Source organism: Gymnogyps californianus, chromosome 1 (genome assembly GCF_018139145.2).
Source record: "Gymnogyps californianus isolate 813 chromosome 1, ASM1813914v2, whole genome shotgun sequence".
Classification (NCBI taxonomy): Eukaryota; Metazoa; Chordata; class Aves; order Accipitriformes; family Cathartidae; genus Gymnogyps; species Gymnogyps californianus.
Genome location: NC_059471.1, coordinates 88,346,347 through 88,464,519, shown reverse-complemented (window position 1 = coordinate 88,464,519; position 118,173 = coordinate 88,346,347). Strand labels below are relative to the sequence as shown.

The 118,173-nt window shown below is 41.1% G+C and overlaps 2 protein-coding genes across 4 annotated transcripts; both read right to left on the bottom strand.

Moving 5' to 3' along the window:
- Positions 1-12,306: 12,306 nt before the first annotated feature.
- Positions 12,307-76,049, bottom strand: PDK3 (pyruvate dehydrogenase kinase 3). 3 transcript variants are annotated; one of them, XM_050905569.1, is made up of 11 exons: positions 75,853-76,049; positions 53,705-53,846; positions 43,208-43,279; positions 34,680-34,864; positions 32,571-32,660; positions 28,830-28,913; positions 26,604-26,674; positions 25,271-25,372; positions 24,548-24,658; positions 18,880-18,993; positions 12,307-17,761 (listed from the first exon to the last, which is right to left on the bottom strand). In XM_050905569.1, the coding sequence occupies exons 1-11, from the start codon at positions 75,956-75,958 to the stop codon at positions 17,618-17,620; spliced, it is 1,221 nt and encodes a 406-aa protein (XP_050761526.1). In that variant the 5' UTR covers positions 75,959-76,049; the 3' UTR covers positions 12,307-17,617. The 3 variants fall into 3 exon arrangements, with proteins under 3 accessions (XP_050761526.1, XP_050761517.1, XP_050761535.1); XM_050905560.1 differs by having other exon boundaries at positions 26,604-26,680; positions 28,836-28,913; XM_050905578.1 differs by lacking the exon at positions 43,208-43,279 and having other exon boundaries at positions 26,604-26,680; positions 28,836-28,913.
- Positions 76,050-107,029: 30,980 nt separating this feature from the next.
- LOC127029350 (organic solute transporter subunit alpha-like) lies at positions 107,030-116,969 on the bottom strand. The gene is made up of 8 exons (XM_050914928.1): positions 116,891-116,969; positions 115,275-115,426; positions 115,085-115,158; positions 114,013-114,171; positions 110,262-110,373; positions 109,216-109,362; positions 107,702-107,807; positions 107,030-107,217 (listed from the first exon to the last, which is right to left on the bottom strand). Exons 1-8 carry the CDS (start codon positions 116,967-116,969, stop codon positions 107,030-107,032), a joined length of 1,017 nt encoding a protein of 338 aa, XP_050770885.1.
- Between the last annotated feature and the right edge of the window lie 1,204 nt (positions 116,970-118,173).

Below are 118,173 nucleotides of genomic sequence, written 5' to 3'. Positions count from 1 at the left end.
GCTTTATCAAATTGCTCTCCGTGTTCCTAGTGCCTGAACAGCTACCTGATAACTTCTGTTTCACTCCCTGGCTTTGCACTTTGGAGGCAAGAAAGTAAATGAAACGACAGCCCTACCTGGAATGTGGTGTTGTAGGAAATAGATAGTTTGAAGACGTTAGTGATTTTTACTGGTGAATTCTAAAAAACACACGTGGTATCCCAAGGCCTCGGGACGTGGCCTCCTAGGAAACCCTGGTGCTCCCAGCTACATATAACCAAACGACGAGCACATCAGTGCTACTGTCCTCACATGCTACTCAGCCAGTTAAACAAATTTCTCATCAAACTCTAAACAAGATGTGTTCACAGACACCCTGCCCCCGCAGAGGTCCCGAGGCCATTCCTCTACTCTAACATGGAGAAAAAGTTGGAAAAAACAATGGAAACCTTTTAAACAGGATTAGGCACGGGGATTTTCTTTCTCCGTCCGTGACACCCGTACAGCCCCAAGCAGAACCACAGAAAGGCTAGCACGAGTCAAGCGTTCCCCTCCCCTCGATGCACTAGCTGATCTCCTTCCAGCTTGGCAAAGCCAGGCCTGCCTGACATCCGGCTCCACCATTCGGTCCCTCAGCTGGCACCTGGCGAGGTGGCTGCAGACTTGCAGGATTTCTGAGCGTGGGGGTCCCCCAGCCCCAAAGGCTGCCCTGCCCCACAGCTCAGAAAGCCGCAGGAAACACGCAGCCTGCGTCTCTGTGGTAGGGCTGCAAAGCAACGATGCGATTTTGCTCCCAGGCTTGCCTGGTGAAGCCTGCCTCAGTGCACGGGCACGTTCGAGGCTCTCCAGCCCAGCACCAGCTTTGGTGCCAGGCCAGCAAGGTAAAGGGTGCCACCGCCTGCCTGTCCCACCCGCAGCCTGCCGCGCACAGACCCCGGGCAGCCTGGGCAGGGGGTCACAGCAGCGAAATTGCTGCTGTGCCACTGCTGCCTGGAGTTGCAAACCCATCATGACATGCAGGCTGCTGTGGGCACCACCAGTCAGCACTTTGCTGGCTCCCTGCACAGGCAGCACAGGAAAAGCTGGGAGAGGGAGAGCTCTGAGCGGCCCATGGAAAAGAACTGAAGGAACAAGATGCCCGAGTGCCTGAGCACACAGGGTGGTACTGCCTGCTGGCAGCAGTCCCCCCCAGGCTACCGTCCTTACCTCCCCAAGTGACCTAGTAGGTAAACTCCTTTCACTCCCTCCCTTCCTGATACTTTTCCAGGCAGGTAAATTACAGACCCTTGTACCAGGCACCAAATTAGCCCTGCACTCTGTTCATTCCCTACAGCTTTCATCCCTCCCCCACTACAGATTTTTCTGTACTTTACTTACAGTAACCAATTTTTCTTTGGGAACATTTTGCCAGACACTTCTCGGACTACCACAAGAGCGAGTACGTAATATCCCATGGCTTGCTTTGTCCTCTGGAGCCAAGCTAGTTCCTTCTTCACAGAGCTGCAAAAAGAGATGAGCAGGGAATAGGGTGCAAAGGGAGAGCCAGAGCTAGTTCAGCTGCCACCAGCTGTGCGCCCAATGGGACGATGCAATGAAGACCTTTCTCAGCCTTAGGCAACCTGTTACTGTAATTTCATACCTGGGATGCACTTGTTAGTTTTTCTGATCCTTTGCAAGTCTTAAGTCTTCCCATCACAAACCATTCCTCCACCACGGGAACTGTCTGCTCTCTACTGGTGCTGTTTATACGACGAGCCATGTCCAAATGCAATGGAGGTGGGCAGGTTTTTGTTGTTCTTGGCTTTTTTGTTTTAATTTCATAGCGCTTACTGTTCAGCAGCCCTTGTTCAGTGGTTTGAGTGGAAGACAGCACCATGACTTGTAAATAGCAACTGGAGAAAAACTCACCAATGACCTCTTCTTAACAGAAGCTGTTTCTCAGAGTCACAGGTGGCTACCCAGCGACAAAGCCATATACTGTACCAGGCGTCCGTTTGCATTTAGGCTATCAATAAGCTGAAGCCTTTGCCCTGCTGGTACAGACAGTAATATCCACGTGCTGTCTCCAGCAAACCAGAACCTCATTGTCTCTGGACATGTGGGGGGCAATTTTGCACTTCTGAGTCATGGCTGGGTTTTATTTTTCATGAGTGTTGCTTTAATTCAGTCCTATTTATCAGCCAAGCTCCACATGAAAAATAAACACTGTACAACAGATACTGCTGTCTCTCACCTTCATTTTATAGCACTTTTGGACACATAAACACAACCCCCAGCGTAAGCCCCACTGATAGCACAGTGCTTGTTATCCCCATCCTTTGTACCCCTCACAAATGCCACCAGAGCAGCTTTGCCAACCTGCCCAAAATCCTGCTGCTTGAGTTACTACTGCTGCTCTCTGCTCTGAGGGGATCACCTCGCTCCTTGCCTTCACCCACATTTTTCTGGCTGCAAGGTAAAGGTGGGGAAATGCTGCCTCAGCTGGCAAGGCACAGCATGAGACACCAGCAAGTTCGAGACCTCCCTTACCCTCTGCCCCAGTGCAGTGGAATCAGGAGCCACTACTTTAATTCTAAGTGGAAGAAAGAGGCAGTGCTTTTGCAGCCATCCTGGTTCTGCTGCTGAAAACTGTCCCCAGCAGCAGCAGCAGCAGCTGTGATGCTCTTGTGTGTGCCAAGACGGTGTGCAGCTCTGCCAGATTTATGCAAAACTGCAGCAGCAAACATGAGCCACAGGGACAAATCCTGACACTGGCCTTCGGACTTGACTCTTCCTCCAGCTAAGTCAGTCTGATGCCTGAATGTTCCTGCTTCGCTCTTTCCCTTTCATCCTTTCTGTAAGAAAGGAGTTACTACTGCAGCAGCTGTGGAAAAGATTGTTTATTTATTGAACAGTCCTGCCTCAGGCAGGGAGAAGCTGAACCAGCAGACCGGGGCTTAGGACTTCCCAGCTAAGAGATTTTTAATCACGGAATAAGCAAATTTCAAAGTCGTTCAGCATGGCAGAGAAACTATTTAAAGGCACAGAGTCCACACCAAAATGGTCCTGGTAATACAAGCTTTATTACTTAAGATGGATTTGGGGCTGTTTTGAGCAGTGTCTTGCATCACTTGGGAGATACATGAGACCTCCTCGTACACTCCCAGGAGCAGGAAAGTCAGCCCGGCTGCAGTGCCGCTTCTCTTCTGCCACTGAGCTGCCTCCACAGCCCCATGGAGAGGGACCACGTCTGACTGACGCCCGCCCACAATCTCACTGCCTTTTAGGTGCCAGTTCTGCGCACCCACACACCTGCGCTGCTGACAGTGCTCTGGGAAGGGACAACAGGGACCCTTGTTCACATGGGCCTGATCTAAACCCAGGGACAAACATGAGCCATCACCGAGTCGGGCCTTCCCAGGCGAGGTGACACAAAGCAAGAGCTGCAGCACCCTGTGGTAGCTTCTCCCGCTACTGCAAACAAGCACTGTGTTAGACAGATTTGGAACAAACTTTAAATCCAGCAGTATGAACTGCAAAGCATTTTCAGTTTTGTAACTGGTATTTCACTGCACTGTGGAAGTCCTGAAAACACTAGCAAAGAGCACGACCGGAGGTGGTCGGAAAGTCCCCACTGTAAATTCATACGAGCTCATATAAAACAGGTAGGAGAATGTTTGAAATGTGACTGAAGCAGCAGAGATTATTTTCTGCAGTACAAGGCAGAACTTTTGTGCCAGCGCGTGTGAAACATCTACAGTATTTCCTTAGTTTTAAATTCTTCCATCATTTAGGCATGACATATAACATTGTGTAAGCTCACTCATAGGGATGATTTAACTCAAAAGGCTCAAGAACGATAAACATTTAAAAAAACAGATTATAATTTTGTGTGCATATTAAAAATTATTTCCAAATACTGTAGGGACTTAATCCTCAAGAGAAAGAAAATATTTAGAATAGCACAAAGCAGTACTGACAGCTGGAAGTTGGACAAAGTTAACAACAGGCATTTCAAATAAAGCTACGGGAAAACTGCAGAGGAATCCTGACTTCCTAAGGGGACCGGCTCAGAGCTAGGACCACTTATCAAGGATATGGCTGTAATGAATCCCTAGCATTGCCCATTCTCCTCTCTCCTGAATGCTGCTGCTGCTCTCCTTGTCCACATAGCTTTCCCTTTGTGGTGGGTTGACCCTGGCTGGATGCCAGGTGCCCACCAAAGCCACTCTATCACTCCCCCTCCTCAAGTAAGCAGGGGAGAGAAAACATAACAAAAGGCTCGTGGGTCGAGATAAGGGCAGTTTAATAAAGCAAAAGCAAAGGTCATGCGTGAAAGCAAAGGAAAACAAAAGATTTTATTCTCTACTTCCCATCAGCAGGCGATGTCTGGCCACTTCCCAGGAAGCAGGGCTTCAGTAGGCGTAGTGGTTGCTCCAGAAGACAAACATTGTTATAACGAATGCCCTCCCTTCCTCCTCCTTCTCCTAGCTTTTATTGCTGAGCGGGCATCATATGGTATGGAATATCCCTTTGGTCAGTTTGGGTCAGCTGTCCTGGCTGTGTCCCCTCCCCTGATCTTGCCCACCCCCAGCCTGCTGGTGAGGGGGAAACACTGGAGAGACAGCCTTGATGCTGTGCGAGCGCTGCCCAGCAGTAGCCAAAACACTGGTGTGTTATCAACACCGTTCTAGCTACCAGTACAGAGCACAGCACTGTGAGGGCGGCTATGGGCAAAATTAACTCCATCTCAGCCAGACCCAATACACCCTTTTACGTCTGTAAGTCATCCCGCTGGAAATTACACTGTTCACTTGCACCTTCTCTCCCCCTGAAAAGGCAGAGGTGGTTTTGGCCTGGAGGCAGGACAGGCTTCACACCTTGCTCAGCTAGTGGCCACAGACATACGCTGCAAGAGTAACTCCGAGACGACTGTAAAACAGCTGGAGTCCAACATCGGTGGCAGATCCTTTACCTCCTTCCCCAAAGCCAAACAAGGTGAAGCTGTTTAAATTCCCCTTGGCACATAATGTTTGGGGCTTTGCTTCCTCAACCGCAATCCTTGCTTTTCCACTCCAAAGTCTCAGGAGGATGACTTCCGCCAACGGAAGCTGTCTGGTGGGTCCCCAGTGCTGCGTCCCTGTGAGCGCACGCCGTGTTCGGCCCAGCCTGAGGTCAGAGGAGGTTCTTGTTTCAGTGCACAGCAAACCCCCTCAGGAACAAGAAGGTCCCCTGAATCAACATCAGGCCTATCAACTCAGCTCAGCAGGAAGGAAGGGTTTGACACTGCATCAAATTTCCTTGTAAAAAAAGGGTAATAATAAACCATCATGGGAAAGAGAGTCCTATATGACAGCACATAATTAAACAGCAGCTTCATTTGCGCCCGGTGCAGAAGACCTCTGACCTCCTCCTAAAACAGAGCTGAAAATGGACCAGAAAATGGACCTAGAGCTTTGCCTCTTGCGTGGAGACCCTTTCAGGCAGCAGGCTATCTTAAGAACTCCTCTTCTGATCTTATTTTGAAGGGAGATTTTTTTTCCTCTCAAAATACAATGCGTGTTCCCCAAGCATGCGCACACGGGTATTTTCTGCCCTTCTCTTTCCAAAGGGAAGGCCCTTTCCTGGCGTGCACAAGGAAGGGCAGCATTAGCATTTCTAATCCAAATGGAAATCAAGGCCACTGCCTCACAGCTCCGCCTGAGGGAGAGGAGACAGATGCAGAACGAAATAAAAATAGCTGAAAGCCTTTGGAAATGCATCTTCGCCGTGCGAACTGGGGAACGTGGGACCGAGACTCCAGCAACAACTGAGGCTCTTCTATGACAAGTCACTCTGCCTGATGTCCCAGCTGCGTGCAGCAGGCTCCCATGTTAAAACCAGTTCCTCAAGTAAGAGGCTTGAATTCCTGAGAAACAGTGACCTGCAAGTTCATAAGCTAGGTAAGGCAGTTTTGCCTTTCGCACAAACGCAAGAGCCTGCTCCATATACTGGAGTATGGCAAAATATAATTTGAAGACAAACGGGGAAAACAAATTTAAGGAGGAAATTATGCCTTTGAAAGTAACACCTCCTTTAACCCTTCTCAAAAGGCAGTTTCACCCTAAGAAAAGACAACTGTCCCCCAAAAGGATTAAAAGGTTACAGGACTTGATCCCAAATTTCTCTGGTAATATTTCATATATAGCACAGACCATGAAGTAAGTGACCTCCGTGGAGTCATCAGGATTTTGACTACTTACAACATTTTCCTCTCATCATTTTGGTAGCTCAGCTTTCCATTTACATTTAGGTTTTGGATAAAAGTCTCATCTCCACAGGCAGGGAGGATTCCTTTTTGTGACCCAGCAAAGTATGTTAAATAATCACAGCACAGCAGTAAATACCTGGAAGAGCCCAGACACGCATCTGAGAGGGGGACACCCCAACCCCCTACCCTGCCTGATTCTCTGCCATTAACTGTGACTTCAACAAGTCCATGGGAAAGAACCAGGATTCTCCCTTTTTAAAGCAGCCTGAAATTCCCTGATCAACAGAAGACGCGCTTGCTGGGGCGGCAAAGCTCACGCTCAGAAACACGTCTGCGAGGGCACGCGAACCAAGCTGTTTCAGGCTACGTACCCGTGCCCAGAGGCCGAGCCGCTCCTCCTTCGCAGCAGCGAGCCCCCCGGCTCGAAGCAGCTCGTGGGGGTCGGCAGCTGCTGCCTCTGTCTCTGGCTGGCAAGCTTGGTCGTACGGGATCAAGCAGTGCAGTAAACCCTAAACCCCTGTGATTGACTTCTCCTATTTGCAGAAAGGGTGCAAACAAAACCGCTGGCACAGGGAAGCTGGGGATCCAGGAATCTGAAGATTTTGGGCCTTTTTTTTGTTTTTAAGTGACCATGGCAAACAGAGGCGAAAATACGGTTGCAAAGTACAGATTTCACAGTTACAAAACCTGGCAATAAATTAATATTTTAAATGTTTAGCTGGACTAATCAAGAAGAAAATTACCCATTCTCTCAAAACAATTATTCCCGTACCTAAGCATATGAAGGCAGGAACACTCAAAGGGAAAATCCTACCTGGCGGCACTGACCAGTCTGCATGCATACGTCAAGTCCCACACGTACTTCAAATTCTAGAAACAGGTTTGTTACAATAAATTACGGCCTCTTCAGCACATTGTGGTACTTTCTAACCCTATTCTATCATTCTCTAATCATATTTCCCTACAAACAAACGCTGGTTTTCTGTAAAATAAAGTAACTGTGAACCGCAAAGCCAACATCCACTTAGGAAAAGTAGATTAATTATAACCTGCTCTTTACAAGTGACTAGCTTTGAATACCAACAGGGTTGTGTTATTTTAATGTACTACATGCCATATTAGTCTCTAGCTTTTTCATTTCAAAACTAATGCATAAAACCAGTAGGAACCCAGTTACTTTGCTACTTGGCCATACTTAAGATATTTTGTATCATCAGTTTAAAAGTTAACTAGTTTCATTTTTAAGTGTCCTGAGCTTGCACTGCTACAATACATGATTAAAAGCCAAATGCCAAAACAAAATATGAAATTATCCCTTTGAGAAAATGTCTGTTGGTTCCCCCCCCCCCCCCTTTGGTTATCTAAAAGGCCTCTCCCAAATGAGTGCATTTATTCCAGAAAAGAACAAAAAGGACATTTAAAATATTCATATTGTTCACATGCAAATAGAAAACTGTTTAAGGCATATCCTGTATAAGAACTAAGAAGATTCCCCGCAAACTAGCTGGTTCCAAATTAAACATTAATCCAAACAGCATAGCAAATTTTAGGTGGTTTAATTTTTTTCTCCCCCCCCCCCCCCCAGTACCTTTTCTTCAAACCACCCCACAGCATGCACTTATATCATACACACACAGAGAACATGGAGAACCGTCAGAAAACACCAGCAAGCTCACAGTCTGTATCTTTTTAAAGAAATGCAAGAAAAAATAATGCCATGAGGTCAAGCACCTCTATTCTGACACCTTGCGACTTCCAGTTTCTGGAAATTTCAGTCCATTTGTCATTAAGAACACAGAGATAAACTACACAGAAGCTAATTAAAACGCAGTTAGCCATTATGCAAAGAGTGGTGGTACTACCGTGCCATCCGCAGAACTTACTTCACCCATTAACTGAATGAAATTATATCTACAGGGAAGTGCCCAAGATTATCTTTCTGCTTGTTTTACCCAACTGTTCAACTGTTTATCGAGAAACAAAAAAATTAGAGATTAATTATATATTTGAGCACTGACAGTTGTGTATCAAGCACCTTGATAAAATACTTTCATATGCCATTAAAAATCTAGAAAGTTCAGTTCTCTTGCTGTAAAACACGACGTTTAGCAAGCCGGCATTCTCCATCATTAAGTGCACAGAGTAACAGCAAGACAAAATGCTTTTAAATATACCAGAACAAAGCATAACTCCAACCTCTTCATCCATCACAACCGGCCAGCTATTTGCAAAATATTTTGTAAAGGTGGTAAACTTGTACCTTGTAACGTACAGGACCTGGCCATTTTACTTAGTGCATAACGTAGCAGCCAGTTTTCGAGCATACTGCACCGTACTGACAACGGACACCCATTTACTGACAGTGGACACCCCTATCTGAAAATAAAGAAAGAAAGAAAATTGTTTCCCTGGTGGTAAAACTTCACCTTTAGTCGACCAGCATCGAGAGACACAGAAACTACCACACAGCCATGACTCACGTGCACGCACAAAAACCCAGGTTCCTTTACCTGGATGCAAACCTAACCACACCTGAAGTGTTGGTCCTCCACAGCCCCAAGGATTATATTAAGTATTCTTACATCTACGAAGAGATTTATTAACATAAGAATGAAGAGCAAAGCAAAACAGGCAAGGGAGGCGCTCACCGGAAGCGTAGGGGAAGCCACGCACACCACCGACCACCTCAAGTCTGCTAGGACTGCTCCTACATTTTAACAACTGACATCTCACAACAGTGCAAGCTGGCATCAGTTTCCATAACCACAAGAAAATTTTAATGAAGCTGTCCTTTGCAAGCTTTCTAATACCAAAACACAGTAAACATGTGACCTTGAAAACTGGCAGAACTGAAGCTTTCTTCTGAAAAAAGTCTTTTAAATCAGCATATTTACAGGCGCCTGCTCATTTATTAATTTCAAGAAAAGAATCCACAGTGGCGGATCAAGAAGGAAAACCATCTTACAACTTTCAAATCACGTCTCCTAGTTGCACACCAGCGGAAGCAAAGCGACATGCCTGTTGCCTTTGGACTGGGAGACACAAAGGGGGATAGTTTGGGCGCAAGACATAAAAAATTATCCAGGTCACTAGATGGAGAAGGGTTTTCAGATCGCTGCAACAAGTTTTCTGAACGGCTGATGCTCTTAGACAAAATACAGCAGGCATTATTTACTACACTCACTTGATTTTATTCTTACTACTAGAGGAGACGGTACAAAAGCTGGAAGTAAAAACAGTAAAAACGTGATGAATATAAACTAATCTGACAAAAAAAAAGTTTCATTTTTCCTACGAAGCATGCCTGACATATCTTGTATGCCTGACAATTTAAAAACTGTCTACTGCAAGACTTCTCTTTCCACTGAAAGTAACAAATTTAAGTACTGAATGAGTCTACAACAGTCTAAAAAAGGCATGAATTGTATAATGAGAAACTGATCCCTTATTACAAATTGTTCTCTCACATAAGCCTGTGTCCTAGAGCCATAAATCTTCATTACACTGCTGCTGCAACTAGTTGCTTCATATTCTACAGACAGCTACTGTCAAATATTATGCGGTACATGCTGACAGATTTTGCAATTTTGAGCTACTTAATTAACCACTCAGCTCCTGTGAATATCCTATCATGGCAAATGGCAAGCAGCAAGAAAGTACAACACACAGATTTCTTCTCATCTGAAGCTTTAAAATAAATTCCTCATCTGAAAGAAAATTATCTCAGTTCTAGCAAAATTCTGACCATCTGGAGCCTCATTTATTACTTCGTAAGAAAGTTAATGAGTCAAGCAAGCTGGGTCTCCAGGCATTTTCCTGCTCTGGAATCGCTTGGTAAGAAACTTTGTTTTCTCATTTTCTTGAATAAGTTACGAACGCATATAAAACTTTATGGAAAGCTGGAGAAATTTCAAAGTAGAAGCCTTGGGTGTTATTTTATAACAGGTATTTCAGACGTCAAGAACAATCCAGGAAACTTTAGCTTTAGGGAGATTTATGTAGCAGAAAAAAACCAAACCCAAAAGGTGCTCATATGCTTCAAAGAAACCAATGTGTGGTGACAAACCACGCTGACGTACCCAGAACAAGCGGATACCAGAGTTTCAGAAATCCTCAATAACTCACTTCTGGTTCTAAACCGCTGTAGGAGCTTCTGCTGCTTCCATGTCAGGAAATCAGGAACTCCAAGCAGCAAGGACGAATTGGAGGCAATCCTTAATAATATTGAACAGTAAAGGAAGCGTAACCCTCCACAGAAATATTAGAAGTGGCTAAAACCGTAGGCTTCATCTCTATTCACTTGAGAGGAAGCATCAGCCCTGCCAGAACAGGTAGCTCAATCCCTACCTTCAGCACCTCACTGAATTTGGTCCCTCTAAATCCCGTACTTCTGCAAACCAGCCGTCTGAAGTGCTGTGAAGCTGTGCTGCTGCTACCACAGTAACAGTGATGATTCAAGGGGTTAAATACTCCCTTCTGCTACTTGCATTGATATATTAAACCAATGAATTATTAAATCAATACATTATTAAGTCTTGATCAACAGTAAGGGCTATAAAACCAAAGGAAAAAGCCCATACACTTACATAACAAAATTGTTAGCGAAACCACAATAGTCTAGCTGAATTGTAGCAAAGTTTAAAACATACGTAGCGTACAGATGGCACCAAAACTCTGTAATTCAGCTCTTAATGTTTTGCCAATGCCAACACCTTTTCTGCTTATAAACCTGTGTGTTCCCTCAAAACCAAGAATTTGGAGATGATGAAACAAAGCTCATTTTTAAAAATACTACTTCATATTTTCAAATGGCCAAGTTCTCAGTCACCGAGTAAGTTTAATTTATAATTGTTTCAACTTAATGCTCTTAAACTATAACCGTTTCTGGATTCCTCTAAGAAAGTGAGAAAAGGAGAATTTGGGGTTCTTGCCAGAGACTTTCAATTTTAGGCAGCTATTCAGAAACAGCAGTTTCTACATAAGAGGCCTGAACTTTTCTTACCTCAATGTTCTGAGAAAGGAGCAATGAATACTAGTTAGAAAGAGAGAGTAAACCAAGAGTCACTAGGTTAACCCAATTTTCTCAGACTACAAAAGAGAAAATTAAGTTTTATCCCAAAATACTTTAGGGTACACATTCCAACCTACACTTCTTCGCTTCCCCCCCCACCCCCACCCCCAAGCTACGAACCGATAGAAACCAGGGAGCTTATCTGCATAGAGAAAGGAGTAACGTAGAAAAAATATTTGCAGAAGTGTGATGGACCCAGAGTAACTTCTGTAGTGACTACTTTTCCAAGAAGCCAGTCTCCCACAAATGCTTTTGCAGTTCCATTATTTTGTAGAAAGAGACATCTTCAGATTTACAATGAGCAAAAAAATTCTTACATTTCAATTTTTCCACTCAAACCAAGTACAATTTTATTTTCCATACAACTGCTGTCTTTGTAAATATTTTGATATCAGGTCCTTGGCATAACAGCAAAATCAAGAACTGTGAAGTTCAGCTATGTTAGCACGTGATTTTATCTTTTTAAAAAACAAATCAAGTTTCGTGCCACAAGAATCACTGAAAGGTAACTTCAGAATGAAAACTAGAGCTTCTTGTGAAAATAAGCATTTCACAAAGACTCACATCTGACAGGAATAAAACATATTTATGAAAGACTGTAAAAAGTTTTAAAGTCTGAAAATCTACCTGGATCTACAAACCAGATCAGGTTAAATGTACCTGAAAATGCAGAGTAATACAATATGGAAGCAATTGCATTTATATATATTGTTCTAGAACCAACTTAACAAAAAATAAATTATGCTTGAGATATTAACAATAAATCTCGGGGGGGGGGGGGGGGGGGGGGGGGGAGGAGATGGACATGGCAACACTCAAACGTATGTTTCCACAGCAGATTTCAAACTGCTTTGTGACAAAACAGGCAAGAAAAACACTTTTATCTAAAAATACTCTGAGCTCCCAACTGCAGCTCTCTGAGGGTGTCCCTCTGTAGGCACGTGTGAAGTTGACCTTGGGCTGCCAAATCACAAACTAACCTCCACAGTGTGTGAAACCGAATCAGTCCCTTAAAAATGTCACCCTGTAGTTTTTACATATTTTTATTTGTCAGCAATGGAAAGAAAAAAGGAAAATAAGAGTATACACAAATTATATACATGGGTATTGGACTAGAAACAATTCCAACACAAGTTACAGAAGCCTCAAAATCAATTTTAAAACATCACCAAGTAATCTCATGAAAAATTAGCTTCCCACTCCTCCATTACAGGTTCAGTTGATTCACATGATGCCACCTCAGAGGCAAGGCAGCACGAGACCTCCTTCCCTCTTGGACGCCAGGCGCAAGCAACACAGGCCAGCTCACCAGGAAGAGTTCTGTCCCATAACCGATGCCGGGAACAAACTGACTTCATTTCCACCCACGTCAGAACCTCACATCATAAAACCCAATGCAAGTTTAGCACACTGTTAACAGTTCATCAGAGGTGGCAAGCGCGGAACAGCTAGCAGGCCCCTGGCATCGGGACAGTCCTTGCTGAACAGCTGAGAGCACTGATAGTGCACCGCCTGGAAACATGCCCTGCCACTGCCTGACAGGATCTACAGGGGGTATGAATTTCAAAGGACTGTCGATCTGGCACCTCTCGACAGTATTCAATTCAAAGGAAAAATTTTAATAAAGCAATTAATACTAGTTTGACAATGTCAGAATTATTGCAAACACATCAATCCTACTGATATGACACAAAAAAAAAAATCTCTAGCTTTAAGAAGCAAACAAGTTCTCTATGCCAATTTCTGAGATCTTTTAAGGCAACATAATACTGCAATTAAAGCACGTGAACTTTAAATTTTCTTATTTATTTTTAATTAGAAAGCCACTTCAGTTACACAAATCTTCATTGTTTCAAATTAATGTCAACAGCTCAAGTCCTGATCCTGAGAACAGATTCATTTAAGTGGGATTACTCTCATACACGGTTTACTTGTGCAAGTATTTGCAAGATTCAGCTCTGAAGTCGCTACACAATTTATAACTATGTTCCTCATTCGTGAATAAACTCACATTTGAACTCAGTAATACATCGTTCTGTCATGTGCCATCATGTTCTCTTAAAAGTTCTGCAAAAACACGTTTATATATATTAATTCACAGGCAGGTGAGTATGTCAGGAAGAAGAGATGAAGAGCTATTAGAAACCACAGCATCTATATGGCAACTGAGGAAACATGCAAGGAAACTGAACACCGCACAATCGGACATGGTTATCCTCAAGAGATAAATACTAACAATAAACATTTAGGCTGTTTTCTACAAAATTATTTCTATCAATCAAGACCACTTTGCACTTTGCAGCACCTAACACAAGGATCTAGAAGTGCTTATTAAAGGGGAGGGGAAATGTCTTCCCCCCAGCATGACCTGGTCAATGGGGTCAAGATTTCACCCTAAATACTAAGTTTGGGTGGAGGTGAACAGGAGATTGCACTACACTGAAAGATCACTCTTGCTCACTTTATGGAGAAAGTGAACAGCTGTTTCAAAGCAAATTCTACATGCCACCGAGGACAAAGAAAAGCATGTTATCCAGTTGGAGCAGCAAGTGTAGCTTACATAGCCAAAAAGTAGCTTGAGTTTTCCAAGAACACTACAATTAATATCCATATTCTTTAAGCACGTGTCAAGGGACCTGCTTTAAACACTGCCCAAGAGGTAGCACAAACTGCAGCAGGACAAAGACTTTCTCAGTACTATCCTAGGTCATCAGTCAAGTGCAGAGGCCAAGACTGTGCATTTGAGTTGTAAAAGAAGCATTTCAGTATCTTCTGAATATTTCTCATCAAGTGCTGACTCCGAAAGACCCCTTGTTAGCCTCAGAACAAAGCCTAGAAAAGCAGGGAGCACAAATATGTATATCATTTGGAGAGACTTCAGCATCTATTAATATTAAACTACGCAGGGGATTAATAGATTACGTTCAAGACACATACACCAGAAAAACGCATACTGGACAAAAAAGTTAAACTGTTTGTTACACTATGACATATAGAAGTTGTTTGTAAATTCTCAGGAAGAATTGAGGAGCAAACATCTCTTGCTCAGTTTGTTTCTGTTAATCACTAAATACAACAGATACGAAGCATTTTCACTGAAAACATTTTTTTCTATTTATGTGTCCTGTAACTCAAGACAAGCAGGTTGCAATAACATTAGCAGGCCATCCATCTGAAATCCATAAAAAAGAAATATACTTTTATATCATCAGAAAGTTTGGAATTAACAGCCCCAAGATATTAAAACAAACAGTTATATAACAGGCTCCAATCAAAGGCAGAAGTAACTGAAAAAAGATCAGTATCTGTAGTTAAACTAGCCATATTAAAAACCCATCCACCCTCATTTTTCAGGCATACCCATTGAAAACCTCTCTTCTAATCGAAGGTCTGCTGCTGCTGTTTCTTAAGACAGTTTTCAGACCAATACCCCTACGTAGAAACATGGCACAAGGACAGTGAGTGAAGAACAATTTATGGCGTACCTGGGATCTCCACTAAAGCACAGGCTGCCTAGACAAGGTTGGAGAGGAGAAAAGTTGCTTCTCGCTCATATTCACCGTAACGCCCACGAACAGGCCTTGGGAAATGGAAAGAAAATGCATTCCTTGTGCTCTACCTTCCTGCTTTGAGCTGCTCGTACATGCTCAGGGTTCCTCCAAATAGGTGCCATTTCAGGGGACTTCAGGTTTCAAGTACTAGAGCACTTCAGTCCTGAAAGCCAGGCAGTTGTTTTTGTGAATAAAGAAGTGAAATGACTAATGTACCATAACATCCTCCATGGTATCTTCAGCTTTCATTCACTGGCTTCCATGGTTTACATCCACTTCATGAAAACAAGTTCAGTATGCCTGCATCCCTTCTTTTCTTTCTGCTCCCTCTCCATGTATAATGGGACAGCCAAAAAGAAGCACCAGGTCAGGATTTACTACTTCAAAATACGATTTCTAACAAAAGCTGAAACTCAGCTTCTTACACAAACTCTCTTATTCCTTGGAATGTTTTACGTAATGTTCTGGGAAAAACTGACCACACGCAACTGGGAAAATATTAGTTTCATCACAAACTTCTATTTTTAAGCAAGCCCTCCTCTGCGATTACTAGAAAACCTACACAACTTGAAATGAATTTTAAAAACAGTAAGAAGTTACAGGTGAGGGCAGAAGTGAAGTGACTAAATTTTAGTAGATGTGAATTCCAACTGGTGTTTCAGTCAACCTATTACTCTGCTATTCAAGCGGTACAGCTATGCTGCTGGGGTGAGATCAATTTGCCTTCTCCGCAGCAGTGCCTGCAGTCATGGGAAGTTATTGCTCTGGAGGCCACACGCATTACGCCCTCACCATGCCACGTAAAGATCCCCTAGCCAGGGTCAAACGAGTTCGGGAACTGAAGAGGACGGCCTCATCAGCACGCTCCCTCTTCCTACCCGCTGGCAGAGGGGGCTCAGAAGGGCACCGCTTACCAGCTAACAAGTCGGACAGCCTTCAGCAGCTGTCCCGGTACCTCCACCTCTGAACAGCACGGCAGCGCTGCGCAGAGACATGTATGAGAGCGCGTTAAAACAACCTGGCGCTCCAACGTGACTTATCTGTACAGTGTAGTGAAGCCCACAGAACCTCAAGCCCTGCAAACGCATGAACTACTCGCATACAAATTCTTGAACTGACTGCGACAGGTAAGAGTAAAGGTTTGCAAGGTAAGGACTCCGACTCTTCAGAAATGGGGCTATGTGAAGTTTATTGCTCAAAGCACTTTGTAATCCTTCGATGAAATGTGCTGTGTAAGTGCAAAGTACTATCGTTAAGTCAAACTAAGATTTTTTTAAAAATATCTAGGAATTTCTCATTATTTCCCTGTTTGCCTAATAGATCAGTTCTTTATAAAAATAAATATTGGGAGGGCAAAAGGGACGGTTCCCCCACAATTTTAGTAAACAAGTTTCATTTTTCCATGCTAAAATCTGCAATTTCTTTCAAAAAAATATCAAAACACCTAAGAGAAACTGAGGGTGCATCAGAGTTACTTACAACTCATCTAATTTATTCCCACGGCTAGGATATCACCAGAACTTCTAAATTTCACAATTTTTTCTGAAAGACCATAATATCAGAAACAGTATTCGGCAAAGACTTGGTGAAGAACAGTTTCCTAATAGTCAGCAATAACCCTTACAATAAATTTAAGGGGAAAATACTTGGGTTTTTTCTCTTTGATTTTTTTTTTTCCCTTAAATCAGGTACCGGCTATGTTTTGTCCCTCCCATTTCTACAATATTTCCAGTTTCATGTATTTAGACCAATGACACTTTCCAAAAGCTGGTGTACAACATCTTTATATACACTACAAATTCAGATTACCAGACTATAGTCAGACATTGAATATATAAATAACTTTGCAAACTATTTACAGATTTGAAACTAATCAGGTTCCAAGCAACCAATGCTCTTAAGGCAAATTCATTTGTATGACTGGCTGTCTGGCCTTTCAGCATTTCTCTCTGCTCCCCAACCTCCCCAACGTGATAGGCAATAAACATGAAATTGAATTACCACCCTGCCCCTGTATTGACAGAATTTCTTGTATGGAGAGATGATCTAACTACTTATGATCTTTCCTCAAAACAAGGAAAAATGTATAGAAATGCATTTCTGTGTTTGGGTGTCAAGAAAATCATTAAGGTGCATACCAAGAAGTGGAAGTCCCAATGTCTTATAACAACATAATTTTTGTATGCACTTGACAAATGGATTTCGGAATTTGGGGAAAGCATCAGTTTAAAGCTGCACAACCCTTTTTAGAACTATGCATTTATAAGCTCATTAGATATAAGATCTGAAGAGCTCAAAGGGATTTTCTGTAACAGGTGACACTGTGCAATATAAAACGCAGCAAAGAGTGGATTTTCAAAGCGTATGTTTAACTACATTAGAATTTTTCTCTTATACCATATTGCTGTGCAAGACACTATTCACCATTTAAAGGGATTCTGCACATCTTGCCAATCCTTATATTGGAATAAAAATTGGCCATTTCAAATAGTATCTTTTTGTTACAACATTGTATTCTTAAGTGCAATCACAGTGCAATCCCTTTTGTCAATGCATGACTGAAGCAACCAAGCATATTCTGGTGAAGTAGACAGGATTCACATACCAAACGTGCTTAGTGCCTTCCTTTAAGTCCCAATCATCACTTTGTTCTTAGTATTTTTCAATGCCCTGATTAGGTCTTGGTTTGGAAGTAATTAGCTATTGTGGTTTGAAGGATTTTGGAACAAAGCAGAGACTTTATACTGAATGCAGAGGTCATCTCCAACAGAGACAAAAGGTGGCAAATTATCGATTAGCTTTATATTTAGAAGCATCCCTTGGTTCACTGCTAGGATTGCTCCAGTCATCTGCTTCAGGTGTGGTCTTGTAGTGTCGCCATGCTGACTTATTAAAAACGGGAAGTCTTTCAAATGATTCACTTGAAAGGGCCTATGGAAAAACAAAAGCAATGGTAAGATATCATTAGAGATACCAAGAGCAAGACGATACTCTGAGGAGTTCTACAGTTACAACTTCTGTATCAAACAAGTGTCTCAATTATCCAAGTGTTACGTGTCACAACACTATTTTGAAAATAGTTTCGCTGTGACTAATCACTGTAGTCATAGTCAAAGTACTAGTCACAGTAAAAGTTAAAAGAAAATAGTAACACTTTCAAATATTTCCCTTCTTTCCAGGGAGCGGTGTCTACAAAGACAGCAAGGAAGGAAGTTTTGGTCAAAAACATTTTAGGGAGATTTGTCATTGACACGGGGCAGCCAGATACTTTACTTAAACATTTCACTTCTCCAGCAAGCTCGGACTCTGTCAGCACACTGATCTGTGAGGACTGATCAGCCCATTAGCATGCCTTTTTCCTCTGAGAAAGACCATACCTTTTTCCTCCACACATACATGCACCGGATTAAACCCATCAGAAACTAAAGTTAGCACAGGACTCCACAACTCACTTGCCACATACAGCAAGGCACAGCGGCAATGCTAAGTCAACGACCTACGCATGAGCTATACACTATATTCTTTTAAATTCCCTGATGAAATTCAAGCAGTTAGTTTCAACATTAAGCCCCTGCGTAGCCTGGGATCTCCCAAAATATGACAACAGGATCAATACAGTCTATTGCACAAAGGTCAAGAACTGCACAGAAAAAAAATCTGTACTAGTCAGGAGTTAGTCAATAGTCTTCTCAGTTTTACTGCGGTCAAAACTTTTAGAATCAAAAAGTATTAACCAAAATTGTCTCTCATCACACAGTTCTTTGAAAATTCAGCACTTATGATGGATTAACAAAATACAAAGATACAACACGGGACTGAAAAAAAAACCAAACAAAACCAAAGCAAACTAACTAGTATTAGTGCCGGGTTAATATTTATAACCTTGTTTTTTAGGATTCTGTGTAACTGATTTAGATAAAATATAACGAAGACAGCAATTACAAATTTGAAAACAAGTTGAAGAGTGAAAAGAGAGAAAGTTCACTTATTCAGCCTGCTATAAAGAAACTGCACTGCATTACTAGCTTACAAAAGGGTCAAATTCATACCTTCAAATAAATTACAGCATCTGAACCAACGCCTTCCATTGAGTAGAGTTTAAGGTCACCTTGAAAGTACCTAGCGTACAGACGAGAAATTGGCAAGCCATAGCCAAACCCAGCCTACAAAAACAAGAAAACAAAAGAAAAAACATAATGGAAAGTTAAAAAAAAATGCAACAGATCACTGCATTCATTTATAAAACAGAAGATACCCAAATATTAGATTTGCATCAAATTACTTTTAAAGCTTTCCTTTATTACTCAGCCTACACTATAAGCTGGTATTCAGCCTTTTGAGCAAGCTCCTTTTTTCCTAGGCATGATTTTTTAGTTTAAGTACGGAAAAGGGAAAAATATCAGAGTCCTTTGTTAGGACTACCTTGTCCATTTTGCATTTTCTCAAAGAGGCAGGTAGGTGTAACATACAGTACATGCTGCCTCCAATCATCAAAGCAAACCGATACTCTCTACTGCTTCCTCACTATGATTACCAATGCTGTAACATTCCATTCTTTCTTTCGTAAAAATCAGATTTTTGACAGCATGTTTTTTCTCCCCCAAGCCTGGGATTATTATTCTCAAACGTCTCCACACTTAGGAGACTACCCAAGGAAGCCAGAGGCCACTCTGTTTACTTCATCTAGGTCACACTATTAAGTGATTGCTGATGCCATACTGCAATAGAGATTGGAAGACTACTGCAGAGGACTACATACAAAGCAATACAAGGCAAATAATCCTCGCTGTTGTTTACCCATCTAACAAAAGATCAGGATTCCACAGCACTGAATGATCTACTGAGGACTGAGACCCTGTACAGACCACACAATTTTCAAAGCACAGTAGACTTGACAGGTACAAATTTTAGATTTTAAATTTACAACACTAATATTTATAACCATAGCTGCAACAAGGTCAACACTTGGCACCTTTTCCAACCCACTCTTGTCAGAAAAAGTTATAAAAACCCCAAGCCTCTCTCACTGCAGCCAGGGAGTAAGATTTCGGTCTACACATCTACTCTTTCAGATGACTGGGTATGTGCTGAGAATCACAGTGGCTGATTATTCACCCGAACCCCCCCTGAATTTTTCAGGACTATCCAGAGCAATAAGGGAAGGATTCCAGACACACAAGCATTTGAAAAGAAGGATATACAAGGCAATGGAGTAATACAACTTTTCTGTAAGGGTGGATTACAAGAAGAATTAGACACCTATAGTTTTGTCATGGTTTAACCCCAGCTGGCAACTAAGCACCACACAGCCGCTCACTCACTTCCCCCCAAAGGGATGGTGGGGAGAGTCAGAAGAGTAAAAGTGAGAAAACTCATGGATTGAGATAAAGGCAGTTTAATAAGTAAAGCAAAAGCCGTGCATGCAAGCAAAGCAAAACAAGGAATTCATTCACCACTTCCCATCGGCAGGCAGGTGTTCAGCCATCTCCCGGAAAGCAGGGCTCCATCACATGTAATGGGTACTTGGGAAGACAAACGCCATCACTCCGAACATCCCCCACTTCCCCCAGCTTGATATGCAGAGCATGATGTCATGTGGTCTGGAATATCCCTTTGGTCAGTTGGGGTCAGCTGTCCCAGCTGTGTCCCCTCCGAACTTCTTGTGCACCCCCAGCCTACTCGCTGGTGGGGTGGTGTGAGAGGCAGAGAAGACCTTGACTCTGTGTAAGCACTGCTCAGCAGTAATGAAAAGATCCCTGTGTTATCAACAGTTTCCAGCACAAATCCAAAACCTAGCCCCATACCAGCTACTATGAAGAAAATTAACTCTACCCCAGCCAAAACCAGCACAAGTGTTCAGAAAACCAATACACTTATTCCACTATAATATTTCTACAAAGGCAACCTGACAGATGACTGAGAATCACACTCTGAATCTTAAAAACAAAGCCCCAAAATGATACAAAAAAAGAGAAGGCTAAGAAAGAGGACTTGTAAGCATTATACACAGCTAATATGTGGTATCATTTTACAGGAAATCCCTTGAGGGGTGAACATTAAAGAACTTCGTACTACAGTACCCATCACAAATTCTCTTGCTCTCATCTACTATCTCTACAGTATCTTTTGACCTCTTCGCCTTGTTTTTACAGAAGTCAAAATTTAGTGATCTTAAACTGGTTAGAGTTGCTCACTCAGTTGTTCTGAGCAAAATGAGAAACAGAAATGCCAAAGATGCCCTTTTCTACTCACACTGCTTCTCATAGTTATTAGTGTCCATTTCCATAGTTAAAACAGTTGCTTAGCTGCCCTTTTTCAAACAACAGTATGCTTTAAAAACATAATTCTCAAAGACTCCCACTAGAGACACATGCATCACTTTCAAACATCTGGTCTTGAAATGAGATGCATTTCTTTCTTAACCTCTAAAAAATGGAAGTTATTTGACTGTCTTAGAAAGAACTAAAAAGATTCCAAAAACTGACTTGCATTTTTTCTGGAGACCAGACAATACATACATTACAGAAACTAAAAAGCACAGCAACCAAAAGGCAAATTGTAGATAGTATATACCCCCAGGAACAGCTCAAGTAAATGACAGTATCAAGCAATCCTGAAAACACATATAGTTTCCTCTCTCCAGAATTACACCTCCTTGAAACCCATGCCCAAGTTCTGTTTGCCTCCTGCTCCTTCCAGGAAAATCTTTTTACACTCTGTGCTAGCCCAAATAATTATTTCATACTGCCCTCTTCCAAAAATTTCCTGTCAGTCTCTTCTCTACATTGTCTTCAGGGTATTTTCCAAAACAGATAACTTGTAAGAAATATGAAGACAATAGATCCCAGATGAGTACCTTGTTAAGGCAAGACCTTGCAAAATGTCTATTTTGCAACAGACAATTAACAGGAAGTGATTACTACATAGGTCTGTGCTTGACACAGATGACAGAATATAGTCAATGATGGCACATCTGCCTTGAGAAGGGAAAGCTTTTTAGAGTCAATTTCTCATTAAATATTACAGTATGCATTATACAAATAGGAAATCATTATATTTCTGTGTTACTAGTGTCTACAGGTTTAATTAAACCTAATTTAAGCCACGTTTCTCCCACTATAAACAAATGCTGCCAGAGGGAGAATCATTAAATTCTCTAAGAAAACCTAATTATCATTAAACATTACCATGTGTTTCTAACATTTCCACTATGCGTATAGCAGTATAGATGAACACAAGACCTGCTAGAATCTGAATGCTGCCATGGTAACAAGGTTTCTCAGCAGTTTTTAAACAACATTTGCAATGACACTGAGAAAGAATTTTCACCATTCAACAAAAAGACCCTCTCTTCCACTCCCCAAGTCCATGAATATTTCATAAACTAGACAGGGGATCACACAACAAGGGGAGGGATTGTTAGAACAGAAAAATATGTCTATTTACATTGCACTGCAATTTAGTTTAGAATATTATCTAAGTCAAGAATGACACAAGCACAGACCTACCTACCTTCTGGAGCACCAAAATTCTTAAGTGGTTTGGTCTTTGGCACTAAGCAATACAGAAACTCTCCTTCTGTATGGACTTCGAAGAGGATTTATGCGTAACATTTCTGCCGAAGGATTTTTATTTCTAGACTGACATACAAAGTATAGTATAATTGGTTTTATAACTAGATCTGGGCCATAATACATGATGCGTCAAGCTTCACTGCCAAGTCCTTTTTCCTCTTAGTGGAAAGATATGCCACAGACTCCCAGTTCTTGACTTTTTTCTTTCTGCACACACATATAAATAACAGAGCTTAACAACTCTTCTCAACATTCAGTAATGTACAGGCATCAGTCAGACTCACAGGGCAAAAGCTGCCAGGTTCACAAGAGAGGGGGATACTTTGCAGGTCTGACTACAGTGACGTATAGTCTGAAGAGAAAAACAAGGCCTGAAAATGGGGTACAATAGAAGAATACTAAGTATAAATGCCACAGAATCAAAGTAAGCGGTCTTGAAGATGAAGAAATTAAACACAGGAATGCATTGCTAAAGATCCACGGGGGGGGGGGGGGGGGGGGGGGGGGGGGGGGGGGGAAATAATAGTGTCAATCCTAAAATGAACACATTTTACAATCAGAGCGCCACAAAGGAAGAGATATTTTAATAGTGAATACGACTGGTAATCAAGGTATAAGTTTATAGTGAGAAGAAGTTTCAGGAAATCCTTGTAGGCTGACACAGTAAATTGTTCCGTCTCAGCAAAGGCAGATTGTGAATCAAGAAAGATTCTACCATTCTTGAAATAAAGAAAAAAGTTTATCTTTGAATTAAGGCCTGTTCCTTATCACTCATCTAATTCAAGAAGATTTTCTATGAAAAAGTAAAAGTTTGAAACATATTACTAAGATGCGTTGTAGAGGTAGGAGCTGTGAAGGATTAATATCAAGTCAATGCAGATACAGAACTGGGTTTCACACCTACCGCGCTGGCATCAAACACTGGTGAAAACAATGCAATATACTTATGTGCCACAATGTTATGAACTGTGGGCTAAGACAGTACCATAAAGACTTTCTGCTAAAAATCTAAAAGGGAATTTATTATCTCTGAACCACTCTGAACTGGTTTCACCCTCAGTTCACTGTTAATTGTTTTGTATCAGAAATAGTCACATACTCTCTGTGCCACATTTTATTAGCTGCCTGAAGGCACTTCAAGCACAGAAGTATCAGCAGGAAAAAAAAAAACCAAAACAAAACACAACACTTAAGAACATGCTAGATGAGTGTTCCTAAATAAGGAAAGCAAATTTCTCAAAGAATCAACTTTTTCTTGACATGCTTGCAGATAAAGGATTGCATCAGAAGCAACAGAGAACAAAGATGAGAAGAGGCAAGAATACAGTATCAGTATTAATCCACTTATTGAAAGCCAGTCATATGGAACAGTAACTATATCATTTTTTTCACAATGAGCCAATATGTAATTCAATAAAATAATTTAGAAATAATAATTTAATTTTAATAATAATTTAGAAAATCATGCTTACTAAAAGAATCTACACGTTCAACACTGAAATAATTCCCTGCTTAGAAGAAACTATGGGGAATTTTGTTTGTTTGAAATCTGACCCTGATACATCTCAGAAGGGAATATCACATGAGATATTTCCAACTGAACAGAAATATACCAAAAGTGTTCATATCACATGCAGGTTTTGGAATTTATTTTTTTAAATGTGTTTTTACAGTCCATAACTTATATAAAAATAATTTTCAAAGTTCAATATAAGCTTGTGCATTACCAGGAGGTGTTTCTCAAGTGCTGTAATTCTGAGCGTGGCTTACCTTTTCAATACATTATTATAGGAAACTTAGATAAACAGTAATTTACACGCCAAAGAGGAGCTCATTAGGTTATCCACCTTCTCAGTAATATAGCACTAAAAATCCTGTCCATTAACCTGTGAAAATATTGTGCTTATCCAGACATGCTTGTTTCCAAGAATATAATGTCAAGACAAAGAAAGGCAATTTTCTATTCCAAAGACTAACTGATGATAACAGAACCCATTTTCTCCTGATACGTTTTACCTGCACAGAATTGCTAATGATAAACAGTTTCTTCAACGGAAAACCTGATCCAGAAGATTGCAGTGAAGGGAAATGTACAACCAGAGTAGTGCAAAGGGACATTTAAATACATATTGCAATTGCTTACCAAAGGCACAGCTCGCGAGGGCTCCAAACTAGGCCTGGGTGCTGTTGAGTACATGTAGTTAAACAATCTGTCTATTTTTCTTAATGGTACACCTCCACCTTGATCACTTATCTAAGGAATGAAAAGTTAAGAGTTTTAAACATTATGTTCTGAAAAAAGCCTGCAAAACTCAAGCAGCATTATCTAAATGACTTTAGAAATATTAAAGGAGCAGCTAAGGACTTTGGATTTGTCCAGTTTGGAAAAAAGGAGGCTGAGGGGTGACGCCTATGTGCTCTACAGCTTCCTGAGGAGGGGAAATGGAGAGGGAGGTGCTGGTCTCTTCTCCCTGGGATCCAGTGATAGGACGTGAGGGAATGGTTCAAAGCTGTGCCAGGGGAGGTTCAGACTGGACATGAGGAAGCATTCCTTTACCGAGAGGGTGGTCAAACACTGGAACAGGCTTCCTAGAGAGGTGGTCGGTGCCCCAAGCCTGTGAGAGTTCAAGAGGCATTTGGACAAAGCCCTTAATAACACGCTTTAACTTTTGGTCAGCCCTGAAGTGGTCAGGCAGTTGGACTAGATGATCCTTGTAGGTCACTTCCAACTGAAAATATTCTATTCTAATGAATATGAAGCAAGTGTCAGAAATGATACAGTCATTAACTTGCCTTTTCAAATCACAAGTCATACTATTCTAAACCTACAAGGTTTGGAAGCTGCATATTATTTTTAGGCATTTACCTTAATAGATAGATCTTCTTTCCCCAAAGTGACTAAGGTTTTGATCGATGGATAGCGTTCTCTCTTACCTTCATGCAATTCCACTGTAGCTCTCATTGAATTCTGAAGATAAAAGAAAAAAGTGTCTTTGATTCTAACTTTACCATATATGCTTTTTGTGACAACTTAGAACTTGCATTTATTTTGTTGAATCTAGATACTTTGTCCTACATTTGTATACAAGACAGAAAAGGCCGTATTTAAAACAAATTCAAGAAGTGCTTGCAAGTCAATGAATTGTCCAGTTAAACTTTTACATCAGAACTCCATTATACATACTTTTATCTATTTGACATAGAGTCAGAGAACATAAAGCAAGAAAACTTTTTTTTCGGTATGAAATCAAGTAATTATATATAAGGGATGGCAACATCCTTCACCTCCAACTTGCAGAACACCAATAGTGATGTTTACCACAGAGAACAAGCTTTGATTTTCTCAGCCTGGGTCACATAATTGTTAAGCTACCATCTATCAATCTGACTTTATCATATCTATTAACAGAGTTTCCACTGCCAGTCCATCACAGATTACCACTACTTACAGCTACAACTTACTGGTTTCATACTGTTTCATGACTTGTACCAAAACATACCTACAAGTAGTGTACAAATTCTCACCTGTTCTGCCCTAGAACTAATGTTACAAATGGCAAAATAGGGGAAGATCTAAATGAACGTACTTGAAAAATGTCAGAAATCAAGCCCCAAATACCATTATTTAGGAAAAGTTTCTCTCTGACCAAATGCATTTTTTTCCCCTGAATTTCTGGTGTTCAATTGCACCACCTAGAGACCACCTATCTTATTCAAAAGCATCCAATAGCTCTCACATGTTCCATTTTCACTGTTGTTCCAATTATTCAGAAAACACAAATAAAAACAAAACAAAGCATGTCATTTACACTATTCAAAGACATATGGGCTGTTTTCACAATAAAGACACTGAGCCTAACCAGTCCTCAAATATGCAATAACGAAGCAAGTTTATGAAAACTGCAAGGTAATGAATAAATCATCATTGCAAAAACAGACTGAGTGTTTTAAGTTAATCAGCTGCAAAAGCACAAAAGGAGAAGTGGGAAAACACAGAAATTTTTTTTAAGTACACAAGGGCATAAGAAAGGGCTGTAAGCCTAGCTTTTAACAGTTTCAAACCCTCTTCACTTGTTTAAGAATAAGTTTAAGAAAGGAAAACTGAAATAACATTTAAGAACTGTAACTGAAAAGAATCTCAATTTCAACAGTAATGTAAGTTCACAAGACCCTTCCAAATATTAACAAGTGCAACCTACCTTGAATAATTCAAATAACATATGAAACAAATGAGAAGGTACATAGACTACTTGAATAGGCTTGTTTGGAGCTTTAGCTAAAAAAAAAAAAAAAAATAAAAAAGTCAAATTATTTTTTTTTCGAAACAGTATTTTGTAGCATTTCTATTTACAGGAATAACATGAAACTGTAGGCAAAGACAAGTATGTAAGCATGTGCTAATTTTCCAAGTGCAAGATTAGCTCCATGAAGTAAAACCATAAATTTCAGTTACTGCTATCACCTGAAATAACACATTCTAATGATGATTTTCAAAGACATCTACGTCAGCAGACTTTGTTTAGATATGAAAATTTACTAAGCAGTGCTTGTTTTCGTACTGACGTTAACTACAAGAACTTTCCCACTTAAGTGGGAAACTTTCTTTTAAGCATAATATTTGCTGCACAAAAAGATTCTTAATTAAAAAAATGCACTGTTTAAATATTCTAAAAACAACTACATCTTTTCCCTTAATTAAAACATATAAAATCTAAAGTATTCATAAAAATTTTCAAAATATATTTCAAACAATATCACAGTTTTCTTATTCTAAATCATAACCAAATTGTTTGTCCACTGTTGTCCTGTTGTTAGTGTTTTAGCAGCGGTGTATGGCTTGGCACAGCTCTGAATGCTAGAGTGCTAATTGATTTGGCAGGAAATAATACAGCTGCATTTAATACATTCCAGGACAGTTTTGGTGCTGAAGATGCAGTCATCCCTGAACATTCAAATATCTACTGGCATTAAACTATAGAGTCACAGCTTGTCAGACTCAGCAGCAGTTCACATTGAAGAAAAGTCTCTAAATGTCTGCTTCATAAATTGCAGGAAGATACAAACATGCACACAGAACGTGACTGAAGTCAACTTCATCCTTTTTGGCACTGAGGGCTGATAATAATACCAGTTATTACTTTAAGAGACCCAGCAGTGAAAACTCCGAGGAAAAGGAGAAGACCAAAACAATGCTCTGCAAAATCAGTTGCAAGGCAACTTTCTGTTTTATTGTGTTAATTTTGTCAGAGTCTATACTCCAATTCTCTTATGCGTCACCAAAACCAAGGCAGACTGATTCGTACTTGTTTGAGGCATAGAGTACACGTAGAAAACATGTTATTGTTGCTCTTGTGAGGTAATTTGCAAAGTCGCTTTCCTCATGTTGATAATAAGCTAGTTTAAAGGAAACAAGTGATTCTTTCCTCGCTTCTTTTTTTATGAGATCCAGCAACTTGTTTTCTCTAACGTTGGATCTTTTTCCTTAGGCCTTCAAATGAGCTTTGCACTGATTCCTCTGCCGCAGCACTCAGTACTTTTAGCTCTAAAATCACTCAGTTTTGGAGGGGGGAAAGTAGGGTCCTTTGGTTTTGGGAGATGGGGCTGGTAGTAATGCCTCAGTGTTGACAATATCACTTTGTGTAGAGAAGTATTTCTACAATATTAAGTAGTACTTTGACGAACGTATGTTCCCATACATCACTCTCTCCATTTTGAGCGTTACCTATTTCTGAGACTTTAGCAATTCTTCTGCTGAAGTTTGGAAACGTCTTAGTCTTATGTTTGGACAGCTGTCCAAAATTTGTGACAGGATCACTCAAGACAATTTCTTTTTTTAACTTTAAAAGAAAAAAAAATCTACCGTTTGTCAATAGAAATGATGAACAAAAATCAGTCAATACACTGACAAGGACTGTCTCACCAGTTTCATAGCATCCAATTTTCATCTTTGCAATCAACTTGAAACAGATTTTCATGTGAGAAGTTTGTGATAGGACTTAAAGCATAGACTATGTAAAAAAATTTCTAATTTTGTCATCTTACTCAGAAGAGCTCACCACTGGTGCAGAGACTGACAGTGGAATTTATAAGCATACTTCAAAATGAAACAAATTTTAGCTCTATTAAAAGATTAGTTAGAAGGCAGGCATATTTCCTTCCCAGTTATGAGGATTCTTGACCACTTTATCTTCCTTAAAGTGATAGCAAATTCAGCAGATAGCACTCTGCATTCAGCATCAAGAAGTAAACATGTCATGATGATAAACTGTAATTCAGGTGCCTATGTAGACACATCAGAAGAAGAAGAGTAACTCTGCATACAGGACTGCAGAGTTCAAGTTATAACTTACAATTACTTAACAAAACTAGAAATCACAGATAGTAGAAATGCTTTTTCTTACACACATCACTTAAATTAATTTCACAATTACCATTGAATTCTTCAACTTCCAGATCAGGTGCCACCAGATAGTACTGTTCACATAACATCTTAGCTGTTTCATAAGCATCTACAAAACAACAGAACACTGATTTATCAAAATCATCTAGAGACAACTAGCAAAGTTCACCCTGTATGTGAAAGACTACAAGCAGAACACTCATTTTAGTAACTAGTTTACAAGTGTGAAACTGGTATCCATTCTAATCCCTTTTTCTCTGCATGCTTATAGCCCATTTGTCAGGAAAGGGCAAATTCTATTTAAAGCTCTACAAACAAAAGTAGATTACTAGAGACAAGCTAGTTTTCATCTTTGTTCAGGGCTTGAAAACCAGAAGGGTATAATCTTAGGCTGACCATAATATCTACTTATTTGTCATGTCCCAATCCCAATTTAATGCTTGTTCTTTCCATCTCAAATAAGACGATGACATTGCAACCATAAATTCAGTTTTTCCAAACACAATACTGTTTACAATACTTGATTTTCAAGGTCTTTTGGGGGGAAAGCTGGATCTTTAAGATCTTAAGAATCCTTAAGATTCTTCATTCTTTCCTATTGAACCAAAAAAAAAAAAAAGCCTCCCCATAATCCAAATCAGGCTTTATGTACTGTCAAAATACAGCAAGAAAGTTTAAGTCATGTTCTGTTCGAAAGATTTCTTAGTGGTTCAAAATATTAATGGATACTTCATTTGCAAAAATATTTTAGAAACAAGCAGCAAGTGTCAGCTTAAAGAGAAATCACAAAGATGTTCTAACTACATTGCTTAAGCTACCTTAACAAAAGTGGCTTCCTTGTAATAAGTGTGGGCTAAGAGCAAGCACAGAAACAGATGGGCAGTTCTGCAGATAGAGAGAAATTTGCTAAGATACCATAACAATTACATTTGACCTCGCCCTACATGTACCTTCTTCCTCTTGTCCAAAGTGACACTACAAAAGAAAAGAGTCGCTGCCAAGACTCAGAGCTACGTGACAAGCACAAAGAAAGTAAAATCACTAGTCCCCAGAAAGGGCTGGTTACCTATAATTGTTCTCCTTCAAGATGTCTACAGAAATAATCTATAATGTGCCCTGTTATCTGAAAAAAATTTCTATCAGTTGTTCTGACATCTGCAAGGCTGGACATATCACACAAGGCTGACACAAATGCTACTTGAGGGCTAGTAAAACGGAGCTAATCAACACTGGAAATGTTCTTGACCAGGTCCCGGGAATGTCTCTCAAAATCAGCTATCCAGTAGGAATCTTTTGTGTCAAGATGGTCAGCTCCAAAGACCTTCTAAAAGGGTCCTGTCATTAACACAATAAAATGTGTCCTAGTAAAAAGATCAAAATCCCATTTAATATCCAAGCTGCACAGAGAACCTCAGTCTGGGATGCGCACAATTTAGGAAAAAAAGATGCAGGAATACCTACACTTACACGATATTCTAAGATCATCTCAGAACTTCAGATGGCCTTGAGAGTAATCCTGTACTTTAGAAAAAAGGGGCGTAAGAAGCACAGCCACAATCTTGACTCAGTCATCAAAAGCTGAAGATAGCAATGTAGCTAGTATGACCATACGGCCATCTACATGGAGAAAGGAATACGTTAGCATATTTCAAAATTTCCACATCATAGAAGTGAAAATTAGATACGGATCCAGGAGGCAGGAGCTGGATTCTTATTGCGGAGAACTTCAAGGCCTCTAAAAAGCAAATCATAACTGTGTGGTAATAAACCAAAAGCCCTCAATACACAGATGTGGAGCAGACAGAGCCGCTATGCAAACCTTGAGAGACCAAAGAGGCGCTGAATAAATCCATTTAGCCTCCCTAAATTCAGTGTAGAACTTTCATCCGTTTTCAAGAAGTAGCCACCTTACCACCCTTGAGATGAACAGGAAGGCACTATCACTTCATGATCCAGTAAAATATCCAGCCCCGAGCAAAACTGTGTCAAACAGAGTCTGAGTGCAGTCTTAGATTTTACCTTCCTCTAAAAGCCAACCCTCTGGCAGAGTCCTAAGACTGTAAAAGAGACTGCAAAGTTCAAAGCATGCTTCATGTTGTGGCTGGAGCTAAGTCGCAACAAGAGTGAAGGATCTATCAGTACCTCTAAAATCCCAGCTCCAGGAACAAGCCTGGATTTGCTGTTACCTCAAAAATCTTATTGTAGGACAGTCAGTGAGATACAGAGACCCAACTCAGGCAGTTACAGACACAACGCTTTGTGGAGCTGCTTGAAGTAAGAAGTGGCTGTGTAAATCATTTCTTCAATGTTTGAAGGGCATACCGAGCTTGTAGCTGCCACATACAGTGCCAAAATCAACATCTTAACTCTGACAAATTGCTCAGAATGCTGCCTTGTGAACCACAACATTTTGGACCTAGCACAGTATACAGAATGTAAATTAACCCCTCCACCAATTCTACAAGGAAATGGCCTCAATCACCTTGACTCTACACAGGCTCTGTCTTTAAGGACATTTCGTTTCTTTGAAAGACAACACTGGATACTGTTTACGATGCCCTCATTTTGTTAGTGATTATTTCTTCAGATGTGGAAGATCTATTTTAGCTACTGGCTGGAAAACTGGACTGAGCACCTTCTGACACTATGCACTCCTCTGTCCAAGGCAGCAACTATGAATTTGATGATCAAAATAGACTCAAACATTGCTAATATCTAAATAAACAACATGACTGTACCACATACGATGCTGAGGTCAAAGTGGAGTAAGATCAATCAAAAGAAAAGAAAAGAAAGCTGCTGAAAAAAGGCTGCCTTAGAGCCAAAAAGAGCTAGAAGCCAAGAAGCCTTCATAACAGTAAAAAGCATCTACATTACAAAGCAAGCTATCATGCAGGTCAAAGTCTGATGTAAGAAAGGTTTCCCTCTTACTTCACCAAAGGCTGAGAGAAAGTGGAGAAACAAATTCTTCCTCTCTTGCAGCTGCACAAACAGCAGTGAACAATAGAGGGTGGAATTCACTCCTACAGCAAGACTTGTATTTGTAAATAGATACAGCCAGACTATGAACCTTCAACAAACAAGTTCTTGAAGCAGACAGCATTGCCTCATGCCTACTTACTAACATTATGAAAGCATATCAACATTCACAACATTAAGCAAACAGTATTTATTAAGCAAACAGGATTTCTAATGTGACAGTCCCAGATCATTCAGGTACAAATATCACATGCATGTCTTCTGTGTAAGAGAGAACAGGCTGTGATATGATCAGATGCACATAGTAATGGGGAGTTTCACTGGAATATCTGTACACCTGAGAACATTTCACTGAAAGGCCTAACTGAACAAATTGGAAAATTTCACTTACTCTCAATTTTCTTTAGTACCAGCATCAGATAAAAAAGCAGTACATGAGAACCTGCTTCTAAGTATTTTAGGGAAGAAAACATCTAAAGTTTAACAAAACACTTAGGTACTTAATCTGATATTTAAAAGGACAGATTAAAGTTATTAAAAAATTCAATTGTTCTCTTAGTTCTGTTAACATACCGAAAGTTTCTCCATTGTTAATAATGAAGACATTAGAAAGTCTCAATAAGCCCATGGCTTTATTGTGAGCAATTGAAGAACTTCCATTTCTTCTTTTTTTATTTTATTAAATGAATTTAAATCACCTTCAGCCTCTTGTATCTCAATAACATCTTTATGCATATTCTAAGTTGTGGGGGTTTTTTAATCAACAAAAATATTAACTTCATCTTACCTTTAACCACCTCTGCCACATTACAATTAGGATCAATACTTCCAATATGTTTGGGATGAGCAGGATTAATATCTCCTCCAAAAAGAAGTGCTAAAAGGAAAAAGAAATGGCAGTAAATTGTCTATTACACTTGAGGCAGCCTGGAAAGTTTAAATCTGATGGTATCTGAAACTTACTGGATAGTGCATCATTTTGTAAAAAGATACTCTAGCAAATTGCTAGAATCCTTGTTTAGGAAGACTACTTGCCTCCCTCCTCCTCTTCCCCCCCCCCCCCCTTTTTTTTTTTCCCCTTTTTGATTTCTTTATAGCTAAGACTAGTTAAAACAGAAATAGTGGTGTGGGAGGGTTACGGTGAAAACCTACATTTCAAAGTGGACTATCAAAAATCAGATAAAACTAAAATGTAAAATGCTTCATTCATACCATTATGTCAGAACAGAAGCACTCACAACAATGAAAACGTTATAGTAAAAAGGACTGAGGAACTGTAAGACAGCATTAAAAGCCTTTTACGCTCACCTAAGCTGCAATTTCACAGCTGGCACAGAGGTCTCACTCACTCAACTTTCTCCCTGACTCTCAGCAGTACGCTCCCCACTCCCTCCTTTGCACAAGGGTCTGGCACTCACCAGATCCTTCACCGAGAGGATCACTTCTACTCTCAAAGAAGTAGAAAGGTTTTACACTTTTTTGCAGAAGTGATTTTCTGCTATTTTAGCAAGTTAGTCAGCTCTGATATGAAACAGATGCAGTATGAGGTGAGCAAAAGACAAGATCTGAAAGCTTTCCAATTGTCTTTTTCATCAGTGCTTCAAGATTAATATTTGCCATCATGGATGGATCACTAACATTGCTTAGCATACAGAAATTGCACAAGGTTAACTAAGCTTTAAGCATCGATAAGTGGTTTGAATTTTCAACCAGTTAATTAAGAGTGTCCATAGGAAAATCCATTTCAGTTCAATGAAATAAGTTTAATGTTTTAGAACTAGTGCAAATTATGCTAGCACTCAGCCCAAGAACTCTATTAGGACAATGTTTTTACTTATTGCTAGAACTCTTCTATGAGAGTCTTTTAACTTAACTTGGGTTTACATCTGTCATTGTCTGCCCAGGTACAACTAAAGAATAAGCTGCACGTTTATCTCATTTTGTATGCTTTGCCACATTAAAGTTATTTGTACATACATGGCAAGACATTTGTTAGTCACATAACAGGTTACTGGAAAGACACACAACTTGTAGTAAAATACCTTACACTACAGTACTCTAGCATCCGCATTATCTGTAGTGTACTACAATTTCTAAGAGCTCATAAAAGCAGAATACTGGGCAGAGAATGAAGCTCTAGAGCTAAAAGGCACAAGATACACTAAAAGAGATCACAAGACTGTCCTTAACTTTATACAGATCACTTTTTGCATGGTTGCACATACTGGTTAGTAGGAGCTGTGCAAGTAACCCCTTTCACTCTGCAATACGAATATAAAAAAGTAAGTTTGTTAGTAACAACAAATGAAACAGAACCTAATGACAAAGGATGACTAATTCTAGCATTTATTCATAAACAGGGAATAGGAAGTAGAGGGAGACAAGGGATATAATTTAAAACTTAAGTTAGAAATACTCAACATCTTTAGAGGGCAAGGAAGTCTAGACAACTTGCTGAAAAAGCAACAATACAAATACATATAGTGCATAACCTATTTAAAATTTATGGCATCCTTGCATTTTATTATGAAATAAATGTCAGCTCTACAAACTATGTTGAGAGATTTGTAAGCAGAAAAATACAGCTACTCTACTGCTATCTAAAAATACTTCATGTATCACTATGCAAGCTGTCTCTGCCAACAAGATTAAAAAGTGACAGCCACACTGACAAAGTTTGACAATTCTAAAAGAAAGCATACTGGTGTTTTGGATTAACTTCTGATAACTGCAAAGTATCAAATTAACCAGTTGCCAGTACATCTTTTACCATAATTAGCACAGAATATTAAGAATTAGTCATGAGTATGAAAAAAAAAAACAAAACAAAGCTATGGCTTCAGGTTTACAAGCAATAAATAATGAGTTGTCAAAGATAAAAAAAACAATTACTTACTGTGTTGGTTAATTAGCATACGGAAAGAGATGCGGTTGGTGTAGAATCTATCTAGAAAATACTGGATGTTACTGCTAACAAATGGATCAAAGCCATATTTTTCCTTGTATTCAATCACCCCTTGCGCCATGGTTGGAACCACATCATTGTGTCTGTTCCTGACTTTAATTAAAACATCTAAAAAGCTAGAGGAAACAAAATTAGAAGCAGATTGTTAAAAGTAAAATTAAATCTTAATCTCTCACTTCTGTTTTCAACTCCCCACAGCATAACCATTTTATCTGTTTACTGTCCCTCCCAGTCAACAAAAAATTATCAGAGGGAGAAGATAAAAACATAGCAGTACCTAAACAAACCTATTTAAAGATAAATATTTAGTCAATCTGTCACTCAAGATGTGTAAAATATTTATGGCCTCAAATTAAGTTATTCCTCCCCAAAACATTCCTTTAAATTAAATCTCTCTTCACCATTAACGCAGAACAAAAGATTTCCTTCTATTGCAATCATATGCACCATGGTAACTCATTCTCTGCAACCAACAGTAGCTGGGAAATTGGAAAGGAAACTCAGGAAAAACAATATGACTGCCCTTCATAATTTCCTGAGAAGTTTTACACTTCATCCCTTCTTCCCAACACCTCAACCCATGTAGTGTAACTTTTGAATATATTTCCTTTACCTGGCATCTATTCTGGTAAGTTTGAATATCAGGATAGGTAATTATTATCATCAGCATGACTTCTGTTCGGTTTCGTTTTACACCACTGGATGGCAGAGCACATACAACGCTGCTCTGACGGGCTCTTCTCTGCCGTAGCTCGGTAAGTTTTACGATATCACTCCCATTGCTTTTAAAAAGCACCTGCTAACAAGCACTTACTTTGAAACAGTTTGGAGGATTTTTGTTTCTCTGGCCAAAGCAGCTCAACACCTATGATCTCCAAAGTGCTCATCCTTTCCTTTCCCCATGTCCGAACTCATACATACTTGAAATATTAATTATTAATAGCTTTCTAAAGTCTAGACATGGAAAATCAGTACTACTCAACCCTGCTACATTCTCTAATATTAAATGAATATTAACACCACAATGATTACATGATCTTGTTTAAAACAAAGCACAGTGAAATGCAGCTTTCAAAAGAAAGCACAGCTGGGAGACTCGTTCAGCTATGCCTATATCTGCAATTCTACAGATCCTTTTTAAAAAAACATCAACAGCAAAACATTCTCAGTAGATTTATAATGAACACTGGAAAGAAATGTATTAATTATTTTTATCAAAAGTAGAATATATACCAGCTAAGGAAGGAATCATAGAATACTTTGGGTTGGAAGGGACCTTTAAAGATCATCTAGTCCAATCCCCCTGCAATGAGTAGGGGAAAGAACATTAAGACCACCAAAAGTAAAAAAGACTACCAGTTAGTCACCACATTTAAAGCAGATGCTTCCTTCCTTTTCATAACCACTTAGCCAAGACAATCATTTGATAGTACACCATACCATTCTTAACAAGTGATATACTTTTAAAATTATTTCTCCCACTCTACACTGCCAGCTCCAAAGGAATGTGAGATTCATTTTTAATAGTTTTTTCATCATCCTCAGTCTAACCACCAGTTTTTGCCTGTGTGTTAACAAAGAGTTCAGTAGTCTTTCAACACTATTTTGTTGCACGGAAAAGGGGAAGTTTTAAATGCCTAATTCCCCAAGCTAAATACTATCACAGTACAGAATGACTATTCTCTTACTTACCGATCTTGCTGACTGGACAGCTTAAAATATTTTAATGCTTAAAAGGTTTGTAGACTCTTTTTATGTTTATTAAGTCTTGATTCTGTGTGATCTGTAACCACTGAGATCTGATGTTAGTTTTCGAGACAAGACTAGTGCCTGGCTGTACTCATGCTGCTTCTCTGTTTCAGAGCAACAAGACACTAGCTAAAAACAGAGCTGAGAAGCAACACTTACAATCACATCTGAAAGACAACTGACAACACTCTCTACTAACTGCTATTTGCTGACAGCTTTGATATTTGTTTTTAAATACCTCCACTATCCACAATATAGACATGATGCCTACATGCTCCAGGAGGGCAAACTGTTTGCTGACAAAGTGCTTAAATGCACAGAGCATGCCAAAGGGCAAACAAAGGGCTAGGAGGTTTATCAGCTACAGACCAGCAAATCATAGCTGAAGCTTAGTGTGCAAATACACACAATAAAGGAGTTCTTCATTCTTGCAGTGATATGACAAATCTCCCGTTCCATCTTCAAAGATAACTGAATTCACTCAAGTGTTTCCATCAAGCAGATGCTTTTAAAGGACCAAACACATGAAGTATATAGGCACATTTCAAAGCAGCAAAGCAGAAATCAAAACACATTTCCTTAATCTTACCACTCATTCCTTACCACCCCCCCACCCCTGAAAGACACAAAGCTTTTACTGTACTCAAACTGTGGGAGACCATATCAAGGAATTTTTAAAATGCTCATGGTATTAGCTGGGGGGGGGGGGGATACTCCAGAATAGCTCTGAAAATATTTAGCAATGGCTGTTTTTTCAAAATTCAGTGTATCATATTTTCAAAACCACAATGAATAAATAATGCAGTTGGTTTGACAGATGAGAAATTATTAATATGAAGCTATTTTAGTTAAGTGAGCTTCAACGGCTTCTGTATTAACAAAAGAATATTTAAGGTGTTACCATTGCCGTTAAATAAATTAAGCCTACAGACTTCTGCAAAGACCATTAATGAATGTCACAACACAAGTTATTATTTAACTCCCTAATGACTGTATTATTCTGTTTTGATCTATCATCACAGTGCAAGAAAAGAAGTCATAAGAAAGTCAATACAGAGACAAAGGGAATTTTTGCTGTGTCTCTTTTATGGATAGTATTATCTGAAAGATTAAAGACAAAGTGAGGAGTAGACTGAAAAAAAAAATCCTTTTAAATGGAACAGACATGCAATGGGGTTTTTTTTGATTGGCTGCTCTTTTTTAAAGAAGTGCTAGCTGGTAGCTGAGAATCACCAGAAAGACAGGTACAAGTTCACACTGAAAGATTTCTCTACTAGAAAGTGTAGCTACTTTCAAAGTGCAAAACTAACTGAAGTAGCATTTCACATTACTTGAAAGTAATCAAATTGCACCTTCTTAATCAAGTCTACTCCAACATTTACTTATTTCAAATTGCTAACAGAATCACTATTTTAATCGTAGTGCTGCAGAAAGGAAAGTTACTTGTTCACTAAGTTTCTTGTGTGCGTATCTCTAGACATACTGGCAGCTTACTACTTCAGTTGCTCTCAGTTCCCGGACGCTCCCACACACGCACCCTCCCACAAGAGGGCCACCAAGAAAAATCAGCAAAGAAACTCACAGCTATAGGGGGTGGAGTAAGTGTTCTTTGAAAGTACATGTGAACAGCACATTTTACAAACCCTTCAATTTTTGAAAAACAACTTCTGCCTCTACGTGTTTATCCGGATGCATATTGACACCACAGGAAATTTCCAACACTTCTGCCAGCTTACACCCTCTATCAAGCATGGACACCTTATCTTAACACTTCTGCAACCACACTGTTTGACAGAACTGTGGGAAGACTTCCACCTGACTGCTCTGCAGCTTGAGGAAAGATATTTGTGTTATCAAAAATGCAAAAGTAACCTGACCTTTTGGTGTATGCCCCTACTACTGACAGTGACAGTAATGTGGCGATGTAGTAAATCTTCATGAGGTCTGCTAACCAACAGAATGCAATAAAGAAACTGAAGCACCTCTGAACCTCTTCATCACAGAAATGCTGAGACAAAAAACCCATTTAAAGGATTTTGTCCAACGTTCATAAAAAGGTAACACTCATGAACATACATCTGTCCTCAAATTCATACACCAAGAGCAGAGGTAAGTTGGGCCACTCTGAAAAACATAATCTTTAGTTTAGTCTCTGCACTTCCTCCTAACAGTTCACCCTCTCTATTGCATTGGCACTGCTGTCTTTGTAGGCCACAGTTTAGGGACTACAGGGCTGAAAGTGGGCTAGTTTTCCACTACATCAATTTCCCAATTCACACTGCATGGCTTCATAGACAGCTGCGCCAGTACGTGGATCACATCTATAATCCTGCAACACTGATACATAAAATGGTTTCCTCAGAAAGAGCCCAAATTCTGAGAATACCAGAGCAGGCTCCCCAGACAAGCAGAGATATAACAGAAATAGTCAGGGGGCAGTTTTATGTGCAACTGATCAAGTCATTTCACCATTTTAGAAAGCATTAATTGAAGAACTACTGCCAACAGTGATATAGCACATCTGTGGATATCGAACCTCTTCAAAAGATCATTTAGACCCCCTTCTCTCCTGTGCTACTGTTACCTTGATTAGCCATAACAGAAACTGAAGTCCGCCTCAGCTGACAAAAAGACCACCAAGGCACTCATTCAATTTCCAAAAATCAACTGCTCTATAAGTCTTCATGTTTTTTGAGTGCTTGAGGTGGACACCACATTCAGCTCCAAACAAAAGCTGCTGGGGTGGTACTGGGGCAGAAGTATTTCCATCCAGGCAAGTCTCACATTTTGTGATAGTAATTAAGCTAAAGGAAGGAGAGATGGGTGCCATCATGAAATGTGTAAGTCATCTGATACCACACAGGGCACTACCAAGGATGGGCACTACAATGACCAAAGGATGCAAGACTGCGTCTTCTGTAACATGAAGTATATAATATGTAATATTAATATGTAATATGCACGATTCTACAGCATGCTCAATGCAGGAACAAGACAGCTGAGAGGAACCAAGAGATGAAGCATGCTCCAACCCTTCTTCATATGCTACTATACACAAGGTACTGAAAGAGATACACCGCAGATACTGCTAGGACAGGAAAAGCTCTGGTTCAAAGGACTGAGCATACCTTATAAAGTGAACTTCCACATATCCTTCTCTAAGCAAACCAATCTGGTTGAAGAAAAGTAGTATTCCTATTCATGCATCCCTAAAGACGCTACGCACAAAGTCCCATATAATGGCTCAAATTCTGTATTAAATGATACATGCAATTACAAAAGAATAGAAAAGTTATGTAAACATGAATGAACTCAGATCCTTGTTTTTTTCCCACTGAAAAGTAGTTCATGAACTACTGGAGTTCCCAATATTTCTCCTCTGACCATAAGGCATAGAAGTACGATAGGGCTAGACAGCAGCAATATGGAATACTGGTACAGGAGTTGAGAAATTTGTTAGACTTATCTGTGGGTTACTACGAGATAAATATGGATGTAGTTAAGAGCATTTTTGAAAGACGCAGTTTGCAAAGAATATTAAAATAATAGCTAATTACAGCTCAATATCCAGTTAAATGGCATAGCCTTCAGAAAGTTAGGAATAGATGACATGCAAAGAGCAGGAAAGTAAATCTGAGTGTCTAATCTTAGGTAGCCTATCCAATACTGTCAAGAAGAATAGATTTGCTCTTTATTCATATAACATGTCTTCCATCTCTTTCCACAGGCCAAACTCAGTATAAAAGATGACTCTTACTGTCAAGGTCCCTAGCTGGACTTCACCTCAGCAGGTACCAAAAAAATTCCCGACATCCTTATTATATGTACTTAATTACATATAATACAATAACTGCAAGATTTCAAAGATTTTAACAAACAGTTATACTGAATGATTAAATATGTGGTTCATCATCAAATACTTGGTACATCATACTAATTGTCCTGGTTTCCGCTGGGATAATCTTCTTCCTAGTAGCTGGTATAGTGCAGTGTTTTGGATTTAGCAGAAGAATAATGTTGATAACACATGGATGTTTTAGTATAAAAACTACTTAGCAACAACTAAGTCAAGGAGTTTTCAGCTTCTCATGCCCAGCCAGCAAGAAGGCTGGAGGGGCACAAGAAGTTGGGAGGGGACACAGCCAGGACAGCTAACCCAAACTGGCCAAAGGAATATTCCATACCATATGATGTAATGCCCAGTATATAAACTGGGGGGAATTGGCCTGGAGGGGTGGATCGCTGCTTGGGAACTAACTGGGCATCGGTCGGTGAGTGGTGAGCAACTGCATTGTGAATCACTTGTTTTGTATATTCTAATTCTTTTAGTATTATTATTGTCATTTTAAAATTATTAATATTATCATCATCATAATTTTTCTTCCTTTCTGTCCTATTAAACTATCTTTATCTCAACCCAGGAGTTTTTGGGGTTTTTTCGATTCTCTCCCCCATCCCCCTGGGTGGGGGGAGTGAGTGAGCAGCTGCGTAGTGCTTAGTTGCCGGCTGGGGTTGAACCACGACACTAATATAGAGCACCTCAAACAGTATTTTCAATTGCCATGAAACAATATCAAGAATGCATGTTATCCATATGGTAGAATCAGATAATTCATTGATATTATGAACAGACTCTAAAAACAGATCTCCAAGAAAACTGTTCATCAACCTCTTCAAAAATATACATATTGTGATCTATCGTGAAACTCTGAAGTCCATAAAGAGCTGAAATTCAGTTACCTAAATACAGAACATCTAAGAAGGCACCAGAAGCTACATAACCACCTTGTCTCCACCTGCATATCCAGGACATTATAGGCTTAACAGGACCTGTGTTACACTTGCCAGGCTTGCTTAGAGGTCTAGGACAGCTTATGCCATCTCAAAAGGCAACAGACTTCTAAGTTTAACTTAATCCACTCAAAATGTTCTTCTAAGCAAGCAGTAGGAAAACTTACTGCTAAACTAGTCACAAACAGAAATTCTTGTCCCATCAGCAAACAGGCTGTAAATACAGAATCACAAAATATAACAGCTAGAGGTAGTCGAAAAGTTCACCTAATTTACCCACTACAGAATAAGCATGCCTAGAACATCACTGAAAGCTATCTAATCTATTCTTAAAAGCTTTTAAAATGGGATGCTCTACAGCCTTCTGAAATGGTCTTTTTCAGTCTGTTCTCACTAATATCAGAATTTGTACTTTTTGCCCTGTGTACAATCTCAACTTTAATAAAAACCAGCCATTTTTTAATTCTCCACTTCTTAGCGCAACCAATCATCCTTTATTACAGTGACTTTTTTTTTTTTCTGGCACACTCAGGCTTCCAGTGTCTCACACTTCAATCTCTTTTTTGCCAGTCTAAACAAACGCCTTCAACGTTATTCAGAGGTGGAACTATCCAACTCTCTAATTCTTGTTCCTTTCACATCAATACTGTCCACGTGTGTTTTAATTTCTTAACAGGTAGTACTCAGAACTGAAGACAGTATTCCAGCTTAGGACTCGCACTGAGAAAATAGTTACTTTCCCCTTGTTCAATAGCACTACAATTCACTCAGTCAATCTATAATCCTTACAGGTCCTTCTACAGTTCTGCCACGCAGGGAATTTGGTACTCGTGCACTTGAGTTTCTCCTGCATGTATTGCTTGATACTTAGAAAATAAAGTGTAAAGATCTCAGATTACATGCTCACAACCAAAAGAGCATAACATCTAAAATGCATTACCTAATAAAACCCTTAACCTAACATAATATAGCAGTTAATGTATCTGAAACTAACTGAAGATAAAACACCGTTTTTGCACAGCACAGGCCACATCTTGCACAAAGAGAGCATTTGTTGGACTACAAGTGTTATGAAACACTTCCTATAAAGCACTGCTTGATCAGGCAAGATTTCCAGAGCTTAAAAAGAAATTCAAGTTTAAAAGACAAGCTACACTAAGAAAACTAATCAATGGAACAAAAAACCTGCAAGAAGTAATCTCCTGAAACAAAGCTGACTGCTATACAGTACAGGGTAACCATAGATCGTAGTGCTGGGGGCAGTTGTTTTGGTTTTTTGTTTTTTAAGTCTCTGATGCATATGTTGCACCTGTTGTTCTCACTTACATGTGGCTTTTTTTTCTGTTTTATGCACACAAATTTCAAGGAAACATTGTAATGACAATTTTAATATGATTTTGTTAATAAAGAAAATTGGCTAAGCTTTCCTTTCTTCTCAAAACATAAGTAATATTATTCAATCAGGTAGGTGAAGACCAATAACTGAAGTCCATTAAAAAAGCTTTTAGATAAAAACAATGACTGAGACATTGAATGTTTTCAAACTGAAAAAATTCAAAGTATTAATGTGTTAATATACATTATATACAACAGAGGACTAAGCTCAATGTATACTAAAATGACATTTTAGTCATAAGTATTTGATACACAAGTATATTCTCACATGCATGTTGTCTTCTCAATACAGCCTTGGAAGAAGCACTTCATGCCATTTCTTAAACTATCAGACTGTATAAATGCAAAATATATTGTTCAAAAGCACTTAGATTCCTATATTCTGCTCACGATTACAACTTTGGCCTTTGCTACACAAATTCTACCTTACAAATAAGACCACTGATATCCTATAGTACAAAACCACTTGTTTTTTGAGACAGATTATTTTAAAATGAACTGTCACAAGAAAACAAATTACTCACTCATCCAGAACATGAGGATCCTCAGGACTTTTATTTTCGTATTCTAAAAGCTCGAGGAAACTCTGCATGTACCTGAAATAAGCAAAAATGATAAAGGAGGAGTTAAAATACTTAAACCTAAATTACTTTTGAATTTTTTTTAATCTTAAGACTACAACCTCATGTGAAACAACAGAAGCATAGTACATAGTTCTCTGCAAAGGCTAAAATGAAGTGGGACACTGCAACAAAGGGAAAGAAAGCAACTACAATATATTATATTGAGTTTAAAAGTATTATTTATGACCCTACAGTCCACAATTCAGGAAAACTGCTATATAAGTCAAGCTGAAGTTAACAGGAGCAAACCCTCTCTTCAGGTAGGTCTGTAATTTCAGGTAACTTAGTTCATCCCTGGATCTTGATTTCCTAGTCATCCACTTTGTACAGATGTTAGTTTGCTCCCACGTTCCTCAGAGAGCAATCCAACTTTCCTTCCAAAATAAAGCTCCAGGGAACACTCCCCAAAAGCCATGCTAACAAGACCGCACCAAGCTGGTCCTACCACAGTACTCCAGAAGAGTATGCCCCTTCACACACTCCCACATCTCCTCAGGCCACATGACACAACCCTCAGTTTGGTAAAAACACCACTCTTAGACAGCACAGCTCTCTCTAGTTCAGACTTTCAGCACACATGAGATATTAACTGAGGCTTAGAGCCACAGAGGTACCACACGGGACCCAAAGAAGATTTAAGGCAAAGCACCACTCAACATGAACATGGCCAGCCTGCTCTGTAGGAAACCAGCCCAACACCAGTATAAATGCCACCACCTCACACCACTGGGCCTGAGGACTGGGTATCACCCCCTGAAGCACATGCCATTTAGCAGGAGAGATGTAGCTTTAAAGATTACAGAATTAGGACCTATTTCTTGGAGTAAATCATGCAAGGTATGAATCACACACATAAAAGGTAGCGATTCAATGTTACCAGTTGTCGTCATTCCCCTCCCTCTTACCCTCCCTTCACTCCTGGTTAAGCACTGCCACTTACACTACGATAACATCAATGCTAATCAGATGTGTGTGTCAAAAGCTGTAACTCCGTGCAATGGTGAAACAGCCAGACAGATTGATTAAAAAAATCAAACCAACCTTTCTCACACATGAAAACAACTCATAGAAAGGTCTAACTGGCTAAAGCTAGCAAAAGGGAGAAAAAATAACCATAAAGCCTACATAAGGAAAAAGCAAAACAAGTGACCAAGCCTTTCCCCTTTCAGTAGCAGCAACCCATTAGATCAGCTCAACAGAATTGTCCATGCATAAGCTCAGTGCCTATGAGACTGACCCCACTCACTGAAGCCTGGACAACTTCACATACAACAAAACCTCTTTTGGTAGCAGTTCTATGTCAAGACGAGCTTAAGCAGGCTATGAAACTTCACCCTACATCTTCAAGCTACAGCAAAGCTTAAGACAGCACTGCTGTCTACACGACTCCCTCCAGAACAACATGCTGCTACTCCACCCCCCATTTCAGTTGCAGCCATCACAGGTCACTGCAACATTTCTCCAGGGAGCCTGACATTTTCAACATGGTCAGCACAGTAACACTAGCTCCCGTCCTTCTGTGTGTTTTTGCCCTCCTGCAACCGTTGCAAATGACTACAGAAATCCCCCAAGTGTTTGTCAGTTACAAGTTTGGGAAGTAGCTGATGTCTCTAGTACCGCTTATTGTAAAACATGTTCTTTTACAGTGCTAAGAGATAGTACCAGTTGAGAACAACCATCACACCACACTCCCAGGCATTCAAGAAATTGCCTAGGGTCACTTCAGAGAACAGGCAGTAACTTAAGGAGCCATAGCCCCTATTCACTGAAAATGAGTTCCTGAAAAGTGCAACATTTAGCAGTTAGAAAGATACTGAAGCAGTTCTAACTATGCAGGTACAGTACACATGATGTGGAGGATTGAGAGGCAGGGGAAGAATCACCAGGGCCATCAGCTGGAGGAGGGACTGAGTTTTTGAAAGAGTGAATGAGAACTAATCTCCTTTGAGAATGTGTCCTTGCACACACACCCCCTTTTATTAATTCTCACTGGAAAAAGCTGCTTTACTCGCTGAACTCAGCTGCTTCACCTGCAAGACTTAACACATAGGAAATTATGATCACCCTCACTCCTTTGTTTCAAAGAGGTACATGTTCTTCAACATTATCTGTCTCATATGAATCAACGTCAATCAAGTTAATCACGGGTACAGGATGGGACAAAAGGTACCAGTATTACAGTGAGCAAAACACAGTAATAAACAATCAGCAAAGGAACTCCAAAATTAAAGATGGGAAAGTGGTGGACAAGGCACTGAGGCAATTCAGGGCTTCATCACTTTGGCTGTATGGAGGCAGTAAGATGAGGTTTTGACTTCTCACCAAACCAGGCAATGTCATGCAGAAGCAACGCTTAAGGCCCATTCCTGTGCCCAATTTGCTCTGTGCATACACATGACACTGCACACCATCTTGCTACCTCCTCACCATTTCTGATGTATGAAACATCTATCATTCAACCCATAATTGTCTCAAAGAGGAAACTGACTTTCTGGATTTTTTCTGTGAATAGAGAAAAGGTATCATTTACGTGGCACCCTTTTCTTGCAAATACATTTAGGAATGAAAAAAGCCACGTAACTTGACTTAAGACCACCAACATTGTCAGATTGGACCAGTTCCCTCCTGCTGTGGGTTGTAATATAACAAGAAAGCTAAGATCTTCCTTTGTAATTAAATAAATATTTGCTGTCTTAAATTTGTTTGTGTGGTAAAAGGAAATCAGGCAAAATATTTATTTGATTCTACAGAGAAAGGCAATCTACCCAAAAAATACCTGCATGATTTCTGTGAAGGAGTCTTATTCTATTCCTCAAATACAGGTTGATCTCTTGAGACCCAATGACCGTGTCTACATTAGCATTTTTATTTCCAAATCTGAGCCTGCGGTGTGGTTTTGAAATTAATTCCCCAATAGTCTTCACTTAATCCACACTGCTTATATTTGCAAAGTGGTTTTGGCACTTCTCAGAAGATCAGGTTCTTCTCAGAAGAAACTAAACTGGAAGCTGCTGTAGACGTGCATCAAATGTGTGAAACCCAAGGCAGCCATCATGACCTGAACCAATGAGTGGGCCAAACCACTGTGATTTCTCCAGAACAGGTACAATACATGCCAGGAGGCTGACTATGGACCATCACAAGTACCCTCCACACTGTAAAGTGTTTCTCATATTACATAAAAGACCAAATGCTGTAGGTATCAGCAAGTTTGCCAACAACCACCCCTCTACTCTTTATGCTCCCCTCTCCCATCCTTTCAAACCTTCCTCCTGGTTTGAAATCCTTTCCCTTCCTACTTCAATTCCTGTTGCCATCCTCCCTGTTTTGTGGAGGCCTTTATTTTTTTGTCTTGCCCTCTCTTTGTTTTTCCCCACACCCCCAGTCCACTCTTCTACACCCATTTTCATAAAGGCAACAATAGCCCTTTCTGCCTCCCAGAACACCCAGGGCTGCAAGCCAGCTTTCCAAGGAAATTCAGAACCACAGAATCGTTTAGGTTGGAAGAGATCTCTTGAAATCATCTAGTCCAACCTCCCTGCTCAAGCGAGGGTCAGCCAAAGCAGACTGTCCAGGACCGTGTCCAGTTGGGTTTTGAATATCTCCACAGATGAAGACTCCACAGCCTCTCTGGGCAACCTTCTTGTAGCGTTTGATCACCCTCACTGTAAAAAAGTTTTTTCTTACGTTCAGATGGAATTTCATGTGCTTTAATTTGTATTCATTGCCTCTTGTCCTGTCACTGAGCACTACTGAAAAAAGTCTGGCTCCCTCATCTCCATTCTCTCCCATTAGGTATTTATACACACTGACAATATCTGCCCCCCCTCGCCCACCCAACCCTTCTCTTCTTCAGGTTGAACAGTCCAGACAGCTTGCTGAATATCTCTAAGGAGATATTCAGCTCTCTCAGCTTCTTCCCATATGAAAGATGCTTCAACAAATCTGTGTCATGAAAGAACTGACAGCTTCTCTCGTGGCAAAGTAAGTCAGAGGAGGTTATTAGGAAGCTGCTCACTCCCATCTGTCATCATATAATATTACGAAAGTCCTGTTTCCAAAGATCCAGGACAACCACCACACTGGAGAAGCAACACAGCAGGTGCTTTTTACTACAGACCTCCTACCAGAAATCTCAAACATCAGCAATGCTGTGCTGATGCTGAGGATAAAACAGCAATGAGTATTTCTGGTACTGAAGGTAGCTGCATCCTGGTTTCAGCTAGGATAGAGTTAATTTTCTTCTTAGTAGCTGGTACAGTGCTGTGTTTTGGATTTAGTGTGAGAATAATGTTGATAACACTCTGATGTTTTAGTTGTTGCTAAGTAGCACTTACATTAAGCCAACAACTTTTCAGTTTCCCATGCTCTGCCAGCAAGCAGGTGCACAAGAAGCTGGGAGGGAGCACAGCCAGGGCAGCTGACCTGAACTAGCCAAAGGGGTATTCCATACCATGGAACGTGATGCCTAGTATATAAACAGGGGGGAGTTGGCCAGGAGGGGCAGATCACTGCTCAGGCATCGGTCAGCAGGTGGTGAGCAACTGCATTGTGCATCACTTGTCTTTTCTTGGGTTTTATTTCTCTTTTTTTCTGTTATATTCCTTTTCATTACAATTATTATATTTCATTATTATTGTTAGTATTATATTTTATTTTACTTTAGTTATGACTGTTCTTATCTCAACCCACAAGTTTTACTTTTTTTTCAGTTCTCCTCCCCATCCCACTGGGAAGGAGGAAGAGTGAGCGAGCGGCTGCGTGGTGCTTAGTTGCTGGTTGGGGTTAAACCACAACAAGCTGATACCTGATTTTTGTGCTGTGTGGATTTGATTGGTTGCCTGCCATTAGTGGTATGCTGCATTAAGATCTGTACTCTCTGTTAGCTTATTGGGACATTGGTCCTAAGACTGCAGCTCCTGGAATAATCAAACATCACTACTCCTGTGTGGAAGGATCAGCAGTTTTACTAGAGTATCAGGCAGGGCAAGCCAAGTTTCTGTCATGTAATGCAGGAAGTAATTGTGCAGAAAACTGTCTCAGAAAAAGACTGAAGCAGGTCTCAACCAGAAAAAAGCTGCCAAACGTGGTGACCAGTCTTCAGCGCAACCAGCAGGCAGAACGGCTTCTGAGGTCACTACGCTGCAGGCTCAACATAGCACCAATGAGGAACTGAGTGTTTCTGAAACAAAAGGAAAATTACACAAACTAAATCCCGTAAGGAAATTCATAAATGTGCTCAAGTAATTTCTCTTTAATCTCTGTAGTGACGGAGAAACTATGCAAACAGGCAATGCTTTTCCTTCAGAGTTATCAACAACATTTAGAAGTGTCTTTCTGATTCTGAAGTAAATTGATATTACTTTAGAAGTCAAGTTCATTAGCACAAGCATTATATCCAGCAAGTTAGAGGGACCAGCTCAGAGAAAAGGTTAACTTCAAATCTAAGTTACTCAAATTTCTTCCATCACTTTTACTATTTCTTCCAATCCCTTGACTAAATGAAGCTAGGAAAAAGTAACCTTACGTCAAACAAATCTAACCCACTGTCCAATGCCTACCACTATATGTCACCTAACCTGAGATGTTGTAATACTCTGTATATTATCCCAAGTCTCTAAATAAAAACTGAGAGCTGCAAATGCTGTACGTCTTTTTATTTTATCCAGTTGTGACTTCCAGTTTTTACACAAAATTCATCCCCCCTGCTCCCTCCCAAACAGCTCAAAATTAAGGAAATTAAGTAAAAAATTGTTTAAAAGGAAATTTATAACCCTGGTTAGCTGTAATAAATAATTCACAACATCGTCTTAGCCACCACCAACATTACAATCTGCCTAACGGTGAGCAGTCAGCAATGCAGTTCACTCCTATAATAGCTAGTGTGTGTAAAAAAGGTCATTCCCCTTTCATACATTCATCTACTTCCTTGAATTTTCTTTTGATTTGAACTGTGGGTGCAGATATGGATAAATGAAGGTGGTAACTACAGGATTCATCAAGCACTGAAAAGCAAAACCTTGTGATGTTTTAAGCACACTTCACACACAATTACCAGCCAGCTAGAATAAAGGGAGAAAAGTACCAGAATGACTTTCTATATTATTAGTAAATGAATATAACTACACAGGACACAAATCTACAAAAAAAATCCAGCATAGATAAAAAAAGAGAATGTCAGTTATATTTTGCTATCTTTGGTGAGTAATTAAAAGCAGAAATCAAAGCCTATGCCCTTCAAGTCTGTTGTCTTTCTGGTGTTTAATTTTTTATCACAATATACTACAATTCATTGGGCAAGCTCTTTGGTTTCAAGCACCTTGTAGCCTTGTTCTTTTGTTAATTACTGCCAGGTAGATTGAATTCTTGTTAGTCTGCCAAATGTAATAATTCTAGAATGGCAAATTTCATACATGAAATCACTCTAAATGCCCATAATGTCAACTTCAGATTTTTTTAATTTTTTTTTAAACTCATGCAAGATACCTTTGCTTTTTTCCTATGTGTATTTCACTAAGATTTTCCGTTAGAATCTCTCTAACACCAAAGCACTGAAAAGATAAAACATATCTCCATGGTAACACAATCTTGTTAGCATAGTCTGAATGTAAAAAATAGAGGAAAAACAATTACTAATCCCCAAACTGTACTGATTTCTCTAATGGGTCTTTCCAAGAAGATAAATGGAAATTTATAGCCTTTTCCAGGGAAAAAGAACTAAAGAAAAGTAGAGAAATTTGGTCAGGGTTAAGTAAAATGTGAATTTTAGATATGACTGAGTAGCATATTGTGCAAACCTCACACTCAACTTTAGACATTTTACAAGCTCTGACCTTATCCATTGTAAGGTTTTATTGTAACTGTTTTCCCTCATCACATTAGTGATGATATCCTTTATTACGCAATTCTGCCACATGTTCAGTGTTCTACCTGCAGTGCACTTTAGCTAGAGAGTGCTCTCTCAAAGCTGGCCTAAAAAAGGCCCACTTCTTTGGAACTAGGAAGTTGCCCATTAGTTTTGAAAAACTGAAAATAAGTTGCTGATCCCTAGCACACTGGTTGTTGATCTGTCTGTTATTTGGAATCACCGCAGTTCACAGCCAGAATATATTAACTGTGTTATTATTTTGATTCACTTTATTCCTTCCCTTGCTACTCCATGCAAAAAACACACATAAACTAAGTTATAAACTCGAACTGGGACAGAGCTAATGTTTTACCTTTGCACAGACTGAAATGCAAAACTATTTTTTTTTTTTGTTCATAGTTCACTCTGCAGGTAATGCCAGCTTTATTCACAAAAGCGCAGCTGAGCAGCACAAAGGAAGGACAGCTGTCTTGCCTATCCTCATTGCTGCACGCATCAGGCTAAGGAACCCAGAAAGGAAGAAGGAAAAAAAAAAAAATATGCACCTTTCCTGAGAGCAATCAAGCAATCAGTTGTAAAATCTGTTAGGCAGCGCAGTGCAGTCAAGCAGCATGGTACAGGAAGCAAAGTGCCTACAGCATGACCATGAAGATGGATTAGAGAACTGAGAAGAGAACAGGGCTTGCCTGCAGCAGGGATCATATTCTCAGAAGTGACAAGATGAGGTTGCTTCCCAAGGGACCTATAAGGGACCAGGAAATTCATGCAATCCCAGAACGTCACTGCCTGGCTGGACAGAGGATTGATGGGAAAGAATCCATGCTGTACAGCAGGGAGGGTTAATTTGTTTTCTTACTCCACCAAACCTAAGTTCCATCTATTTACAGAGCCACCTTACTCTAATTTAAAAGCTTAATAAAACCTACTTTTAATCTTTTAACCTAGTAGCTTAATATAACCTACTTTTAATCTTTTTTTTTTTTTTTTTTTTTAAAGATTAGCTTTTTGTATTTTTTGGCATGCTGACATTAAGGAATAGACTGGGAACTCAAATTTTAAAGCTCCAGCTAATTTGGAGTCTCACCAAAAGCACACAAAAACATAGGCTTCTAGTGCAGAGTGGTAGCATAAATCATAAATATGCTGGTGACTACATAAATTACTGAAAATTAGCAAATAAACAGATTAAGGTGAATAATGCATTAAATTGTCTTTGCTCACTTGTGGCAAATGTACATCAGATTTTTTGTTTGCATATTAATAAACTGTCAAGCTTCCTCAACCTATGGCATAGTAAAAATAAAGGATCATGAAATCTGATCTGAAAAAAATTCTTTCTTGAAGTATCAAACAAGTGCGTCAAGAAGAGGTTTCTTCATTTTACGAGTTCACAAAACAGCTGAACAGCTGAATTTGTATTTATTTATTCTACCGAATAAAATTCAGGAATCTCTCTCTAGATATGTCTAAACTTTAGGTTAAGAAATTATAAATATGTTTCAAAACCTGCTGTCAGCATAGCTGCATAATACTCAAGGTCATTCACACTGAAGTTAATAAAACTGTTTTGTTTCGGTCTTTTTAGAAGCTAACTAATACAGTAAATTTTGCTCAGGGTTCATCACCAGTATATCACTAGGACTTACAATCTACAGGTAAATGTTTAAAAAAGCAATTAAAAACCTCTAAACAGAAAAATAAGAAATAAGCTCTTTAAAGTCCACACCTATAATCAGGAAAACAACATGCTACAGTTACTTTTGTTACTTCTGACTAAAGACCACAAAAATATTCCTACATAATCTCAGTGAAGATATTCCTTTCCACAAAAACTGTTAGTTAACTGAGGATCAAAATTAGAAGAACACTACGACACACATTTGGATTTCAAACTTCCATCTCTGGGTTGGACGTCCACTTGAACTTCTTCATCACATTAAAGTCTGATATTTTGGCCCATTTAACAGAAAACTATCAGTCTACAGCTGTCAGTGCAAATCACATTATCATATAAAATATATGATTTGGACAAGTGTCTTACAGTCATTATATATTCTAATACACTCGAGACTGTTGTTTTGGGTGTTTTGGTTTTTTTTAAATCAGTAGTATCTATTGTAGCCATAAAAGTCATACCATGAGTCCTCAAACCTCGATTCTGAAGCGGACATCCACTCTAAACACCCATTCAGTTCCTTTGCCAGGAGTGATCCAAATGTTGCTTGACTCTCTATTAGCAGGGCAGAAGCATATGCCACAGAACATATATTTGGACTAGAAGAATTATGCTGTAGAGTTACTACAGAAAAATTATTTCCTTTTCTTCATTCACCTATCTGTCCACATTTCACTAAAGACAGCTTCACAAGTCACCCAGATTAGAAAAGCCTAAAAGGCCTGCATATTATCCACTCCCTCCTATTTGGCATAACAGCTTCCGGTAACATCAGACAGATGATACAAGCCTTCAAACCTCGCAAGCTGCCACTTAACCACAAAGTGATTGTTACTGTGTGGCTCCACAGCATTCACATTAATTTGAAGCACTTAATCACTATGTTTGAAGTAGTCATCAAGACAGCTAGTATTACCTTTCATAACAAACATATTTAAACCAAAGTACACGATATCACATATCCTAATTTATATTTTCTAAGTCTGAAGCTTGATAAATGAGAGACCAAACCCAGCAGTCAATGTACAGTCAACGTGGAATTTCTTGGCTCAAGGGCTATGACTGAACTTAACAGAAACCTACAACATTAGCTGCTGTTACAGTTAGATAAGCTGTTACTCACAAAGGGAAGTCTTTTGTATACTGCAAAGACATTTTTACATAAATTCTTTGGATCAAGTATTTGCAGGCAGAGACACAATAAATACCCCATGAACAACAATTTTTTAGAGCTTAATACATACAAGGCAGTAGTCTCCAAACCTCACTGACTATGCAAGTAGGCTAGAAATTAATTACTGTGGAAAAGATGACAGGACTTTGAATCACTTCAGATATACACTAGTTATTACAATGGAGAATGTTACTTACTGGATGACACCAGATTTTGTCCCATTCCGTAACTTTCACTGAATACCAGGTTATGTTTTTAAACATTTAGCAATGAGAAGAACAGACAAGGTTTAAATTTTCTTTCAGTATTTTTGACAAAGGAAGAATAAGGAGAAAGAACAGCTATTTCAAGAAGTCATGGGTGCAATATAGTAAGGAATATTTAAAAAGCTCGCTCTTGGAAGTTATCGACTGATTCTAGTTATCTGGGAGACAACAGTATGCTTTTACAAACTTACAAGACTAACTTAAAAATTCTTATCTCTAAGATCCATATTAGAGTATTTACTTAACATTAGACAGAAGAAAATGAAACTTCATTTGACAAGAAAGACGCATTATAAACAATTCAAGGCAGAAAACAGACTTCAGCTCAAGACAATTCCAGCTGAGTTGCAAGTAAAGCAACACATATAGTGTTAATTTTACACTGATTTCCAATCCACTTTTTTTTTTAACTTACCAACTCTGTACTAGCCCAACTGAAGGCCTGTTAAGTAAGTTATCAGGCAACAAATTGACTTCTCTCATGGTGTTAGCTAGTCGCACAGGAAGTTCTTTCCGCAGAAACATGTATGAAGTCTTCTCACAGGCATTGTCACGACCTGTTAGAAGGAAGGAAAACAACAGATGTTCATTGCAGCAGATCAAATTTTAGACTTCCTAGTGCTAGAAGATTAAAAAAAAAATCATTTGTGGAAATAAGAACAGTTTAAAAATAATTTATTTCAGTACCCACCTTCACTTCCCTCTCTCCCAAGACACATTATACTTTTGCCTTCCTAGAGCTTAACGCCTTTTATCTGACATTCTTCCTCATTTCACATCATCTCATCCTCCCTCCTATAAATAAAAATCTCTCATCCTATAAATAAAAATCATCAAATACCAAAGACTTGATATTAGCTGGAAATAAGACCCCAAAATACTAGCTTTTATCAGTATGACTTTTCTACTGAAGTGAGCTTTTAAGAAGTGCGTGCCACACACAGAGGGTAAAGAGTGAAAAGAAAGGGACAAAACAGAATGGCAACAGCTGGCTGATGTTTCATGTCACAAGCTCTTCAAACCTACTAAGTACTTAAACATTTCAGCAGCACCTGGAAAGATCAGCAAAGGTTATCATCCCTCCTAGGAGTAGCCTACAAGACACTCACTAGCCACCTGGAAGGAAAGTGCAGTGCTCATCACCACATTCTCATTTGGAAAAGCTGCAGCTGAGATTATCTTGGACTTTCACTTTTCAAACAGATTTTTATCTAGCACAATATTTTGAAAAGAAATTTTAAAAACCCAAACAGTCAGAAAGCAAATAACAGGGATCTAGCAAAATAACAATACTTTGCTGCAGACCTAGCTGGAACAGTGATAATTCTCTGGAGCCACCCCACACGAACCAGGAGACTGACATGACTAATAGCATTCTTAAGCTAAACTAGTTACTGGAGATACCTATAAAACTTTAACTACAAATATTTGAAAGTATAAGATGTTAAGACTCTTGCCCAAAGAGTTCAGATGGAAGATCAGATCTGACCTGACATACTTTTTTGTACTTTGTAGCATTTCACAAGTGGGGGAACTCCCCACCATAACTGATTTCTAAAGAGTCCAGGTAAATTAAAATTAAAAAAAAAATCCATGTTTTACTTGTAATGAACAGTCAGTATTCTGCTTTTGTCTAGAAAGACAGCAAATGTCTTTTGTGATGATAACCAGTACAATCGCTTGCAAAATTTGTGAGTGAAGGCATAATACAAGAGCTATAAATTATGTTCAAGCAAACCAGAAAGTGTTAAAAGCACTGCTAGGCACATAATCACTGAGATTTGCAATTTGAAAGACTCAAGTACAATACGACCAGCACAATCAAGGTGATACTTTTTAAGACAGTCCCATTATAATCAGCTGAACAGCAGAGTTCTCACCTTCTTTGCATAGGTAACACGCATTGATGGATTAGCTCCCAAACCGTAACACAAGCTTGGGGGAATATGCAGGAAGGATTAGGGTTTCCCTTTTTTCTTGCTCATTTAGGTATCATCAATCAGTGGATCATTAAATTCTACTAGTGTCAGCAATTCTATTATTGTTCTTCCAGAAAACATTTGGACCTATTTTACTTACTTGCATTGTCACATCTTCAATTACAAATACACACATCCTGTCAAAATTAGACAAAGGAAACAAGACATTACATTGTTGTTTTCTGTGAGGCACAGTAATGATTTCAATCCTTCAATTAAGTTAGATACCAATTCACTTACAACAGAGGATAGACACTTGTTTGTTCACAAGTCACTGTATATAGTAGGTCTTTAGGAAGACTGGCTAGACAGCAGGAAAGACTCTCCGACTAGCTCACCCTACACCTTCTGGGCTGGAAAAACCCTCAGGAACAAAGACAACAACTGCTTCTTCCCAAGCGTGACTTAGAGCAAGTTTAGTTATTTTCTAGGCAATAAAAAGCAAAAGGAATGAAAGACAGCCCAGACAGAGAATGAGGAAATGGTGAACAAGAACCCACAGCCTGCAGGAGTTTGTGAAAGGGCATGGGGGCCCTTCACAGACACAGTCCCCGGGTTTGTGCAAGGCAGACAACAAAAGCTGCTAGACTGGAAAGCAGGACTGGCAGAAGAGACCCACTTCCTCTTCTCTCTTGAGCAAGGGCACATCTCTATTCAATCTGTCTCACCCCAGCAGTTCTAAACTGTCTCTTTTTAAGGAGTTGCCTTGCTCTAATGTACAGCTACTTTTTAGGTACAGAGCCCTTTGGGGTCCCTTTGCATGCTCAGTGAAGAAAAAGGAAAGGAAGTTCTGTTTCAAGCCTGCCTAACTTGAAGGTTTGCTTCACCATAACTTCAGTACATCTTTTTGGTTTGGGGCATGCAGTCAGAATATCAGCTGCTTAGCTGCGTGCAATTTATCTGAGAGGCTCCACAGAGTTGCTTCGGCTTCTAGCATAAGGTCAGTTATCTGCTTGCCAAACAGCGCATGCATGGGAAGAGAGAATGGTTATTCACTAGGATCAGCAATAATTAGATATCCTCCAGCTTTCAAAGCAAAAAGCATACTGTGTCCTAACAGTTGCTCCTTGGCTGCTGTTCTTCACAGCAATGCCTGTATAACCACATTTGTCAAAATGAGAGACACCCTACTAAGTACAAAAAGTAAAATCTGAGTCTGTAAGGTATTTTCTTAATATAATTTAGCATACACAAGTAAGCCTAAGTTCTAAAGATCTTTCCAGAAACAGCATTCGAGTAAGCTGTAATGTCACTTTTGCAGGTCTAGCCTACAGTCAGAGATCTTTTTTTTTTATAGGTTGGTTTTATTTTTGCTTTATTCTTTACATCTTTTTTCAAAATATATAGCATTCTTTCTTGATTTTGTTATCACTCCAGCTGGGTCAATACACATTGCCAGAATCAGGCTTTTGTCTTAAACACCATAGGCTAAAGCCACTTTAAATCCATCAGTTTCAGTTGAAGGGAACTTGAAGTCGCTCTCTCAGGGTTAAAGTGAAAGTGAAACTTGTGAATAATCTCTCCTTGATTTATACTGCAGCCCCCGATTATATTTTGTATTACTCAATACTACAAATATATAAAACAATGACCTGCTTACCTTTGTATGAATTCAAATGGAAGAAAGAATACAGTAATCTTACGCCCTAGTGCAGACTACACTGCACTAGGCCATCAAGGACTGTATTTAGCCTTATTTCCAAAAACAGGGCATGCTGTGTCAGAGTTGATTAATTATGGTGCACTGAAGACCAACGGTAGCAGCACACTTAAAGGCAGAACGTAATGACATGGAAGTATAATGCTAGCATGGCATTATAATACACTAGGAGTACAGCTTTTGTTATGAATTACTAATAGAAGGCCCACTGCTTTTATACTTGAAGCAATGCATTGCAAATACAGCTTTATGCTATCTTGCTAAATTATATGAAATTAACATTCATTTTTAACTCTGAGGAGTCACGAATTTTCACCTATAAATCACTGAATCACTGAACTATAGGAATATTGCAGAAGAGTCTGGTCAGAAGATGCCATGTGGGGATCACCGGCATAAACAAAAAGCTTCACATACATATTTTATTTGTAATTTTACTGTCTTGAGTAGTCCTACAGACATCAGTGCAACTACTGGTTAAATACTGCATGTAAGTTTCTTCCAGAGACAGGATATAAACAGGAAAAGCATTCAAGACTTAAGAAACAAAAAGCTGTGGGGTCCACCTCAGAACAGCCATCCTGCCATCAACGGCCAGCAACAGACTCTGAGCTCCAAGGTGGGGAAGCGCGACCTCACTGTTCAACTGATGACAAAACAGAATCTACACTGCTAGAGACAGAAAAGTTTCTAATAAGATTATCCATACAGCATTCCCACCTTGATATTAAACCTACAGCAAGGCCTTTGCCTTCACTTTTACAGTCCACTACTCCTCATTATTTAACTGTTAGCAATTAATTAGGGTTCTTTTTTGTCTCACCTTCTCTACTAGTGCTTTCCATCTACATTTTTCTAAGAAAAGTGAGTATGTTCAAATTAAAAACAACCCACCATCAAAGACTTTTTCAAAGTTTTAGATTCAACTTTCTCTGAACGCTGAATGTGCTTCCATTAAAATATTACACCTTTAATAACTAAGGATTTCTGCGCAACTTTTATATTCGTGCTGAGTTTGAGTTATTTTAATAAAGGCTAGGTTAACATTTCATCCTAAAGAGTGTTTCAATACAAATATATATTCATTTAAGTAAAGACTGATCTGCTGAGATAGCATAGCAGTTTCTTTCTACAGACTCAGTAATGATATATGATGTACTTCTGCTTAGTTGCCAAATACTTAAATTTAGATTTCAAGCAGTAGTAACAAATGAGCACAACAAAAAGTTGTTTGTGCAACTTGTGGTTTTAATACTTAAAAGCAAAGCATTTGAGAAGATTTTAAAGCATTTTTTGTTGTTTTTTTTTTTTTTTAAAGATTTTAAAGCAGATTAAAAGTTTGAGTGATATTTCAAGATACTGAAAATTTTCTGCAAGTCAGAAGTTAGGGAAGATTTTCATTTCAAGAAAAACAGCTAAAAAAATATTTCCTTAAACTGGCAGCTGCGTAGGTTTCCCATATCAGCACCTCATTTGTGGATCAGCCCGCATGCTACACTATACCCATGAAAGAAACATCAACTCAAGGAAGAGTTTGAAGTTCCCAATGCCATGTATGAGAGATTAGAATACTAGAAAGGAGAGAATGCCCAAGAAACGACAGCACCTGGAAGTCTTGGATCCTCTACAGCTTACCAAAAAGTCTGAATCCTGTTTCTTGAATTGACTGTTTCTAGCTACATATCTACTGGAAATGTTTCAGTAAGCTGCGTAACAGATCACCCTGCAATATCTTGCTACCTGTGAGAACACAGAACAGTCCAAGTCTTCAGATCCTTTCAAAAGCCAACAGAATTTCATTGCATAGTTTAGCTAGTTCTGAAAATATTAATGGAAAAAATAAAAATTAAGGAAAAAAAACACTTTTGGAGGTATACAAATCCATCAGGAACAACTGTTCTCATCTCAAACTGTTCAGTTGTTAAAGATTTTTAAATACCATTTCTGAGGTACCTAAGCTGTTAGACACCTAAGATTCTGCATTAGGAAAAGAAAACCATTTCAGAACAGTGCATCAGAAATGCAATTATTTCAGTTTTCACAAGTTCTGCATTGATTTTTGTGAAGATAAAACTCTGACAGAGTTCTACAGAAGAATTAAGCAATATTCTGCTTTGTTAACAACCTTGTGAAGAACAAAGGATAGATATATTACCGACATTGCAAATTTGACCCCTTCATTAAGTATGCGAGTAATCTCTAGAATTATATTTCATTAAAACTCCTTCTGCCCAACTTGGTAATCAATGTTTAATGCAGGCAGAACGGCCAAAAAAGGACATTCTAGTGGACAGCATCCGTTTTATTTCATACATACACATTTATATACCCAGAAACACAAAACAAATAGATCTCTTTAAAAGTATGCTTTTAAAACACTGAAAATGGAAATATTAGAAGACTTACTCAAAGTGAAACACTTCTTATCCACAAAGCCAAGAAGAAAGGAAAGTAAGACATCACATGATATATGGGGTTCACAATTTTACACACACCATCAATGTTTATTTCCCAATGTCTGTAATACAGCAATACTTGATTTTCATCAAACAATAATTCAGTTTTGTTGCTTTAAGTGGAAAAATTGTGCACACCAAATTCTTAAGTCAGGCACTGAAACAGGTTTCTTTCAATGAGGAGTATCACATTAAGGCAACAAAAACAAGAAACCGTACAGCATACTACCTCTTTGCTATAGGTCTACTCTGCTGCAGGGAACAAAGCAGCCCCATACTACTCTTCATGGTAGAAAATAACCCTACAAAGTAATTCTGTTTTCTAAGGAACTAGATTTTAATTCAGGGTCAAGAGGCTAGATTATCTTTAGATTTTTACTGTTCTTCATGAAAGTTATACTTTCAAGCTGATTAAAAAATGCCCAGGTCATACCTACGGTGCTTATAAATTAACCCAGAATTTGACCAAAGAGGATGAAGGAAAAGCACATGTAAAATAACCCGCCTTACTCAACACTGGTAAATTACATCAATTTCTGAGCATCTTCTAAAAGGGCAGATGGACCAAGCAGAAATCCAGATGACCACAACAGTAAAATAGTCTGTGACAAAGGAATGAATGAATCTGACTGGATTTACCTAAGAAGAAATAAAGAACACAGCAACACTCTTCAAAGCCTTACAGTTCACTACAGAGGAGACAGCAGTAACCTAGTCCATCAAGGACCAAACGAGTATTAGACTCAAACTGCAGAAGATTCAAGTCATAATTTGACAGAAACTTCCTGATGGTAAACACTGTAAAAGAAAGCAACCTGCTCTGCTTTTTTGCCATCTCTTTTACTAGCAAAGTTAGACATCTGACCAAAATTACATTAAGCTAGTTGATTCAGTCTCTGAACTGGAGATTAGACTGAACACTGCCTAACATTCTTTGTAGCCCTAATTCTCTCATGACCCAAGAGGAAGAAAGCGATCACCACATATCTTGTGAATCACCTGCAAAAAGAAAGCAGTGCAATTTCGCACAGGGAGAGAAACAAGCAAAAAGTGAGAACTCTGAAGCAAGCCAGCAGCAGCACAGATTGCGTAAATTAAGTGATACAACAGAAGTTACTTTGAAAGTGTCATGGTTTAACCCCAGCTAGCAGCTAAGCACCAGACAGCTGCTCCCTCACTCCCTCCCGCCCCCCGCTCCCAGTGGGATGGGGAGGAGAATTGGGAAAAAAAAGGCCAACTCCCCCCCGTTTATATACTGAGCATGATGTTCCATGGTATGGAATACCCCTTTGGCTAGTTCGGGTCAGCTGCCCCTGCTATGCTCCCTCCCAGCTTCTTGTGCACCTATCTGCTTGCTGGCAGAGCACGGGAACCTGAAAAATCCTTACCTTAAGATAAGCGCTACTTAGCAACAACGAAAACATCAGCGTGTTATCAACATTATTCTCACACTAAATCCAAAACACAGCACTGTACCAGCCAGTAAGAAGAAAATTAATTCTATCCCAGCCAAAACCAGGACACTACTAAATCTATTTTCCCCTCTCTGGGATTCAACTCTTCTCTGAACATTTACTCATCTCTTCCCTGTTTTTCTCTTTCACCTTTTACCTCATAGTGCTAAGAAATGGAAAACAAATGTAATGTTGATGATAAGGCCCACTCAGGCTCCAGGGATCATATGCCCGTAGCATGTAGGGGGAAAAAAAAGTATTTTTTCAATTGGAAGGAATGAACATTCATCACAGTGCTCCCTCTGAACCAGTATCTTTTCAGTTCCCTCCATTGCAGTGATGGAATTAGACAACTGTTGCAAAGCTGGACCTAGAGAAAACTTCTGTTCTGGGTCCTGCAACAAGAGGCACAAACAATGTAGAGGCTATTCACACACATGCAGCAGACCCTGATTCAATTCTGGCGAATTCTACAAATTGCCAGAGCAATACTATGCTGTCCAAGATTCAGATTACAAAAGGATTAGTTCCATTCAAAAGGCTGTACACAAGCCTCGATTTTGCTGCAGAAGAGGGCAGAAACTCAGCATGAGACCAAGAACTCTGGTTCCTCCAGAACATTATCAAATGCTCTCAGTTCAGCTGCCAGATTCCCACATTCATGAAATACCCATTTGAGAACAGATTACAGTAGTAGTCCTTCATAGATGATGACCAAAGTCACCTACTTCGAAAACCTAATATGGCTGTCACATCCCTAGCAGGTACTGGACTGCCAGGGTCATATCATAAAAGCATCAGTAGTTTCTGATTACTAATACTTATTTGTCAGAGGAGACAGGAAAAGAAGAAACTAAGTGCTCTTTTTAGTCTTTTCACTGCACCCAGAGGTCTAGTTCTCTCCATTAACTATGTATCTAACACCGAGCTGAGACATTAGGTACCACACTACTTTAAGACTCAAAAGCAGCAAAGTCCCATCTGTTGTACGTCTGAGAGGAGGGACTCCATTCAGAATCCATAAAAACAAGATCAGAAGCCTTTCACCTCCTACCCCTGTGAAACTACTACTATTGCTTTTATCTAGGGCAAAATAAAAGAAGAAAGACGGGAAGGCAGGAGCAATTGACCACATCTACTCTCCTCTTGAGGTTCCAGAATACTTTTTAGCTCCTGTACAGGCAAACAAAACAAACAAAAGTGAAGCAGAGGTATGGAGAAATCTTCAAAAGAATATGCAAAAAGATCAAGGCATCAGAGGGGATCGAGCAAAGGCTAGAACTAATAATTTGCTGCTGAAGCTAGGAAAAACAGAACTAAAGAAGGATCAATGAATTCCACTGATTATACACCATTTCAGGAGCGTGGGCTATATATTAAAAGGCAAACAAGCTATGCTTGCACAGCCCCAATAAATGTGGCTACAAAAAAAACCCCAAAACCAAAACAACCCCAACTCCAAAAGCATTCCTATTCCCCAACAGAAATAAAGACATTTTCAGCATACTTTCTAGGTATTTATCTCACCAACCACTAAAAATACCAATCCCACAAAAAGCATACAGGGTTTGTTTGGTAAAAGACAGGGTTTTGTAAAACCCAATGAAGATGATGAAGCAAAGGGAAAAATAACACACACAACGTAACTGGAGATGCTGAGTCTTGCTGACCCTCACTCTCTACCACAGGCTGCCTCTAAGAAAGCTGTACATTGAAATTGGATTCCCTTTTCCAACCGACCACGTTGTGCTACAGGATAGCAACCACAGCCTGTACAGCTGTTCCAACACAGGTATCCAGAAGATGGCCAAACTTAAGGATCCGGCCCACACTAACCTTAGGTATTCAGCCTGGTTTTATACATCTCAGACCTAAGCTTCAGCCCAAGTTCCATCACTGCTCTCTAAGCCTACTTCCACCAACACTTACAATTTTTTCATTGAAGTGCCCTGTTTTAAGGACATGCTTTGACTTGGCAGGTATGATCAGCATATGAAGAGACTGATTCCATGTCAGTAAGGAAACTGGAGAAACAGTGAAGTTTCAAAAAATGAAACTTGAAGAACTAAGGACAGGAAAATATTTTCAGTTCTTACTGAACTATAATAAACATATCACTTTTATGAAGTCTGAACAATTAAGTTTTGTTAAACAACTACTGCCAGAAAACCAGCTACAGCCAGAGGAATTAAAGTCTGCAAGTAAGCTTTCCCACATAACTTGCTTCTGTTCTTCAGTCCAATTCCCATTACTAGTTGCACCTCTGCAGTCTAAGGGAAAGCACGCTGATAGAGGGGCTCGAGTCTACTCAATCTAAATTATTTATGTTCATAGATGAGAATTTAGTTAACACTGTACAACCATTGATTTCCACTCTGTGCCATTTCATTGCTAAGTGCAATCCAAACTAGCAAGCTCACATGCTAGTTAGCTTTACAGTTAAACTTTCCAACAGTCATGTGACACAGCATACGGATAAATTACCAGAGCTGAAGTGTAGAAACAGTTGAGCTTAATAAGCCATTTCTAATTTATGCAATTCATCTAACAGATTCAGGCACTCTTTGACTGCCAGGCCAACTGCAGCACTTACTTTCTATTCCAAAGGAAAATTTCAGGATACCATTCACTAATGAGAATGCCTTAGTCTATATTCTGCTGTCTAAATGACCAGTCCAAATCCCATTCACAATCAAAGGTCTAGACTTCAACTTAAGAAGTTCAAAGTTAAGTAAATATAACTACTCTTCAATTTTTATACAGAAAAAAATACTTATCTCCACTTATTTCCAAAATCTCTGAAAGAGTCAGCTTGTTTATGTCTTACGTGTATTAATTACTATGGCCATATAGATGAATACCACTCGTGCCAAGACAAAGTCAGTTCACATTTGCATGTAAATGCAGGTTAAGGACAAAATGTCAGACAGCTGTCATTAGCACAACTGGACAGCTCAACATGGATGAAATTGTTACATTTATTATTACATTAGCTATATTAGCTATACATATATAGCTATATTAGCTATACACTAATGTAATAATAACATAGTAGTAATAATAATGTAGTAAGTTACAATATATAACTTGCAAACTCCAGTAAGCCTGTTTCAAGTAAACAGTCCTCCGAATGAAACTGACTGTGCTGGAAAGCAGCTTAACTTACTACTGAACTGGAACAGATAAACCGAAGGAATTAACAGATACACAATACACTGCAGATCTATCAAAGTCTTAGTCAAACTGCAATCATTAATTTTAACTCTTAAAGCCACAGCCTTCCTGTCACAGAAAAGACTCAAGGGAAGATGTATGTCTCAAGAGGAACGGATTATCAGGCAACCACTTGTAAAAGCTGTAAACCAGTACCACGTATTGTATAGAACAACCCAAATTAAAATAAAAGCATGAAGTTTTAAAATAAGCTTCCCTGATCTAAAACTAATGTTTAACTGCTTACCACTTGGTTCTAATGAAATAACTTCGAGTATTTTAAAGCATTTGCCAGGAGAAAGCACAGTAATCAAAAGGATCTACAAAGTTTAATGGAGGGGCGCTCAAGCAATTACCCACAGGCTGTATTATTTTTTAGACACATAGGCCCAAGGTTGTCTTTCCTTGGGGCAATTTGGGAGTAGGCTGAAAGTCAGATGAATGATTTTAGCAGCTAAGCTTTGTCTTGCACGTATCACAGGCACTCCCCACAGTACGTGACAGGCAAAGAGCCAAAATGTTCTTAGGACAAACCATGGCCCAGATCAGGTTCCAGATCCTAGAGCTATCCATGCCACCCAAAGACTCCCTCCCTAACCAAGTGCAAGGAGCTCTAAAAAAAGTGGCTCTTGAGACGACATTAGCTCCTCTTCCACTAACACTCCTGAGACTATTCCCTAAGCAGGGAAGAGTCGGAGAGCAGGAAAGAGGTGCGCGTACTGTGCAGCACATCAACCCCAGCCTACACTGTGAAGGGGCTCTATGGCTTTCAAACAGGAGATCCTGGACAAAACAAATTTAGTGTTTTGTTCTGGTGAGACTCGAAATTTTAAAAGAAATTTAAAACTTTAAGTGTAGATGATGCTTAAAACACCAAGCCAAAGAAATGTTATTCCCCATTTGTTGCTCTCTGATCAGATTGTTACAATAAACGGACCAGAAGAGACTGAATTTTGCTCCTTTGAGCTTATAATCACCTTTTCCGCCCATAAAAGGTGAAGATCTATTTCACAGTGAAGGTTATAATTAGATATTCCAAATTTTTAACACTCTCCCTAAGCTCTCACAGCTTTGACAACCTCCTCCCTAACCTTTATGGAAAACTTCCATAATTCCCACTAACTGTTCCAGAAAAATACAAATGTCTGCTTTATCCTTTAGTCCCTGTCAACATGCCAAAGGGAAAGTTATTCCAAATCTCCAGCATAAATAAAATTAACGTTTACGAGCAAAGACCCACACAGTTAATACCAATTACATAAAAATACTGCCAACACCACTTGGTCCAGTTTCCCTTCAGTCTGTGAAATGTATTAGACTGTTAAACATCTTGTTACAAAACACTTTTGATGACTAACAAACCACATTGCAAAAAAGATTAGATGATTCCTCTATGCCACTGCTAGTTACCAGAGTTAGACTGGATAAATACATTCAATAAAATCTTTAAGAGAAGCATAAACAAGGACTAAAACAAAGAAGTAGTAGTTAAAATGTACATTATTTTTTTAGCAAAAAGTAATTTTGTAACTTTTTAACTTCGCCTCTTTCTCTATGTACACAGTCTTAAACCTAATTCTGAAAAATATTGACTAAAATTTGCACAAGTGTACTATTTTAAGGAATTAAGTCAGTGAAAGTATTTATAATACCGTGTTACTTATTTTACATTGACTATAAACTAATGTGCCAGTTTTTTTACATATGTATGTATATACACACAGAGTAAGAGTAGCCTCTTCCCAGGCAAAGAAAATAATTGAAACAAACAGGGCAAAGAAACATCTAAGAGAATGTCACGTTTACATAGAAAGCTTCAGAGGAAAAAAGGGTCAATATAATAGTCTCTTATAATACACAAAGCATCAGAAAAAGGAGAAGAATTGTATATCTCAGAGTCACAGTTCAGTGCTCTAATCTGGCCTTTCAATCTACTGTTCCAAGAAGAAAAACTACATTTAACTGACTCCAGGAACACACACAAAATCATAAACATATTTTAAAAAGGATAAGTAACAGCCTGTAAAATACTTCAGCAATTTTGGGAAAAAGGTGACTTTTAAAAAACACTAATATATTAAGGACAACTGGCATCAAGAAAAGCTGCTTTAATATAGTAACTATGGAATCAGATAAAACAATTCCTAAATCTATGCCTAATTCTACTACAGAGTATATTGTTTTGGGCCATGGGGAACCGGAGAAATACTACTCACTCTCCACAGAACAGTACTGTGAAGATCAATGACTGCTAGTGAAACACAGAGTGTATATGAAGTGTTCTTCCTAAACATGTGTACTGAGGCTGGCTGGGATGGAGTCAGCTTTCCTCACAGCAACCCATAAGGTGCTATGCTTTGGATTTGTGACTAGAAGTGTTGATGACACACCCATGTTTTGGCTATTGCTGAACAGTACTTGCACAGCATGAAGGCCGCCTCTCTTTCTCCTGCACTCAGCCCCTACCCCAGCAAGTAGGTTTGGGGGTGGGTAAGAGGCTGGAAGGGGACAGAGCCAGGACAGCTGACCTAAGCTGGACAAAGGGATGTTCCATATCACATGATGTCATGTCCAGCAATAAAAAAACCTAGGTGGCTCTGTCTCCCAAGACAGCCATTACACCAATACCAGCTGGGCATCAGTCTGCTTGTGGGAGGTGGCGAGTGACTGCCTTTGCATGACCTGTTCCTCTTCCTCTTTCCTTCCTTATTAAAGGGTCTTTATCTCGAGCCGTGAGTTTTCTCACTTTTGCCCTTCCTATTCTCTCCCCCATGCCAATGGGGGGTGGGAGGAGGGGAGCAAGTACCTGCGTGGGTGCTCAGCTGCTGGACGGGGTCAACCCACCAGAACACCACACATGTACTATACAGCAATCTCATCTTAAAGTTACTCCATTGGTTTTTTGTGGTTTTTTTTTTTTTTAATGAAGAATTTCACATGGTACTGTGCCAAAACTTCATAAAAAGCCAGGTACAGCATCTACTGCTACTGCCTTAGCAAACACCAAATTAACTTGGAAATCAGACTGCCTCAACACAATTTACTGTCTCTTTACCACCTCATTATCTCTTGGTGCTTATCTATGTATTACTTCATTATTAGCGCTATCATTTTTTCAGCTACTTCAGTCAACCTGACCTACTCTAATGTCCTCCTCTTCCTTTTCTTTGAAAGACAAGTAGTGTGTTTTTCCACTTCCACAACCCTGGGGCCATCACCATCGGTTATTTCCATGAAGCCCGTAAGCAACAGCTGTGCTGCACCAGGCCACTCACATTTGCAGAAGAAAGTGTTCAGCTATTCACAAAACACAGCATTGGCTTACTTCTACTGGCACCCGCTAAGCGAAGAGGATCTAGACATATTTCAGCTTATCTAAAATTTGTATCAGGACAGGGAGGAGTTGGGATTTCCTTTAAGTTTCTGGATACAATTTATCTTTTTCTGAAGCAAAGATTAATTCAGCAGTCTTTATCATTATGTACGTACTTTAATCAAGTAAACGCTACACTTCAGCTTTCTCCCCAATTACTACAAATTATCTCAGCATCTTTTTCTCTGCTTTTCTATCCCATGTCTTTTCACCTTAGCTGTTAGTTCTACTGCAACCCAAGATATATGTCCTTGCTTCCAGTTTTCATATGATGCTTTTTTAACGAACAGCGTTTCTGGACTTCCTAACACTGCTCTACTGCTCTCTTATCTTTTGCCTGCATCAGAATTTCTCTTTCTGAAATTGACAGATCATCTTACACTCCTTATGTCTTAGGAGAGACCCTATCTACCTATTTCCTTAGCTTGTAAAAGTTACACTACTTTAAAGTCACTAGCTGTCATTTCTTCCATTCCCAAGGGGAAGGAATACTAGCAATTCAGGATAATTTTCATCAAAATTTAATTAAGTTTCAGATTTTCAAGCACCTCCTTATTAGTCCAAACCTAGTCTAAAGCAGGGACTTCAACAATTTCTACCAGTTTCTGGAAGAAAAAGGTGTCCCAAACATTCTTAGATCTTCAAGAACTACAGATCCTATCTTTTTGTCCTTCCAGAAAGTAGTTTTGCCAAGCCCTCAATTTCTATCAAGCTGTATTCTCTATCACTTCTGTTACTTGCTAAAAAGAAAAAAAAAACCCTAGCATTGTTTACTGCTTCATGCGGATTAGGTGTTCTTGTCCTCTTTCTTTCACCAAAAGGCATTCAACCATCTGCTTCAACACCATATCGGCTTCAGCAAAAAAATGCATGAGTATGCACACATGTACGTACACAGCGTAACACCATCTCCCTTTCCAAGCACCTGAAGGCAGAGGACTGCAGCAGCACCTTTGGTCAGTCCAGAGACAAACAGAACACAGACAAAGAAATTTTCTGCCATTTAGGGAAACAAAACACAATCAATTCCATCAGCTGGAGGATGCTCACTTGCAGACTACTAACCTATGCTTACAGGCAAGAAGTGGCCAGTCAAATCACCTACTGAAGGCAGAATTTCCAATGTTTAGGCTTTATAAGAGCCAAAAAAAAAAAAATTACTGCCTTGGTGACCCAGTTCGATCATCCACAGCAATTTATGGAATTTGTACTATAACTATACTAAAATACTGAATTCAGAATATATGAAGTCTCAATTACTCATAGAAATGAAGTGTTCCTTTATTGCATAATCAAAATAGTTAAAAATGTAAACCAAAGCTAACATTTTTCTTGAGAACTTTGCAGAACTGCACTAATGAAGATTTAACTAGCAGCACATAATTTGAAAACAACCTTTTCTGAAAAAAAGTGACTATCAAACAAGCACACTTAATCCCTGAAACAGCCTCCAAAAGTGACTGATACAGACAATTCTGTAAATGAAATGCACCATGATCTAATATTACACAGTACTCCCTCACACACAAATATATCTATCATATCACAGTTCAATAGTGACTGATGAACAAAGTTATCTAACTGCAATGTCTCTTCCAGACCTTCACAACAATCAACATTAGGCCTTATAAAAACCTTCAACATTATATATAGTATTGGAATATCACTGCCTGCCAGAGACTGGCAGAGTTATTAGTAGTAACAGGTTACAAATAACAGTTGCATCAAACAAAGGCTTCCAGCTATTTGCTGTGCTACAGCCCATTCAAAGAAAACCCTTTTTTATATTATGAAGTGCAAACTTTATCCATGCTCAGATCTAGAGAATGAAGGACTGAATACAGAAAAGCAATAACCCCAAAATAATTCAAGAACAAAAGCAGACAGACAATCCAGCTTGCACATCCAGCTTTCACTGCGACAAAAGGCTAGCCTTTAAAGGTAAAAACAAACCAGCAGTAAAATTATTCTATTCCAATGTCAGGCAAAACTCCTATTTGGATTCTATTTAAAGCTCTAACAGATATATTTGAAGAACAATATTGAAAATCCTGGAAAAGCCAAAAAAGATAATTCCGTGGTATTTTCATAAGGCTTGAAACAACTCATTTAATGAATGTATTTAGCTTTACAAAATCAAGACAAAATACTCCATCACAATGTACAAATACCTCGTAGTGAAAAAATTCCAGGCATCAAAGGATCCCAACCTACCAACAAAAGCTGTAACAAAATTGCTGGCTGGAAGCTGAAGCCAGTCAGATGAAAATAAGAGACAGTAATGTCTGACTAGCATTCATCTTTCTGATCTGATTCAGTGGTTAGCATACCAATGGTTAACATTCATGTTAAGAGGAAATTTTTTTCGAAGATGCATTTAAATCAAGCGTAAGGTTTTAAGGTCAATGCACAGACAGCAGTAGAAAACAGCTGCAGGCAATAAATGGCAGGTAATTATTTAATAGTATCTTTTAGCCCTAAACTTTGCAAGTCTTAGATGCAGTCTCTCTGTAACATTGTGTTAAAAAAACCCACAAAACTTCAAATATCTTTTTGCGTAAAAAATCTTCTAATAGTCATCTTCCATCAGAAGATTAATAATTATGTTTGGAGACATAAGGCTGCTTTCAATCTCTACTTTCCTACCCCCACATCTTGTTGTTCAAATTGTATCTGCTAGCTACCTTTTCAATGGCACGTTTTCAGTTCCAGTGCTGGTGCATGCCTGCTACCAACAAGACAACATGCAGTGTAAACACTCATGCAGAAACCTGATCTAATGCTGCACATACAACTGACAGCAATCAACAGCAATGCCAATACCTGGTTTACTCTTTGTATCAGTTTTGGAAGAGGCCTACAAGTTTCCTCAAGACAGGTAAGTTTAATAGGTACCCACATAAACTGAACAATTTCATACCAAAAATTATATTTAAAAATGGGGAGGATCCATTGCTCATCTTTTCCTCCAGATATGCCCCAGGATACAACAGTTCCCAAACTGCATGCACTCACTGTGATTATCTGCTGCATGCTCAGCTGTTCACAGTACAGTAAAATTACTAAATTACAACTTTTGTGATCTTTTTCAATGCCAGTAGCTGTAAGAGTTGCCCCAGGTATTTTGATTATAACCTACAAAATCAGGATCTCCTAAGCCACATTCCACAACAAGAATTCACTATCTTAAGTATATACATGACTTTCTTTGTCCAAACTCATTAGTAACTATGTGGTACATGAACACTAACATATAACAAATAAGGAAGGGTAAGTGCCATTTTGTTAAATTTTACCTATATGTACAAAGAGCTAACGAAAAGCCAAGTTTAACCCTATAGGTACAAAATTCATCCAAAACATTTGGTTTGAGACTTAAAACAGAAGAGACTAGCACATAGCTAAGTACAACTGGCCAAGATAGCTTTAGTAGTAAACAAGCTCCAAAAGCACACAGTACATAGAATCACAGAATCATTTAGGTTGGAAAAGACTTTTAAGATCTTCAAGTCCGACCGTAAACCTAACACTGCCAAGTCCACCACTAAACCATGTCCCTAAGTGCCACATCTACATGTCTTTTAAATACCTCCAAGGATGGGGACTCAACCACTTCCCTGGGCATCCTGTTCCAATGCTTGATAACCCTTTCAGTGAAGAAATTTTTGCTAGTATCCGATCTAAACCTCCCCTGGTGCAACTTGAGGCTGTTTCCTCTCGTCCTATCGCTTGTTACTTGGGAAAAGAGACCAACACCCACCTCGCTACAACCTCCTTTCAGGTAGTTGTAGAGAGCGATAAGGCTTCCCCTGAGCCTCCTTTTCTCCAGGCTAGAGAACCCCAGTTCCCTCAGCTGCTCCTCATAAGACTTGTACTCTAACCCTTCACCAGCTTCGTTGCCCTGCTTTGGACACACTCCAGCACCTCAATGTCTTTCTTGTAGTGAGGGGCCCAAAACGGGACATGTTTTTGACAAAAAAACCCTCAGACTCACAGAAGTCTCAGACACTTCATCAGCTGAGCAGTAGCAATGAGAGTATTACATGAGTATAGTATACTGGCATACATTCACAATATATCACTAGCACAACTTCAAATGACTCTTTCATGCGTGATCAAAGGATTACACAATTTATATTTCCCCTGTGTCTTTATTTGTGCTTAATTATTTTATATGTAACCTTTTCAGTACAACCATTTGTTTCATAAAACATTCGTTAATGTCTTTACTGTTAACTGAGGTACCCCAACGTGACCCAAACCAAGCAGTTGCATGGAGCCTGCTAGCTTGGGCACAGTTCAGCATTAGTACAGCTGTAAGGGTTTTGGCTCACACCTAGCCCTTATCAAGCCAGGCTGTAGTGCGGACAGAATGAGCTCAAGTCTCTTTGTGTCTTTTTTAAAATGCTAGGACACTGCTAGACACAGAAACTCTACTTCCCTCATATAGACCAGACGGGTTATTTACTTCCCCCAGGCATACATGACCGATTGGTTACCCATGTATGTAGTTGCTGATGAAGATTATTGGGTATTTTGGATTAACCTGTCATCCTCTAAGGCCCATCTTACATGCTAAAGCAAATTTAAATTGAGATGCTGTATCAATATGGATCTTCAGTATGGGCATTTTTTTTCTCAAACAGTCTAGCCCCCAAAGCGTATAAAGATTCACGTACCTGAATGTTAAACTACTTCTCTACTTACATGTTCATTTCAGAAAAGATATTTTAGTAATTATATCAGACTGGGTCATTTAGGAATGCCTGCACTTGGAAATCTACCAAAATAACTTCCAGAGTAACTACCTAGTTTGGAAGTACACAGCTGAATCCAGTTGGTTGATTTTGTTTTTTTCCAGACCACAATAATCATGGAGGCCTGGATAAACCTAGAGGGACATGCTAACATTAAACAAGGTCAAAACTTGTTTATATTAAAACACACTTACAGAAGGTCATTCTTTTGCAAAGGAATGAGATTGCACAAGAATCTTGGGAAATGCACTTTGTAAGAAAGAAATTGAATGAACAGTATTCAAGAAGAGTGTGCAAACACAAAATGAACACACAGAAAAAAGAAAAAAGCAGCACAGACAATCTGAGCACTCATACTTTGTGACATAGAGGTCCCAAGCCCATGACACAGTAACCTCTTACATAGTTGCAGCAGCTACAAAGATAGCTGCAAGCTCAACAAAGTAAATCACATATGGCAGAACATGGTATGTAGACACTAACAGGACTCAGCTATAAAAACCAACTGAGAATCACTGCTTTAAGTATTGCTTTCTGTTTTGTTTCACAGGCTTTAGTACTAGTGAGTTAACTTAAACAGCCGAACTGTCTTTTACAGTGGTTTAATTAACGGAATTAAGCTACCTGAGAAAGTTTTAAAGTAAACATCATTAATTTCTATCATTGGAAAGGAATAGAGACTCTACAACCCCACTATGCACACAACTGCATTCCATACAACCCACACTGTTACTCAGTAATAAAAGTCTAAGCTGCATGTCAATATACATTGCCACCAACTGTGTTTGAAGAGACTCTTCAGCCCACAAGAAATATAAAGTTTCTCTCCCTCTGCTCACCAGGATTTTACAGACACAAATTTAGAAGCCAGTTTAGTCTAAACCAATATAACCAATACAAAAAAAGACATAAAGACCATATTGCAGTTTCATTATTGTCAGAAATTAAGTCAAAAATCCTTCTCCAAATAAATTTGAATTACAGTAAGTGCAAATTCCTCTTTTTTTTTTTTAAATACAAGAAACACATGTACATCAGACAACAAAATCAGACTGCCATGAGAGGGTTATCGACACCATTTCCTTTGGGCTTATTCTTCTTTAAGATCTGTTGACTATTTAGTCATGTTTTTGTAACACAAACACTCCATTTAAGTAGCTTAACAAAAATACCATTTCTTTTTAAGTGAGACATTAGGTAGCCTCTATAAGCTGACTACAAAACAGAGTGTCTTCTTCCCATCAAACATTTAAGCTAGGTAAACACAACTGAACTGTACCTTGAGTATCATGGTCCTTATGCTTGGCATATTTGCCCTCTTGAATACTTGTGTCCTGTGCCACCAGCAAATTCTTTTTTGGGTAATTCAGGTGTAAGTAACATAGCTCCCTGAATACAGTGCATATTGTCCAGGCCTTCCATGCCCTGAGTAGCAAAACTCTTGCACCAACATCTTAGGTTTTGTTGCCAATTTCTCCTCTAGGCCTCTGAAGTCTCCAACAGAACTGGAAATTACCCAAAGCTGTTAACACCTAGGATCACACAAGTTAAGTAACTACATTGTTTTTAATCTATTTGCTTAAACTGCTGTAATCCTACTCAAGGTTTCCTAAGTAAATACAGGCACTAAAGAGAAAGTGGAGATGTTAAGTGGCCCATAAGGCTTTTTAAGATCAAGCTGATAGTTTTAGCAAGGCTGATGCCACATAAGACTACTCATCTTAGAAACTCCTGGTGATCTTAGAAGCCTAAAACATAGCCATTTTTTTCTTCAGAGGTTTTAAATGTCAACGACTATATAGTTTCCTGTCAGTCTTAAGACATGAATACACTTAAATATGTAGCCTACGCACACACAAGATTCCATAGACACATCCAGTGACAACAGACTGGAGCACAGCCAAAGAACAGGGCTGGCCAGGCTGTAACATACCGTTCTTACTCTGTTCGTTTCCACTAACATAAATCAGGCTTAAAATCATAAAATAAGACTACTTCTTCTTGGAGAATCATGAGACACTTTTCAAACCATAAAGTAATACAGATACTACAATGTTGAAAAAAATAGCATTATTAAAAGGCTGCCACACAAGAGATGTCCAAAAGCAAGTAGTAATGCAGGGGCAACTTAGAACAGTAGAAATCCTTACCAAAAAGCAAAGTTTGGTCAGAAAATCCAAGTCATTAAAGCAAAGACTGAAATCTTTACACCTCTCTAGTCACAACTGAAAAGCCTCACAAACATTAATACTTCTCCAGCAACAATTTACAAACCCAACTTTCAAACAGACAATGGTGAAATGATTTGATTAGTGCCAGGGCTAAAATAAAGATATTCTAAGTTTTAGGCCATTGCTCTTGCCAGTACAGAAAGACATGGCATAAGGAGCACAAGTGCCAGAGTAGGGCAAGTACAGCAGCAAAGGAAGGGGTAGGGAAGTGAGAACAAACTCACATGAGCAGAGACCAGAGAAGGAAAGCATGGGTTCTAACCAGGTTCTCCTTTTAACATAACACAGGACAAGGTGTGATGTTGTTTTTTTAAAATGGTAGAAACCCCTCTCTCACTGAGATGTGGTAGCAAGCCCAGTCCTGGCTCTTTATACTTACAGCTTTCTTTTACTAATACCATTGCCATAAATGTGCAATTGTTTCCACTTTTAATCACTTTCTGGCTTAACACCACTGGCTCATTTTTGTCTTCTTGTACCTTTAGTGTAATAGTGGAATGAAGGAATGCTCTATTAAGCTTCACGGTGTTACACACGGCCTTTATATTTACTCTACCAGCAACATTCATAGGATAATAAAATCTAAACTCCTCTTGTGTCAGAGAGCAGGAGCCAAATAACCTCTGATACAGATATAAGAAGTTTATCGTTCTCTAGATTGAAACGTCAGTTTTCTAACTGCAACACAAGTCATTCCTTGGTTTCAGTCCAGTGCTTCTGAAAAGAAAAATGCTATTTATTCATCAGCTACGCTTCCTAAAGCACATGAATTTTCCATGAACGGGTTTCCTACGCAAGTACTGTCAGAGTTCATGCCTGAGGTTTAAGTAAGCCAATCTCTGCATGGCAGATTAAAATTTTCACAGTCAAGACCAGTAACTTACTCTCTCCTTCAGTCGCTAAGCTCGCAAAATTTCAGGTCAGAAACCCTTATTTTAACCCTCTTCCCCACGGAGCCTGCTGCCTGGGAATAAGGCAAGGAAGGAGATGCAAGCCTGCCTCTCCAGCCTCCCGGCACCTCACCTCAGGACGCCAAGGCGGCGAGGCAGAGCCGCGGCGGTGTTTACCACCAGCCGCCGACGGCCACGCACAGCTAGCTGTCACCGCAGGAGCCCGCCTCGCACACGACGGCCTCCATCAGCCTGCGGGGCCTCCCGGGGCCGGGGAGCCGCAGCCAGGCCGGGCCGGGCCGGCCCCACCGCGGCAGCGCGCACCGCCCGGCCGCCCCCCGCCGTGACTGCGCACCCCGGGCTCCCCAGGCCGCACGCAGGGGCGGGCCCCGCCGCCCAGATGCCGGGCGAGGAGACGAGGCCTAGGCGCCGGCCTCCGCCGCCGCTCCCCCGGGCGGGCCCTCGCCACTCCTGCGCGGCGGGAGAGCCGGGGTGACCCCCACCCTCCCCTCACCCCGCTCCCGCAGCGGCGGGCGGCCCCGCCACTCACCGAAGTCGAGGAACTGCTTGATGGAGAGGGGCGAGGGGGAGAAGCGGGAGTAGTACTCGATCTGCTTGGGGATGGGGCTCTTCAGCAGTGCCCCGCACAGCCGCATGGCGCGGCGCGGCCCGCCCGGCTCCTCTCCGCCGCTCCGCTCCGCTCCCCTTCCCTCCCCTTCCCGGCAGCGGCACTAGGGCGCTGGGGCGGCGGCGCAGCCACCCGCGCTCATGCCAGGGGAGCGGCCAGCCCGGCGGCGTCCGTCGCCCTCTGCGGCCCGGCCCGGCCCGGCGGGAGGGGCGAGCGGAGGGAGCCGCCCCGCCGCTGCCCGCCCCGCGCGCGCGCGCGCTCCCGCCCGGCCCGCCCGGCGCGCACGCGCACGCCCGCGGAGGGAGGGGAGAGGCGGGGCGGGCGCGAGAGACTGGCGCGTGTCGTCCGTCCGCCATCCTTTCCCAGCGGCCGGGGCGCCCTAACGCGCAGGCGTATCGCCGCGAGGGGGGCGGGCCCGCGGTGAGGCGAGCGGCTGAGGGGAGGCGGGAGCGGGCTCCTTAGGCGGGAAGGAGGGAGAGCCAGGCTGAGGAGAAGGGGCAGAGCCTTGCCTCCGCATGGCCGGGTGCCCTCGGCACCTTCTCGGCAGCTTCTCGGCACAGTGCGTTTCCATCGCGTGGCGTTCATTCAGCAGCAGGCGTTGGGCTAGCGTTTAGAATTGGTCAGTTGTTTTCTGTCTCGGCCAGGCCATAAAACGTCGTGTGCACGATTGGCTTCAGCCTGAAATTCAGCCTTAACGGTGTTGGTATTCAGCGGGTTTTACAGTTTGTGCAAGACCGGCGGAAGAAAGGCTGCCTTCATTTTACGTAACAAAGCAAGTTTTAAGCAATGGAGAGAACAAGGTTTAAAGGTGGAAGACTCCACCATATTGTAACACGAGGCCTACCGTAGCTGTAGGTGGGGCCCTGCTGAATCTCTTACAACTCTGTACTCCCTACAAAGACAGTCCATGTGCAGTGTCTGTCAAGTTTCAACTCTTGATAATACTTACAATTTCCTGAAAAGTCCATTTTTGTCTGAGAAAGCACCTGAATACAATTAAAATCAATTTTGATTGCTAAAATCAAAAGTGAAGCCAGGGTGTCTGAGAACTAAAATGTACCACTGAATGAGGTCACTGCCTATTTTTTCCAGCTTTGCTATGATGTGGTTTAGGTACATTTATGACAAATGCATCTGATGACAAATAACTGGTCACAAATTCCTTTATTTTTTCTCTAATGAATTCAATATAAACTTCACCATGTACAAGATAATATTACTCTAATTTTATAACTGACTCGCAAAAGAAACAGGTACTCTTCAGTTACTGAAAGTCTCTCTCCGTCCTTCCTATTGTGATTGTCCTTATAGAAGTTGAGATTGAGAAATCCTGACCTAATGTACAAAATAACTTCTAATAGCTGGAAAACGTTTTAAAATCACTTCAGTGGCAGGTTATAGAAATGACCGCCTTGAAGAGGCATGTCATGTAATCAAGGCTGACAAAATGAAACATCTCCTGTAATTCTGGAGCTTTTCTGGCAGATGAGGAAAAGTGTTTTAGAACTTTTGTTATATACTCTTCAGGATTTGATTTTGATTTATCTATAGCATAACTCTGAAATGAGTTGCGGAATTATCTAGCAGAAAATAGTATCATTTTGTGTTAAAGATAGAAAAATGTTTCCCCGAATTAAGATGAAATTAGCAACTTCAAAGGATGATACATTGTCAAAATTTAAGCCACTTGATTTTATATACCTTTCACATTTTTAAGTAATCCTAGTGTGATACCACTTCAGCCTCAAAAAATAGCAAGGCAACAATTAACTACTGAGTTGTCTTTCTAAACACAAAACCTTTTTTGCAATATGAACAGTGTCACAGCATCACTTTGTTGGGAATTTTTTAAACCTATATTAACCAGCCCCAGCGAAAATTGGAATTGCTTTTGTCTATGCAGATATGGACTAAAACATAATGAAGACACGGGCGAAGTCACTGGAAAACGGAGGTGTGCTCTTCTCGTCAAATGGACTCTCGATAGTTTCTCTCAACACTGGAGAAACTGATGACGTAACAAATAGATCAAATTCTCTGAAAACTCTTCATACAGGCACTTAAGACAAATACAAACCCCAGACTCACTCAACAACTCTGCCTAACCTTGTGTGTAAGAAGACTGCAAGACTTGCTTGAGAGAACATAAAATGCATGTAGGTAAATCCATGGTTGTTTTACCAATGCAAGACAGCAACAAGCATACATGTAAACCTAATTTTTAATCTGCCTGAATAAAGAGAAGTTAGTGGCATAAACCATGCTAGATAGATAGAAAATGTGACTGGAATCAATAGACATAAAGTATAAGCTGAGTTTTGCTAAAAGCAGATTTTTTGGACTATTTGGATTTCTTGTACCTCATACCTGCCTCCTTTATGTATTTTAGCATATATCTGGTGCAGAAATGCTTCTTGCAGCTCATTCTGTAAGTGCCGCCCTGAATTTTTGTTTATATGATAAAGAGCCTCTATAGGTGTGCAGGGAAGAAAGGATTTGCCTCTTAGGAAAAGTTAATTTTAACATTGATAACACGGCTAACTGCGGAATTTCTTGGGTGCTTAGCATCTCCCTTTTATCAAGGGTATTATTTTCATATTTTCCAGTTAAATTCAAAGCCGGAATAACTAGAAGTAGTCTAGGGGTCAAAGATGCCCCAGTTTTATGTGGCCCTTTAGTAGCCAGAACATCTTAGTCCCCGTTCAGTTAAAAAATGTTGGGCATGCAGGCAATTGGAAACTTCAGCACCTGTAAGTGAATTAGGATCTTGGTATGGACGCTTGCCAGAACGCTACGCTGAGGATGAGATGGCTGTGCTGTCCTGGCCTCGAGGGCACCACCGGCCCCACAGCCCCTGCCCAGCCCCGCCGGGGAGCCCCCGGGGAACCCCAGCCTTTGTGGCACCTTGACACATCGAATCAGTTTTTAGTGGGTCATCACGGTGACAAAGGAGATGGATAATTTAATGTGAGTAGCCAATCTTGCCTTAATTATTTTTCTTGGTTTTCTGTATTGGAGTTGGTGTAAAATCAATGCTTCTGACTCACAAACCACAGAAACTTTGAGAGGGAAAAGTAGCAATAGCGGGTTTTGCTGCAGGGTGATTCCCTAAAACAGGGGATCTGATGTAGAGCACATTTCCAAAAGCTTTTTGGTGTTTCCTACCCTCAGAAGTTTTAAGTGCTGACTGCTTCCCACTGAACTCAGTGCCAGTATTTAAAAAACGGCCTCCACTAGTTTTGTGTTTTGGCTATGATGGGGGCAGGGGGGGGTGTACCCTAATGGCAGAGTGTACATGGAAGGGCTTTTGCTGCTCTACGTATGAGACTAGTCTTTATACGTTAATTCAGTGGAGCCACAGGGATAAATAAGGGACACTTATATGACTAGTAGTCAGAAAATTAAGTTACTGGAAAAGAAAGGTCTCCCTAAGTTTGAGTTTTCTTAGCACTTAGTTACGATTAGAGATTCACTCCTATAGAAATTTGTAGCAAAACTTTGTCTGGACAATTTAGAAGACACGTTTTTGTTACATTTTCAGATCTTGTTCTTTCTGGACCGTTATATTACATGCAATTCTGTTTTCAGGGATCAAAGCTTTTGCATTTAATGTTTCATCCAATTAAGATTTATTCACAGCAAAAATTTCAGATCGTTAAAACACCAGAGCCATAATCTCCTTAACAAAGCTTGTTTTTCTTCGCTGCAGAATACTCAGTAGGTCTATAAACTAGCTGCAGGGGATTCAGCATAATGAACTTCTTTGTATGGATGTCAGAGGAGGGGAAAAGGAATGTTAAACTGTAAACCAAGAAAACATGGTTATTAGTGTTTTCTAGACACATTGACTTTGTGGAATTCATAGTAATTTTTTTTAACCAAAAAACCCCCTATATTGAAGTTATTGCAACCCCTGTATCTTAAAGTTCAGAAGCACTCGTTGAGAATGGGTATAATACAATTGAAACACTAACAATAACAGTAACCAATAACAGTTATTTGGGGGAAATTCACACAGAGAATTATAGTCCCAAAGTACATTTTACAAGATGACAGAAAAAACCAGCACAGAACAGGAAAAACTAGTATAGGGTGGTCTGATGTTTCATACAAATTCCTTCTGTTCATAGTACTAATTTTTCTCAATAACACTGCTGTATTTTCCCACCTGCCGTTACATGCTTTCAAGGGTAGATTCAAGTAGTGGCTTGTGTAGAGTCACATTGGGAACACATGGAGTTAGAAAAGGATAAGGTTACTTAATGAAGCTTTCCTAAACTTCAAAAAAGTTGTGTTTTTATTTTTAATAATTTATCTCTTCCTAGTATTTATGCACCCAGATGGGTAAGTTTGGATGGACTGTTACCCATAATGGTCAGAAGATTGATAGCACTCAAAGGCAAGAGTTTAAAGTAAATATGGTCATTAATTTGGAAATGCACATGTAGTATTAGATTCTGTTACTATCATAGTGTACATTTTCAGCCATTCTTGTCTATTACCCAAGAAAACAAAGTTTCTTTACCAAGTTTTTTTGCCAGCAAAAGCTGGTAGTCATTGCATTTAGTATTCCTCATCCTAGTTAGTTGACCAGCAAAGTTCAGCAGTCTTTCTAAAGGAACCATCAGGGACTACCAAAAAATATGTTCAGCAAATCTAAGAGTGAGGAAGTTAAAGAAATTCTTGACTCTTTTTGTAAATTAAAATACCACAGCTTGTCAAAGTGTTTGTAATTAGCTGGCTCAGATGTGTCAGGGTTTTTTAGAGTATGCACTCCACGACTCCTTCAATTACATAGCTATCCTCAGTAATTTGCTTTAGAGTAAGTAGAGCTGGTGCCACCGTGGTGGTGATGTCGGCTCTCTATCAGATGACACCATCTGTGTGTCCAATATTAATGGAAGAGCTACATTATTCTTTAATAGCCCATAAAAATTTCATCTCTGAGGAAAAACAAATAGGTGATTTTCTTTTGAAATTAAGGCATGCAGGAGAGAAAATCGTTGCCACTGAAGTAACTGAGAGTAAATGCAGAGAAAAAGAGTTTACCCACTTCTCTCAGCAACGAGGAAAGCTCACTTTAAGTTTATGAGTTTACCTACTCTTACTTAACACTACACCATGAGCCAGACTTTTTCCTTTTGTTTCATGGGTGTTCCTCTCTCTCTTTCCCCAACAGAGTTTCACATCTTCCCCTTTCTCAAATGCATTTTAGGGGAAGGAGGGCAAGTCTTTGTGGGCTCCGGGCAGGAGCCAGTCTTTGTGGTTGTCCAAGTGCCCCGCCAGCGCCCCAAAGGCGTGAGCAGAGTTCTGAACCCAGCGCTCCTGTGGCAGGAGGCTGTTCTCCCAGCAGACAGGTAAAAATGTCAGTGAGGTGGAAAGTCCCATTTTAACCTAACAGACAGGATAAAGCAAAGTCACAGTTCTCGGAAAGGAGCAAGGAAACTGTCTAGGAGGATGTCCTGGTTTCGGCTGGGACAGAGTTAACTTTCTTTTTAGTAGCTGGTACAGTGCTGTGTTTTGGATTTAGCGTGAGAATGATGTTGATAACACTCTGAGGTTTTAGTTGTTGCTAAGTAGCGCTTATCTTAAGCCAAGGACTTTTCAGTTTCCCATGTTCTGCCAGCAAGCAGGTGTGCAAGAAGCTGGGAGGGAGCACAGCCGGGGCAGCTGACCTGAACTAGCCAAAGGGGTATTCCGTACCATGGAACGTCATGCCCAGTATATAAACAGGGGGGAGTTGGCCGGGAGGCATGGATCGCGGCTCGGGAGCTAACTGGGCATCGGTCAGCGGGTGGTGAGCAATTGCATTGTGCATCACTGGGGTTTTTTTCCTTTCCCCCCCTTCCTTTTTTTGTTGTATTCCTTTTCATTACTATTATTATTATATTTCATTATTACTATTGTTAGTATTATATTTTACTTTAGTTATTAAACTCTTCTTATCTCAACCCACGAGTTTTACTTTTTTTTTCTTTCCTTTCCTCCTCTTCACCCCACTGGGAGGGGGAGGGGGAAACGGCTGCATGGTGCTGAGTTGCTGACTGGGGTTAAACCACGACAGAGGAGTATCCTTATTGCCACGGTATTTTGTCCTATCTGTGCCATAAGAGCGACCATTGGAACAAGTGAGTTAGAGCTATGATCGGGTGGCACAGAACCATACCAGAACAACCCCTTCCCCGTAAGACTATGTCTTGGTGCTCCTTTTACCATTCAAATGTACAAAAAACCCACAGCCAGGTCCTAACTCGCATCTAAAACGTGCAAAACTGAATCTAACCAGCAGTCAGTACACTTATGCCAAGGATTTACATTTAATCTTCTCTTCCAGAAACAGCTTGCAAGAACACCAGCTGAGGAAGACTCACTGGATATACATAAGATATACATCTCTGGGTTTTGTGCTAGATCATTTAAAGTGGGATTGTCAACCTACTTCAAGGAGGAGGACAGCACTAGTTTGGCATTAGTAGGAGGGGAGTGCCCCTGAAAGAAATTCCATCTCTTGATTTTTTTTTTCTTCCCTTGCTAGGGAGTCTCCTAGGGGAAAATTCAAAACTTTATTTCAGTTTGAGTTGCTGTAACCACACCCTGGTATACCTTTATCTTCGGGGAAAATCATCTCAGCACCTTTTTGTTTGCAGAAATTGAAGCCTACAGGGGCCTTGCGATGAAAAAGCTGAAAAGGAGTTAGATCTTGCTACATGGAATTTACCATGCAGCAGGCGAAGTTCTCGTATCCTCAGATTAATGGAATAAAATCTGCCATTTAGGGGAGTAGATTTGAGTCATCTTGGCTCTGAAAATTCTCAGCTGGAGAGAAATGCACTTTTTGTTCATTTTGCATAGAACATTTGTTTTCCATGCATTCAAATCTTCAAGAAGAAACTGCCCGTTTTGTCTGAAAATCACCATAATCTCACAGGAAGTTGTTCCCATCTATGCTGGTACTTGACACCCTATCAAGCAGGCTGGAGGACTGCAGCAGTGTGTTTCCCAAGGCTTTCATGCCCCAGCCTCCACAGCTCTGCTGTATGGACTGTCCTGAAACTGGGGCTTTTTGGTTTCGCTGCAACCCATGAGGTGAGAACTAAAGATTCCAGGAAACATCATGGGTTTTATAGAAACATCAAAACATTCTTCTTTGAGAATCCACCCATTTCATGGGATTGTTTAAACAGAATAGTATAGAAGTTCAGCTCCAGAAACAACTGCGAAGAAGAGCTGTCATGCTTGTCATTGTGGAGCTTTCTGAGTGTTAAAAATCTTTCAGAGAATAATTCCTGCTCCTGAGCTGCACTTTCCAGAGGTATCTGTGTGCCAAGAGACAAACAAATTAATAAAAAATTCTGAGTCCGAATACACCCTTTGTAATCAATTATCAGCCATTTTCCTCTCAACAAAAAAGAAGACATTTTAGGGAAGCACAAATGCATTTTCTGATTGCCTCCTCTCCCAGATCTTGGCAGTAGAAAGTGAGATGAGAGAAGAGCCTCTGTTGAATAGCAGCTCTGCCCTCTGAGGATGCAGTGATACAACACTTTGTTCCTCCACATCGATCAGTCTCCTTTTCACCCCATTATGATATTTCCTTGTATCTCATGCACCAAATGCTAAAAGTTTTATAATTCAGTATCATATCAAGTGCTTTTCTGAAATCAATAAGCATTACATGCACTAGAATGCCTTTATATAACACACATGCAATTACAGTGGGTTTGGGTATCAGATTTGTCTGACCTGATGTGTTTTATTAACCCGCAGTTCTTACTGTTCATTGGGCTTTTTCACTCTATAGATTTACACATGAATTGGTGGGTTTTCTAGTCTTAACTTGAGCCCATGGAAAGTTTAAACTAATGATTGTAGTTTCTCCAATTTCTCTGCTAAAAACACTTTGCTGCATTTATTCAACCAATAAGCTTTTATTTTTTCCATTTTCATGTATTTATTCAGTTTGTTTATTACTGATTTGGAAGTGCACAGTAAAGAAACTGAACTGGTTTGCATAGCACAAGTTAAACATAATCTTTAGCCTTTTTGTGACATCTTGGACTTCAAATATACTTTTGCACCTTTTGCTGATACTGCTTTTTGCCAGCTTCTGGAGTTCCTCTTCACTGTAAAGTAAACGGCAAGACATAATTAGTTTGATTTTCTGTGATAGTTTGCAAACTGTAGCTCATAGACTGGTCTAGATAAGAAAATAGGCAAACACAATGGTTATGTCTATTTACAGTGACTTAACAAATTAGCCCTAAGCATGACTTCCAGCAGATGAAGTTCTGCAAGGAGAAAGAAAAGAACCATTAAAGGAAGGTTGTGTCTCCTCTTTGTCGGGGTTATAATAGCACTAGTTTTTAGTTAGAGATAACCTTTTTTGGTACAAATTGTACAGCTGTTCTTGCATCATGATCCTAGTTTCCAGTTCCTCTTAACAGTGGGGAGTCACATCAGGATCCAAGTGTGGTTGCTCAGATCCATGCCTATAGTGGGGTTCAAGACCAATGCCAAATAAGAATCCCACAACATTTTAATTTGTCTTGATATACATAGTGCAAGGGAGAAGTAAACGCATCATGTTCGTTTGGCATATCCATGCATCTGATCTTGGTAGATGTAGTAGGCCTCAATTCACGCTTGAGTGCCTGCTGTCAACAGCTGGTGGCTTTTCCAGGAGTACCATTTGGCAAAATATCCTGGGTCTCTATACAGAGCTTCCTCAAAGAAGATGACTGAAAAATACTGTAACTTAACGAGAGAACAAACAAATATTTTTTTAACTGTTCTACCTACTGAGCATAATATGCAGCTTATTTTGCAAATTGTTCTGATGATCAGTGGGAAAGCATAGCCCGAGAGCTTCATGGGTGGGGAGAAAACTTTTGCTTCAGTGTTTGCTTGTAGATGTGTGCTTTGAGATAACAGGAGTAATAAAATGTCATTCTTCAGGTGAAAATTGGATTCTGTGCAGGGACCTGACTACCTGGAAGTCTTAACTTTCTCCACGTTGGACCGTCACTCAGGTCTATACATGTGTTGTAAGATGGATTATCTTTGAAAGATTAGATATGGATATGGATGTGAACATTGATAAGAATGGAATTACTGATGGTCCAAGGTCATCTTTACACCTCATTAAGCAACTGAATAGTAAACATGAGGGTGTCACACTCAGATGATTAACAACATTTCCACGTCCATGTAGTTTTAATGCTTTTCTTCTTGGCTGAAGCCAGGAGTGGTGTGTGATGGACAGAGCGAAAAGCAGAATGAAGAGCACAGACCATTTTTACTGTTAAGATTGCTGAATGCTTGCCTTTAGAAGCCATTTTCAGTTGTGTTCAGCAGATGTTCACCAACCCTTAACCACTTGACCAGTATTGACTGCTGGTAGTTTGATGTTACATGTGCATAATGAATAAGATACAAATACAAGACGACTTTTCTAAGTGAGGGGAAAGGAATAAAAAGGTTCAAGTGCACTCATGACTGAAGCTACAGCATAAGCAGGCCTAGATATCTATAACCTATAGCTCAAAGGGACTGTGTCTTGTTTGTGCTACAGCTGTTACCCTTGGAGGAGCACAACTGTTGAATCTCACGTTTCCAGATAAGATACAGTGTCAAATATGAGCTGGACTTCTCTACAGAAAGCGTCCTGGCAGCCTGGGGATGAGCAATCACCTGAGATAAAGCAGCGCTGGAGGGAGTTGCTCTCAGAAATTGTCCTTTGCTTGATACTTTCACATCACTCTGAGGGGGACATGAGAGGACTAGTGTCACTCCTCATTATCCTTTTTTAATGTATCTAAGTGAAAGCTGGAGTCCAATTCTGTTAACATGAAAAATAATCTTTCCAAGCCAGGCATGGTGAAGGGAAGGATAACAATACTAGGTGTAAGGCTGCATTTTTCAGGTGTTTTGCTTTTGTCTCCTGACTTGCTGGTTATAATGGCATGGTATTTACTAGCTTGTTTGTCACACTGAGACCTATTGTATAATTTTTAACCTGTTAAGATCAGACTTTGATTGTTTTATTGTATTTGTATTTTTACATGAAAAATGCTTTCATTGCTATTCAGTAACAGCTGAAAAATTAATGCCATAAGAATATTAAATATTGTTCCTCCTAAATAAATGCCTTACTCTACAAGTGAAACTGAGCCCCTTTCCTTCTCACAGACATGTTATAAGTGACACAAACTGATTATGTGACTACTATGTGTGTGAAATGTTTTAGATGTGCTGCAGTGATGGTTAGCAGGGTATTAGATTCTGACTGTAGAAACATTAGGCAATGCACGCCATTTCTAAGATATTTTCCTGTCCTTTTCATTCAAACTACATCTCCCTTCCAAATCGCATCTCACATATTCATGAGTATCATAGTTGCAATTCTGATCTTACAGGTTTGAGTTCACTAAGTTATCAGAAAACCTAAATGTAAAATGTTTTTCTTCTACAAAATCATTTAGTATCATCCTTCTAAAGAATTTTATTTGTGAAAATAAATTAAATATTTCAGTTGTTATGATTATTGCCAGCATTGCCAGCAGCTCGAGGGAGGTGATCCTTCCCCTCTACTCAGCACTGGTGAGGCCACACCTGAAGTGCTGTGTCCAGCTCTGGGCTCCACAGCACAGGAGACACACGGACATACTGGAGGGAGCCCAATGAAGGGCCACAAAGATGCTGAAGGGACTGGAGCATCTCTCCTATGAGGACAGGCTGAGAGAGCTGGGACTGCTCAGCCTGGAGAAGAGAAGGCTCAGGGGGATCTCATCAGTGCGTATAAATACCTGCAGGGAGAGTGCAAAGAGGACGGAGCCAGGGTCTTTTCAGTGGTGCCCAGTGACAGGACCAGAGGCAATGGCACAAACTGAACACAGGAGGCTCCGTCTGAACATCAGGAACCACTCTTTCACTGTGAGGGTGACCGAGCCCTGGCACAGGTTGCTCAGGGAGGTTGTAGAGTCTCCCTCCTTGGAGATATTCAAAGACATCTGGACATAGTCTTGGGCAACCAGCTCTAGGTGGCCCGCTTGAGCAGGGGGCCTGTACCAGATGACCTCCAGAAGTCCCTTCCAACCTCAACCAGTCTGTAGCCCTATGATTATAGAATAGGAATTATGAAGTTGATTGTCATATTTATTGTTACTCAGCATTAACATTGATGTATTTCTTTCAACATCTCAATTTTTGACAAATACTTTTTATTAAAATTTTATTAAAATGTTTCGCCAAAAAGTCTCCTGGCCGTATATACTGATATCACAGAGGCTGCTTCTTCTTCTTTTTAGTAAAATATAGACATTCCAAATCTTTATGATTTGATGTAGGTTCACATAGAGACAAAGACAAATGTGAGGCACGTCTGTATAAGCATGTACGCTTGCAGGATGTGGGAGAAAAGTGCACTTAAAACGTTCAGCTCAGTGCAGCACAGTATTCTGCCTTGCCACACTGAACAAACCAAAAGGAGCTCCTAAGAATAGTATTCATGATATAGAAAAATACCTTAAGACATCCCTTGGAAAACAATTTCAGGGAAGGTAGGAAGCCGAGACAGCTCTGAGGAAGAATCTGTGTCCTGGCCCCAGCCAAAAGTCACTTGGCTGCCTTGCTAATGCTCAGGCTTAAGATTCAAAGGGCGCCCAGCAGTTAACGGCCCTAGATAAGCCAGTCCTGAGTTGTCGTGGAGTGCTGTCCGCAAACGGCTGGACTTTGCAATGCCACCTAATTTTGAGCCTCTTGGTCTAACAAGTGGAAAGTACAGCCGGCGGCTGTGGCTGTATCAGGCTCAACACCTTGCCACAAGCACCTCAACGGCGGCGAGGGGCTGTGCCACCTCCCCTCCTCCCCTTCCCCAGTATGCCTCCTTGCCCCACTGCGGGCACAAACCCAACCTCAGGCTGTGCCAGCTTAGGGAGTTAATCTGCAGAAGCAAAGAAGTGCTCCTACTTCCCTGCTCCTCACCAAAACAGTGAAGAGAAGAGGTTATAGATCCTCTCCAGAGCTGCGAAGGAACCAGGGTAATAGTAGAGCCACTCCTTTCAGCGTCAGATTTGTTCAGCCTTGTTGTAGTATCACGTCTTTAAGCACAGCCTGACTGCAACTATAGCAGTAGCTTTCTGATTCTCTGATGCAGATGTCAGGTGGGAGTTCATTGAAATCAGCAAACTGTAAAGCAGATTTAGGAACGTGACACCAGTTACTGCTTTCAAAGGATGGTCAGGGTGACTTGAACTGAAAAATGGTGTGTTCTCTCCCACCAGCTACCACCTAAATTTCCTTCTCTTGAGAAGATTACAAGTGCCTTATGATAAACCCTTTTGGGAGACACTATGTCCCATTACAAGGCAGCACCAACACCGGTCAGGTACCAATCAAGATTTTCACTGAACTGATTAGAAAACTTTTATTGCCCAGTAGGGCAATCAAGACAAGTACACATCCATTTTAAAAACAAACAAAAACAAACAACCTTTGTCATCTTAAGACTGTAAACACTTGTTTTATTGAGTGACTTACATTCCCCCTAGGGAGCAAAGCAGCTACTCCATCAGAGTCAGTCATTTAGTCAGAAAGGCAAACATTGGCATTGCCAGGAGAAGGAAGAGCTTTATAACCTTTAAAGCAGCATAATATAACTGCACCTCCTGCTACCTTTCTAACTGGCAGCGCAGCAGAAGTGGATTTTAGCCACTGCTCTCTGGTATTGCAGTGGGAAAATCCAGTTGCTACAGAGCTCAGACTAGTGTTACTTCATAAGACGACTACTGTGATTACCCCAAACAAACAAGAGGACTAAAACTGAAAAATCTCCATGTTATTGTCAAATAAAACGTTGTTTTCAGAATCATGTGAATGTATTTGCAGATAGGAGCAGGCTGGGTGGGGCAGAGAGCATCATATCAAGCCATATTTGCAGGACTCGGCTCGAGAGCAGCCCAGAGTGGTCCAGCTCTGGTGCTGGCAGAGGCAGGAGTAGTCATGCCACCAGAGCAGGCTCACTGCAAGCTCCATTCTCTGCTAAAGAAGGCACTTAAAACCAGCTACAATGGTTTTGTTTTGCTTTAATCATTAATCAAAGGCAAATAAAATGCAATCAAGGAAAGCAAACACACACGCCATCGCACAAATGCAAGCAGGTGTTAGAAATGCAGGGCAGGTTACCATGGCTAATTCGGGGGAATGGAGGTGGGGGAGAGGGAGGAGAGGAGCTCGGAAGGCAAAAATTTGCTTTCATTGGGAATTGCATTCACAGCAGAGATTCCTGAGTTTTTACTGCACGCAAGCAAAGAACGTCACAGTCTCTGCTGAAGGTGGCTTGACACGTTACACTATGGGACTAGGTTGTTTGAGCTGTGCCGTTTTAGACATGTGAATGGCTGCTTCTGCTGGAAACATTCCTGAAACTATCTCCACAAGCCTTTTCCCTTCAGTAGGCACTAATTCTCCTGCATCACTGCAATCTAGCTTACTCAGCAACATACTGCTGCAAGCTTGTTTTGTTCGCAAGGAATACATCAGCACCGAAGGCAAACCTCTCTGGGAAGGCTGACAATGCAGTCCTCTGAAAAAAAGGATTTGACGAGGAAGGAGGGAGTCCAGGCTGGTCTCCCAGTCAGATTCTTACTTTGCAAGTATTTTTATAACCGTCAGTCCTGAAAACTGAAACTGAGATCCAAAGGAAGAATTAGGAAGGGGGAGAGAAAACAGGTTGATTCATTGATCGTTTGATTTGTAGATTATGGCTATTAGTTAAAATGACAGCTGCTGTAGCCCGATGGGCTCAAAGGCTGTTAATGCACTACAAGTAACATGATTTGGGGATATGAAAAGAGAAAAATCACAGTGTGAGATTTAAATCCTAGTTTCTACTTTGAAAGCTGCCTTTTCAAGAGGGAGAAGTCCAATACTCCACATTCACATGCTAATTCCCTTGTTTCAACAAACTGGTATTCTCCTTCACCTATTCACATTAGCATAAAACGAGGAGCTTGAATCTGCATTTTTCATAGGCTTCAAAAGACAACCAGGTTTCAAAATTTCCAGAATGCAGCTACTCGGGGATGGTTCATACATGCTAAATGCCAAAGTATTGTAAATGCAATACTCATTTGCCTCCTGCATCCAGAATGTAATTTCCATTTTTATTTTAATCACTAGTGATCCATTGTTCCAAATTTCTTTAAATAAATGTATCCCACTGCTGCCCATAGCTTCTGCAGAAACAATTTTGAATATTTTGCAGGCAAAAATAGCAGAAGTGTTGAAATTCATGCCGTTCCTCTCCAGAGTAGCTGACTGATGAAACGCATATTTCCAAGCCTGTGAAAATATGAGCCAGAAATAAATAGCAAATGAGATTATCCTTATATTGATTTCTCTGCAGTACATTCTGATTAACCAGCAAATCAAAGAGTTTTTTTCCAGCTGCCCCACGAAGATCATATTCTTCATTCTCTATACGTGTGGCTTCTGATAAGTAAGTGCTTCTTTTAGTTATCAGATACCTGGTGGCTTTTCTGCTCTGCTATCCAAAAAGCTTGGTCGTCTTCCTGTAGGTCTGAACTTTCAGAAGGTGGATTCTAGTGTTCTCTTTGTTCTTTACAAAAGACTCCACCACAAAATTTGTTGTTCAGATCTTTTACAGCCTATTTCAAAACCAGCATGTCTTGCTGAAAATGTTCTGGTGCACTTGGTCCTTCTTAAGGTGTTAAAGCAACCACCGGGACAATCTCTCTGAGCCTGCAGGACGTTTTCTGTCACTAGAAGATCTTTTCAGAAATCAGAACCAGTGTGTTTATCTGAAAGACTTTCTGTGATACAATCAGTGGTTAGTTCAAGGACTCTGTTGCTGGTGTTATGATGAGCTGTCTAGTCTGAACTTCATGATGGTACCAAAATATCCAAAGAGCTAGTCGTCTAACCTGCCCTAATCATAATTAAAACCCCCCAGTGTTAATGATCAGTATGACACCAGTCTAGGTGTCACAACAGAGAGCAATATTATGCCTTTACCTTTGTTCTGGTGGGAATGTGCAGCTAACTTTCAAACGCTAAACAGCAGCCCAGATGTTCAGCTGCCTGTGACCCAAGGCTTGCTTTTGCAGTGGCACAGCTGTGATGCCTTGGCTGAGTTTTGCTTAGAAAGTTGTTGTCCAGCTACAAGAAAGAGTGTAAGCTAGAGCCACATGAAGCTAAGTACACAGGCAGGAGTGAAATTGTAGAGGCAGTAACAGTTAGCTGGAAAATGCTGGGGAGGGGAGAAAGATGCAACACCCTAAGAAAGAAGGCAGAGACTCAGCAGAGAGCAGCTTGGCCGGACGAGGGATCAGGATCCTCTCCAAAGAGCCACGCAAATGAAAACTTCCCCTCCTGACCAACACCTGCCTGCCTGTCCAGTAATAGTTGTAATACTTAGCTGAGTAGTCTGTACTTAAGTAATAGTTAATACTGAAGTAATACTTAGCTGAGTAGCCTGTTAGTTGTACCTATGTACTGTATGCATTAGTTGATACAAATAGTTGCCGTATGTTTTTAAACCTTGCAGTCTTTTGGCATAGTAGAAGATGCCCAAGGAAAAATGACCCATTGAGAAGAGGTTGCAGGTGTGAGTGCTAGTCCTGGCTCTCTTCCTGCTCTCCCTCTGCCCCTGCTTCATTTCTGCTTGCCACACAGAAAGACTTCAAGGCCTGAAGTTACCAGATACCAGCAACTAAAACGGAGAGGGATAACAGGCATCACGAGATAGTATTGCTGTCTAACAGAAGGAGTTGCTGTGAAGTGGAGAATTTTTTTCCACTAGTAAGTGGTATCAGCAGGCTTTCTCTAGCCATATTTAAAGGGAGAATAAACTAGGACATTAAATTCTGACAGTACCTCTTTAACCAGAAGAAGGAAGGAATAGGCTCTCACTAGAGGGCACATTGAGCTTGGATTTTATACATCCCATTCCAAACCAGAACAATAAGGTGAAAAACAGCAAGGTTGAAAACAGCTACCCTGTATGACTGAATCCTCCTAGATGGCAAATTGCAGCATGCCTTTAAAATGCTCCAACCCCTAGGCACCACAGACTATGGGGTAGGGCAGTGGGTTATGTTACTTCTCTGTATGAAATAGAATTTTTCCTGTGTCTGGTACAATGTCCATCAGGACTGCAGAAGAACAAATCCCTGGGACAGTCATGACTGGTACTTCATACAGGAGAAAGGAGGAAAGAGAAATATCGCACAGTAGGCACGTTTTCACTAATTGATGGCAAAATTCTCTAAAAGCTTTAATTTGAAGGAAACAACATACAGTATAGAGATCGCTGATGGGCAAATTCAAGGACTACTCCTAAATGAAGACTGGGGGAAATTTCACATTAAGCATCAGGAACAGTATCTCCACGTGCATTTGGCAAGTCGTGTGGCACCATAGGGGTATATCTGTACAGTGCAATGGTTTGTCTTGAGGACTTGATATCTCCATTATTCACATTTTGGCCTGGCTCTAGGCTGGTCCTGTGGGCTGAAAGCCTGCTGGCAGCTGAGGAGCACTAGGTGCATCTCCCCCTTGAGCTTCCCCAAAGAGGCATCCCGACGGAGTGCTCAGAGATCAGCCCCCTGGGCAGCCCAAGGCATCATTAGAAACAAGATTAGGAGATTTGTTTCACAAGTGCTAATCCAATTTAAAACGTTACTGTAGACACATCCAGTCTGGCAAACTGTAAAAATGCATCCCTGAGGAGTTGTTTGCTTTGTGTCCGGCAGCCAGCAGCGGGTGGACTTCAACACAAGCTGGAGAACCAGCCCAAGGTCCCCGCACCAGTGCCTCCACTTGGAGGGCAGGGTTCAAGAGCTGTATGTGTATATAGCTTCACGTCCCATAAACGGCTTTGTGTTGGCAAGGCAGAAAGTCAGAGCAAAAGGTGCGATAGGAGTAACTTCACTGAATTTGTGATTTTCGCAACACAAAGGTGTACTGTGCGGTCAAGGAGAAGTCGTGCCCACCTGGCAGGACTCATACAGTAGGATCTGAGCATGAACAACTGAAACTGCCGCCCGTCCCTGGTTTGATTTACGTTTTTCCTCTACAGGGATGGTTAGAAGGTAAACTAGTTTTGATTCTTACTGCTTATGCTATTGGTAGCAGCGATAACAACAGTAACTCCTACTAAATATTTTGGGGAGTGTAAGTAAAAGGATGGAAGGGATACAAGTATTCTGTAAATATTGTTCTTTCAAAACAGTATCCAGGAGGGGCTGCACCATGTATTATTTCCCCCCAAATAAATCACAGATCCCCCTAACCTTGCAGCTATGTGACCACTGCTGGAGTGACAAGCCAGATTCATATCACTTTTTGCAGACATTCCTCAAAGCAGCCGAAACGAGCCGTCCTCCGAAATTAAAGACAGCAAGACTAACTTAACTGAAGGCAAAGAAATTGAGCTTTGAGTACTAATAATAAATTGTAAGCTTACCAATGAAGGCAGGAAACGGCAATAAAAATACAGTATACACAGAACGAGACTGCGCATCAACGAATCCCTTGTCTCCCGTGGGAAAACTTCTCCGCTACACCCCAGCACCTGTAGAGCAAGGTAAGAAAGCGCAGTGAGTTGTTTAAGTGTGCCATCTAGTGACTGGCGTATGCGTGACTGAGGAGTGCCTATGGGTAAGTCGCGACTTGCAGCGGCTACATGTAGCAATTCCTCGCCTTTCTGTTTTTCAGAACATCTGTATGTCCCAGATATTACGCGGAATGCTTCAAACTGCAGTTGCTGGTAATCTGGTTATTGGAGAAGGTAAGAGGGAGTGGGTTCAGCCTTTAGAGGCTACTTACTCTTAGGTGGAGTCACTGAGCATTCAACAGTGATAGTTGCTCTGTAATCTGTGAAATAACTGCCTTGCCCTGCGGGTGCTACATTCAGTTCCTCATCTGTGAAGAAATGTGGAACCGGGAGGGGGAGGAGGGAGGGTGATACACAATTATTTTATCATATTCCTTTTTTTTCGTCCTTTCTAACCAGAGTGGGGAATTATCTCAAATACAGTGATTTTGACTTCATAAGCGGAATGAAGTTCCTCCTCAAGGTATAGTACTAAAGCCCCTGGAGAGACTGTAGAATAAAAATAAATTAAATGGGGATGAACTATATTTCCCATCATGGCACAAATATAAACTCCAGCCTCTTTTGCTATCCCAGTGACAGTGTGCTGGAACCTCTGAGACTGAGGCTGCTGGGGAATTACAGCTGTTATTCTTGGTCACTGGCCGTCCTTCACCGACACTTCTCTGGTAGCTCCCCTTCCCTTGCTCCGTTAGCCACTTCTGCACATGCAAGCTGAAAAGCTAAACATGTTAGCTGCAAAAAATAATCAAGTTAACTTGATTTAGCTCTTCCTGATGTATAGAACCACCAAAGACTAGACCAAATAGGCTTTTCTTGGGGGGACACACAGTGCAGATGTTACGCATCAGGGGAAAACAAAAAAAAAAAAAAAAAAAAAAAAGAGGCATTTTGCTCATTGGGGATGCTTAACATTTTTTTCCATGAGAAATATATCACTTTTCTGATAACTATTTTCACAATTTAAAAAATTCACATCTGTCATAATATGTCCTTTGATGTGTCCTAGAAAAGCAAAATGGGTATTGGTTCTCTGCTAAAAAATATTTGAAAGACAGGACAGTGTAGAATACAAACACAGGTGTTCTTCTACCTGCAATATAGGACAAACAGAAAGAGATGCAAGAGGCAGGGGGAACACCACATTGCCCATGCTTGCCATTTTCAACTATTACCAATAGCTGGAAAAGAGAGAAAACCCTGCAAGTGGCTCAGGGATGGGGACAGCTGTTGCACGTTGCCGGGCAGTCAGCCTGTAGCTTCCTGGGAATACAGGAATTCAGATGGGGGGAAAGATGGTAGGTCAAATTTTACTAATCATCTCTCACTGCAAATTTTTTAGTGTGACACAATTACAGGGGTTCACCCAGCTTCGGGTGGCAGAAGAATACAGACAGAAGATAAGAAAATTTGGAAGTACTTAATCACACGATTTTAAAGAAAAACCAAACAGCCAGCTGGCACTTCGTCACACTTGTCTCACCTCTCTTTAGGAGAGGGTTTCAACAGAGATTGCTTACTCACGTGGAGGGAAAGCACCGGTAGCAAGTCTTGTCTCAGACAGCTACAACTGTTTACAGAGAGGATTTGCCTTAGTATCAGGGAAATCTGTTTAGACTATCGGTGGAAGACCAGCTTGAGGATGGGATAAGGTCAGTAATATTAGCCAAATCCTATTAAACTAATAAAGGATTCAGATTGCTTCCTCAAGGAGCGCCATTCAAAGGGTGGGTTTAAGTCTAGAAAATGAAGAACGATAAATCCAAATTAAATCCTTTTAATCTCTCTCCATTTATCAGCATTCTTTTCCTTGAGGGAGAGACAGGCTAAAAATGATGATGGGGGTGTTGGTACAATACTAGCATTGTCTCTTCTTTAACGCTACAAAAGCAATTCAAAATCCCATTACAATCATTACAAGAAAAATTTTAATTCATTTCTTTGCAAGTGATTCGTGAACACAGTTCTACTGAAGAAGCTGTAGCTCAGGGCACCATATGGCAGAAGCAAGGCTAACCGGAGGCCAACTGTATGAGATTCAACAAGGCTAAGTGCCGGGTCCTGCGCTTGGGTCACAACAACCCCATGCAACGCTACAGGCTTGGGGAAGAGTGGCTGGAAAGCTGCCTGGTGGAAAAGAACCTGGGGGTGTTGGTCAACAGCCGGCTGAATATGAGCCAGCAGTGTGCCCAGGTGGCCAAGAAGGCCAACAGCATCCTGGCTTGTATCAGAAATAGCATGGCCAGCAGGACGAGGGAAGTGATCGTCCCCCTGTAATCGGCACTGGTGAGCCCGCACCTCAAACGCTGTGTTGAGTTTTGGGCCCCTCACCACAAGAAAGACATTGAGGTGCTGGAGCGGGTCCAAAGAAGAGCAACAAAGCTGGTGAAGGGTCTAGAGAACCAGTCCTGTGAGGAGTGGCTGAGGGAACTGGGGTTGTCTAGCCTGGAGAAAAGGAGGCTGAGGGGAGACCTTATCGCTCTCTACAGCTACCTGAAAGGAGGTTGTAGCGAGGTGGGTGTCGGTCTCTTTTCCCAAGTAACAAGCGATAGGATGAGAGGAAACGGCCTCAAGTTGCACCAGGGGAAGTTTAGATTGGACATTAGGAAAAATTTCTTCACTGAAAGGGTTGTCAAGCATTGGAACAGGTTGCCCAGGAAGTGGTTGAGTCCCCATCCTTGGAGGTATTTAAAAGATGTGTAGATGTGGCACTTAGGGACATGGTTTAGTGGTGGACTTGGCAGTGTTAGGTTTACGGTTGGACTCGCTGATCTGAAAAGTCTTTTCCAACCTAAACAATTCTATGATTCTTATGCCACCCGGCTGCTGCTGGTTGCTGCCTTGTAACATGATGAGCTGCGTTGGCTGTTCAGGAGTTGAAGGATCTGAACAAAGCACGCACCTGCCTGTTCCCTTTGAAGGGATGCTGTCTGCTGGGCAAATGCTTAACAACAGGTCCATTTACATTAAAAACAGAGAAGGGCTTGATAGCCCCAATGGTGATTTGGAAATATTGGTGTAAAAATTATAGTCAAATAGTTTTGATGTTGGATCGGACATAAATAACTCCCCAAAACCTTCATTTGGCATGCTCAGCTTAGTGTATATATGTTACTTCATATGGCTTTGATACCAGTTTTGCATGTCACTCAGTTAAATCTGTGCAAGTCGTTAAAAATACAGAAATAGGAGGGATTTGTGTGTGTGTGTGTGCGCGCGCGCACTGGGAGAATCACCAAAAGTTAATAATTTTAAAATTTTTTTTTCAGTACTGCTGCGTAGCAAAGTAATTTACATTTGATATCCACAATTTGCTGGTAAGAGCCCAACTAACATTTAACTCATTACTATTTTTAAAAGACTACTATTAGCTTCCAGAAGCTGGCTGATTTTCTGACGCATAATTATACTGACAGCAAAGACCATCGTAACCTCACAGCCACTTACCTGAGGGCTCAGAGCTGCCTTGGGTCCTCAGGAGGCAGCCAAACAAGGTAGCATCTCACCAGGGGACTTTGTCGGACATCTCCCATTTCCGTGGTAGGGGCCGTTCTTCCCAGGTGGTCTGCGGGCAGGAGGCTGCGATCTTTAGGCCTCCAAGAAAAGAATTTCAAAGGGAGGAAGGAGCATGAAAGAAGAGGTTGCCTAGCAGAAAGCAGCACGTAACCAAAAGGATAAGAGGAAGAAAGAAACAGTTGGTTGAGCTTTATCTCCTTAACGTTATCCACAGGCAGACAACAGGCAGGACTCGGTCTGGCAGATGACCGATCAAAACGGCTTTGATCTTCCTTGCTCGTGCAGTGTGGGTTCTTCAGCAACTCCCAAGGCAGCTGGCACCGCAGAAAAAATTATCCCTGAGTTGCCAGGTGTGTCTTTTGTAACACAATAGCTGCTCAGTAAGAACTGGAGTGAAATGGCCAATGTATTTCTTGTGAAATAAGGGTTACTTGACCAGAGCTTGAAATTTGATCCTTTTTGGAAGCAAAAGATAAGGTACATAGGGAAAATAAATAGCTTCAGAAAAATAAGCCATCATCTCCAATCAAAAACATGAATTTTAATGTATTAGCCCCTCAGACTCACTTGCTCATGCTCTCTTTTTCACATTACATATGAGCAGCGAGGGGGGATGCTCCATACAAGAGAGAGAAAAGAAGATGCTCTCACAGCTCTGGGGATTTGACATAGGAAATATTGCCTATAACCAAAGCAACCATTTCAGATGTGAACAATTTCTCCTGAAGCACAGAAGGAGCAGCAGCTGATGTCATGAACAAAAGTAGGCAGGTGAACAGAAACAGAGCAACAGAAAAATGGATATGAGAATCGCAGTCCAGAATTTCAGAAGCAACAGTAATTCATAAGCAAAGAGCTATAAAAAGCAAAACTGACCGAGAAAGGGAGTCATCATCAGCTTGCATGAAAATGCAAATTCCTACCACCTGTGTGTAGCATTTCTGGCAGCATGAATGCTACTTGATGGGCATGGACACAAACCACAAATGCTTCTTCTGTGAAAGAAGAAATGCAAGCTCTATTTACATTCATCCAGAAATGCATTGCTAAGAGAAAGCTCCAAACAATTAAGATACTGGAAGTGTTCAAAACAGGTTACCTAAATCAGAGATATTAATCCAGCAAGAGAATTCCCGAGTGCCGACTCACATGTACCTGCAACACAATTCCTATCTCCGTGCAAACAGTTGCCATAGATATCCGTGGACACGCGAGAAGACAGGGCTGCGCAGAAAGAGCCACATTTCCCTCCTAGGGCTTCACGGGGCAGCATTTCTGCCTAAAGGATGCTGCTTGACAAAGCCTTGGTAGATCAGATGCCATTATAAAGCTACCCGACCCTTGCTGGCTTGCTTTTTTGTGGGAGGCTCTGCTTGGAGGTCTTAGGGTTTAAATGCAATGCAGTGACAAAAGGCAATGAAAAGCCCCACATGCTAATCGTGGGCAAGCAGAGCTCACGTACCACACTGTGCCACTGCGCCTGTGGCCAAAACTGGACTGCTTCTAGACTAGACATAAGTCCAGATAATATACCTGTGCTCCGCTGCGCACTGCCTGCTCATGTGGAACGGGCTCTGCTCCTTGTCTGTAGCTGTGAAGTCACACCCTTCGTGTCAATAAGCCACAGTATACTCACACCAGCACACACACGGCACCCTTGGGTGGAGTTGACTCAGCTATTGGAGATCAACTCACTCCTCTCCCTTGCAAGCTTTGTGGCCAGAGGTCACTAATGCACTGAGTTGTACTAGTGCCATGCTCTAAGCTATAAGGGTAGCATCATTTACCAGAAATAATATCTGGTTTAGACCCGCTAGTATTATCTGATAATACACAGAAGTGGTGATGATCAGGGTTATATCAATAGCCAAACTTTAAGGCAGAAAATTCGTTTGTGTTCTCCAACTACATTTGTTTCTCCCATGTACACATCTGCTTTCCTAATTGGTTGTCCTACCTGGACATCCTTTCTTCCTAAATACTACAGGGCATTCACATTCCTAGGAATGCCCTTAAGGATCAGAACATGGCTCTCCTGGGAACATGCACTTTAAAGTTTGCAGAACTCAGCCTAAAGCCCTAGTCTAAAATGACAGTTTATGATCTCCTTTTAGAGATAATAGAAGCAAGTAATTCTGGGAAAGTCTGTATTGACAAGAAGAAGAAGAAATAAATACAGCACCTTTCAAAATAAAAAAATTACTCATAGCCCTAGAAAACAATGGTTCAATTTTTCAAAATTAACATAAAAAAGTCAACTCTACAGAGAATCAATCTAAAAAAATACTAGAACACCCTACACAGCAGATACTGATACTGAAAGGATAGTAATAGAGCTCTGGGGAAACTGAGCACACCATTTTCATGCCAAGGAAATTAGTCCTTCTACCATTAGCCTTTACATAGGTTTTGATGTTATACCATGTGTTAATTATTTCCAAATCACAAGTGCAAACACTCACCCTGATTGGAAAATTAGCAGATTTCAAACTCAGGTAATTTCCCCCTAATGAGGAACTTGTTGAACTGAATTTAACAATTAGCTCACACCCTTTGCTGGCTGGGTATGGCAAGGCTACAAGGAGACATAGAAACTCACCTTTTTCAGTAATTTGCCATAAAGCATGAATAGAAATTCAGAAGTTGTTTTCATGCTATTTTTAATTCCTTCTTTGGTTCTTAAGGCAGTGATTCTCAAAGGGTGATAGAAGAGGAGGTGCTGCCTATACTGAGAGTTCTCACTTGTTTTGTAACCTTCCCTCTCTGGGTCAGTTCATTTGGGTGCCTTTTGCTACGTACCAAGCCTCTGCAAAAAGGATTTCACAGCTTAACAGAGTAAAACTTATGATTTATTGGTTAATATACACAATGTGTAGGTAGAGCTAACAAGCTAATGTGCTCGCCACCCCTGATAAGGCACCCAAGGAGTCACTGCTGGCTGGGCAGCCTTCAGTCAAGATGGGAAGGGTTGGTTTCTGCTGCTGCTTGGAACAGGCTGATCATTGACATTGCTAAACTGCCATCCTCGGGCTACTTGATTTTGTTTCTGAAGGATTTTGTATGTTTTTCATGTTGGTTTTTCTCTTCAAGAACCTTTGAGCTGCTGATTATCCCTGTGTCAACACTCTCCCCTTTGCCAGCAATCTTACCTTTCTTCTCATGGCTCTGCTCTGCAGAATGTCTTGCAGTGCTTTCTCACAGCTTAGCAGTTCTCTAAGACGTGTGAACCAATTTCAGCCTGTATCAAAACTATGCCTTAGATCCCAGAAGGCATCTGTGATCCGATGCCTGAATCTCTAGAGGCGAAACTGACACTTTTCAGCTGCTAAATTATGTTGAAGGAAACAAAAGTAATTTTATCCTACCATTAGTTTTCTACATATGCTGTGACCCTATCTGCATAATGGATGCTGGGCAGTCAGGTCTTAAAGAAGGTGGCCTATTTGTAGTTGCGAAGGGAAGAGACATCCACAAATGAAAGGGAAATGGCCTTTGGACAATTCTTCTCTCTCCCTAGAACTGACCAAAACATCCAAAATATAAGTCTGATTTCTCCCACAAAAATGTAAAAATTATTCAATAAAATCTTCTTCCTGTTTTTCAATGCATTTTCTGCAGTAGGGTTTTCTTTTCCTTGGTTGAAGAACAGTAAAGAATATTCTGAGACTTCAAGCTGCCTTAGGTATGTTGCGAAGCACCTGTGCCTTCAAGTGCTACTCTGGCACACCAACTGCTTGATTATTTGGCAGTAAGTGGCATGAGTATAGGTGTGACAAGCTTTTTTTGAATCTAAAGAAGGGGTAACGGATTGAGAAATGGCAAAAAAAGAATATTCTGCAAAAACAGAGTTCTGAGCTCTTTAAATGTGCTGCTTTGGTTGTCTTTATGTAGAGACATTTTAATAGGAACTGGGATTTTGAGAAGTAAAGAATGAAGAGTTTGTGGATATCTACTAATAAGGCTGCACAATGATCTGGGGGAGTTATACTAAGATGTGACTTAGCAGAGAAAAACAGCCTAAGATATTCTGCCTGCTTTCTCTTGCAAGTCAACAATACAAAGGTCTGTTCTTCACACCAATTCCACAACCGACAAAGAGATGCTTTGACCTGTAGCTCTTACTCGAATGAGGTTATGAAAGCTGAGAGCAACTCATTTTATTGTTCTGGTGGACACCTTATCTAACCACGATCTAACTCACCTAACCATTACTTAACTCAGAAACTCTTAGCTTAATTTGTGATCTTACCACATTTAAGAGGCAGTATTTTTCAGAGCAGGGAGGTGAGACTGGGTAACTTCTGCAGCCTGATCCTAGCTGATACAAAATTCCCCTGTGTGGCTTTGGGCAAGTTCTCTAGATTTGTTTGCCTCTGTTCCCCTTTGCTAAAACAAAGATGATCATGCTCACCAAGTTCAGGCAACTGTTAGAATCTGTTTTAAAGGGATCTAAAGCAGTAAAAAATTCCGTATGTTATCTAGCCCTTTTCCCCCACAAATTGTGTCTTAAAAATAATGATCCATTTTACCTGGGAGCTAGGGAGGTGCAAGCAGATTCATGAACTGTCCTGAAGGAACACGTGAATGGCTGTCAGTAAAAGCAGTAGCATTCAAACTGTCAGCAGCAGTCAGACCTTGTTTAAAAGCATAAGGAAGCCAAGTGGCAATGTGTTGAATAGGTGAAGTCGGTGCAACTGTCCTATTCTAGCATTTTCATTAGCTGTGTATCGAATGGCTGCTATCTTCCTCTCTCAGCTATCCATGAGTCTTCTTCTGGGCTTCTCTACTGCTTACACTCTATCTACCTATTCCCCAACTTGTTCAATTTACCATTGTTTGTATCCTTATTGTGTTACCTAGTTTCTTCCCCTGTTCCAGCTCTGGGAACCATGGGATCACAATTCAGCTCTTGTACTGCCCCTTTTTTTTCTTGGCCTTTCTTTGGAAACAGACACGCATAGGAAGGAGGCTCCGTCGTCTGGCTGCCCTGTGTCTGCAGGCATGAACCGACACCCTTGCACCTCCTCACGGAGACCAGCCTCAGGAGCGCTCCATCTTTTTCTCTTGAGCAAGGAGAACAAGGCAGGGGCAAGTGTGAGGGTGCAGGAACAGACAGGACAATTGGAGGGGGGATGTAGGGAGAGAAAGGTCTATAATGAGCAGAGCACCCTCTTAACACCTGAAACAAATCCTTTGGGTATTAAATCATGAGGCCTTTGCTGCTGACACACGTGAAACACAAAGGCATGCACCTTAAATACACCCTTCATTGCCCCCCATATCTAGCCCTACCTAGGGAATGACAGCTTGCCACTGCAAGGAGGTCTGCTGGGGGGACCTCTTCAAGGTTCCAGCGCTGCCCACGCTGCAGCCAACAGGAGCCGACACCATGGTCTTCTGGAACAGGAGGCACTCAGTTAGTGTTGTTTTAAAAGTAATAGCTTGAATGACAGATGAAAAAGAAGAGCACTGAGCAGCTTTTGTTTGCCAACCCACTCCTGCAACATTACAAGGTGCTAGCGTTGATTCTCCCCGCCTTGTCTGTGTGCTGTTCACGCTGCATACCCCTCTGTGACACTCCAGGAGGCTTTATGGTCTGTGTTCACCTTCACACCTGCATCTTTAGCGCGTGGCCACCCAAAACATGTAACTCATCTTTTCCCCTGTGTTCTCATGAATTGCTTCCAAATGTCTAAACTGTCTTAACCTTCAATCACACACCTCTGTCTATACTTTTCTATTTAATGGTGTTGGTGCCTTTTATCATCACAAAAGACACCGATAAAATTACCTTTACCCTTCCTCACATGATAATCCCAAGCAAACATAACATAAAGGTTATGCACTCACCTTAACACTCATTACTTTACAGCAGCTGTATAAAATGAGTTGTGAAATTTATCTTCTAGCTTTCGTTAAATGTTTTCAAATGATTTAATCAGAAACACGTAATAGAAAGCGAATTTTTTTTCCCTGACTTGAAAGGGATCCTTATCAGAACTGAGATTGGAGGAATTTCCGGCTTTCTGGTTTGTTTTTTCATACTCAGGCTGCCTAATGTTTTAATTTCAAGAGCATCTGAATGAATGCACTGCAGTGCAGGCCACCTGCTGCCCCTGGCTGCTAGCTCCCAGGCACCTACCTAGACACCGTACCTTAGGCAGGCTACAGTTATTGGTCTGAGCCAGAGGTGGGGAAGAAATTCTTAATTTAAAAAGCTCCAAAAAAAAAAAGAAAGAAAAAAAAATTTGTAACAATAAGACCCATACACTCAGCTGCATTCACATAAGCTGTAACTCAGGAAAGCTCTTAGACACATATTTAAGATAAAGTATGTCCAGTTTTGCTCTGAAAAGGATTCTATGTAAGCAAGTGCTTTTTGGAATGAGACCTCCATGACTGTACACAGTAAAAAGAAACGTCTTCGCTGCCAAATCTGAAGTTCGCTTGACAACCACCACGGTACATTTTATTGCTGAAATATGTCAGCTGAAGATCACAACAAATATTAAATATCTATCCAAAAGCATAACAGCTAGTGATGCCTGTGGCTAAATCAGGCCCACACTGATGTTTACAAGATATATTTAACAGGCACTTCAGAGACACAACAGATACCAGACCAACAGCGATGAGTGAAGACTCTTGCTGTGCCCCAGCAGCTGCCTTCGCTGGACCTACAGAGACCACCACTTCTCCATACATTCCATCTGTTTTTGAATGCACTGTCCATGCTATGGCACATGGATCTGCTCTTCCATGCCACAGATCCCACCCACCAAGGCACGCCCCTCGCAGAACCACCACAGAAAACATTTTCCAGTAATGCTGCTTTGTCTCATTTGCTCTAGTAATTAAAGTCTTTTCCACAGCAATTCACAAAGATTCCTTACCAACTAAAAATATTTTATTTTCCAATTTTGAAGCTGCTTGAACTCACAGCCAACCATTCCCAATGCCATTATGAAATTAAGTACTGCTCTGCAAGTCTACATATGTACCTGTGGCCTAGACTACACTGATACAAAGCAACATTAGGAATATGCTAATAGCCATAATGTTAAAATACATTAAGAAGATTTCTCATGTTATGAATATGTTAGCTGATCCCAGTTAATTCTACTGACACACTCTAATGCAGAGTGAAAATTTTTGCCTAAATTATTTTTCAAAGGAAAAGTGCAGATTCTCTCACATTAATGCAGTTCAAGAATCTGTATTAATTTCCCAGACTGCCTGCATAGTAAAAAGATTAAATATAAAAATTTTCAACCACTTCAAAACAAAAATAATTCAATTTTTCTACTATAATGGAATCCTTATATTGTTAAAGAAAATATTTCTGACCTCAATCAGAAAGAAAACATTTTGTTTAATTCAGCCCCCTTTTCTACTTCCAGATGGTTCACTTGCTGTTTTCAGAATATTTCATTTTCCACCAACTCCCAAACTGAAAGTATTTTTTTAATTCAATGTAAACTAAAACTAAAGCCCCACTATCTGTAGGAGCGGGTCCAGAGGAGGGCTACAAGAATGATCAGAGGGATGGAACACCTCTTCTATGAGGAAAGGCTGAGAGAGTTGGGGTTGTTCAGCCTGGAGAAGAGAAGGCTGCGGGGACACCTTATTGTGGCCTTTCAATACTTAAAGGGGGCTTATAAGAAAGATGGGGACAAACTTTTTTGCAGGACCTGTTGCGACAGGACAAGGGGTAATGGTTTTAAACTAAAAGAGGGTAGATTCAGACTAGATATAAGGAAGAAATTTTTTACAATGAGGATGGTGAAACACTGGAACCGGTTGCCCAGAGAGGTGGTAGATGCCCCATCCCTGCAAACATTCAGGGTGAGGTTGGACGGGGCTCTGAGCAACCTGATCTAGTTGAAGACGTCCCTGCTCATTGCAGGGGGCTTGGAATAGATGACCTCTAAAGGTCCCTTCCAACCCAAACCATTCTATGATTCTATCTGCCTAGCTTTGCTCTGATGATGTTATATTTGATACAATATAGGTAAAAGATGTTATTAACATCTTTTCCAACACGAAACGTTTTCCCAGCCTACATATGGAATAAGCATTGTTTCTGCGTGGATTGGATATTTACTTCTAGGGATCCAACTAGATGAGGATAGACAAGTGCTAGTATATGGCACTACACCTCCTGTCCCAACAAACAGAATATCCAAATGCTTACTAAACACAGTATCATTTTATAAATTATAGTGAGCTAAACCAAAGCAATTAGGTTCATCCAAGAACATCATGATCATTTGCAAAAAGTAAAAAAAGGTTTATGCAAAACAGAGCAATGGGTGGGAATTGAAAAGATCCTGTAATACCTGAAGTCCTACTGGATGCCTGGGCAGGTTGAATTTGGGGTGAAGAAGCTGGGGAGGTAAGAATTTTTTGGAAGAGATTCCACAGAATCATAGAATCATTTAGGTTGGAAAAGACCTTTAAGGCTATGGAGTAAACCTAACACTGCCAAGTCCACCACTAAACCATGTCCCTAAGTGCCACATCTACATGTCTTCTAAATACCTCCAAGGATGGGGACTCAACCACTTCCCTGGGCAGCCTGTTCCAATGCTTGACAACCCTTTCAGTGAAGAAATTTTTCCTAATATCCAATCTAAACCTCCCCTGGTGCAACTTGAGGCCGTTTCCTCTCATCCTATCACTTGTTACTGGGAAAAGAGACCGACACCCACCTCACTACAACCTCCTTTCAGGTAGCTGTAGAGAGCGATAAGGTCTCCCCTGAGCCTCCTTTTCTCCAGGCTAGAGAACCCCAGTTCCCTCAGCCACTCCTCATAGGACTGGTTCTCTAGACCCTTCACCAGCTTTGTTGCTCTTCTTTGGACCCGCTCCAGCACCTCAATGTCTTTCTTGTGGTGAGGGGCCCAAAACTCAACACAGTATTCAAGGTGCGGCCTCGCCAGTGACTACAGTGACTACAGGGGGACAATCACTTCCCTCATCCTGCTGGCCATGCTATTTCTGATACAAGCCAGGATGCTGTTGGCCTTCTTGGCCACCTGGGCACGCTGCTGGCTCATATTCAGCTGGCTGTCAATCAACACCCCCAATATTCCTTTCAGTCGCTCTTATCCCCACAGACACTGTTAGCGCAAGGATCCTGAGTATCATTATTCCCATTTTCCAAGCAGAGAAGCAAAGCACCACGTAACATCACAGACCAGTGGCAGAAGACATTTCAGACTCTAACTCCTACTTTCTTTTTCCACGCCAGTGACAGAGAATCTGCCGTCCCTAGGAAGAACATCCGCCAGCGACACATTTACAAACAGCAACTGTGTCTCTACCAAGTTAGGAGGTGAATTGCCAAGGCATGTAAAAAGTCTTGCCCTAAAGAGATCATCATTTCTGTAGGTGGAGAGCCCAGACATGTTTGGGGATTTCAGAACAAACATATGCAAATGTATTTACTGATCAGAATTAGCTATGGTAAGCTTGTGGCGTAGAGTGAGAGCTGATAAATTTTAATGGAGGAAGGATGGGAAAATGCTGTGTTGGGTATATGACAGCAATCCAGGGTGAAATAAGATTTTAAAAAGTCAAAAGAGATGAATAAGAATGGTTCTGGGTTAACTCTAAATCACAGCCATTCTAATAGCTAAAAAATAAAAATAAAATAAAATTACGTTGTGAGACAGTCTGGCTACCATCAAGTGCTCAATAACAGCATAAAAGTACATGGTATGAAATCTTACTAAATTACATGGTATGAAAACACTCACACCATGTATATATCACTGGAGAATAAACAGGCTTATCTCTCCACTAGTGGTCCTTTCAGTACTACAGCTCACAGGCATTTATGTCAGAAGTTGTTCTAAAATGGACAGTGCCTATTTGCGGTGCAAGAACACACAAGCTCCTGAAGCTGAGCTTCCAGCTCCTGCAGAACAGGAGCACAGAGGGCTTCTAAACCCTTGGCAATCCACCTTCACTAACTGCGCCATTCAGGATAATTTTAGGAATCTGCTGCTTGTCCCCAGCTGCTTCAGCTGTATACTCCGGAGGCTCTAGGTCATCGTATCTTCTCCGATAGACCACCCTTGAGATTACGGTTATCAGAAACATCTCCATGATGAGGAGCTGCTGGGTCATATCTGCCAAAAAAAAGGAAGGCAAAGAAAAGCCCCCAAAAGGGGGAAATGACTGTCAGACACAAAATGAATACCTGGCTTATTAATTTTCATCTGTGCAAAAGGAACAAACTTCACCATCCTGTCCCCATAACAGAGTGTCTCTCACACTCGGCAATAAAATCAGTTACAGAATTACAGTATTGCCCGTCAATAAGCATGCAATAAGTTACACATCCAAAATGCAAGAGATTTAACAGTAATTATGCATGTTGATTTCTTTTCCTCTCATTTCTGATTCCAACTCTTCTCATTATCAAGTTTTTCTCTGCAACTATGACAGCTATAAAACTTCTGTTATTGTTTTTTAAGTAAAAGCTGAGATTCTCCAAAAGCTACATGATCCCAGGAAATTAGTATTTTGGGAAAACACCAGATATTGCAGTTAGCAACACTGCACTGGCACCTTTATAAGTAAATGAAGAACATCCTTCCCAAAAGAACTTACATGCTCCTCTTGCTGAAGAGGAGAGCGGTGGAGCGCAGGGAATGATTCTTTGCATGGCCAAGATGTTGATAATAGCTGCCTGCAAGTGGTTCAGAATGAGAATAAACTGCACCAGAAAGAGAAAACAGATGCCTTAGCTACCAGAAAAAGGTTTATAGTTCACACAACAATTCTGCTTTCGTAACAGACCCTCTTTCACCTCATTCCTCCTTTCTTGCCCTCCCTCATCTCCCATCTACCAGCAGGCTGCCTGCCATTCTGCAGAATTCACCTTTAGGTCAGGATGATACTGCTCTGAATGTGAGTATTAAATTAAACCTCTATTTGAAAAGTGTTTCTTCTCAGGCCTTCATTTGGGAGGTGCAATATACACAGACCTCCCAGCTGGGATTTTAAACAATACTGAGCTCTGAATAATAGAGAACAATGTTTTAAAAACTTCCTGTTAATCTGACCTATGAGCTTATGTTCTCCCTTAGTGGAGGAAGGACTCAAAGAACGTTTTTTCTGTTGTCTCCTCGTTTTGCCACAGCAGGGAGATGCGGTGCTCCCCAAATTATATGAGACTGGCTTCTTTGCCAGAAGGGATGAAGGACTCTTCGCAGCTTGGGTTCAGCAACAATCACGCATTATATTACCTGCTATTTGCTGCGCTAGGCCTTCGCTGCCTTGGAGATATCAAAGCATCTCTCTAGCTGCTGGGGTAACTGCCCAAGTATAAACCCTTGCGTTAACGGAGTTTGCCATCCTAAACCTGGATTCACCCTGATGCAGCTTTGCAAGTGTGACTATCTATCCTGTTTATTGCATTTATAAGTGCTTAATAATTTACTTAACAGAGACCTTAGTGCACCAGCCTTTCTATATGACCTGTTCAAGAAGATATGTCAAGATGCATATCCAAGGATTCTGCTGTACTCTCTTCAGGGTGATGTGGAAGAGGGTGGCCCTGTCCCTGGGCTTTTTCAGTCTAACCTATCTGGTTCTGTTCCTTACTATTTAATGATTCTCAGCCAGTATTTTCATTATTATCTAACTCTGAAGTGCAGAATGGCCAAGAAAAATATTGTCAAAACAGAACATTGTGACATGCTGAAACAGTTCAAACAACAGCCGCCCACACAATGCTCCACATCCTCTCCTAGTTTTTAAAAGTACACACCAGCATTTTAACATTGTGTTTCAGGATACCGCATCTACAAAGCTTCCTTCAAGCCCCGCAGAAGGTGCTGTTTTGATTTCAGTTGCCTAAAGATAAATGGATTTTATGCAGCTTTCACATCTCCAGCACTCCTGAGAGACTAGAGGTAAATTGGCTCAAGCTGAAACTGAACAGCAGCCAAGGCGAGTGCTTCAAAGGGATGCAGCTTTAATCAGGTAAAAATATGCCTATGCACAGTGTATTTAATGGGAAAAAAAATACTATAACTTTTCAACAAAGGACCAAGAACCAAAGAGATAGTGTTATATCAGCAGTTAAGAGAAATTCTTATCAGAAATATTAAACTTCTCACCTGATAAAGAGCAAACTTTGGGATGATCTTCTTACAGTTAAGGAGAGTCCTAACTTGTTGAAACATGATCCCAACTGGCCACAGAGCAATAATGGTGAGGACACCAACGAAGCAGCTAATCCATATTGCAGCTCCTTTGGGAGATAACTGAGAAGCAAATCAAACAAGCGTACCTATAAAACTTTACAGTGCATTTTACTATTTCCAGGAAGAAGTTGTGAACTGGATGATGCAGATGTTAAGATGCTTGTTTCTATCTCCATGAAAGCTGATGGCAGCAGCAGTTGCTGGGATTTGCATGGGGAAACTGCACAGTACCAACTGGAGTGTTAGCACAGTGCTCTCACCCAGCAGGCACGGACATGTAAATCTGTTCAGCCTGGGAAGGTAACAAGTGACACAACCCCTCAATCTGACCCCAGCAGCACCTGGGAATGCTCAGCAGCTCATGAGAGCATATTCAGCACGACATCTCAGAGGGGTCATGTATTTTATGCCATGAAACCACAAAAAAAAGTATTACTTTTAATCTGAGTTATCCAAGAGGTGCAAAATTATTAGCAGATACAGACTTCTCCATCATCTTGCGGCATATATGGTACAAAGCAGAAGTACAATACTATCCTTTCTACTTTGCACAGATAGAAAGATCACCATGATTTGCAGAAAAACATAGAATTAGGCTTCCTGTTTACATGCCACTACACACACTTGTTTCTTAAGGCTGTACCTTACAAAACACAGGGCAGGTACATCCCACAGGGCAACTTGCAGTCCTGCTATTCTAACCATACAAGCTGGGAAACATTGGAACATAATCTGATGCCCAGCCCACCCTGATGCCCCATTTCTTTCCAAGAGAAGCCAGGAAATGGAGAGTCTGGGGGAAGGCAGAAATTATATGCTTCAGGGTCTCAAAAGAATACAGTAAGGACTCACTTGGAAGTGCTCCCAGATTTCACAGTTTACTTGTAGGCTAAGATACTAACATCAACCCTAAAACCCATGGATTTTGTGGACCATCTCCGATTAAAATATTTACTTACATTGTAAAGGGTGTAATTGCCATTAGTCCAAAGCACTATTGATAAAAACATGAACACGGGTCGAAGGAAAGCAAACTGAAAGGTGCCCAGCTTCAGCCAAAAGAGAGTTCGCCTGGCCAAAAAAAAAAAAAAAATCACATAGGCCAAGATCTTATTAGCAACCTTAATAACATTTTTTGGATACTGTCAACTGCAAAACTTTTCCACTCCTGTAGCATATGGCTAAAATCTGGGGAGGAACAGCTTCAAGATTAGAAAATCTTTCCAAGAATTACCCAGTGTTTATTTAGTAAAGTCTCTACAAAAATAGTACTTTTCCTGTTCTGCAGCAATTACATACTAACCGAAGCTGGGCAAAACATGATGTCCTTCTCTGCCCTGAAGCTAACCAGAGAGCCAGTAGCAGCATAACTGGTTTCTCAACAATAATGCCACTTGCTCTTGCCTTTTCTCTTGCCTTTTTGCGTTACTGTTTCAGTTCTCCGATGAAATTGGACAATTCAGCCTTCTTGTTCAGACACTTCCTAGTCCTGCAGTAGATCAAGAAAGGAAGTCATACAGACCTAGGTGAAAGGACTGGTAGTTTTTTAATGCAGCGTGAATACTACCATGTAAGCATCTGGTTTTGCTCCTCTGTACTCTAACAGAAGAAAGGAACTATCTTTCACTTGGCAAACTGCACAAGGCCAGCAGGACAGCTCGGGATTTCCTTACTTCTATCAGTATAAACTGGGTCCAGAACACAGCCCATATGCAGTAACCTGGCCAGCCAGCACTAAAGGCCACCAGGAAAGGGGCAGATGCACTTTCTATCAGAGGGCATGAAAGCTGACTGACCTGAACTCTCCTTCAGTCTTCACAGGACAAGCTGTGGCTGCTACGGCTGGCTCATGTTTTAGTCTACTACTGTGTATTATTTCCCATACTGTCAATGTTGTCTTCACTGTAGCTCCCTGGGCCCTTGAGACTGCCATTAGAGATGCCTCAGCAGACAACAGGCTGCCATGCAGTATGCTACAGGATATAGCCATGAACCAGGAATTACAGGAATTGCTCAATGAATCTAGCTAATAACCATCGGATTATGAACAGCACAAATACATGCGCAAAGGCCTGCAACTGGCCAGCCACTTAGTGTGTGTGCCTTTTCAAAGATTTATTATTCCCAAAGGGCTTTAAAGAATAATATGACAAACAGTGCAGTCACTGCAATGCCACGAGTTGTTTCCCTTGTCAATGCAGGTCTATCTTTCTTGACCATCAGACCTCTTCTGCCACATCTCTCCCCATTGTATGGCTTGTTACTTTGCCTCATCTGTCTACTGTACCTTGTCAGCTTTCCCAGGACTGCCCGATAGTATATGGGGTTTTAAAAGAATAAATCCCTCCCTTGGAGTAGCTCCCTGTTTCCCCAGAAGATACCTATGGGAGGAATATGAGACTGACCTTTCTCTAGTATAGCTTGCTCTTATTTCAAAAAAATTGTACCCTGTAATGGGAAGAGGCTAGAAGTCAGAAGCAGAGACAGCAGACGCGTTTCCCAGTGCTACAGACACTGGAGAAGGAGCCCTAAGACCTCTGCAGAGCCTTTGGAGAGGCTCTTTTTTTAAAAAAAAAAAAAAAGCCGTTTTTTTTAATCAGACAGCTGTCCTTCCTCCCAGCAGTAGTAGGCACTATCTAGCTCCTGAAAGGAGTTAATATTAGCTAATATCATCCTGCATAAGCTGTCACTGGACTGACCAACAGGAGGGCATAGTAGAGGATCCTCTCCCAAGCTCCCAGCTGCTACAACCTGTACAGAGGGTGACAGACACAGAAAGAAAAACAAATATTCTGGTGATACGTTAGATCTATAGCACAGCTCTGTCCCATGGCATTTCTTCAGCTCTGACTGCTGAAATGAGCCTGAACCAATGCCCGTGAAAACTAGTAGGAGTCATTTAGATCCATATCAGTAGTTCCTGATTTTACGTCGTTGTATTACATCCATTTTCAGTTGGTTTACTACCTCTTCTTCTTGGTGCCCCCTCCATGTAAATAATTAGTATTGTTCCATTAAAATAAAATGATGGAAACAAGAGTTTAAATTCTAACACTGAATGAGGCAGTTTAAGGAAGAATTATTACAATAAAAAATAAGAATTTTTGCAAACACATCACAAACCGCTATGCTGTGTTCTGTTTGCTGCTTTCATTTAACCAGACCATAAAGTCCCTAAGGTCCCTCTGACACCAATGTCCAGGCCTCACAGAAAAGTCTCTGTCTTGCACATTCAGTCCTTCAGCTTTTGCTCTTAATGAGAGAAACATTCTCATACTCTGTGCCAGTAGGAAAGCCCTGGGAAACACAAGAGGCTTCCAGGCTGTGGAGCAGCGCGTAAATGACAGGGTGACACTAGCCAGAGGAGGAGCCCTGCCAGGCAGTCCTCAAAGGAGGCAGGGTTTATGTTACAGTGTATTGTCTCCCGTAGTTGCAGCTCTCCATCATCACCCCACTTCTCAAAGGTGCATTAAGTTTAGTAGAAGAAAATATTTGCTTTTGCCTCACCAGACAATGCCATTTCATTGAGATCAAAGCTTTCCAGGAATTACATCTGTTTCTTGTTCTAAAAATTATTTTAATCTGAAGTACTTTTAAAGTCAAAATCACAATGAAACATTTCAATTTCATCAAAATAAGAGAAATTTTCTTTCAAGACAGCCTCAATTTGACAACTCTGCTTGTGAAAAATACCCAATTTGGAGACATTTGTTCCCTTCTGGAATGAAAAGAAACTGAAATCTCAATTATTACGTTTTCTAGAGTAGAAATTCCTCTTCCCACACACCACTGCTTACTATACAAATGGTTTCTTGGAAGAGAATGGGATTAGTTGGGGAGATAGATACCACAGTGCTCAATATTACTATGAGTGGTGGTGTGATTTAACCCCAGTCGGCAACTAAGCACCCCACAACCGCTTCCCCCTCCCAGTGGGGTGGGGAGGAGGAAAAAAAGTAAAACTCGTGGGTTGAGATAAGAACAGTTTCATAACTAAAGTAAAAGAAAATACTGTACTAACTAAGAATAATAATAATAATAATAATAATAATAATAGTAATGAAGAGGAATATAACAAAAAAAAAGAAAGAACACCCAAGAAAAGACAAGTGATGCACAATGCAATTGCTCACCACCCGCTGACGGATGCCCCAGCAGCGATCCACCCCTCCCGGCCAACTCCCCCCAGTTTATACACTGGGCGTGACGTTCCATGGTATGGAATATCCCTTTGGCTAGTTCAGGTCAGCTGCCCCGGCTCTGCTCCCTCCCAGCTCCTTGCACACCTGCTTGCTGGCAGAGCATGGGAAACTGAAAAATCCTTACCTTAAGATAAGCGCTACTTAGCAACAACTAAAACATCAGCATGTTATCAACATTATTCTCACACTAAATCCAAAACACAGCACTATACCAGCTACTAAGAAGAAAATTAACTCTATCCCAGCCAAAACCAGGACAAGTGGGAACACTGCACTGGGTTAAACCAAGAGAGCTCATACTCTTGACTCTTATGCAAAATTCTGTATTATAAAAACGAAATAAATTAGTGGTGGTGTACAGCTCCAAAGTGATGGCACTGTTTAAAAGAGACGGCTTGAGAATGACTTTCGGGAAGCGGGGAGGCCCTTTGCTGTAAGCCTGGCCTTGCCAAACTGGCTGAATTCCAGCAGCCGTTTTCCAGCTGGGAAATCTTAAAGGGCAACTCACCTAGTGATGCGCACACGAGGGAGGCAAAGGCAGCAGCAGCAGCAGGGACCGGTGCTGATCTTGAAGCGACCATTTTCAAACCGCGTGAGGAGCAGCTTTTCACCTCCGCACTCTTTAATCATCATCATCAGGAACTTGTGGATAACTATGGCAAAAAATCTAGGAGAGGAAGAAAATGCCAGCTTGAACTTGGCTGTGTGTCCCTCGTATGCCTGTGGATGCAAGTGAGGGGACAGGAACCTGCAGCTGAGGCAAGGGAGGAGGGGGGACTCAGACAGGCTTGAAGTGCCATAGGACTGGATCCTTGCAAGTTTCTGGCAATCTGCACTACCCGCACAAATTGCTGCATGCTAACAGTGTCCCCTGCTACTGTGTTTTCCCTCCTTTTTTACTCTACTCTCTTAGTAAATGCAGTGTGATGTGGGGTGAGGCTATTCATGAGAGTCTGTGATACTGTCCTGCAGAGGGTTCCAAAATCATCCCAAAATCAACTGTGCAGTGCCCAAGGCCACAGTGTCCCCCCATCTGGCTCTGCCTCCCAGGGCTGCGCCATCACCTCCAGAAAGCAAGGACCACGTTTCTCCCTTCTTTTCTGTGCATGTCAGAGCTGTCATGCTCGTACAGAAACTGCTTTTATCAGGACAACTGTGGAACATTTTTACATTGATATACTCATTGGAAGTTCACTTGCCAGCATTAATAATAGACCTCCATGGCTCATCATCAGTAAAAGTGCAGAGAAGTCGTCACTGGTCAGAATCTCATTCCACATGACACGCAGAGAGAGGAAAGAAAGAGTACTGCTTCAAAGCTACTGTCAATCCAAAGGATCAATTACATGCGAGTCACAGATCTTTCATACTGAGGTTCCCACACTAGGGGACTGTAGCACTGGGAACTGCTTCAGCATTTTCCACCTCCCAGAAAAGAGCTGCCAAGAGATTTCAACTCAAACCAAAAATTACTAAATTGTTAAATTTACAAAATGACTGTGTTTACAAAGAGCAGCAGATATTTAAAGGGAAAAAATTCAGGGTTTGGGGCAATGTCTAGAAACAAGCAGAATACTCACACTGCTGCTGTGAAATCTGTAAACATTGTTGAGCGAGGAATCCACATGCCAATGCATGAAGTAGTAGCAATCACCTACAGAGAAAGGGAGGAGGGTTGTATGAAGTGCAGAGATAAAGGAGGTTCATGTGGATTTTCAGGGAAACCCTATTTTCAACATTCAATTTTATCTCTTTTCCGTGATAACTTACTGGAGCTGCAGCATTAATCCAAATTATGATTGATCTTTTGGAGGAGGGGATTTTCCTGTAGATGTAGACCGCTTCCTCTATAAACACCAGATTGGCAATTAGCGTCATCAGAGTCAAGATTGCAAAGAGAAATCTCCCTGGTAGGTCAAGGCCTGCAGAGAGAGAAAAGAAACCAGACAGTTCTGATTTATTTCATAAGCATTCCAAACATTTAATGTAGAGATACCATCTCTGAGGGGCTTCTCAGCCCTATTCCTGCAAAGACTTGCACTCATCCTTAGCTACATAGATAGACCACTGACTCCACAGGATGATTCAAATACTTAAACTTAAGTTCATGACTAGATCTTTCCAGGATCCACAGACAGCATATGGGAAGACTATACCTCCATGTTCTCAAAGCATGATGCAGAAGTCCCCTTCAGAAAGGTGGAGTTCCAGGACAAATGTCCTTAGATGAATGTAACTACGTAACACAATATAACTAAATACATAATGCATAATATAAATAAAAACAGTAAATACATATTCTGGGAACTTTTCCAGGCAGACCACAAGGAACAATGTATTTACTCAGTATTAGTTCTTTGCTTCCATTGTATATTCATAGGCATGTTTGTGCATAACTTCCTTAGGCATGCAAACTTTTTAGAGGCTCAGTGGAAGTTTGTGGGGCACACGAACAATGTAAGGATAAGCCCCTGCTAGATCTAGCCTGAAATAAAATCTGATGCCTTCACCAAATTCTTTTTTACTTCTCCCTTAAAGCTGAACACAGATGTCAACATTTACCCACGGCTGATGGGTTTTATGTCTCCATTGACACTGGGTATGGATATCAACTTTTACCCACGGCTGACGGCTGAGGTGTATTTTCTCCCAAGGTGCTTCCAGAGACAGAAGAAAGCACTGCAGTGGAGTCACGCTTAATTTAGGAGAAGTTCATGCTCACCACCGGTACTAACTCCCACTGTGGCCGTACCCTATCTAAAGGCATACCGAGCGGCGCCTGCAAAGGGGAGCCTCTGCCCCAGCCTCTTTAACCCAACCTGCTTCAAAAAGCCCCAGCTCTTCGAGACTTGGCTGCAGGCGGAGCAGTCCACATCCGAGTGGACATCTCCACACCTTAGGTCTCGCCACGGGGGAGCCGGAGACCAGGCGCAGGTCTATGGACTGGTTCAGTGCTCGGTTCGGCAGGTACCGGGAGGCCCCGGCGCTCCCCGCCGACCACCCTTCCCCTCGCCGACCATCCTGTTCTCTCACACCCCCACCCGCAGCTCTGGGCTGGGGGTCGTGCTGTCCTCTCTCCCTTCCCCGAAGCCAGAGGCAGCTCGGCCCCCTGCCAGGCGGCGGTCCGGCCGGCCGCCTGCCTCCGCCCGGGGGCTTTCCTCGCCGGGGAAGAACGGCGGCGGGGCAGGCAGAGGCAGAGGCAGAGGCAGGGCAGCGGCAGAGGCAGCCATCGCCAGCCGCCGCCGGTGAGTGCTGAGGGCGGCGCGCGGCCGGGCAGCGGGCCGTTAACGGATGGGCGGCAGGCGGAGGGGCCGCCTGGCAGCGGGCAGCCCCCTCTCCTCACGCCTCCCCCCCTCGCCCCGGCCCGGGCGGCCAGCTGCACTTACTCCGGAGAAGCTCCTGCGAGTAGGGCGGCTCGGTGCCGCCGCAGGACGGGCGGAGGGTCCCGTTCGCCTCGCCCTGCATGGCGGCGCGGCCGCCGGCCCCCGCCGCGGTGCCCTGGCAGCGCCGAGGGGACGGGGGACGGACGGGCGGCGGGGGTGGGTGCCCGCCCGCTGGTCCCTGGCGAGCGCGGGAGCCGCGATGCGCAGCCCGGCTGCTCGGGGCCGCCGAGGGGCGGTTAATGATTAGCCCGGGAGCCGGGGCCGGGGCCGGGGCCGGGCCGGGCGGGCGGCGCGCAGGGCCCGGCCTCCGCCCTGCCTCCTGGCGCCCAGCGGCCCCGGGCACCGGCGGGGTGGACAGTGCCGAACCCGGGGGGCAACGCGCCCCCCTCGCTCCCAGCTCCATCTCCGAGGAGCCGTGTCCCGGCTGTTCCTGGCGTCTCTGCTCGGCCTCCGTGGAGATGCTCTTGCGGAAGCCAGCGAGCTCCCGTCCCCGTCCCCTTCCTTCGCAGGCCCAGGGTGTCAGGGCACCTGGAGCCGGGTCTCGCACAGGAGCGCGGGCTGCCAGCCGAGGAGGGACGGGGAATCAGCCGAGGAGCGGGCTGGATTCCCCAGTGCCATGTCCGCCTTCACCCCAGCCTGGTCAGAGCAGCCCTGGGCACTGCGCTCTCGGCAGGGGCCTGTGGAGGCGGAAAGTTGCTTGGTCAATGTAGCAGACGTTCAAAGGACTTTCCATGGAGCCCTTCACCAAAGACTTCCCGATAATCTTGGCTGCAGTGAGGTGAAAAGCTGCACCATCTTCTGCGCTGGCTGAAGGAGAGCACGTCGAGGGTAGGAGCACACTGAGGGATTCTCCACTTTCCCACATGTTTCACCGGCTGGAAGGATCCTTTCTGCAGCCTGAGCCTTTTCAGGCTGTTTCCAGGAAAGGGGAATGACTAATGAAATGATGGAGTTTGGTGACCCACCGAGTTGTTCTGGATAGTCGGACTGAAAGCTGGCCGCAAGAAGCGGCAGAGGGATGGTTACAGTGCCGGGTGACAAAACAGCAGGTAACACACTGTTTCAATAAATGCAAAGTAGTGTTCAGGGGGAGGAGGACAGCCCTAACTACTTATGCAATGATGAGCTATTGCCACTCAGGAAAAAGATCTTGGGACCACAGTGGATAGTCCTCGGAAATGACAGCTGAGGAATCAGCATGGGAGAAAATGCAAAGGAATGCCAGGAATTAGTGGATAAAGAAGGGAAGACACAAAACAGCTAAAATACACATGGAGGCCTCCCTT

Bases quoted from the DNA above. Each gene is read 5' to 3' on its own strand.
- PDK3 (XM_050905569.1), bottom strand. From the start codon at position 75,958: ATGCGGCTGTGCGGGGCACTGCTGAAGAGCCCCATCCCCAAGCAGATC. The intron at 28,914-32,570 runs GTAAGATGAAGT...GTTGTTTTGTAG, and splicing joins TGTGGCAGAGGTGGTTAAAG to ATGCTTATGAAACAGCTAAG. The intron at 17,762-18,879 runs GTATGAATTTGA...GTTTTTCCATAG, and splicing joins ATGCTGTAATTTATTTGAAG to GCCCTTTCAAGTGAATCATT.
- LOC127029350 (XM_050914928.1), bottom strand. From the start codon at position 116,969: ATGCAGGGCGAGGCGAACGGGACCCTCCGCCCGTCCTGCGGCGGCACC. The intron at 115,159-115,274 runs GTAAGTTATCAC...CTTTCTCTGTAG, and splicing joins GGATTAATGCTGCAGCTCCA to GTGATTGCTACTACTTCATG. The intron at 109,363-110,261 runs GTAAGTAAATAT...TTTGCTTCTCAG, and splicing joins GCAATTACACCCTTTACAAT to TTATCTCCCAAAGGAGCTGC.